The sequence below is a fragment of the Fundulus heteroclitus genome, chromosome 18, assembly GCF_011125445.2.
Source record: "Fundulus heteroclitus isolate FHET01 chromosome 18, MU-UCD_Fhet_4.1, whole genome shotgun sequence".
Classification (NCBI taxonomy): domain Eukaryota; kingdom Metazoa; phylum Chordata; class Actinopteri; order Cyprinodontiformes; family Fundulidae; genus Fundulus; species Fundulus heteroclitus.
Genome location: NC_046378.1, coordinates 37155293 through 37299471, shown reverse-complemented (window position 1 = coordinate 37299471; position 144179 = coordinate 37155293). Strand labels below are relative to the sequence as shown.

The window sequence follows — 144179 nt, the reverse complement described above, 5'->3', positions numbered from 1 at the left end:
ACTGCAATGACACTTGTTTGGAATGGGTTCTGTGAAATGTTGTAAGGTTTTTATTTTTGCATACTCTCTGCTTGATGATGTTGTTGGAATACCTTCTGTGTGTGCCATTAAAGCAGAAGCTGACGAGCTTTGTGATGTGTCACGGTTATTTAACATTGTCCATGTGAGAAATAAATTATGGAGATAAAACTTTGCATCCGCTGTTCGTTGGTTTGCCTCCAGCGAGCTGAAAAAGGCTCTATAATATTTATTTATTTATCAAATATACTTTATTAGCTTTAGGTTTATAAAGTTTATTTATTCACATTTTTTGAGGTACTTTGTTTATTTAATAGAAAACATCAATACCTTTATTTGTCAATTTTATTAATATTTTTTGCTTCTCTTATCTTTTTCATTATTTTGGTTTTGTAATTTTGTTTTGCTTTGCCTCTTTTCTTATTTAATTTGTTTTAATAAAAGTGCAGCTTCTCTTACTGGCTTCCACGTTAGCAGGCTGCTGGGGTCCATTCTTCGTACGTTGCTTAAAACATCCGAGATCAAATGACACATCCAAGATGGTTTCATCCGGTTAATCGTGATCCGGCTAATTGGGTTCTTTAAACAAACCTGTTGTTTATGATTAGTATGGCTGGATTGAGTTATCTGGGCGAGAACCAGCCTTCCACGCAGCCAATCACTAACACTTATTAGTGATTGACAAGGTAGACACACCCCAGCGCCTCTCAAAGAGATCAGAGAAGAGAATAAAACTTGAGATGCCTCACTCAAGGACACTGTTTTGATGCTAATGAGCGACATAAAGTTGTGCTTACATATTCTCATTTGCAAGAAATCTCAGAAAGAGATACTAAATGGAAACAAACATGTGAAAAACGTAAATTAGGACAGTGAAAGAGGGCAAATCAGATGCAAAGAGACATCCTAGAGAACAACAACAAAGAACAGGAAAGAATGCACATCTGCAAAAAAAACACAATGGAGACACAGTACAAGCACAAATGACATAGCAGTGTGGCTTGTGGTCGTTTTGAGCTTCTTCAAGTCAAGAGTTTCTGAGGAGTTTGAGGGCATCTTTCTTTGTTTCACAATCAGACCATAATGGGACCACAGATAGTTTTAGTTGCTAAAAAAAAGCAGAGCGCAGCTATTCCTGCCATTTGGGTCTATTTCTATTTGAACATTTTACATCTGCAGCTATATTCTTTTCTGCACATGTAGCATCTGTGTCCGAAGCGCTTCAGCTGTTCTACTGAATCGTTTCTAAACATGAGCTCAGTAGATGCAGTCGTGGATTAAGAATGCCAGTCCGAAAAGTTAAATCTGAACTTTATGTTTTTTTCCCTAATGAATGAATGAATGAATGAATGAATGAATGAATGAATCAATCAATCAATCAATCAATCAATCAATCAATCCATCAATCTTTATTGTCAACTACAATTTGTATTGTTATCAAAACTACAGTTCCAGTGCAACCATTCATCACATACATCACAAACATTTTGGGGGAACGATTGACTGAGGCCTTGTGTTGCCAAAGAACACAGCCATTTCAGTGCAGCCATTTTGGCGTAGCCATTTCGGCGCAGCCGTTAGGCGCATTCCTCCAACCTGCCCAGGACCCTGCCTACACGGTGCCCACGAGGCACTGCCCTTGACTCTGTGGAAAGATAGGAGCGACAATAGGAAGGGAGAGGAAAAAACACATATATCACACTTTATCCCATTAAAAGGATACAATTTGAGATATCAAAAACCTCGGCACAAAAAGCAAAAATATGACGAGACGCATATAAGCAAAGGTTAACACTGGAGACTAGTCGCGTGTAAGTTCATGAGATAAGTGAGCATCAGTAGTGTGTGTCGTTGTTTGGAGTTTTGTGTTTCCATGAACACCATCCAGCAGGCACTGTCCTTGATACGTTGGAAAGTTTTTATCACTCGCGCCTCTGCTTAACACATCCACAGGTGTCCGTGGGGGAGGAGGGAGCGGGGGGAGTAGTTCTGGGTCATCTCACCATACCACCCAGAGGAGTTTTTAGATTGATTAAATAGATTGATTAAAATACACAATTTGTTATGAGAAACAAGCTGGACCAACTTTTCCATCAGCTTTAAGAGTCTTTCTCGCTGGCTTCACGGATCCAATATTCCAAATTAGCTTGGCTTTTTCGTGTTTCAGGTCCAGAGTTTATCCCATCCCGCCTCTGAGTTCAACCACCGCAGCCAGCCTGCGTTCCAGTGCATCCAGCTTACAGCGTAGCTCGTTCCAATTGCTGTTCTGGGGTCCGTTCTTCGTACGTTGCTTAAAACATCCAAGATCAAATGAGACATCCAAGATTATTTCATCCGGCTAATCCTGATCCGGCTAACTGGGTTCTTCAAACACACATGTTGTTTACGATTAGTATCACTGGATTGAGTTATCTGAGACAACTGCGCGTTCATGCGTTTGTTTAAAAGGGGAAATGTATCGATAGTAGAAACCATGATCAGCAGCGCTGCTATTGGCTGTTCAGCATGGCCAAAGAACGCCCACAGTTTTTCTCCCAAGCAGAACACGAGCTTTTAATGGAAGGTTCTACTGAATTTGAGTCATTAATTAAAACACCTAAAAATCTGTTAAAGCCAGGAGAGAGGGCTGGCAAAAAGCAGCAGACAAATTAATGCGTAAATACTGTCCATGGTAGATGTTTCTATCACTTTCTACAGTATGAATTTTTGCATTTTAATAATTTCATATTTACTTTGTTCTTTTATATCAGAGCCTCCACAGGACCCACTAGAACATGGGACAAGTAAAAGTGAAATACAAGAATATTCTACAAAATGGTAGCCTTTAATTATTATACTTTATTTTAAAAAGGCACTTGTTATGTCAAGAGATCCAAATGTCAGTGTCATTCCTTAGAGACGGGAAGTAAAGGACACGTGCAAACTGGGAATTTTAACAAAAAAAAAATCTTTATCCATAAAAAATGAAAATTTTCCTTTTCCAAGTCATCCACAGTTTACACGGTAAAACTGTATTGCTCCATGTCTAGATAATCCATCCATAGTTTTTTCTAATACAATATACGGCTCGACAGGAAGCAAGCCTTTCAAAGTAAACTAAACTTCACAATAAAATGTCCCGAACAAATCTTTTTACTGAATATGATAAAAATAAAAAGCAAACTATCATACAAATAACTTATATATTTTAGATTTATGGCTCCAACACCACTTTTTCCTCTTTTAAAGCCAATGTTAAATGATATGTTTGTTTGTTTATAACAGCCACCAAGAAAATCTCTATCTAACACTGTCGCGCTGCGCTAAAGGATCCTGTCTATTGCGCAATACGCGATTAATTCAAAAAACTCTGCAAATTATTCTTGCATCTTCCGCAACAGGTTGCAGTCGTAAAAATGGACATGGCTACGGCAGACTTCTCCATCTCCTCCGCTTCTAAAGCAGTGATCTAATCTTGTTTACATGAAATAAGCCTGCTCTGGAGCAGGTTTAAGCTGGCGCACATGTTGCTATGACAACAAGTGCAGGATGTCTTTCGAAGAACCAAACGATCCAAGATCATGCCAAATCGTCAACAATGAAATCCTGCTAACTGAGTTAGCGACGTACGAAGAACGGACCCCTGCTCATTCACTGCCTTAGTGATCGCGTCGTGCCGGCAGCCTAATCATGGCCATATTTGCTACCGACAGTCTCTGAAGTTGCTAATAGTAATCTCATCTTCATTGTCATTGAAACATACATTACAACAAAACTTAACCTCTGCTTTTAACCCATCACTCTTGGGGAGCAGTGGGCTGCCATGTGCAGCACAATCTGGGGTTTAGGGTCTTGCACAGGGACCCAGAGTGCCAGTACTGGGGATCAAACCAGGTACTTGCATCCTTCTCTGAGAGCAAGCGCACTGCTCTAACCACTAGGCCAACACTCCCCCATCAAAGATTTTACCCACAAAGGCCCCAGCGAGGATCGAACTTGCAACCCCTGGTTTACAAGGCCAGTGCTCTAACCACTGAGCTATGGAGCCTCATGCATAGAGGACAGCTGATAAATCAGATATCCAAGTATCATGAATCCAAACATGTAAATGTCTTCCACATCCTCGACAGACAAAATTGAAAGACACACCATAGACCACTTCCCCCACAGGTCCAAGATGTATTCTGTGAAGTGAGTCCCATCGGGACACGAGGGATCCCCAGTCCTCTGCCTTCCAGTTGCAAAAATTTGATCAATAGCATTGAGAGACCAGCTGACGAGATCCATCACTTCTAGAGCTTTGGTTGCTATAAAGAGAGAGCACAAAAAGACAAAACGAAGCAGAAGCAGGAGAGGGGGATGGGAGCAGATGGAGAGGAGAAGAATGTGACTGTCTTCAAAGAGATTGAGAACAGAATGAGGATATTTTTCTTAATCTGAGTTTTAAAAAAAAGTTCTGTATGCAAATTCAGACAAACACTGTGCAGCAAAAGGTGGTTAAGCCAGAGAAAATTACATTTCAACAAAGCTAAGTTAGTTTTGTGTCTTTAGGGAAATGATTCCTCACTTTTATCAGTCTAACTGTTGCCGTCATGCAGGTTTTACAAATGCACACGGTTTTATCGAGTGAAAACATTTCAATCTGTTTGTCACTGCTTTTGGATGGGCCTGTATTGTAGCTTGTTTGACGAGCTTTAGCTCAAATGTGTCAACACTAAGAATCTTACATCTGGACTTAAAATGGAAAGCCTGTTGTTCATGCCAGGAATCACCGTAAACACTTGGGGCTGAGCACCCCTAAAGGTCAGATCCTAGAATCGCCCCTGCTGAGAATATACTTTTATAAGCAGTTATTTATTTCGCAATGTCATTGTCACTTTGAATATTTCTATCATATCTATTCAAGTAGACAGTCATTTCATAATGTTTTATTCATTTCATTTTGAGCTCTTTGGTGTTCCATAACTGAGGCTCACAGACATTTATTTCTGCACAGCCGTCCTGAAGTCCCCAGCACACCACTTCTAGCCGACGGAGATCTAGACTTTGACTGGGTCATTGCGACTGTTTGAATATGGAGCCACTTGCAACCCACAAAAACTCCTGCTTTTGTTTAGGTAGTCATGAAGATATAATTTAGCGAGTCTCTTATTTTGATTCTGTCCTACTCTAAACAGCCAGAAAACTACACAGTGCCATTTTCTGGTATGACTAAATTTTCCAGAATTTACATGTTAACTCATTCAAACTGTTAAGATGATCCAAATAACAGGTTCTGATAAATAATCTAACTTCTAATATTCAAATCAAGCCAGTTAGGCGTTTGGAAAACTTTTTGGCTCACATTTCTGGAGGCAAGGGTCCCAGCAATAGAGAAATTCAGCAGGTTTCCCATCTCAAGATGACAAAACATGAAAAGCCAGTTCCTCGCTGACTGGGTATGAAATTACGGCAGATTCAGAGCAACATCCTTCCATAAAACATCACTCACTAGATGTGAGCCAAAAACTGAGATAAAAGCATTTTCATCAATCATGATCCAGCCTTCACACTGCAGCTGACGGGTCAAACTACATGTCGTTGTGCTACTGAAGCTTTGCAGATTCTTGTTGTAAAAATGAAGAAGAAAAGCTAAATTTTATTGATATTGTATGCTTCTGTGGTTGTTTTTCCTGTTTGTCTCTGTGTTACCCTGCGATAAACCACCGACCTGTCCAGGGTGTACCCCGCCTCTCGCCCGTTCACAGCTGGAGAAATAGACGTGTTAGAAAATGGATGGATGGAGGAGAGTCACATTTGGAACATGATGGATAGTGGGCCCCGAGGATCCACTTGTCCAATGCAATTCTTTTTTCTAATATAAATTAATGAAAAAATAAAGGTCAATTTGCATCCATGTTATACGGAATGAAATTAAATTTCATATCTTGTTCTAAACCTTCAGGTTCTGAACTGATCAGAGCAGAACCCGTGGAGCTGCAGGGCTCCAGGTGAACATGATGAGGGTAATTAGAGCAGCTGAGGCGCTGATATAAAGTCAGCTGCAGCCGCAGAGCAGTTACAGCCCACAGCTTTTCTCTTTCAGTGCTCAGCCTGGTCCAGTTCTGCTGCCAGTCCAGACGTCAACATGGTTCTTCAGGGCGTTTTCAAGTAAGTTCTGCTGCATATTCCTTAGTGGTTCATGTGGTTGGTCTTGTTCTTACGAGCATCCTTATCTCAACAGGAGCTCCTGGATTTGCTTGCTGCTCTTCAGCATTGCAGCTTGTGCTCCTGCAAGAAAAGGCAAGTAAACTACATGTTGGTTCTGAGTAACTGGATTAATCAGGAAAGGTCTTCCCTCTGCCTGCTATGGTGGCAGAAGTAAGCTTTTCATCTAAAATCTGTTACAGGACCAGTGGCTGAATTCTCTTAACTGCTTGTTAACTGTATTACCTGTGCTTTTGTGCTCTCAGGCCATCCTAATGCTGGTTATTTCTCTGGAGGTTATGGCTACAGTAGAGGCGGACCTGGTTCTGATGGTGCTTCCTTTGGTTTTACGTCTGGCGTTTACTCTAATGTGGGATCTCCAGCTGCACAGGATGCAGGAATTTCCCAGATGATTGCTGGTCTGATGGGCCTGAGCCCCTACGGCAGCCGACCTCTCCTCCAGTTTCACTGGAGCTCTCCCCAGGTTCCTCTGGCCATGGTTGAGAAACGCCCTGTATTCCCTTCATCCCTCATCATCCACTCAAACAACGGCTACCAGAGAGCAAGAGACTTCCGCTCAGACTCCAAATACACCAAGGAGACGTTTGACTACGTTCCTCAACCTGGGCCGCCACAGAACCCTGACTCTGGGTCTAAAGGACAGCAGACCTTCTGAGGTAAGGACTGATTACTATGGATTGTGGGACCTGCTGTTGTGATGCTGATACTTTGTCATCTGCAGGTGAAGCTGGCTGAAATCTCTGACCTCGGAATCTTAAAAAAAAAAAAAAAAAAAAAAAACTGAACAATAAATTTTAACAACTCACTCGTCTCTCCTTAAATTATTATTTATTCTAATTTTTTTTTTTTTTTTTTTTTTTTTTTTTTTGTTGGAATCTTTGTTCCACAATCATTTAAACTAGACCCCCCTCCCAGACTGACAGGTATAAGGTGACACATGTCAGTCTGCAACATAATGGGTCTCTGAACCTGAGGAGGTTTTTTTTATTAGTAGTTGCCAAGAAAAGATGTATTCAGACTACATATTTCAGGCAGTGGCTCACTCTCAAGACAAATGAAATTGTTCCCAAAAGAACTTTTAAAGATGACTCTTAAAATAAGGCAGAATTGTTTTGGATCTACATTGCTTTCCAACAGAAGTTAAATTTATTTTTTCTGCTGGGGAGGGGGTTTCTAATGTGCTTCTGATTTAACGTGTGTGTGTGTATATATATATATATAATCTATCCAAACTGCTAAGTTTCTCTCTCATAAGCAAAGCAATATGACAAGATAACTAGACTGTAAATGGAACGCAAACTGAACCGATCTAGCAATACGCGACTAATTCGAAAAGCTCTGAAATTATTCTTGGACCTTCCGCAACAGGTTAATGTCGTAACAATTGAAAAGACATGGCTATGACAAACTTGCCTATCTCCTCCGCTTATAAAGCCGCAATCTAATCCTGTTTACATCAAATAAGCCTGCTCTCGAGCAGGTTTAAGTTTGCGCACATGTTGCTATGACAAGTCCATTATGACTTTCAAAGAACCAAACGATCCAAGATCATGCCAAATCGTCAATCAAATCCAGCTAACTGAGTTAGAGACATACAAAGAACGGGGCCCTGGACCGTACCTCTAGGTGAGAAATGTGACTAAGACATTGCTGATGGAGATGAATGATTATAAGGAATGTTACTAACATCCTGGGTGAGAAATGAGAATGATTTTACAGTAAATATCTTACTTGTAGCTCCTTTAAGTTTTCCCCTCTGAATTGACGGGAAAGCCTTCCAAACCCTTTAGAGAGCTGCACATTGTGAAATTTGTCAGCAATATAAACACACAGATTTACAGGTTATTGCTTTGATTCATTCAGAAATTCTGCATTGACGGGTTAGAATCTCTTACTGTTATTTTCCTTAAGCATAAACACCTTTTATAACAGCATAAATATTAAACGTTATCTTTTTCTTTGAATATGAAACTGCCTGCTTTTGCAAGCTGGTTAATGATAATGAATAATTAACTGTTCATGTTCTTAATTAGGCCTAAGGAGACACACCACAGATTTGAAATCCTAACCTACAACAATGCAGTGGCATAGACCTGAAATTAAGAAAAAATACTTATTAACCCCTCTGACATGTGAACATGATGTTCTATGCTACAAATGAGTTTTGACACCTCAGCACTGTAAATGTTGTCAATTTTTTTTTGAAAGAGGCCGGTGTGTTTACAGTTACTGGTCATGTGGTTCATTATATGAGCTACTTAAAATGTCTCGTGTTTTGTTTTCTCACACAAATCAGGGGCAGTTTGGATTTTACAGCGCATATAACCCGGGTCTGCTTTCAAGCTAGAAGTTGATGAATTGTGCAGCAGATGTGGAAATGCAGGTAAAGCCGCCACAAATCAAGGTCTGCATGATCTTAAAGAGCGGCAGTCACCTTCATCGCCCTTCACAAGGTCTAGACTCGCACGGCTAATGAGCAACATCAAGGGCTGAGCGTGCACACGTGCCTGTCTGCGTGCATCTGTGCAACTGCAAACAACCCGGTGAGGTTTCCATGTCGGCTCGAGCATTTATGGCCCGCGTTGTCTGGTCTCTTTCTTCATCTGTAACCCAGCACGCCCCAGGAATCAGTACATCTGCAACCTGTTCTTCTGGGTAAAGGACGCTTTCACAGTGTCAAAAAGGAAAAATAAAGATTCTGTTTTGAAGTACTGTATGTGTGTAAGGGGGGGAAAAAAAGAAAGCAAAGATAGCACAGCCACACGAGCCCTGGCGTTATGAGGAGGAGGAGGAGGCAAAAGCCGTAGTCTCAGAGGGAACATTGTTTCTCGTCCTCTATGCTTCACTGGTCACCTCTGCTATAAATAGACTCTCACCAGAGGCTACAATGCCATTACAAACCCGTCACCTGGTTATGAGAGGGATGTATCTACAGGTGAAAATGAATATAAATCATAGCTGGAAAATAAGGAAAGGCTGTTCATTTTTTTGACCGACTTGTGTGCAACTTAGAAACAGGAGTAAAACTAGGGCACACAGAGTTTTAGCTGCAGGCGTGAGGTTTTAGCAGATATGATTTTTTTTTTAAGACATTAGGCTTAACAGAGAGAAAAGTAGATAAATATTAATCTGATCGAAGCTCAATAGTTCTCTTTACCTCTAATCAAACTAACCCTAAAGATATCTGGATCCTATAAACCATCGTTGGTTACCAGTAACCGTAGCTCAGTTTAGTAAACAGGAAGACAGACACGTTGGATGGTTGTGTTAAAAATAAATTCTTGTAATATATTTTCACCTGTTGCTGGTAAAACAGTGGATAATATAGATCGTCTTCTCAAAGAAAACTGCATCAATGAACAGAGAACAATCTTTTTTTCTGTTTCACAAATAAAGCCTCTGAATAATTTAGATTACCAGGGGAGCTTGTCAGATAATCAAGACAGCAAACAACCATTACCAGAGACGTAAAGTAGATGATAAATGTATTAAATTAATCTGTTATTTGAGGTAAAAAAAAAAAGGTTATTCTTCAACTGGAAGACAAACCTCTGCCTTTTGGACCCTCTGACAGGTTTTCATCCAGAGCCTTTTATCCAGCTCTGCCGTCTTCCCATTAACTCCAACCTGCTTCCCTGTGTCTGCTCCTCCAGGGCTACCAGGAGCATCTTGACTGCTTTCTGATTAATGCTCTCCGTGAATGTTCAGACTTAGGCGGACGGCCATGTCTCGTTAGATTTAAAGTTTAAGACATACGTCCAGCAAGTCCGAAGTTTAGCTCAAAATATGACGTCATTGTGATTTTTGTCAGGAAGAAAAAAAGTCCCAAGAAGACAGCACAGATGCTGAGAAAGCGCACGTACAGTATGTCTTAACAGGCACCAACCTTTTTATTCATGTACCATAAAATAATCTCTCTCAGGTAAAGTGTTTGGCGTTAAAGCGAGCTGTTGCATACACCTACCACTGTGACCAATGTGACCCAGAATCCCATTTTAGGACACGTGCTATAATCTAATTAGTCACTCATTCAGCTGTATTTCCATTCTGGCTGCGAAAGCAGGTCACCAGTCACTGCACCACTCAGATAAATACACAATCCGGTTAGAAAAACACACCCACAATGCTTTGTTTTTGTATGCGCAACATGCCTCATGAGCTAAGAACAAAAGACTCTGATTCCTGACTGGCAGGCATTTATGCTGTTACCATGTGTTTGGGAAAGCATTCTTCATCCTTATAGTTGTTTTTTTTATTTGCTTATGTTTAACCAACAGGAATCATGATTGTTTTTTTTTTTCAGGCCTAGCAGAATATGTAATGGTCATTGTTGATTATTTTCATTTTTATTTTATTTTTGGTTGAAAGGATTTTAACAAATGGGCACAAATTTGGGAAAACTCACAGAATGCTCGTTTAGGCTGCGATTCAACCATTTACACAAAGGAACTGCAGAGCATTTCCAAGCTGTGCTAATATAAAGGGGTGGCGCCACTGTAATATCTCTAAATTTCAGGCAGGACTTGACTATGAATATTAATATACACGTATGCAGTCGATTTATCCCATTTTATTCAGAGGAAACTCTCAATTACCTCTTTCGTATTTATTCATATCCTTAATCTTCACATCCCGGCTCATTTGAAACACAAACTCGTACCGCCTGAGTCACACAGAGCCTTTAGCTCAGAGACGTGGACTCATTGGGAGCTGAATGAGGTAAAAGGGAGAATTGTGAATGATGATGCATAATTCATGTGCCCTGAAACGTAGCTGTGCTCCTCAGCTTTTATTAAGATTTTTTGCAGAAATGAGTGAGTTTGTGGGAGAGCAAGATATAATGTGCTTAAGTTGGTTTTAGGCTTTATTTCTGATTTAGAAGTTTGACTAATTACTTCTGCTTACAGGATCTTGCTAAATGTGACAAGACAGTCCGGTACGTTTCTGACTGCATAAAGTGTGCTGCTTGTTGAGGGGAGTATTATGTTATGGGTTTCAGCTTTCTGGACTGGAATGGATATTTTAATGCTCAGCTATTTGATATCAGTTTGGTGATAGCCTCTTGTAGAGCACAAAGCAATATCTATAAACACATGGATGTGTGAGTTTGGGGAGGATAAGCCTGACTTGCCTGCACAGAGCCTTGATCTCATCTTGACCTTTGGGATAAACGTGTAAAGGACGGGTCAACATTTTAAAGTCACACTGCTGCTTTGTTGATGGAGACCCAACAGGACAAAGCCTGACGGAGATCGAATATTTAATGTTGAAAAAGTTGGACCTTCAGAACAAGAGGGAAAACACAGGAATCGGGGAGACAGCAACGGCTGAATCCAGCTGGGAATGAAAAAGGCTAAGGTCTTGTACACACTTAGCTGGGTCTTTTAATAATAATGATAATATCTCGTCTGCGTTGTTTCGAAAAAAAATAATACACACACTGGATCGTTTTCAGAAAAGTTTTCTTCCACACAAATGCTCACAATTACATCTCTGAGCATTGTTTTAAACATGCTGAACGCATGGAGGGGCAGTGTACCGCAAAGCTACAACCTACAGTGTGTCAGCCAATCAGAATCCTTCAAATCAACCATGTGGTCCTTGGAAGGTGTTGTTAAGCAGCTCTTTCTCTTTACATCAACGTATTAGAGCAGTTGGGCTTAGAGAAAACAACAAGCAAAAAGCCCCTGAAGCAACATAAAAATCAGCCTTGATTTTTCCTCCTCTGCTCGGCCAAGTCATTAACAAAGGCCATACATTATTAGTTGCCGACTGTGATGCGTGGAACCGTAAAACTCCACTTTATCTACATTTTTGTAGAGATAATTGTTTTTGGTGATGATAAATGGAGTTTACTTGAGGACGAATGGCCAAAACGCATAATAAATTTAATAATGTTCCCAGATATCCGGCTACTTACGGCCTAGGCATGGGAGACAGGAGCTCCATCCAAATACCGTTAACTATAGCTCCTACCTCCTGTTCCTTGACCTTTCACGGGGTCCACAGTACAAACTCTATCACGGGAAGGAAAGGAGCTTTGGACTACTGTGCCAACTTCAGACAGCCTTTTGACTCCGACATTATTACATGACGGAAACATGGATGATGGAGTCAAATCTGGAGCTACAGCCTTCAGAAAATGAACTACAAAGTGTGCGCTAGCTTCTCTCCAGACATTTTCGTTATTTTCCGTGAGGTAGGCTGTGCTGATACGTCATGTTGCGCAAAGGATTATGGGATTTCTTATAGATCCTTAGCGCCGGTAAGGGACGTTGCGAGGTTCCTATGCTAAATTAGCCGTGAGAGGAAGCATACAGGCTCCTTTTCCTATGTCCTTCCCTACTGACCGCACCATTCAGACAGCACTTATTATGGCAAGCGTTGACGCACTTCTGCTTTGGCTAACCAGTCCTCACCCAAAAGAGGTATTTGGATGGAGCCTTAAATACTGTGGAGATATGATGAGTAACATAGAAACCAGGTGAGTACAACTAACAGAGCAGCTGGGGAAGAATTTAATAAGCGAATGGGGGAAGATATGAATAATGGCTGCTGGAGAAACTGGACGAAAACACAGAGGATCTAACTAACCAAAGCTGAGGCCTAATACCAACATAAGAGATTAAACCAAAAATGCACAGACCAGGACACCAGAAGTAACTCAATGCAAAGGAATGAACTGATATAGAGTCACCGACATGATTTAAATACAAACACAAGTGAGAAGCAAAGCCCAAACAGTGGTGGATCATGACAATTAAAGGTTTGGTTTAAGAATCAGCCATCATTAAAGTTCCAGCATCAAGTCTTTATCAGTGTAGTGCATAATAATTATAATCTTAGATATTCTTCTAACATGTTAAGCTGTAAAATAACTGAAATGATGGTTGCAAAAAAAAAAAAAAAACATGACAGCTCACAAACTGATGGAAAAGTGAGCAGGAAACAGCTGCCGTCCTCATCTGGTTCACTGACTTCACACCGACAAGGGCAAGACGTCCTCAGCAGATGTGAATCAGCTTCTGGCTGCTTTTTCCAGGATGATTAGAAAAACAAACATTAATTGTTCTTTTGCTCGACTGCCCTCTAACCAAGGAATTACACACAGAATTGTTGGGTTAATGAAGCAAACCAACGTTGTTGACGTCCTGCTCTTAGTCATCAAGCTTTCAAGCTGTGTAGGGTCGGCACGGGTTTGTTTTTATAAAACAACAATTGTTGCATCTAAAATAATCCGTTGGTGTAACAACATAAATAAGAAAGTATCAAAGATCAAAATACTTCAAAAATATTTCAGACAATAGATCCAAGAACAGGTCGTGAATCATGAGATGAGGCTAGGCTATATTTATAGGAGAAAATGCTATAAAAGTCTCAAGCTTTGACTTATTCATGCTGAGTGTGGCAAAAAAGACAGAGATGAGAACTGCTGTTGGGATTTACAGTTTCTCTCCACGCTGGGAGCAGCGAATCACAACTGAAAGATCAATGTCAGGCAGCCCAGGGTTCGCAGCAATGTTGGAGTTTCAGTTTTAGCAGCAAAGGTTAGAAACATAAGTGAGGCTGACCTCCGGTTTTAGCACTGGGAAGTTTAGCTTTGATCATTTTGCCATTTTGTAACATAGGGCGGCATGTTTTAGGAAGGACTAGATTATATTCTTCCCTCAGGAGAGTTTTTGATCTTACCAAGGACTTTGGGGCCGTAGGAATCCGAGTCTCCTAACAAGCAGTGGCTTCACAAATTTTCATTACCTGTCTGCTCTGGAAATTCAGATTTTGGTTCATTAAATAATTAAATTCACTGTGCTGCCTGCCTGTCTGCACTTTGATCCAGCTACAACCCTCCAGATCATGACAAGCACCTGTTAATATGTATCTAACAACAAGTTCATCATCTCAGATGAGACAATAAAATTAGTTTCCTTACAAAGTTCAGCCATAGTTGGATCCAAGTATTATTGTCATGTCTCCTGTCTGTCTTCTGTTGTTATTGGTCTGGCTGGCTGTTTCCCACTTTCTGTTCTGTTCCACCCAGCTAATTAGTGGCGCAGCATCACCTGCACTGATCCTGATTGCCTGCATGAGCTTCACCTGGGACTCCTAATTACACCTGCCTTTCACAGCCAGTCAGAGGCAGATTGTCTTTAAGCCCTACAGGTGGTTGCAATCCTGTGTTTGTGTCTGCGTCGCCGATTGCTGACCTTGTTTTTGTTCGTTGGATTCTCCAGTCTCGCCTTGCCCTCACTGGATACTACATCTGCTTTCTGATTCTGGTCATGACTTGGGCTGTTTTTGGTTTTGATTCCTGCCTCAACCCTTGGACTGTTCTGCCGGATCCTGCTGACCTATTGTGTGTGACTCCCGCCTGTCCACAACCTGTTCAGACCGTTATTCCACTGTGGGAAGACTGTTATCAGCTTTCCTTGTGACCTATTCATCCTGGACAATTTCTTGCCGTCGGCAGAGCAGTCCGAAGCCTTGAGCTTGGTTTGATATTGAAAAGCTTCATCGTTCCGTCTAACCAAATCACAAAGTTCCAGTTAAAGTAGCGTTAGGCACTGAATAAATGCCTAGAAGAAATCAATACGTGGATGTGCCATAATTTTTTTCAGTTGAATAAAAACAAAACAGAAGTAATAACATTTGGACCAGTAGAGGCGAGGTCAAATGTGGCGACTGTGGCTTGGTGGGTTGAGTAGTCGTCTGGCAATCTGAGGGTTGTGGGTTCGATTCCAGCTTCCCCCTGCCACATGTCGATGTGCCCCTGGGCAAGGCACTTAACCCCAAGTTGCCTACCGAGCTGCGTCTCGGTGTATAAGTGTGTGTGTGTGTGTGTGTGTTAGTGAGAGCGACTGGGTGAATGTGGCTATAGTGTACAGCGCTTTGGGTGGTCAACATGACTGGAAAAACGCTATATAAGTTCAGTCCATTTACAATTTACCATTTATCAAAAGTTAGCACACAGCTCCAGCTGCTTCAGCTAAAAACCACCAATCAGGCCCGAAATCTGGGAGTAGTGATGGACTCAGACCTGAACCTCCAAAAGCTCCTAAAGACAGTTACAATGTCGGCTTTCTATCACCTGAAGAACATTTCCAGGATTAAAGGACTGATGTCTCAGCAGGATCTGAAAAAACTAATCCATGCGTTTATTTTTAGTAGAACTGATCACTGCAACGGTGTTTTCACAGGTCTGCCTAAAAAGTGGATCAGACAGCTGCAGCTGATCCAGAATGCTGCTGCCCGCGTCCTCACTAAGACTAAGAAAGTAGAGCACATCACACCAGTTCTAAAGTCCTTACACTGGCTCCCTGTATCTCAGAGAATAGACTTTAAAATACTTCTGTTAGTCTATAAATCCCTGAACGGCTTAGCACCTAAATACATCACAGACTTGTTATCAGCGTATAAACCCTCCAGACCACTAAGGTCTTCTGGCTCCAGCCTACTCTGCAGAACCTAGAACCAGAACTAAACAAGAAGAAGCAGCATTTAGTTCCTATGCTCCACTTATCTGGAACAAACTTCCAGAAAATTGTAAAGGTGCGGAAAGCCTGAGTTCCTTTAAATCAAGATTAAAAACACATTTGTTTAGGATTGCCTTCAACTGTTCTAGTTAACTGAATCACCACTTCTTTGTTCTGATTTCTATCTACATTTTATTCCTACTTGCTTTTATTCTGTTTTAATTTGCTATATTTTAATCATGTAAAGCACTTTGCATTGTCCCTGTACTGAATTATGCTATATAATTAAATTTGCCTTGCCTTGCCTAGCGTTAAATGAACTCTTGTTTGTGACGGTAAGATAAGCCCCATTTACACTACCCTTGTTAAACCGAGCCGAGCCGAGCCGAGACCAGTCTGAGCTTGGATCAGTTAACCAAGCCGAGACGACCATTTACACACCACGCTATCCCGGTTCCTTGGTTGCTCCTCGCCTCCTAGTGGCGATTTGCGGTACTACCGCTCTCTGCGATTGAAGGCGGGACCGAGCAAATCAAAATGGCGGCACCCGTAACATTCAGGATGTTATGGTTAGACAGAGTCGGCTTTTGAGACGTGGATAAGACAAACGAACGTCTAATAAGGATTTACAGACGCAGGAAACAACGACAGACGCTGAGGTTCATCACACTGCTAAGCAGAATCATCACTGGAAATCGTGTGGCACGGTAAGGAAGCTAGTATTTTTATGAATGTTTGAAATTTGTCTGAATGGAGTGTGAATCGGGACGTGCAAGGGAATTGCTCAATTGTGCCGTGCCATATTCACATGCTAGTTTATAGGAAGTCATGGATTACTGATTGTACGTTTCTGGACACTTTGATTAACTTACATTTATTAAGGATGAAAACAGTACTATACTTTTCAGACTATAAATCACAGTTTTTGTCATAGTTTGGCTGATCATGCAACCTACAGTCAGGTGCGACTTAGATATCAATTTTAAAAGGTAAATGATACTGACCAACAAGAACCATATCGTAAACATTACTGTCTATAGCCACAGGAGGGCGCTCAAGGCTTGTGAAAACTATATGCTGCTCCTGTACCACTTGAAACGTAATTGAAACATTAACTTATAGACAACAAAGACTGAACACATGTTTGTATGTTGTTTCGCTGCTTCAGGATGCATTCATGCAGTGAAGCGTTGCATGGTGCAGCTTATAGGGCCCAGACTGCAACAGAACCCTATTATTGGACTGCCTGTGAAGCTAATAACAGCTAGCTTGCAAACTTGTTGTCTGGGTGGGTTACAACTTCGCTAAGCTAAAAGTATCACATCTGTCGTACTGTTAGCTTAGCACGTAACACTTACACTCGTGGTCTAATTTCAGTGTAATTTTGACAACTTTAAGAATAACCGGCCATTACGCTGAAATGTGCTGGCAAGAACTTTCCCCTTTGGAGTCTCTGGCTTGTTATGCTAATTTACCCGATACAACCCTCCAGGTATGTTCCATATTATTCATCAGGTTGTGGATGCAGTCGTGTAATAGAATAAGTTGCCCGACCAGATTAAATGTCAGTTTTTAGTCTTGGATTGTGTGAAATTACTGAATAAATGTGACATATATGTTTTTCTTCCTCTTTATGCCACATTTTTTGACTGATGCAAATCATATACCATCTTCTATGACTATAAGTATATTTTTCCACAGAATAATAGTTTGGTTAAAGGTTGGATGTCTGGAAATGTTTTACTGTGATATTCTGAAATTGTAATAATGCATGAAGTCATCATAGCGTATTTGAAAATATTTACCAGGGATGCCAAAAAGTAAGGTTTTTGTATCACTTTCTCAATTTGTGTTGAAATTAATGGACTGTCCATCAATATATTACAAGAGCAGTTTAAAATTAGACAGTTTTGCTAATTTAATGATGTCTACTCCTTATAAAGCAATGTTGAATCAACCCGAGTTGTTAACATAAATTAATAACTGTACTTGTGGCTTCATCATCTCACCAGGTTTTATTTTTTAGTTGTAAACATCCATCTTTTCATGTATTCACTCATTTTTTCCCTTTTAATCGGTCACATGTGGTTTCCTTTCTTTAATACATTCCGCATTTCCAGGTTACATTTGGCAGGGTTTACTTTATTCTTTGTCAGATCGCTCTGTTTTTTTTCTTTGTCCCAGAAAGTCCGTCTTCTGCCAAGTGCTTGTTCTGTGGGGTTTAGTTTATCCTGCCTCTGAGTGTCCTTTGTCTGGTTTCTGTGTTTATTTATTTATTCTCTGAGGACACCATCTGCCTTCCTCTTAGTCCTGCGTGGGTCCTTCACCTCAGAACATCTGCTGTTAGTTTAGGAAAGTTTTTCTGTTGTCACTATAAAAACACTACATTGTGACACACAAAGTTGAGATAAACAAGTAAATTAGTCTCATATGCTAATCCTGTGTATCTTGAATTGTACCCAGATATATCATAATTCAATATGTTTCCTAAATAGCAGTCTTTTTTTGTCACCATTAAGATTATGGTTAAAGCTGAGATTCTTTTAGAGTTTTAAAGAGTTGCTAGGCTCTGTCATTACCTTGTATGTTTGGTTCGAGTTTTAAGTGGCATTTTTTTTTCCCCTTAAAGGTCTTTATTTCTGAGAGGAAATTAAAAAAGTAGTAAAATCTATCATTCCTCCCCAAGCAGACTGTTTCTTTGTGACAAACCTGCTTCAAAACTCGTCCATTACCAGAGTGAAAACCTAAAATCACACAATGGAAAATAAATCTGCAGTGAAGTCTGTCTGTGTCTTTTTGCACAGGTGCTTTCCAGCTCATAGAAAAAGGTCCCAGCAGTAAGAAGATTTATCTGAGTTACTAACAACCAGTCAAATTGTATATCCAAAGAAAGAAGTCAATAGATTGTGTCATTACTGTCCCTACCACAGTGCATTACAATGATTCATCATTTATTATTCTAAACAAGTTAAAAAAAAAAGTGTAATTTTATCCCAAAGTAATACACAAATTTAAATCAATGCATCTTTAGTTTTGTTCTGTAAGTGTAGTTTTGATTGGGTGCTTTTTTATTTGGGTTCTTTTGGTCCATTGTGGTTTTGGTTGAGCGCCTGTAAAGGTTGAATTACAGCTGTTTCTTTTCACTATTACGTTGTCTTTTATTTTGTGGTCTATTCTGTTTTCAGTCTTGCTTTCCAGAACATTTCCTACCGTCACAAACATAAATGTGCAGACTTTGCATGCAGAGTTTTACAGACTAAAACTGGAACCGAGAGATTGGGTGAGATGAAGATTGAGCCCTTTAACTAAAATCCCTCTTGGTGGGTCTAGTATGAAACAAATAATGAATGAAAACAGGTTGTGATTTGGCCTCTCAGCAAGGATAGTGATCCAGAAATATAGAAATGGGTCTTTAAACACAAAAATACCCGTCCATGGCAATCTCTGTCCCAAGACCCAAATTCTATAGATCCTTGTTCCAAGTTCCATCTTTTAGGGTAAAATGCAAAGTATTAAGAGAAGCATGCTGAAATCATCATCATCCAGTAGCATATATAGTCCCAGATTTCTTTACCCGTTGCCAGATCCTTGTGTGTTGTTGCCACTCCTAACTTCCTTCCTTTTCTGAGTCTGGTTAAATAGTAAGTTTTAGTAGGAATAGTTTTAGTACCACTGAACTGACTTTCAGCTTATTGAATTGTTGGCTTCTTGCAATATAGGTCCAGTTGGAGCAGTAAAAATAGATGGATGGATAGAGGATGAAATTTTGCATTTAACCAAAAGAGTGAGGTCTTCGTCTTTAGTCCTAATTTTCAATTTTAGAAAATATTCCCTCAGACCCGAACCTCCAAAAGCATCTAAACAACTTTACAAGGTCAACCTTCTATCACCTGATAACATTTCCAAGTCTCAGCAGGATCTGTAAAAACTAATATATTCATCTAATTAATTCATCTTTAGTTGAATTGATTTAAAAAGTAAAAGTGGATCAGAACGCTGCAGCTGATCCAGAACGCTGCTGTCCGCGTCCTCACTAAGACTAAGAAAATAGAGAACATCGTCCCGGGTCTAAAGTCCTTTCACTGGCTCCCTGGATCTCAGACTTGTAGTCCAACTTGTCTTATATCTTTTATAAGATATAATAAAAGATAGTAGTCTGCTGCTACTATTCCACAGCAATGTGCTTTCCTCCTTATTGCTTTCTTTACTCTGTAATGCTGTTTTTGTTTATGTACAGCACTTAGAATTGTCGTTACTGACAAGTGCTTTATAAATGAACTTGTGACAACCTGCTGGTTGCACTTATGGAGATGCATTTTTTTTCCCCTCTCTCTCTTTTTCTGTCTCACCCCCCCCCCCCTTAAATTATAATGCACACTCTAGTCCCCCCGTGGACTCACCCAATTCATCAGCAGTTTAAGATGGTTCCTTCCCTGCTAATGGCGGAGCCAGGTTTTTTAATTTGGGTGGGTTGGGGGGGAGGCAACATGGTGAGCTGAGTTTGGGGGGGGGGGGGGTTGCTTGTTTCTCAAGCAATTCCCTTATTACTCCTCTATAAGGGTGTGGAGCAGAATAGAGGGATGCCTGGGTTTGATAACTGACCAAGGTTATTAGTTATCCTTTGGGGGACCAATCAGATTTCAGGTGGGTCCATTACACTCCCCCCCCCCCCCCCCCCCCCCCCCCCCGTTAGGCCCCTGTGCTTATACAAAAATGACAGTTCCTCAACAGTCCGGGACATAGTAACAGCAGCCGCCACTCCGCCAGCATTACAAAAATGTTAAAACAAATGTGAAGCAGTTAAAACCATCGCGCCGTCCTCAGAGTGCATCTGGCTCACTGCAAGTTTAGATTTTCCGTGGGTCCAACATATATAAAGAAAAGAAAGTAGGAAGCAAAACAAGTCCACATCTGTTCTCCAGCTGATCTGCCACGTCCGTGGAATACGACATTATCGAGCCCAGAAGCTCCGCAGGACAAAAGAAAATCAATTCCTGCTTCTGTTGGATAAGATTCTCACTACATAACCTCATTTGCTGTGGGGGGGGGGGGGGGGGGCTCTATGTGGGAGCCATTGTGTGTATATATTTGTGTTAATTTATCTATGGACTTTTTTCAATACAAAAACAAAAATGCATCATTGTGAGAATGGTTACTTGTTAAATTAGAGGGTCAACTCCCTGTAGTGCTTGGTCCTTGTGTCACCAGTTATATTAAAAAAAAAAACTAATAACACAAACTCAAAATATAGAAATATCTGTAAAACAGTCCCAGCCTTGCTTTGTGGAGTGTACGGTGTAAACACTGTGAGATAATATTGCTAAGGTTGGTATGGGATACGCAGCGTGTGATTTAGTGTAAAGTTAAAGAGCCATTTCAGCGTTTGTCACTGAGTCCGCATTGGATCATCTGGAGTTTGAAATCTTACACCCAAAGTTGTCAGACCCCGATTAAACAATTCTCCACAAAATGAAGATTTACTTAAACACAGCTTGAGATTTATGAAAACATTTAAAGGAGTATTTTTAGTGCATTTTGAAATTAGATTCAAACAAGTGTGAAATTGACTGACACAAACCATTTAACTAATCGGAGCAATATTTTCAGCTCTTCAAATTTCTAATAAGATGAATAACTTTGTTGAGTGGTTGTTTGAAAATAGAAGTCGTCATCTTGAGGGTGTACCTATAGTTGTGCTCAGGTCTCGCCATGTGACCACACTGCAAAAAGGGAAACCAAAATTAAGTAAAAAGTTCTTGAAATTTGTGTATTTTTCCTTGAGTTAAGCAGCCAAATAAGACTATTTGAAGCTTTTTTGCACTAAAAATAGGAACAATTAATCTCCATTATCTTATTTTAGGTGCAAGGTATCTAATTGTCTTATTTTAGGGGTAAATATACTCTCTCCATTGGCAAATATTATTTGCCAATTTGAGAGTTATTTAACTGCTCAAATCAAGGTAAAATACACTAATTTCAAGAAAATATTACTTACTTTTAGTTCTTTTTTGCAGTGCATCATTACTGATGAGAGCAACTGTAACTCCATCTATCTTTTAATTTTATTTTATTGTATAACTCGTCTTGTGTCAGAACCTCTGAGACTGCCTTAGAAACAGCTCCACATAGAGTCGGGTCTTTATGCTGGTCCTTCATCAAAGCCTCTCCCAGTACTCTGAGTACAGTAAACTCATCCGGCTGCTCTGTTCGGAGGCTTCGCTTCCTCTCATCGTTATTCAAGCGGGAGCGCCACACAGAGTCTGGTCTGCAATTTGTGTGAGCGTGCTGAGAAGTCGCGACGCAGAAGAAAACGGTCATGATAATGAACTTTAACAATGTGTCTACATGACATTTCAGACGCCCAGTGGCCCTCCACTACGCTATGGGATCAAACTCTTTGCCACAAGCCTCTCTCTTCATACATTTCAGCTTTACCATTAATGTTTCCGTTTATGTTTCAAGCTGTTATCTGACCCCTGAACTGCAGTATGTTTCTGTGGTTCTAATTATTCACACATCAATACGTGGGAAGAGAGGGTTAAAAGGAGCCTGATCTTTATGTGTGTGCGTGTGTGTCCCTCTGTAGCGTCGCCAGCTAAGTTTGTGTCTTTGATACGAGGGACCCGAGTTTCAACCCTGGTTGCATCAGGAAGGCCATCCGGTGCAAAAACGCTGCCAAGTCTGTGTGCAAGTTGTAATGATGTCCTGCTGTGGTGACCCTGAATAGGGGGGGGCAGCCAAATGGACATGTGTGGTGTTATTGTACATGCAGCTTGCTTATTTTACTAGTACAGTCAGGACTTTGATGAATTCTGGGCTAGGTATTAGGTTTAGCACTAAGCATGATTAGGTTTAGGTTAGGGTTAGTTCTAAACCCGTTAGGGGTAGGGTTAGGGTTAGGCCATGGAAAGGGTTGAAGATGAATGAAAGTCTATGGAAGACAAGGCACAGTCCTCACTATGTACTTTAAACAAGGGTGTGTGTGGTTTTATCAGAAATGGAAACGGGAAACAAGTCATTTTTGTACTGAAAGGACAAAGGAAAGGGTTTTAATTAGGGCTAATCAAACGATTAAAAATTTGAATGGGTTCATCTGCCATTCCATATTGTTTCTGAAAATAAATCGATGTTCTAAATGTAAATACATCTTTTTGAGAACATTTATGATTAGACATTCTCTGTTTTTTTATCTTTTTTTCTTTCTTTTGCTTTCTTTCTTGAATGAAAATCCCCTGACAACATTGCCCAATCTTCTTTTTTTTATTATTTTGTTTTATTTAGAATTAAATCTTATTTAAAATTATCATTGTAATTTGTCTGAAATGCCCGAGTGGACCTATTCTTGGAAATTCGATTGGGAAATATAAATTATTACAAACTTATTTTATCTGCAGAGGAGTAGGTTTATTCCTTGTATTTCATTTTGCTTCTCTGTTGTATTTTTGACCTGTGACATGCATCCTTAGTAAAACAGTAAGAAGCTTTGCTCTGTTTTGGGAAAAGGATGTTGACCTTGCAGTTTGAAGTTTTCTTCCCCATGTTTAATATTGTTTTCATGACATTTATGGCTGTATTTAAACATCACAATGTTGAATTGCAACCAAAAAAAAGCATCTCTTCATTCTCCCACAACTAGATTATTTATTTATTTTATCATATAATTTAGATGCGTGTTCAAACTTCAGGCTAGTCAGATACTCGCCTGAAATCCAGACATTTAAAAGGTGTCCACAAAAAGCACTCTGAAGTGTGCATGTCTGCAGATAACAGCTCCAGAAAACTAATCTCATTTCTGCAAGCTAGGTAGAGGTGAATGTGCATCAAATGGACGTAAAGTAAGGCTAACAGTGGTCTGCCAAGCCAGCTCCTGATGTAGCTTCAGAGCTGCAGCCTCTGTGCAGGAGCAGCAGGGTTAGCTCTGAGGTCCTCAGACTGGGACGGGACAGTGTAAACTGGTAGGCACAGAGGAGAACATCCAAAGTAAACAGCATGAGCTCCAGTAAACACACAGATCCAATCACATGTAAGTGAGACGGGCAGAAATCGGAGTATTTATCAACAGAATTTCCCAATTTTCTCCTAGTTTTACTTAAGGGCCTTCTAAATACGAGCCGACCAGTGTTTTTGTTTTGGTTCAGTTTCAGTTGAGAATCACTAAAGCAATAACCATCCTTATTTTCAGCGATTAGATATAAACATAATGCTTCAGAGCCTCATGCTTCTGAATGTAAAACCTCTTCTAGCTTTGGACAATCCTTGTGGTTAGAGCATTGTGCTTGTATCCCGGAGGTTCTGGGTTCAACTCCACTGCCACTTTGGATACTTAAGCAAGACCCTTAACCCCAGCTTGCTCCCCGGGCGCCGCACAGTGGCAGCCTTCTGCTCCTCAAGGGGATGGGTTAAATGCAGAGAACTAATTTCATTGGAATGTATGTTGCAATGACAATAAAGATGATTAATAATATTATTATCCACTTTATTTGGTTAATTGTTTTCTCCTCGTTTCAACCAGTCTGTATTTATCCGTCTTACCTCGATGCAAAATGTCGTTATCAGTTAAACTGCAACGGTCACAGTGTGCTAAAAGGAGAACCCCTCCATCCCTCCTCAGCCAGAAGAACGTTGGGATTACTGTCCATGATACTGGATTTGTTGTACGTTCCTGGGGTTGGTTCCTGCTCGGTTCTCTTTCACAGCTGAATGAGAACCACTGATTAGACTCACCTCTCTGGCATTAATCCAATTCCTGTACATAAGCTCCCTGGTTTTCATTGCTGGTTCTTTCTGTTACGCTGCCTGTGCTTCATGTCCTATTCTCCTACCTGTAAGTCTTTCACAATATTTATCATCAAACTTAACCTAATCAAGCTTAACTGCTCTTCTCTGGTTTTTGGGTCTGCTTTAACCACACGACACATGACACTTTGCTGTATGAACGCCCTGATGTCCTCCTCTGTCTCTGCAACTGTCCAGTATGGGCTGGCCCTCTTGTTTAGTGAAGGCTGGGAATAGGCATGAGTGAACTATGGGCCTGGACAGGATAAATCCCGTAAAAAGATGGTGAAGAGATGGGAAAGTTGCTTTCCAAGCAAGACGACGTTGCGCACGTCATACATTTCCTGAAATTATGCATCATGTGTTGGATATCAGCCTCTCAGAAGAAATGTACAACAAATACTATTGAATAATGAGGCACTATTAGCTGTTTAAAGTCAATAATATCTGTTTGGTGGAACACAAGAGGAGTGAATGCTGTGAGTCAAAGACTCGACGCCACCTGCTGGGTTTCATAGGAAACCTTTTAACTAATCTGTCTGTGTGAAGTGCATTGAGATGAGACAGGCTGTGATTTTGCACTAGCCTATATAGATAAACTGAATTTAATAAGACAATTTAAATATGTCAGGAAAAAGAACCAGAAAAAAAACGTATAAATGATGAAGTAAACCGTGTGGGTTTGCTCCAGGTGCCACTATCCGCTCATCGGTTTCACAGAGACGAGAAAAGGCAACCAGCTCCTGAGACTGGAGGGGGAGTTTAGGAGGTGAACAATAGCCCCATCCAGTGGATGAGGAGCAAATCAAACGAGCAATTATAGAAATCATTAAAAAGCAAAACATGCCAATTAGTAAACTGTAAAAATGGCCCTTTGTTTCTCAGGTTGGTAGGAAACTCCTCCTCCTGACCACAGGCCTGAAAATGAGACAAAACAAAGCGTCAGAGAAACAAAAATGCTTCACATTGCCTAATTTCATGAAACTTGTGGCACAAGTCAGAAATGTTGTGCTGAAAGTGTCCACTCTATGATCCAATACCTTTTAGAGCCACCCTTAGTAACTCCTTGTAGTTGTTCCATGTTTGCCTTTTTTAGTCTCTCAGTTGCAGTGGAGGAACGTTGGTCCAACCTTGTTTTAGTTCATTAAGGTTTGCAGATTCTGTCAAGGGCTTGGTTAACGAGGATCCAGGTACATAGCGTAGGAAAGGCAAAAGTTTAGAGGAACGAATTTTATTTTTGAAAAATCAAGATTTATTTATTTATTTTTTGCCAATGCTTTGTCTTGGCCTTTTAATGAAAGTTTGCATCCCATCAATCCTGAAAGGGGAAATTATTTTGGCAATAGCATGCAATGTTGAATACATTTTAAGGAAAACACATTGTTAATATAATCTAAAGAGGAAATGTTTTACCCTAAGAGGAGGAACTTTGATTTATTCATTAAAGTATTTTTTTAAGATAGTTTGAAGTTACACAAGTGAAGTGAAGCCTGTTTTTATATGTGCAAAAGCCCCAGCAGCAAAGATTTTGTGTTCTATTTTCATTGTTTACTGCGGCAGAGCCTGCCATCTTGTTTTTTAAGCATGTGTTAAGTTTGTATGAAGTTTGAATTCAGGTCAACTCCAAGACGAGATGATGAAAATGAAACGATTTTGGGTTTTTGTTTTGTTTTGGACTTTCTGGACTGACTATTTTACTCCATGCTCCACATCTCTCAGCCGCTAGTCACCATCCAATCAGCTCTGCCATCTTCCTGCCTCCTGATTAGCTCCACCTGCTGCAATTAATTAGTCAACTCTGCTCACCTGTTCCCCTGTTCACATATTCCTGTCTCAGCTAACTCATCCCTGCCAGATCGGCTCGTCTCATCTGCACTGCTGCTGAGGTTTCTACCGGTTCCTGTGTGCTCAGCCAGCTGGATGCTGCGTCTCTGCTCATCTTCAGACCCACTGATGTTTGGTTCCAGTATTTGCTTGCGTCTGTTTGGCTCCTTGTGAGATCCAGCTGCTTGCTCTGCCTGTCCTGGTGGTTCCTTGGCCTGCATCATTAACTCTGGTTAGTTCCTGCCTGGGTCCTCTGTTCTGGTTGGTCTATTCCTGTAACTCCCTGGTCAGCCTGATCCTTCTGGCTCCTCCTGTTCTGGTCCTGTTCTCACTGCTAACTGCATCTTCTGGTCCCCTGCCTGTTTCTGCCTGCCTGCCTTATCTTCCAGTATTCAAATTTCCTTCAATAAACCTTATTTTTAAAAATTTAACTTTGTGTCCGGTCGAAATACAGGGTTCTTTAAGCATTACCCCTGACAGTATGTTTTTAAAAAAAAATGATTTCAGTAAAAAAAAAAAAAAATGAAATAAAAGAGGAAAATCAATTTGATTTGGTTATGAAAACAAAAATCTGATTTCATTCTTGAGCCATATCACCCAGTCCTAGGTGAGAGAGACAAATGAACAGAGAGCTGAGGGGGAGTGATTGACGGGGGCAGGCAGCAAGGAAGCGCAGGAAGAAATCTAACAGAACACAAAAAATGAGCATCAAAATAAAAAAATCTGGGGGGAAATGGCGGCGATAGGAAAACAGACGAGAGACAGAAATAAAAATAAAAAAACTAACAGCTGACAATAATGAGCAGAAGGAAATTATCTGATGTGGTTAATTATGTTCTGTTTGGCCAAACCAACAGAACATAATTAACACCAAAATTTACTGAAAAACATGACCACAAAATAAAAAAACATGACCTGAAGATTGTGGCAATTTCTGCACAGATTTAAAAGCATTTTGATCAGTTTAAGACCTGGACTTTGACTAGACCATTGGAGCATCTCTGTTCAAATGTCAGACATGGTCTCTCATTTGACTCCAGCTGTGTTTGATACACTAATAAGTCAATGGTCCACACAAAGCCTGCAGCATGCAGAGGTCCTGCTGTAGCGTAAACGGCCACCAATCATTATCTCTCCACATTTACGCCAACAATGACATGTTTGTGCAATACGGCGAGCTGGTTTTCTCCAACTGTCGCCCTGTGCATTAGGGCCAAACAGCCATACTTTGCTCTCATCTGTCCTGAAATCATTCAGGCGTATCTTTGCAAACCAAAATCACGATGCTCTGTTCCATTTAAAAAGTTGATGAGTTCAGACTGTTTAGAAATGACCTGCTGCTTCCTAGCTTGATGGACAGCAGCAGTAGCTTCTCTCAAGTCGGCGCAGAAGTCTTACCTTTCTGGCATAGTGTTAATCACTTGTGAAGAACAAGCTGCCAGCACTCTCGCTTTTATAGAGTCGATCACATTGCTGATGATTAGTGTTTCAAATGGATTTGATTTAAAAGCAGCCGTGTAAGAAGTCTGTTTCTGGGCCAGCTAATTATCTACCTCTGTCTTCTTTCCCTCAACTCTGCCATAAACTCTAAACACCGTAATCATCGGCGGGCTGGCACTAACCCAGAGTGTCTAAAGTGACCGCAGCATCAAGCCTCAATTCACTGACGGTTTAAGCGAACGGTTTCAGGTCAGCGGATAAACTGTAAATCTCTGGAATGTGCAAATACACACAAGCAGACCTATAAAGCAAGCTTTTACACAAAGAGCGCCCAAAGATTTATGGGGAAGCTCATAAAGCTTCACCAGACGTGATGAGATGATGAGCGCTCACCCATCCAGACCCTCCGCCACACCCCCATCACCATCTGTGCAACATTAGCACAACGTACCCTAGAACTTCTACCGTTACAGCAGTTCCCCGTTTCTGTGTTCCCCAGAGCCGATTCCACAGATGGAAGCTCGGCTGTAAAGTAACTTATGACAAAACTGCAAAAATGTGGCAGAAAAATGCATCTTTAGGATAAAGAAGACATTTGGACCTCTTGGTTCTTTGGTGAAGTCATCTGTTAGGAACCTTGGCATAACTTTGGATTGTGGTTTTACTTTGGAGCCACGTGTCAGTTCTTTGGTTCCTTCCCAGTTTTTATCTTCTATGAAACGCCGTCAAACTGATCCATCTTCTTACTTGCTGAACTAGAAATAATTTCTTTCTTTTGTTAGCTCTTGGGATGATTTTTTTTTTTTTATGTTTATAGAGGTGCTAATTAAGTTTTAAAATAAGTTTTTTACTTTCTTGCTTGATTACTAAAGTAATGGCTGACAGACAAATCTGCTGGCTGGCACAGTTTAAGCCCAAATGTCCCCAGCAGTAAGTTTAATTTCATGTTATTTTGTTAGAATTTAAACAAAACTTGTGTGTGTGATTTTAAAACGGTGCGGGATAATGAATAATTCAGTCGTTCCCGATGCTGCTCCGCTTTGAAAATATCCGAGTCACAAATCACAAAAGCTAATTTTCTTGAGGGAGCTGGCACACTGCAGGGGTGCGTTCTAAAAATAAACCTGTGGCCTCTCCAAGAGGAATGAAGTCTTTATAAAAAAAAAAAAAAAAAGGTCTCAGCTAATCCATTTTTCTCCCTCGCAGTCGGGCTGTCTCAGTTTCACACACAAATCTTCAGTAAGGTGGCACGAGTGAGTCCAGCAGCCCTAAAAAAAAAAAAAAAAAAAAAAAAAAAAAAGGAAATGAGGAGCGCATCACATCAGTCTGCTTTCAATCCCACTGAGTGGCTGAGCCTCCTATTTACATTGATTTTTTTTTTCTTCCATCGATTTTTGCCATATAATTTAAGGAGGTCCTGGCTGAGGGACAATAATGGAGAAGTGGACAACATGAGGGGGGGGGGGGGGCAAAGGGACCTTGGGGGAGAAGTCCTCACAGGCCGCTGGTTTTTATTGTAGTCTGGTGCAACAGGAGGTTCCTTCAGCTCAGCGTGGAGGCAAACATGCTTGCAGACATGGGGAAAGCATTCAAACTGATTCTTCCTCAAAGCAGAGGGAAAAAAACGAGGCCGCATCGCTGACCTTGCTGCACTCGAATGATGACATTTACCATAGCTGGAAACATGTTTGGATCTTACCATTTATGACACTGGCAGCTAATAAATCACAGTTTATTAAATGTATCAATCTACAAAGGCATGTAAGATGCTTAAAGCAAGAAAAGACTCGTACAGAGTCACCACAGGCCAAAGAAACGTCGTTTCACTGGAATAAAAGACAAACCATAAAAAGGAGTTAGAATAAAATCTTTGTTAAAGTTGGACAGAATCTTCATTGTACCGCACAGCAGTTAAAAACATGACTAAAGCAATAAATAAGAGACCTTCTTGGTGGGAAGGTTTTAACAGGCACAGGGTTTGAGTTGTTGGTTGAATGTCTATGGATTGGTTCACTATGGGAGCGTGAGATCTGCAGGTTTAAGGGCTGTCATGGTAAACCAAGTCCTGAGTCTCACCGTGGAATCGAGCTTTCCCCTCCAGAGCGGGCTGCGCTCCACCAGGGTCGCCCCTTCACTTTGACCCTGTTTTTGGTGCTCATGGCCTTCTCTGCAGGCTTAGTCGTGGAGAAGAGAGAGTCAGGTTGGCGAACCTCAGGGTTTCATCTTTGCTTTTTGCAGAGATGAAATCTGTCATGTTGAGGAAGGAGGTGAACCAAAAAAGGGACCTGCTCAATGTGCAGGTGAAGCTAGGCTGCAGCAATCAGCCACAGCTAATCGATGTAGCTGTGTAGGGGGGGTGGTCTCGTTGAGAAACTCGTCAGGTTCTTCAGAACTGTCCAATAGGGATCCCTCAAGATGAGATGGAGGGTGTGTCTGCTGAGAGGGCTGTCTGGCTTTCTAAACCCTGTGACCAAACCTTGGATAGCTGGAACAGAATGGCTGGACCACCAGGTGAAGATGAATCATAAAAGGGAAAAAGGTGGTAGACCTGAGACATTGTTTACCTCATGAAGATTCACCTGCGTGGTTTTATTCCCAGCAGTAAGAACGTTAAGCGGATTTCTCTCATGTAACCAGTCGCTTTTTCAATCTGAAGAGGTTGAACAAAGTTAAGATCAACTCAAAAAATGCATATAAAATCCACTCTGAGCCGATCTCTGACTATAAATGTGTCTGTTCTTTTTTTATTGTAGTTTTGAAACTATGCTTGTTAGTTTTTTGTTATTTTATGATGTCTGCAGACAGAGTTCCTGTTTTATGTCCTGTAGGCATTTATTCGTCTCCATTAATTTTCTAAAGCCGGAAGGCCTTGTTCAGTGTTAGCCTTTATCTCCAAATTTCTGTCCAGTTTCTTTGTATGTTGCCTGAACTAATGGACCATCCTTTGAATTATGGTTATTCTGTTTAAGGGCACTTTTAGTTTTTTTTCCACGTGTGAGCTTTAAAGACGTGCAGCTCGTTCCTTTTGTTTCCCTTCTTTATTCGCACAATTCAAGGACAACAAACATAATTACATCCTCAAACTCTAATAATATGTTAACATAAATACCAGTGAGGGTAGAGATTAAATGCATGGCCCCTCCTATTCATTGCATCAGTAACTATGGCTGCAGTTTAATTTAAGTGACTCCTTTATAGTTTGGTGTTAAAGTAGAGACCTTCAATTTTCATGAGCGGCCTGAACAGCAGGAGAGAAATTTAGCCAGAAGCTGGCATGAGAGGAGCTGAGCAAGAAGATCCAGTTTCTGCTCCAGTCGCCACCGTTCCAGCAGACGACCACCAGATGGCGCCAGCAGACCTCCATTTTTTAGTCACAACAGCTGATTTTTGTTTACGCCATGAATATCCATTTAGGGTATCCACAACCACCAGAAACATTCATGTCGTCAAACTGTGCTGGGAGCACACGAGTGAACGTGTTTCTGCTGTTTAGGGGGATTTATTCTCAGAGAAAACTTGTCACACAAGTCAGTATTTCAATTTCAAGCTATCAGAGGGGAAACTGTGGCCACGACACGGCGGGTTTTGCCATAAAGTGATGGATATTCTGATTTTCTTTTTATCCCCGTGTACATTTTACACGTTAGCTGCACTCGCATTACTCCTGTGCTGCCTTGAGTTTGAACTCTTTCAAACATTTTTGTGACTTAACTGGGAATTCCTCCACTGGCTTCCAAAATGAAAGATCCATCATTTGGGGATTGTCCTCTCTCTGACTGTTTCCATGCGGAGGAAATTTATGTGAAGCCCTGGTGAACATTTGCCGCAGGCCAAACCGAAACTTTTTGCTTTCCTTTCGCGTGCAGATCATGACATAGTGGGAAAACTGACTTGCTACTGTAAACCGGCCTTTTACTGTTTTTTGCGTGCAGGCCTCGGCGCAACCCCCCCAAAGGCCCTAAACGCGTTTAAGGGGGCTCGGCGTCTCGCGCCAAAAAAGCAAATCTCTCGCTAACATCTGCTTGTAGCTGCAGCCTAATAAAAACTAAAGAATGCTGCAGCTCTGTGTGCTTTACAGCTCGCAAGCTGACTTCACTTTTTCCATGTGGACGAACCGGCCATGTGGGACCTTCAAAAACGCCCAGCTTCCAGCAGAATTTGTCCCGCCGCCAAATGTAGAAATGCACAAGTAGAGTTGAAAGTGTGCTGTACGCTCACAGGCCTGGACTCCTGCAGCCAGGTAGCCGTGGCCTTTTGTGCGTCTGGCCAGCGCCGGCCATGTTCCGCCTCAGACTGCAGCTTGGAATCCATCCGCCTTGGATTTGCCACGTGTTCCCAGGGTCAGTGAGAGACTCGGCCAGTGTTTCTCATGGCGATGCGAAATGGTGCGAGGATAGCCGCTCTCTGTGCCTGACTGAGAGTGTTTGTCCATGTGTGCATGTGTCTGTGTATGTGTGTGTGTGTGTGTCTATGTGTGTGTGCACAGCCAGGACAATGTCACCTTGACTGCCATGAACAGGAGGCATCACTGAGACTGAGAGGGCTCGAGCATCTGTGGAGCACCGGACGCAGGCGAGGGAAGAGCCGGGGACCTGGATGCATTTGTGAGAGAGTGTGTGTAGGAGAGAATACGTGAAATGTGTGAGAGAGAGAGGGAGAAACTCTGAGGCGGGTACCGCTCTGTGAGACAGAGCTCACAGTGCCGGAGGATCCCTCTGCAGAGCAGCGCAGAGATGTCAGGAGCGGCGCACACAGGTGGGTCATACAGCGGCCGGGGGGGGGTGATGCATGCTGGATGAGGGTAACGCTCGTTAAGTTCTCAGCAGAAAACCAAGCCAGACGTTTTCAGCTTCAAACCATTCATTTCCTGTTTTTTCTTTCTTTCTTTCTGTCTTTCTTCGTGTGCTTGCATGGCCATGCTTTTACGCACTCTGACATGAGGGTCAGCGTGGGTGGGCCTGTGCCAGAGGACACGTCACGTCTTTTTCCGTCGTTGTTCCTCAGGTGACAGCTACTGCTCTATAGTTTCAGCGGGTTAGACCAGTTTTAGGAAATGTAACAACGTGATTGTCACAGCTCCTGAGTTTACATGTGCATCCGAAGTTCTCCTCTGACGGACAGGTACTGCTGCAAGTCCTCCTCAGAACCTCGCTGCCTTATCGCATTTTGGCGCTACGGTTGCGAACTCGAAACCTCTCCGTCATGTGACCCCCCCCCTCCCCGACGAATATGTCTTTGCCCTGATATTCTCATCGGAGAAAAGCGGCCTCAGCCAATCGCGTCCAATCGGAGGCGTCGCCCTGTTCTCCCCTAGGGTTCGCTCATGACGCATTCACGTGTTGTCGAAAACAAGAAAGACACCACGCCGATATCAGGCGCGCAAAATGCAAAGGCATGCAGTCATGAAAGTGTGTGTGTATATATATATATATATATATATATATATATATATATATATATATATATATATATATATATATATATATTTCCTCCCACAGTCCAAAAACATGACTGTTAGGTTAATTGGCTTCTCCAAATTGTCCTTAGGTGTGAGTGTGAATGGTTGTTTGTCCTGTTTGTCTCTCTGTGTTGCCCTGCGACAGACTGGCGACCTGTCCAGGGTGTACCCCGCCTCTCGCCCAGTGAACGCTGGAGATAGGCACCAGCACCCCCCGCGACCCCATGAGGGAGAAGCGGTTTGGAAAATGGATGGATGGATGGATATATATATATATATATAGATAGATAGATAGATAGATAGATAGATAGATAGATAGATATGTATTTTTTCGTATGTTTGATGATTATGAGTTAAGAAAGCCCAGCTTTCTTTAATTAATAGTCGTCTTTAGCGCATCTGCTGTGTGAAAACTTTCCACTGGACTCAAGCAGCTTGGATTATGTGCCTCTCCACTTTTCCTCCAGAGTCTGGGACCTTGACTTCCTAATGATAATGTGAAATGTGGAGAGAAAAAAAAACAAAAAACTTTGGGCCAGTGACCAACAGCACATTCTCTTCGTCTCCCTGGCCAGGCTAGGTTGCTTCCTTAGTGGTCTTGACCTATAATGATTATGTGTGGTGGAAGCAGTGCTCTTGAAACATCAGCTGGACTTTGCTTCACAATCCTCTTAAAGCTGTGTTGATCCTTGTTTATTTTTTTTTTCCCTTAGCACACTTTCTCCTTCCACTCAACTTTCCTATTATAGTTGGAAACAACAGTGTGAACAGCAAACTTTGTTTTAGCAACATTTTGTGCTTTACTGTGCTTGTTACTAATTTGCCTTCCCTGTCATTGTGTGGCCCATAATAATGCAATAACAAAATATCTTTACATAAAAAATATTGTTCTTGTGTTGAATAATTTTTGGTACTCAATTTTTCAGATTTTTCTGGTTTTTTTTTTTGTTTTTTTTTTGTTTGTTTGTTTGTTTTTTAGATGTGAGACAAATTCATTAGCGTTCTTTAGTGAATCAATGTAATATGAGTTTCTGTGTTTGAGCTCAATTGAATTGCTGAATTAAATGCATTTGAACTTGTTCATCTCTATGAATTAATTATTTTTGTAAAGATTTACTTCTTTAGGGAACACATTTTTAGTATTTTGCTTATGTTTATTTTATTTATTTTTTTTTTAAAATAACTTCATGTGGATTTCTTTTAGCCATAACTTGATCGACATCATACAGTCGCAACCTATTTCTTAACATGTAAGACAAGTGAAAGTTTAGGAGGCTGAAGCTTCTGAATTTCCGAGCAGCCCTGAACGCATCGCCGGGCCCAGTGTCGTCAGCCGCTTCCCTGCGCCTCCTCCAGCAGCCAGTCAGAGGAGGGATGCTCTGAACGCAAGACTGCAGCATCTTCACCGAGCGAACGGAACGTCTCTTTCTCCGCGTCTTCCTCCAGCTCCGCGTCTCCGGACCCTCACCGCCCGCCGACACCCCGGGCAGTCTGAACCCTGCGCCTGGAGCCAGGACAGGACAAGAAGAGAGAGAGATCGCACCAAATAACAAATTGGATTTTTTTTATACGTATATTATCATCGCCTCGACAATTTTTTTTATTTTATTTTATTTTTGTTTTCCTTTTCCACTTGATTTTTATTCCCCTCTTTGTTTCCCTTTTTGTTGTTTTCCTCATTGTTCGCAGTGGAGCGCCACCATCCTGCTCTGTCAGACATGAGAGCTGCCTGCAGCGGAATGATACACATATCCTAGCACGCATATCTGAAGGTTGCTGGAAGATAGAATATATATATTTTTTTTCATTTTCCCGCAGGACAGCTTATCCGCAGAGCTTTGGAAATATTTTTTCCCCCTCTCTCCCTCTCTGCGCCGACCATCTTTCCGTCGCTGCGCAGCATCTCTCTCTCTGCAGCGCAGCTCAACCTGCTCCGTCCGTAAGAAAAAAGGCGTATTTCCCCATTCTTAAAAGCGTTCTCGCTTTCTCCCAGGACTCGTCCGCACGGCTGCGCTGCGTAAAGACCAACGGAGAAAGGGGGGGAAATAAACGCAGGGATTTAAGCGCAGACGCAGCTTAAGCATCCAAGAGCGAGCTCGAAAATGATGGCCGGCGGAGCTGTGCAGCAGAACGGCATTTTCTCAAACCCTCACCATCACACTCAGCAGCCGCACATGGAGTCCGACCCCCCGGATTCGCGCAAAAGACCCCTGGAGACCCCGACTGAGGCCAGCAGCACCAAGCGCACGAACACGGGAGGTAAGAGATGGGGATGCTGGAAAGCCGCGCAAACCTGGGTGAATGTGGGAACATGGCAGAGGGAAACGGCAAAGCAGGTTGATCTTAACCCTTGTAAATAAAAAAATAAAAAGTAGTGAGGGGGACGACAGCCGCAGATTAGCAGATTTGGGTTTTAGCTGTAAATTCAGAGGGGGGACGTTTTCATCCGCGCCCTCATGAGCGGCGATCATTTCCCACCAGCAGTAAAATAATCACGGGTCGCCGCTTCTGGTGGGAAGGAAACAATAAGGGGAAGCTCCCCCCCCCCCCCCCCCCCCCCCCCTGCACGTCCCGAATGATTCAGCCCTTTCTTTACACCTCTCTGTTTTGAATGTTGCCGTGTTATATGCGACTGCGTCTGAAGAGGCGAGGCGGCCATGCTGGAGCCAGAATAAAACAGGGATGTAAACAAGACGGAGCCGGGTCAGGCGCTCCGGCATCCGTGCGCGGTCCCAGGGTCTCATCCCGTCGACGGGATGACCTTGTAGTAATCTCTCCCACATCAGCCGCCGTCACCGCGCCGTGTGAGCGCGTACACAAGCGGAGCCGTAGGAGCAGAAGGCCCGTGGAGAAAAAAAAAAAAAAAAGCCAAGAGGAGCCCGGCTCAGACTGCGCCATGCAGGCAGCCAGTCGGTGTGCGTCGGTCTGGTCGCGGTGCCTCTTCAAGGAAAGTGTGTCTGTTTTTTTCCCCCCGCTGCCGTTTGGTATTCAGATGATGTTTCTTCATTATCCGCAAGCTGGATGGATTATGTCACCATGATTATCACCGCATTTGGTTTTTTGTTTACATGCTGTCATGCGCCGAGCATCCCCATCACCTGGCATTGCCACCCATAAACAGGCCATACAACCCCCGCCCCCTCCATCATGGACATTCTGGACACACAATGCACTTTTAATAGACTTCTGGACACAGCGCACAGGTGTAACGCAATACTGGCACAAAGAGATCAGGTTCCCCCCCAGTAATAGGGAGATGTTCCTTTAAATGCAGACCACCAAACGTGAGGGAGAGTTAAAGGGATAGTTCCAAGTTTTTTCATTTTTTTTTTTTTTTAAATGAGGCTCTGTCCAAACTGAGTGAAAATGCACCGATCTGGCTTTCTCTGAGGTTCGACCTGCCGATTCCGACTTTGAGCAGTTATGATTATTTTTCCCCTCTCCGAAGACTCTACCGCATAAAAAGAAAATATGTCCTTAGTTTTAAACGGAACAAAATGTAAAGGAATTACATGTTTATCCACCTTTTTTAATTATAAATATTTTAAAGAGTTTACCAGAGGACATGATGTTAGTTGATGCATAATTAACCAAAAATACTGGAAGTTCTTAGTATTGATTAAATAAATGAATAGCAAGAATACAACCGTAATTTTCAGTATTTCGCCCACTAATCCCCCACCAGAGCCAATCAACAGGATATTGTCAGCTTCCAAAATGTATTTATTTGATTTTATGCAACTGCAGCTATGAGCAAATAACATCTTACCTGCAGAAGAAGAAAAAAAATCTTCCAGGTGTCTTCATTTATTATAAATCCAAATTAGTAGACCCTGGGGGCTGAAGCTAATACGCCCAGATTGGTTAATTTCACAGGAAATGGAAATAGGGGGCAGCCAGTTAACTACATGTGTGAATGGAACATGCAGAGTGTTTCTGGTCAGAGTAACAAGAAAAAAAAAAAAAAAAGATCAACATACTTATTTACATGAACTCCATTTTATCACATTTTTTCCTCTTCCTTAATTATTATATTAGACAGTTATTATGACAGGAATTGTCTGTACTTGTTCCACTCAAAGTTCACTTGTTCCCCAGAGGAAGAGTACCAGCGGTGCACCTCCTCCAACCTACAGTTTACTGATTAATTATCAGTATCTTTGTAAACAGCTGCCCAACGCAGCCATTCTCAGGTAAAGAGTCATTAAATTTTGAGATTTGAATTGTTTCAGGAGGGTAAAAGTTGGCTTTGTTTTTCGGCCCTCTCAGATTAGCCGTTAGCTTAGCCTCAGCCACTAAGATCAACTCACCTGGATTTTTACTGAATAAAAACCCCAGGAGACGTATCTGTTGCAGGTAAAACATTAAGTGTTTATAACATTTTAGCAGAACCCCCTTTTAAAAATTGGGAGCTATCCCGTTGCTATTCTAGCATGAAGGCAAACAATTAAAGGTAAGCTCTAATGTAGGCTAATTCCAATTGTGTCAATTTTAAATGGATTTTACAGGAAAGCACTTCTAATCACAACTCCAAGGCGTAAAACTGAATGCCCACTCTGGGAGATTTACTAAATTTGTGCATCACAATATAATAATCATGGACGAGCCGTTCCTGCACAGCCTAAACGTGGCGCCTCTGTTAAAATAAACCTAGGCATGGGCTGGTGTGAGATTCACACAGAAGGGAAAACTTGAGTATCCAAGGTTTCATTATCATAACAGAACATTTTAAAACAAGGATTTATCATGTGATCTGTTAAAAACAGACAACAAACAAGCTATTCTTACTGCCACTAAAATTATTGTATTGTAAGTATTCATAGGCAAAAACACCCACAAAATTTTATAGTTATTTTTAAATGTAAAAAATGCCTAATTAGCCAATTATTATACCTCGTTGTTGTTATCTTCTTTATAATGTTACAGATATACAACAAGATGATATGAGTGGTAAATATTTCCAATAGGCCAAATTTGACTTTCTTTTGCCTTGCTTGAGCCAGCTGAGCGGCTGTGTGCAGCAGCAACATGTGGGGGAGGGGCAGCACTGCACAGCGAAAGAAAACTCTGGCAGCCTTTTTCTCTGGCACCACATTTAAAGGTCTTTAAAGCTGCAGGGTGGAACGGTGACTTTATCAAACCTTGGCGTAACAATGCCCACCACTGCCCCGACTGCCGTCTTTGCTGGCAACAGTCTGAGAGAGTCCAGCCGAGGGGGGGGGGGGGGGGGGGGTGTGAGCCTCAGGTTAGCCGGTGGTGTTTAACTGCAGATCGATGCAGCACTCAGAGCACTAAAGCCTCCTCCAGGCTGTATGTAAAAACCCACAGCCGGGCCCCTCTGGGACCCTCTCGCTGCCTGCGTAACACTCAGCCAGCTTGTGCATTTAGACAAATGAAAAGCTTGGGATGATGATGATGATGATGATGATGATGATGATAACGGTGATGACTTTTACTCGGGCATAGAGGACGCCTGTGCCACAATCAGTTTAGCACTTCATCTGACAACCACACGTTTAAGTCTGGAGACAAACAGCCGTAGGAGCCTGGTTTTGGGGTCTTCCGTTCATCTCTTTTATAAATGTATTATGCTCTAATTTGAATGATCATCAATTCAAATGCATTTTACAGCCATGGGTGGCATCACAGAGATCAGCCTAAATAAGTGCTTAACGGGACATAAGATAAGATGTTGCAACTGTTTTTAATTGTTGGCCCCTGATTCGAGGGAAACAAACTCACCAAGCGGTGATGTTTTTTTTTATTTTAAGCTATCGTCCTTAAGCTGGTTGCTTAGAGTTTAGAGCTCATGATCTTGGTTGTTTCTCTGAATGATTAGCTTACGCCACACACTCCCCACCCCTGTGCTTCCTCTCTCTGTAGTGGCCTTCCTGCAGCCCCTATTTGAATCTGAAGGCAATGTATTCCCTCAACAAGAAACTGAGACTCATGGTAAGACGGACTTTGATTTTGATCTTCTACCTCTTTTGTAGCCTTTGCTGTTAACACTGCAACAACACGTGTGTGTTTGTTGTTCTTTTTTTTTTTTTTTTGTTTTTTTCGTTGTTTGCTGAAGGCAAATCTCAGCAAGAATTGAAACAACTGTAGGATCTTTTAACAAAGTCTGACATTTCAGTAGGATTTAAGGTTACACTGAGCGCCTTCATTCGTTTCATTACTCAGATATAATGCATGGTGATATTGTTTATATTGTACATTTTCAGTTCAATAACATCCATTGCCATGCTTTTTTTTATGCAGATCCAGTGTTTGTTTTATTTCATGATGTTCAACATAACTGCACAGGTGACTGCTGATGACCTTTGACCTCATGCTGGCCATATCATCTGCTGATGTGTTGTCGAAACGTTCATCCTCTGTTCACTGCACGCTCCGCGCGGGATAAACGAGCAGCGTAGAGTGAAAGTCACATAAATATCCCCTTTAACCAGGTTTGATTCGCAGAAATTTTAGAGCTATGAAGGAAGGAGAAAGCATTTATTTTGAGATATTCGGAGATGCGCGGATCAGGCGTTCACGGGAGTTTTCTTTAAAGGAGCAATAAATAAATAATAATATTTTAGAAAAAAAATAGTTATGTGAAGGTATGATGCTGTTTTGCTGTGAATTTATTCTTTGCAAATATTTGCATACGAGGTGACGGGTGAGAAGTGGAGGGGAAAGTGGGGAAAGCTGGAGTGGAGGTAGAGAGGCGTGGCTTGTCACACAACTTGTTTTGGTCTACAGACAATGCTCAACGACCCCCCCTAGTGGTGAATTTCACTTATTGCTCCTTCAAGGTCTGCTAGTTCCGATTTTGAGCAACAGCTTATTCCAAGAATGCATGAAACAGAAAAAAAAATGTGCTGCGGGTTCTTTAAAAAAGGCAGTAGACAAGTGTCTCCATTTATGCACCAAAGCCACTGAGCTATATAATACACTGGAGTGCTGATTTTGCCGAAAAACTGAAGTCACTGGCCGCCATCTTGCTACTCCCTACTCTCACAGAATCCCATAGGATTTGGTTGCAACAACAAGCAGTTTTCTGGCTGTGTGAAAACGTTTCACAGGTAATTCTACAGTCAGTGGATGTACTAACACTATCTACTACTAGGAAATTAGGTGCTGAAATATTTTACATGTTATTCATATTAAATATATATATATGTATATATAAGTATGTGTATATGTATATATGTATATATATGTATACACATATGTAAATATATGTTTTTGTATATTGGCATTTATATATTTATAAATGTTAAACATATATATTTAAATGAATAAAATACAAAATATTTCAGCACATGACTTTCTCAGTACTTGATATTTTTAGAACATAACATAAAACTATATGGCATTTGACATTTTAAAAGTCTTAAGCCCCCCCTGAACATGAGAAAATCCTCGTTATTCGATGCTGTAGCGCACATATTCCCTAGTTACTGGGGGGAAATAGGGAGTACCAATATGGCGGCTGGTGGCTTCAAAGCGACTCGTTCAAACAGACGGTGATTAGCACTCCAGTGTATTATATAGCTCAGTGACCAAAGCACATCTCCCTACCCTTCATGTGTTAGTTTTTTTTTCTCACTAAAAATGAGCATTAAAACACCTGCTGTCACAAGCTGATGTTACAAAGTCGCAGTTATAATACATTTAATCAGTTGGTTCCGTACGTTTATTTTTTAATACTTGACTTGTTCGTCGCTGGTCAGAGACGATCATGAGAAAAATTGGTTAATTCTGATCTTTGGCCTATTGATTGGCACATCCCTCCTGAAATCGTCCCTCTTTTTACATGTAGAAGAACAAATACTGAATACTAACTTTTTTCAGAAAGATCAATCTGTATTTAAGCTAAAAAAAAAACCAAAGCAGAATTTGCTGCAGTTCAACTGTAGTGACAGAATATTTCTGTTTATTTCAGGCAAAGAAGATTTGTGAGGACAAAACCAATATATGTGTTTCTTTCTGCCGTCAGAGTGGTTTGCTTCAAAGCTTAAACGAATACGTGCATACTTGGGAAAAAATACATAAAAAAGCTGATCAGCTGTCAGAGAGCACAAACAACAGAATGCGGGGCTGCCGCAGCCCCCCCGCAGGTCATAAATCCCACTTGCTCACCCAAAAAAAAAAAAAAAAAAAAAAAAAGCTGATCTTATAGACGGAAAAGATCAATGCTGTGCCCGGCGATCGCTTTCACATCCCCCCACTCTCACCAAGCCCGGCTAATCCGCCGACTCTTAGCCATTCATATGTGTTCGCAGCCCCTCACCCATGCAGCAGGACACAGCAGGCGTCACCCCCCCCCACTATTAAAGGAATTCAGATTTCCCTCTTATCATGCAGCCTGCGCATGTGGTCCGAGACGTTTAATCAGCTCACCGTTAATATTTCATCCACTTTCCCTTGTTTGAACTCAATGACACACATAACTTAGTGGTGCACAATTTAGATGGGCTGCAGTTATTTATACTTTTATTTTGTTGGAACCGCTGGAGAAAATGCTAAATTCATGGCATCGTGACCGTTTTATTATTGCATATATTTAAATAAAAATTGTTTGCTTCCTACCTGTTAAAAATAAAAAATAAATGCTTTGGCCTTTGCCCCTCAATAGTAGGACACGGTCTCGCCTGTAAGACTTGTAGAGCTTGAAAAGGTACCATTTTAATCCTCAACAGCATCCAGGTTGCAGAAAAAAAACATTAGAATAGCCCTTTTAGTTGCAGCATTTCAGCTTGAAAACAAACGTAGGGTTCAGGGAGAGAAAAAAAAACAGCTTGTATAAGCCATTAATAAGTCTTACGTAAGCGCAAACAAATAAACTAAATTATTTTTTTTTATCTTTTGTTTATTTTCATTTCAGGAATTGAACATTTAAGTGGACTGAATACAAGTTTACTCTCTGAATGTTCAGGTCCTTAAACTGATGGGGGATCAGTTTCCGGACCTATGAACACATTTGCGGTACAGCTCTCACTTTTATTATTTTATATCGTCTTTTTTTTCTCTGTCTGTACGTCTCCTCTCCTTCCTCTGAGATGGAATACGTTCATTTAGTAAATGGATGGGCTGGCTGTTGTTGGGAAGAAAGAGGCGGGGGTGTGGGGTGTTTGGGTGGGAGTGGGGGGGGGGGGGGGGCTTGGAACGCCCTTGCCAAGTGACAGACTGGAAGATTTCTGCATGTGTGTGCGCTGTGTGTAGCTGTCGCTGTGTTTTATGTCTGACTACCTCCGAAAAGCAGAGCTGAAGTTTAATGAGCGAGATGAAGGGGGGGTGAGGAAATGATGGATTGCCTTATGAACACACACACACACACACACACACACACACACACACACACACACACACACACACACACACTCGTTTGTGTTCATGTTCTGAGTCCTGGTCGTATGACTCCTGGGCTTTGAAGATATTGATCTTAGTTTTTAGGTTTTTTTTCTGATGTTCCTGCGGATCAGCCGGACGTCTTGTATTTTGGGTTCTTCTCTTCGGAGGAGGGCAGCCATCTTCCCGTCGATCCGATAGTCTGGAGGAAGCAAACTGTAGCCGTGTTTGGCAGAGTGCGTTTTAATTCGAACTTTACATCACAGCTCAGTAATAACTGTTTAACTGTAAGGTCATCAACATGTAATGATAATCTAACATTAGGTAATAATCAACTTAGCATTGCATGTATTACTGAGGCAATACATGCCGACACATTTAATTATTATTCTGAAAAACATAGGAGTTGGTGTTATTTTGAAAAGAAAACATGCAATATGGAAGGTTAGTGTGCTAATGTGATTTATTTGATAACAATACAAATAAAGATTAAATAAAAGTCATGACTTACGTTATCATAATGGGTAACCGCTAGTCCACCTTAAAAACTACACAAAAAACTGTAGAAATGAAATTAATCTCTATGGGTTGTTGATGGTTTCTTTTATGACATTAAGTGTCATATACTGTTTATGGCCATAAACATAGAGATAGAACATAGAGATGTCTTTGGTGATAAACAGTTTATTTGCACTGATCTTGGTATGATCTCTCTATATCAATCAGCAGTTGTGGTACTGAGCAACAATGATGGCGATATAAACTTACATTTTCAACCAGGACATTTTAAACTATATTAGATGTTTTGGTCACCAACCACTCACAAAAATCTCACAAACCTCCAAACAGAGCACATATATTGAGTTTTGCAGCTGTACTGCTAAAACAGGACACAATAGTAACATTTAAGTAGAAGTACTTTTTCCTTCATCACAGCATTTATTAATCACTGATGGAGCCGAGAACAGAAAAGTTAATCAAGCAGCAAAATGATCAATCCCAACTCTGCTTTCAGTTTCTTAGGTTGGCAAACATCAGCTTGAGTTGATATTTGTTGCAGGATGGTCCAGTTCTGATCCTAATACCTTATTTTTCCTGGTAACGACAAACAATCCACCAATTGCTCTTATTTGCAATAATTAGCAAACTTGAGTGATTTTCCAAATTACATCTGCTAACCAGTAAATATTGGCCTGATGTCAGTCTCAGATCCAGGTTCTGTTGGGAGTTTTAAAAAAAAATAGCACCACTTTTCCTAAGCCAAGATCAATGTGCATAACTCATGTTTTTGGCTGTTATACGTTATTGCTCAGCTTACATGGAAATTAACTTCTTATTAATCTAGCTAAAAACTGTTAGAAAAATGTATTCTTTACTGTACTACTAAAGACAGCCTAAGAATCACCGCGGTTTGAGACCAGTTAATTGGTAAAAGCTAAAGAAATGAGCCAGAAAGGGTCTTTGTAGCAAACATGTTGCTTAGTGATGTAGAGTTTTACTGCTACAGAGGTTTACTATGGTACCTCCATGAAATAAATGGAAATGCCCTCTTTAGTAACACATGACAAAAATAATCCTCCATTGTTACAGAAACAAAACAATGTTTGAGCAGTAGGGATGTAATTTCAGCTGTATGTATTTTTTTTTGCATGTTTTTACCATAATGAAAGTAAACAAAGCGAAAACAAAACGCCAGACTTTATTAATGTAAAATTTTTGTAATTATTTTTACCTGCTTCCATAATAAAACAAGTATTCTTAGCACGTTTACATACCGTTAAATAGTTTTGAATTGTAATCGTTCTTCTTTTCAGCCATTGCCAAAAGTAACTATCAGGTGTTACTGGCTACATTATAGCTACAATCGTAGTAATTACATGGTAGTATACGGTAATTACACCTCTATTAATTATTTAGATTAAATTAAATGTATGGTTTGGAGTGTTTCTATGCTTTTTTCAGTGTCGATTTCCATTCACGATGAACACAGAGCCAAACGCTGTGTTTTTCCTCTGCGACACGCCTGTTTTGTGCACTTTTGGGCTTCCTCGACTGGCGCCTCTCCCCTCATCTTGTTTCATTCGTTCTGCTCACTATTCCTTTTCGCCAATGCTAATCATGCCCCCTCCTTCAGCCTCGTCCTTCCATCCTTTTGTCTACCACCGCCCGCTCCCATCAATCGCCGCCGCCACCGTCGCTCACCCGGCAACTGTTTCCTAGGCTGATCGATGCGAAGCCGACATCGGCAGCACAGCTAGCTGCATCATTTCCCTCCTCCTAAACCCTACCTTCTTTCTCTGTTTGTTTGTTTTTTTAAAGCCAATGCGACAAATTGCAAAAAAAAAAAGGAAAAAAATAGAAGAAAGAATGCATTGTAGAGGGTGGGGCGAAGGCGCAGAGAGGTTGGTGATGTTCCCACAACGAGAGGCTCGCTATTGGCTGAGCATCCAGTCGGTCACAGCTAATCGGCGGCTGATAGGTGAGGAGAGCAGGGCGGCAATGAATATGGATGAGGTGGCGCCGAAAGGGTCGACGGAGAGAGAGTGACTGGAAGGGCCCTCTCCTCTGAAATGGTCCATGAACAATACCGATTTTCACACACTCACACGGAGCGGCTGCAGAGAATTCGACCACTTTAGCTATCGTTTCTAGCCGCCGTGCCAGCCTGATTTTCTGCGCAGTCCCTCTCGCTGAATCCTGAGTGGATCTGATTGGCTGTCCCTCCGCCTTTGTTCTAACTGAAATCCTGCAGCAGGGTGCTGTAATTTTACGGTGGCGGCTTGTTTACAATGTTGGGTTGTGAAAATTGGGAGGGGGAGCTGTGTACAATTTGGGGTGGGAACATTTTTATAATAAAATGGAGAATTTACGTGTAATTTGGAGAAGTCACCTACACAAAATGTTTTAAAAATGCGTTCGTGGTGCATCTCAGTTTAATCCCACCTGCAAGATTAGAATTAAGGCTTCTTATTGTTTCATTAAATTGTCGACTGTGAGGAAGGCCAAATGAATGTCAGGGTTGCTGCTGGAGATCTTGAGTTTCTTGTTAAGTCAAATCTAAATGTGCAGCCGAATCACTGAATTAATGACGGAAGTGGGAGAGAACAGAGCTGCAACAAAAAAAAAAAAAAGAATGGGGCAGAAACAGTTCCTGCTTCTTGCTTTTCTCTGCTAGCTCTTGCTGTTTATGAGTGACGAAGGCCATCTTTTAGAATGCAGACAGCTGGTCAGAGCCTCGCTGTTGGAGAGCTTTACATGCGGCCGTGTGTCTGTGTGTGTTTGTGTGCGGGCTACCTTTCAACAAAAGACCAGAGGAGCAGGGGAGGGGGTGTTAGACAAAGCCTGTACACCCCCTTAACTCTCCCTGCTTAGGGGAGATGAATATTTTCCAACTCCTTAGAGCTTTGAGCCTCCATTCCAGAGCCCCCTTTTGTCAAACCAGGCTCTGCTCACATTTTTTAAAAAACATTATTTTTTTACCGTTTTTTTATGAAAGGCTTAAAAGAATAAATATATATATATATGTGTGTATATATGTATATGTGTGTGTATATATATATATATATATATATATATATATATATATATATATATATATATATGAATGTACATTTATTTGTTCCTTTTTTTTCATTCTGTAACCAAAATAAATCTATTATCTGTTTTTTATGACCATTAGGTTTCCTTAGTTAACGATGACCACATCTATTATTCCAAAAACAGTAAAAAACAAAACTACTGGACTTGTTTTTCGTAGTTGAAGACGTTTCGCCTCCTCTCCAGGAAGCTCTCCAGGAAGCTTCAACTACGAAAAACAAGTCCAGTTGTTTTGTTTTTTACTTTTTTTGGAATGACCATGACCTGGATGACTGAGAACCTTCACCAGCACATCTATTATTGTATTACAGAATAAGTAAGCTCAGCTTGAGCATTGTACAATCCAGAGTCAAATTCCTTATATGTGGTCACATACCTGGCAAATAAAGCTGATTCTGATTCCAGTCTAATGAGCATTAATTTTTATTCAAAGTTTTGATACATCACGATGCACAAATTAAACACCAACAGCTTCTTTAACAGCTGTTGAGGAATATGCTTATAAGTCATGCATCATTTTTAAATAAATGTATTTGATGAGTCTTCATGAAACAATTAAAGCGCCATCTGTCAACGTATTGGCCCATTATATTTGTTCAGTGAAGACAAACAGAATAAAATAAGATTAGTGTTCCACCAAGACCTGGTTACTTTCAGGATTTTATTCCTTTAAATTGAATTGCATCAGCCTGAACTCAAAGTGTTTTTGTTGTCTAACAAATATCTGATATCAAACATATAATATATATATATATATATATATATATATATATATATATATATATATATATATATATATATATATATATATATATATATGTGTGTATATATATATATATATATATATATGTGTGTGTGTGTGCGTGTGTGACTTAAGTAAAGGCATCCCCCATTAAATAATACGCAGAATTATATTTCAAAATTTAATTTAAATTAAATATGTCATTTTTTTAAATCTTACGGAAAAATATCTCATTAACCAAATGCTTGTTTGCATGAAGGGCAAAAAGTAAGAAATCTTCTGCGAGGGCAGCTGTGATCTCCAGTCGCCCTGCCTGGCCTCTGCAGGCCCGAGGACACCAGATCCCAGGATTTCAGCATTCAATCCCCTCCAACGTTGGAGAGCCTATTCTGGGCCTGGCGGGTCTGTGGGGGCCTTAGCAACAGATTGAACTGTTTACACATCCAGTTATGTTGTGGTGGGGAAGGATTTATGATTTATTGTAAACAAAAGCCACAGCTCCAGAACCTCTTTTTGTCGAACCGCCCACAAAGGCTAAAACAAGAACATGCATGCAGTTATTTTTTTATTTTTTTAATATTTTTTGTCAACTTTCACAGGCTCTGCATTTATGGTTTTGTCTAAACACACATAGCAGGGTGGAGCATAGTCTCGCTGGACACGCGTTGAGATCATGCTGTAAGCTCAATGGATCCACGTTACTTGTTCCATTCATATCGAGCTTGTGGCCCTTTTTTTTCTTAAAGAAAGTCTTTTTGTGAATTCCCCTCTGCTTGTTAAAGGAAGAGGGGGCACTTCCTGTATGCTGTGCAACTGCAGGGATACGTCTGTGCATGAGAGATGCTCGGAGGAGTGAAAACAAAGATCTTCATCACAGCAGCTGGCGGGGAACCCTGTAGTTACTCAACTACAGACACCGCATCTATACATCACATATACACACACACATACTCTGTTTGTAGTAGACCGCTGCTTTAATGGTTTAGGATCCAGGGCAAATGTGCAATAAGTTTATTTTTATAACTATGCCAGAGTGCTTGCGTTTGTGGTTTGATTTGGCCACAGGAAATCTGGCAGTTTAGAAAATCTTGTCCTAAGAGTATAAGCAAAAAGTGATGGGTATAAAACAACACAGTGACATTGCCATGTGTTTTCAGGCATGCGTTCTGTTTGGCCGTGTTGTGCACAGCGTACTGCGTTTTAAGGTGTTTTAAATTAAAGTCTTCGATGACCTAATGGTGGCTTTGACAAAGTCAGTATCTTCAACTCTGCTGCGTCTGTGGCTGTGAGCACGCTGTGGGTCTTAAAGTTCGTTTGACTCTGAATGCATCTCCGCTCAATAAAAGCAAAACTAAAAGCAGCTGCAATAACTGGTAGAAACTGGGAAATATAATATGACAGAGTGCATTTACACAAAGAGTCGGAAAGTTTAAAAGTGCAAGCTAAAAATGTGTCATTTTTAATTATAATGCGTTTGTTTCAGCTTCTAGAGCCTCCCTTAATTTTAAATTTACTCTAAACTTGTTCATTAAAAGCACCACATTTTTTTCTCATTTTCTTTATCAATTACTTTCTCAGTTTCCTTGTTAATTATTACAAATCATTTTTAAACAGCCAAAACAGGTTGTAAGGATTTGGACAAATGCTAACAACAAGATGAATACATAACTGAAATCAGTATCTGACCAAATAGCTTTTAATGCATAAAGACAAACACATCAAGTAGTTTAATAAAAATCTAAATGTAGTTTATTTTACTTGAGGGTAGCTGCACTGGCACAAAAAGGAAACCATTAGCTTATTGTTTCGTTTTGCCAAGTGCTGTTCGTCACCGTCAATAGTTTTGCTGCTAATCATGCCTGGCTTGGCTAACTGTGTTAGCTTAGCTTTTCCATTTGAATCATCGCCTTGGCTTGGCCATCACACATTCATTTTTTAAACATTTAATCATTACAAGAAAAAGCCAATATATACTGAGAATTTTCTTCACTCACAAAACTACTTTACAGAAGTCCAACTTCTTAAAAGTGGCGTTAGGCTTTGCTAATCAACACTCACCTTACTGATGCTAATATGTTCACTCTTCTACCCATATTGTTCTCTTGACCCAGGTATGGCACGAAGCAATATTGGTAAAAAGAAATAGAATGATTTGTTTTAACGTTAGTCATTTACATGTGTTGTGCACTCATGTTTCACTTCACATTCACAAACTACTTTAATGAAAATTAACGCCTCAAAAGTGATGTATAGCACTGCTAATCACTGCTAATTACGGCTCCGCTCACTGATGCTAATTATTGTTGATTTCAAACCTATCAATTGTAAGATCATTTTGACAGACATAGAGCAATTATTAGTATTATAAGTATTTTTTTCAACACTGCCTTGTAATCCTGGCCAAGAACACTGCATTTCACTGTTCAGGCCACGCAAGCTAGTTTTGTTGCTTTTAGCCCTAGTCATTGGTTTGCTAGTTAGTTTAGCACAGCCATACGACTACATCACTTTTGATGATACAAGGAGGAATTATTTCAGAATTATTTATTTCACGTGTATTACAATCCTGTGCTACTTACAAAGATAATTTACTGAAAACCTCTCAAAAGACTCAGACAACACTGTTAAAAAAAGCACCTAAGCACAATAATGCTAATTTTAAATGATCTATAATAATACGTCATTTTTACCCATATGTGAACCTGTAATGTTAGAAGTAATGTTTTTTCAGTGAAGTCTACTACTGCTCCTCTTAAGAAAGTACTTCATAGAGAGCTAGCAACTTGACAGCGACTGAAATCCCTGCTAATTGTTTTCTAGCTCATTTATGCTAATCTTCAAGCCTCAGGCCTCATTAGTCAGCATAGTCTATCATCTAACAAGGCAACCTTTTATTGTTTCTGTCTACATATTAAAATATTCAAGAGTGTAAATCCCACTAAACAGGGTTTAGAAAACAGGAGCACACATGCTTTAAAGCGCTCATGATGAAATCTTTCTGTTGTATTTTAGCGCATTTTAGCACAACAGTGCCTTAACATTTGTGTTTCCCTTTCTTATTTATCACTCCTAACTCCTGCATCAGATTCTGTTTTGTCATTCTTATAACTCAGCCAAAACCATAGCCTACAGGTAGGATATATCCAACTGATCTATAACACTTCACCGTTGTCTGAAAAATGAAAAAGAGGAAGCAGAAACGTTTCACACAGTTTGCAAAATCAGACCTCTGCACATCTGTTCGGTTGCTGTTTGATGTGGCTAAGTCTTGACCGCTTACTGATTTTCCTTTTAACATTATAGTTTTCACTGCTTGTGCAAAACCTCTCATCTTTCCATTGACAGCACAAAAGTAGATCTCAAGAGTGGGAAAGCCCTAAAATTGCCCTTCTGCCATGTCGCTCTGAACCGCTGGGAGCTAAATTGTAACAATATAAATGCAGTGTTTTGCTTTTTACAGCTGAAAGTATACCAGCATTTTATTTTGTCACCATAAAGGATTTCCGACACAGGCACTCATACCTATTTTTCTTTTCAGTTTAATTATTTTGTCTGAAAGAGCTATTTGTAAACCATTAATGCATCTTGATCACAGTTTGATTTTAATGTTAACTTTTCCCTCGAATGAGAGAATCCAGCTGGTTAAGTTCAGATTTTTAGGAAACATCCCGTAAAGCGTTGGGTTTTGGGAGTATATTTGTCACACAATTAGAATTTGCAACTAAAAGGGGAAAAAATATTTAATAAATCCCCTTTCCAAATTAGTTTTCCTAAGCATAACTTTGTATGGCTACATGTAAAAGCGTTAGCATGCAACTGAATCATCGAACATGACTCATGCATTACATCTGATATACATGAGTCACAATGCCGAGGTGTAGCAGGGCTGCTTATGAGATGTCGGAAACGATCTGTTTGCGGAGGAAGTGTGTTAGAGAGTGTTTCTTTATTTGCTCGCTGATGCACACGTGCTTTTTGAATTTGTCTGTGTAGAGATATGAGGGCGTTGTGCACGTGTGTGTGTGTGTGTGTGTTTCGTATTTACCAATTCCCCTGCCTTATTAATGCGCGCCTGTTATAATTAGGCAGCTCTCTATCTAAAGCAGGTCAGTCCGAGGCTTCTTGCCCAAAGTGGGTCACTGCAGAGAAGAGAGGAGAAGTGTAGAGGGAACTGAAACCAAGCTCCGCAGGAAGGAAAAAGGAAAGTGAGGAAAAACAAGAGCGGGAAGAAGAGGAAAAAAAATAAACAAACATAACAAAGCGGCTTTTTTTTTTTTTAAGCTTCAAAGCAAAGTGCTGCTTTGAGCATCCATGAAATGCTTTTGGCACAAAACCATTACATCATCGTTGCATCAGTAAGCTCAGAAGGTGGTGAGACGGGCCTTCTGTTGCAAAAATTAAAACTTTGCCCCACTCAGTTTAATATTGTGGCATACGCATTCAAAATGGGCAAATACTCCAAAGAAACCATTGAAAAGGTCTAAATGAATCTCTTCAAATTATGTTTTTGGTAAATTGGAAGTTAAATAGAGCCTGGTTGGTCTGTACGGTGGAGAAGAGAAGAGTGAGTAGGACAAGCAAAGAGCAGGTGGACAGCGTTATGAGGGAGAGGATGCTGAGTTTTCAGGAGTCTATCAGTATGTCTGGCTTTCTGTGTTCATTCTGCTGCTCCAGTTTGTGAGAAATCTCAGAATCAAACTCACTACAAGCAGCTTGTCTGAAAGCTTGAATCGTCTTTTTTCTGAAAATGGGGGTGGTGGCATCTCCACAGGGTAAACTGAGGTTAGGATAGTTGTTCTTTCCTCTTCATCTCCCTGCAGTTTGTATTTCATCACTCGCGGAGCTGAGGGAGGGCAGGGCAGTGTCAGGTTTCCTGTGGGTGTCTGCTCTGACTTGGCTGAGCACTCAGGGACGAGAACAGAGCCCACCCAGCGACTCCACGGTGATCCCTCACTAATGTGCATAGTTATGCCATGTGAAACGGGACGTCGTATTTCTGGGCTTTTTTCTATTCAACAGCAACACATTTGAGTGCCTGGGTCAGAAATTGGTACATTTAGCTCTTTTTATAATGCAAGTAAAGGATCAACGGGGCAAATAAAAGCTCAAAGTTAGCGATGATAGACTTTTCTAATCAAATATGAGCGATTAATGAAGCAGCGACTTTAATAGGGAGTTGCACTAATCAACTTCTTTTAAATGATGTAAACATTAACTTTGTAATTCTTTGACTTCAACTCAAAAGATTGAAGCATAAATCTTTCCTGACCCACGCAACTATGACAGATGTCGTCTAATTAGTTTAAATAAGTGTGAAATATGTGTGAAAATCCCAGTGTAGACCTTACATTACATCACCAAAGGTCTCTTTGGATTTTGGAAAAAGCCATATGGCCATCAGGACAGAAAATAGCATTTAATTTCTCTCCTAATCATTTTTCATGTCCAGATTTTTGACACTGTGACCTGATCTGCAGGCATGACAAAAACAAAGCACTTTGCTAATTAAAGTTATACAAATAGTGATGATAACCTGTTTAGTATGTGTCACAGTCATTAGAGAATTATATTTATCAAGGCTCTGTCCTCCATTTTGCTCCTTGCTTTAGCACCTAAAGTCAAAGCAGGATTCTCCGTTAAAGATGAGCTCCTGAGTCCTCGGTTGTGCACCTGGATAACAGACAGAAGAACAGCAGCGAGAAAGTGTGCCTCTTACAGTAATCCTATTTTTAATCTATCCCCAGAGGTTACTTGACCTGGATTATTGGATATATTAAATGCCGCAAGGCTAAGAGACACAGAACCAGTGTCAGATTTTTAAAAAGCCACATTTGAAATGATCAGCGTGCCTCTTCAAGACATGCTAACAAGAAACGTGATCTAAATAAGGTCTGAGGCAATTCTCTTAGAGTGATGCTTAATCCAAATTATTTTTTAGAATTTTTTTTAATTTTACTTTATTGTTTATTGCTGATAATGCAGCGTTTTGATGTGTGTATTCCTCGTCGCTGTTTATCTGTGACGCCGTCCTCGAAGGGGGCGGGGGGGGGGGGGGGGGGCGGCATCGGCTGAGCTGCTGCTACCAACACCTTCATGTTCTCCTGCTGTAGACGATACCGTTGGACCCGTCCGTCAGCGTTTCTCTCCCAGACGTAGCTATTGGCTGAGCTTTTACTGCAACTATCTATGTGCTCGCTTTCATCCTCTTGACTTGAAATTCTGGCGGAGAGCTTCTCTCCCAGATGAAGCCACTAAAGGAGCTACTGCTGCCATTACCCTGCTACTTCTCCCTCGCATAGAAAGTACTCCTGGGTCAATGTGAGCTTCTGTGCTTTCTGTGTCTCTGCTCTGTCTTCTCTAAGCCCCAGTGGGTGGAGGCAGATGAGCGTTCACACTGAGCCTGGTTCTGGTTCTGCTGGAGGTTCTCCTCCCTGTTAAAGGGGAGTTTTCCTCTCCACTGTCGCTTCATGCATGCTCAGTATGAGGGATTGCTGCAAAGCCATCAACAATGCAGACGACTGTCCACTGTGGCTCTACGCTCTTTCAGGAGGAGTGAATGCTGCTTGGAGAGACTTGATGCAACCTGCTGGGTTTCCTTAGAGAGGAAACTTTCTCACCAACCTGGAGGATCTGATGGAGTCTGACTTTAGAAAGAGCCTTGAGATGACGTGTTGTAAATATCACTATATAAATAAACTGAATTGAATTGAATTAAATTTAGTTTTGCACCTCCAAGTAAAAGACAAGAGTTAGCCTTAAACATGGCTGCAGTGTCATTGTATAAAATGCTGCAAAGCACAATCTGGGTGTGAAAACATCGATTTATGGGGAAACCTGTATTTACCTTGAAGAGCTTCTGTTAGCTTTTACCTGTACAGAGCGCTGACTTTATAACAAAAGGCTGATCTTAATTTGTAGAGGAAAAGGTCTTTTATACTCTTACTCGTTTGTTGTAATGTAGGATGATGGATGAAGCAAGATCCATCAAGACTTGTGTTCATAATCTGTATTGTTTTGTTTTGTTCAGATATATATATATATATATATATATATATATATATATATATATATATATAGAGAGAGAGAGAGAGATAGATAGATAGATAGATAGATAGATAGATAGATAGATAGATAGATAGATAGATAGATAGATAGATAGATAGATAGATAGATAGATAGATAGATAGATAGATATGAAGTCTAACTTTTTTCAGGTGTCTCCAGTTCCAAACATGTTGCATTTCATCTGTTCCTTCTGTCAGTTTCAGTTTTCTGCTACCAATCAAGACACAGACAAAAATATAGCCTTTTTGGCTTAGTTGTGTATTTTTGACAAATAATAGTGATAAATACCAACACGAATACTCAACTCACATGCATGATTTCATTAAATTTCTATTACATTTTTGGAAGATTTAAAATCCCATTCTGTTTCCAATAAATATTTTCTGATCCCCGTTGAGGCCGGTTGGGAATGAAACAATCAAAACTGCTAAATTATGAAATAGTGAATGGAAGAAATATGTGAACCTTAGATCCCCAAAAGATAGCCTTATAGGGTCTCCAATATATATATATATATATATATATTTGAGTTGAAGAACTACAGCAGTTTGACGTGGAACATTTCAGAAACAACCAACAGAAAGATTGTTTTCTCTGGTGTGGATGGCCATTAATCTGCACATTATGGTCGTATCCACGTTAAATGGAAGCGTAGCTGGAGGGTAGTGAAGAAATACGAACTATTTGAAAGTTTATCGAGCAAGTGGGAGTTATCTGAATTTGTTGGATAGGATTTAAAACCGACTCATTTTAATCAGATTTGTTTTAAAAGCACAGCCTGTTTGAAGTAAATGCAAATAAATATAAGCTTCAGCGTTCATCTTTAGGGCAGCTGATAAAAGTGTGAAAAATGATTATGCAAAATGTTACCAAATAACCCAAAGAAATTTGGAGCTCTTTGGTGCCTGAACCTCTTTTATGCATTTCCACCTTCTTATCGTTGTCCTGCTTGACAAAACATCTTGGTTTTCCCTGACCAATCAGATTGATCTTGCTGAAAACAGACGTGAAAACCATCTGAGGTGAACGTACCTCTCAGTGTAAGGTTACTGAAGTATCTTTCCAGTGATATATTTCAGTCTAAGTTTTTCTTTTACCACTTTATGAATGACTTAACGTGCATACCATGACGGCTACGTGTTGTGTCGTTTCCTACAGTCAAAGCCAGCGCGAGCGTCGCATGAATCTGATTAGCTCCAATAGCAAAGCCGTCACGCGGCGCGCTCCTCGCCTCGTGCCGAGATGATGACGAGGACCAGATTCCTGAAATCTCCCACTGAAATTAGATCAGGCCAATCTGGGGGGGAGAGCGTTTAGAGGTTTGCTCCAACAGATGTGTGGAGAAAGAGGGAAGATAACGCTGGCGGAGAATCATCTGATTATGGAAATAATTAGTTGTCATGGATAACAGTCATCATTTGATGCGACTGGGTGGATTTATGGAGCTTTGGGAAACGGCGGACGGTCGGCCGAGGAGGAGCACTGAACGAGCTCAAAGAAATTGTGCAAAACAGCTGAAAATTGTCGGGATAAATTTCCGAGGCTGTGTAACAGAAGGCACGCATGAGGACAAAGGTTTTCTAAAACATTTATTCATGTTTTCAGCTTCACTTGTAACAAAGACCACTTTGAGTTCACAAGTTCTTACTCTCTGACTTCCTGTTTCCTGTTTTCCTGCCGCAGAGGAAGGCGAGTACTTCCTGAAGGTTCTGATTCCCAGCTATGCCGCTGGCTCAATCATCGGGAAGGGAGGCCAGACCATCGTTCAGCTGCAGAAAGAGACCGGAGCCACCATCAAACTGTCAAAATCCAAAGACTTCTACCCTGGTAAGGTTCACAAACCCTGCAGGAGATGGACGGATGGATGGATGGATGGATGGATGGACGGATGGATGGATGGACGGATGGATGGATGGATGGATGGATGGATGGATGGATGGATGGATGGATGGGTGCAAACTGCTGTGGACCTTTAAGATATTTAGTTTCTTTAATCTGCATCCGTCGCTGTTGCTACAAACTACCCACGTTGAAACACACACGTTGACAACTGCACATGCAGATAGTCCGGAGAATCGGCAGGACTGCGTCTCGCACGCTCTGTGACAAATTTGAAACAATTTGTGGAGTTTCTGCAGTGGGCATGATTCAAATGATTCGTAGTTTGGGGGAGTTGTTAAATCCTCTGGCCCGTCAAAACATGCACGTACACACCAGCAGAGATCAGGATTACAGGATCAGGCGATCTGTTTGTCTGAACTCCTAATGCTGCCCTGACGTGACACCAGGCTGTGGAGGCAGGAGAGGCGCTCAGCTGCGTGCCGCTAAATGTTCTCGCCGTTTCTCTTAAAATGTTCTGCTGAGCTGAATGCCTCTTGCATGAATGTTGCACAACTAAATCCACGTGCTGCAAAATCCATCAACCTGTGCACTTATGGGAAGGGGTCCTTGTCATCCTTACGCATCACACAGAGAGGAATAGAGTGTTAGATCATCTAGGTAAGGCGTTTTCTGGTTTCGTTTAAACCTACGAGATCGTAATTCTTCCTTAAAAGCCCAGAGATGGTCCAAGGCAGCTGCAACAGATCGTAGCATGATCAGCCGCCAAAAGCTTGGAAAACAAATTTAAAAAAAAAAAAAGCTTTTACCGATGCAGAGTTTGGGAGTTTTTATTACTTATGTGACCTTTTTGATAATGAAAATCCATTGAGATATAAAAAATTATTTATGTTTTGGTGTGAAAGATAAGTCAGGGAGCAGAACAATCAGTTCAGAAAATGTTCATTCCACCAAAATCTACTACTGTGGTACATAGTTACTGTTATAACATTAATAAACCCTTTTTGGCTTGTGTTTGGGGGTCAAACCGTGTTAAAGGCACCTTAGATTTAACTCAAAGTGGCCTTAGAGCGCTGTTTCCATGCCTGTGGAGGCTCTGAAACATTTCATAGCCACAGCTAATAATTATTCCAACCTTTGTGTGTTTTTGGATTAAGTAGCAATACTTTAACCTTTAGGATCTTTAAAGATTGTGATTTAGTTTTGGTTTCTGGCCTTTTACCCTGAATCCACAAAGACGCGTTACGGGATTTCAGTTTGATGCATTGTGGAAAAAACATGGAAGGAAGTGAATAATTTTTTTTGTGCGTAAAGCATCATAGCACATCATCTTCTGCTCGGTCCAGCTGCGCCGATGCTTCCACTTTGTTCCTCTGTCTCCTAGAAGTCATCGTGCTTTAAAGGCAGCTCTTCTTTTTTTGTCTGTGTGTGTTTAAGAGCGTTTGAATTTGTGCGTCGGTTCAGCGTGGAGGTCTGCAAACAAGCCGCTGTTGTTTGACATCGGCGCATGAGACTCCTGGAAGCCCTGCCAGCCAGAGCAGATGCAGGGTTCAAGAGCCTGGGATGCACGCAGACACACACACACACACACACGCATGGATGCACTGACACTCAATCCGGCTCATGCACAGTAGAGGGAGGGAAGAGGAAACTTCCTTGGGCGTATAAATCACACGCTTAAACAGAGGATGTAAATCTACAAAAATATTTGTATGCATGCAGACGGCGCTTGTGATCTGTTTGGGCGAAGCCCAGAAGAAGCGTCGGGAAGAGGAGGACGGGAGGAAGGGAGACGCGCGCGAGAAAGAAATAGAAAGAGAGTGCTGTCTGGGCTCGGGTCTGCCGGGAGAGACAGAAGGAGCAGTGTGTGTGCGTTCAGAAACCCTTCCTCTGCTCTGAAGGGGGCATCTGTATGCAAATGAGACACGGTTCTTCCTGGGTGACAAATCAAAAGGCCCACCTGCTGCAAGGATCCGTCTGCGTGTGTGTGTGTGTGTGTGTGTGTGTGTGTGTGTGTGTGTGTGTGTGTGTGTGTGTGTGTGTGTGCGTCCTGGCCTAGAGCGCTCCATTCACTGCAGACGACATCCATTATTCCTCCTCATCCTCGTGGTTTTCCTCACACCTTCATCCCCTCGTAATCACCTTCATTTCCCCAGAACACATACAGCATTGATTCAAAGACACTCATTTTTATAAACAAAGACCCAAAGAAGGATGAAGTGCGAGTTTCCACTGCAGAATTTTCCAAAAGCGAAACTTCTAAAAACTCTTTTAAAGAAAAAAAACAAGCTCATAATGTACTTTGTGCGTATTTGGGTCAAAAGCATCACGTCGGGCACCTGAACTGAGGCGCCGGCGTTTTGGTTTAAAATGCTGCTGAAGATCTTGGATGATGAAATGTGGCGGTCCGGTCTGCCCTGCTCCTCTCCGCCGACCACTTTCAGGTGTTTTACTGACATAATTTTCCTTAAAGCCATCCACTTCTCTTACAAAAGGTTTGCTGTGGCCGTGCAGAAACAATAAAAAACCTTTTAAGGAGGACTTTGATCAAAATCTGCGAAATTAAAGGAAAAACAAAACAAAAAAGACCCAGAGTTGTATGTACTCATAAGGTTTCCAGGAGCGTAGAGTTTATCTCAGATGACGTGCAGCACACTGCAAACTAAACGAATGCAAATAATGAACGAGACGTGTTGTTCTACAGGATACTACATCTAAGGTGAATATGACTGATTTTAAAGAAAATTCATGCTTGGAGCTGTTTTTTTTTTCTCTTCAAAATAAAAGCCTCTCATCCATAACGGTTACCACTAATTGCCGGACAGTTACTGATTGCCACTGCTTTCAGTCTAGAAACGCATTAATCAGCAGGGTGTTGTTTTCACTCGCATATGGAAGTGACATATGCTTTGATGCATAAATCGGGAAAGTTTTAGTACATTTTATGCTTGATTTGAAAGCATTACACAAATCAAACAACCTGCAGCCCTTTTTTTTCTCTTATAACCTAAAACCTCTTAAAGGCTTTTAGGCGGAAAAAAAAATTAAATCAAAAGGTCAGTCTTCCAAGAAAACTGGAAAAGCCTGATCGGTGCACCGCAGAGTTACATTGGTGTTTTATTCCATAAAACACAAACTATTCATTGATTTTTAGCACAGAAACCAATCAACAGGAGCTCCTCTGCAAACCTGAGACAATCAGTTAAACAAATAGTTTTATATCAGCACAGAGAGATGTCAAAACAGATTTAAGAAGAAAGTAAATCTAAATAAAATGTTTTTTTTTACAGCAAATGCATGTGTTAGTTTACATGAACCCAAACATTTGTTGCTGTTTATTTTAAACTCAGGCTGCAGCAAGAGTTTTAGCTCAGAAATCACTAAACTACATCTTCTCTGTGAAGTGAGGTCATCATTTCAGATGAAATATTGAGATGAAATATAAAAATAACCCCTACAAAATGTGTTATGTACAGCAAATTAATGATACGTGCCAGGAAAGAAACATTAAATAAGCTGCAGCGTATAATACATGTTTATTATTTTTTTAGATTTAAATTTGTATAATAAAAGAAATTTAAAAAAATGAGTGTGTAAATATTGGGGGTATTTAGAAAAACACGTGACCTCCTCCGTTCATGCCTTCTGCTGCTCACATTCCTCCACTCGTTTATTCCACCCTTCGTCCTTCCTCCGCCTTTTTATGGTGCATCCTTTCGACGCAGCTCCTTCATCCTCTGCCATCAATCATCCCTGTCTCTCCTCGCACTTCCTCTCTCCTCGTCCCCTCCTCTTCCTCCGTCTCTCCCTCCATCCCATCTGGAGAATAGTGCAGCAGCAGCACTTAAGGAGACGACCAATTAGCTGAGAGCCGCAGCATCGGGGAGGCGGTGGGGGGGGGGGGGGGGGGGGGGGGGGGGGGTGAGACAGGCCACCATTCATCCTTAAAGCGCGCACACACACACACACACACACACAGATCACTATTATGGCACAACAGATTTATTACACACCCTTACAGTACAAGGCAGTGCCGCCTCTAAATATAGCTTCTATCTGTCTGACTCTCAGTCTCTCCCGAGAAAAGCGAGAAACAGAAGGACACCGCAGTCAGTTCCACCTGAGCTGCATCCAAACTCTGATCAATACCATGTTTCTCTGTCTCTTTCCTTCTGAATGTCCACTGATTGCTTTAAAAATGCCTCACCTGTAGCCGGTTCTGGTGACGTGGATCCTCGGCTAATTAACAAAGACAGTGTTAACAGTAAAAAAAAAAAAAAAACGTCTTCTAAATGAGTGGTTTTTGGTTTTTGCCATTCTCTTTAACAACGCTGGCCGACCCACTGGAAGAGAAACAGCCCCACAGCATCACAGATCCTCCACCATACATGAGAGAGGAGCTGAGGTGCTTTTAAGGTATTAACGCTTTGAAAACGTCGCTCTTTTGCTTCTTTTTTTTTTTCTTCTTTTTTTTTACTTTTTTTGCTCTTTCGCTTCTTAACGAAGCGCGTGGTTCTGGTTGAAGTCCAGGTAGAGCTTCGTAAACTCATGACCTGAATGGTAGCCGGTTATTGTGACACCAGCTTTTCAATCAAAGCAAATATAAAGATGAAAGCAAAAATGTCTTTGAATTAGATTTTTAGAGTCAAGAATCAAAAGACTTTATTGTCATCATGAGACGACAAACAGGCTTAAAGTAGGGCTGGACGATATAGAAAAAAAGCATATCGATAAAATAGAAATCCTATTGATCGATAACGATAATTATCAAAAAAATTCAAAATATACATTTTAAGTGCAGCCCTGGCCATTTTATGCTGTTGCTTAATTACCTATTTTTAAATAAATGGATTCAAACACAACCCTTTATCAACCAACTTTTTACGAAAACTGTGTTTTTCGTGTTAAAAAAGAAAAAAAAAGAACACGTGCTCTCTGAACTCTTTGAAGGCTGATGGAGCTTTCCTGGGTTTGTGATTGGTTGGGAGGTGCAATGACTGTAGTATTAACTAGGGCTGGGTATCATCTAGGATGAGCCGATTCGATACGATTCTCGATACATGGCTCAGCTTGCTTTGATTCCAATATCGATATTTATTACTTTGAATTAATGCTCAGTGATTCAATCACCAAAATCCGCCAAATATTATGTTTATGTTCTATTTATTGATCACAGACATATTAACAGGAAAATAAAGTGCATTTGCTTCAATGCATTTAACGTGTCACAGAAACCAAAAATGTGCCCAAACATCTGATTTTAGGGACAAAGAGCTTCTAAAATCCTGTCGGCCGTTCCACAAATTCGTCTCACTTGCTCTCCTTCGCTGTGAACTGTAATGGTTGCGCTGTAATAACGCCCCCTAGAGGTTGGGAGGTATATCGATATTGAAAGCCAGAATATCGATATTAAATCGTTTTTAAAAATATCGATATTAATCTTTATATCGATTTTTATGCACAGCCCTAGTATTAACCTACATGATAGGCTAGAATGCACTGTTCTTTTATTGAACTTTTTATTGACCCCTGTTTTTTATATTGAATCATACGTCTATCGATCGATATCTATCGTTATTGAATTATCGTCCAGCCCTAGTAAAAAGTCCTTGAGCCAAACACGCTTTGCTGCCTGCAGCAACGAAGAATCTTTCTGGGGCTTTCCTTTGACCAGAGAACAAGCAGAGCTGTCGTCACTTCCCATCAAATATTCATTGGCGACACTTGTTTGATAATTAGGATCGACCTGCATCCCTGGTCCTCTCCTCCTTTCTGCTGAGGTGCTGACCTCCGATCACGCATGCTGTCAGAGCCATGAGCACAACCTTAAGCTTTATATCCATGCCGACAAAATATTCAGCCCATCATCGTGTCGTAGCTTTATAGCGAGCCTCCAATAAAGCTGCAGAAACCCCACAAACACCAGCGCAATCAGACGGCAATGTTGGCCATTTTACAAAGAGACGGAGCTAAAACAGCTTAGCAGGTAGTCGTGGCTTCTTTCCCACTTCTGAACTGCACGCTGCGTCGGAATCCCCGAAATAGCTGCTTTGTGTTTTCTCTTTCAATATGAAATTTTCTTTTTTTTTAAGAAATTGTTTTAGGCATGATAGCAAGCTTTAGTTATGCAGCTGAGCCAGGGGTGCAGGTTACAGTTTTACTGTAACGAGGATTTAAAAGTTAAGGAGATTCACGTTTAGCTTCAGCCGTATTGAGCTGGCATCAGTTTTCATCTGTTAGATCAGGAGCCTGAAACCTGCAGGTCCAGAGCCACAAGTGGCTCACTTAATATTATTAACAATTAAATATTGCCCTGTTTTATTGTCTTTTGTTCTGTGCCCCTAATAAAAAACACTGGCCCCACCTTGGCCCCCCTGGTAAATTTGGTCTAGAACCACCACTGAGCCGAGCCTTTTATTTTCCCTACCCTAATCTAGCTTTAAAATGACCAAACCAGTTGGCATCGACTCTTCTTTGCAAAAGCAAAAGTGCACTGTGTGACATTCTAGCCAGAACATCTAATAAAAGTGTGTCTGCTGGCAGATAACAGAGCACTCTGCAACATTAAGCATGAAGAACCCAAAGACTTCTCCAGAGAATGAGCCGAAGCGTCGCGGTATCAGCATCCGCCCGGAGCAGAGCGCATTCCTGCTGCGGTGGCCGCATCGCCACGGAGAGAAGCTACCTTAATGAGTCTGATCTGCACCAAAAACCAGGTTTAATGAGACACCCTTAAAGGACGGAGACCACATGGTCTGGGTCGACTCGCTGATTGCATCCCCGTTAAAGCCGAGATAAACCTGGGACCGTCACGTCTCCACCGGCAACGGTCGCTTCTGAGCGGCCGCACTGGGTCCAGCCGCTGTTAAAGCTGTCTTCATCCAGGGTCTCTTTGCACCTTCTGAAGAGTTTTTGTTTGGTCTTCAGAATTCCTGCAGAACAGCTGATCAAGAACCGATGAAAAGAACCAACAGACATTGTGATAAATATCTGTATAAATACCTGCTGCAGTATCAGGTTACCGTTACAACAAATGGAGGAGCTCAGAATCCAACCTCTGCATCTCCTCTATCTGTCCTCTGCCACCATTTCAGAGCTCAGCCTTTTAATCCCACGCCATGATTGCAGTTTTCAGTATTTAATATCCCCCCTGCACACACACACACACACACACACACATACACACACACACACACACACACACACACACAGAACCTGCACACATCTGTCTCTAAAGGCCACACAAGCTAAGCGAACACCTGACACACACACACATCCTCCGTCCAGCCTCCATCAGCGTCACTCGTTCCGGCTCTGAAAGCCTCTTACGCGGCTCTAAGCTTTCAGAGTCTGAGATGGAAAACTGCAATATTACATGTCGCATCTGCCTCAGTAATGAATTTCCTGTTTGCTAGGGAACCGCCGTTTCCCCCTCTTCATTAAACCGCTTATTCATTACAGTTTGTCGTTGCCGTTTATCAGTTGCGGGGGGGGGGGGGGGGATGATTTCCACCAAATTAAATTCCTGCTTTGAATCGGTCCTGAATCTGTCAAATTAATGTGGAGAAACTGCGGCCGGTGGAAACGTCCGCCGCCTGCGCTGCAGCGCTGCAGCGGATCAGAGCTCTGACCCCTCGGTGGGGCCGGAGACGGAACGTCAGCGGCTGCCTTTCTGGGGTTTCCTGAATCACCTTTTCGTTTTAAAATTCCCGGAAGCGGCTGTGCTTCTTTAAGAGATTTTACAAACGTCTGAAGTTGTTTGTTTGCATCTGACGTCAGCGGGCGAGCAGAGCGGCTGAGTAATGCGTCTGTACCAGCCAGAGCCATGCGGGCTGACTGACAGACCATCAGATCTCACTGGCAGAGGCGCAGCTGCAGCACAGCCTTCGAGGGCCACAAATGACAGACACAAATCTTTTGGGGATTTTTTTGGAAATGCATCCATGGATCCACATCCACGTTATAACAGATTGTTGTTATTGTGCAGTGTATTTCATCGCTGCTTGTATGTGGGTTTAAGAAGCGAAGCAGCAGTCAGGTGCTGCTGTTCAGACGCTCTGGATTAATTGATCCTTAACGAGACGGTTGCTACAAAAGCAGGAAGTTTGGTGGTTTGCTGCTGGAGTGTGAATGCAGTGCCTACACAAAAAGACAAAAAGTATGTAAGCCGTTAGCAAAAAATATTTTTTTATGTGGCAAACATTTAACAGAGCGCCAACTCTTCCCATGAGTGGACGTTCCAACGAATTTATCACAAAGCACGCGTTACTCAGAGAAGTTGGAGGTTATGACTGGACATTTGGAAAAAAGACAGAAAACATTTGGAGTTTTTTTTTTTTTTTTTTTTTTTTGGGAAAGTCTGGAAGAGACACCTCTTCTCTCCTAGAAGCATGAATCAGGTTTGGAAAAAAATTGCAACAAATGATCCGAAAGACTTCTGGAACAGCTTAGACAGATGAGACCAAAGTAGAGATGTCTGGAAATGAAATAATAACGAAAGCTAGAAATAATTAAATAAACTTGTGGTTTTGTTTCATAATAATGTCACTTTAAAATGTAAAAAAAAACTGTTTCAGACATTTATCGCTTAAAACATTGGATTTTCCCCAGAATGAAACGGACTTAAAGATAAAGTCTGCTGTTACAGGTCTGGATGTGGATGCATGGTTCGGCTCTTCCTGCTGCTGCTTGGCTGCATCCGGTCCGTACCAAGGAGCCTCCAAACCTGATTCTGGGATGATTTGACTGAATTCGACTTTGCAAAGTGCCTCGAGATAACATGCGTTGGGAATTGGTGCTATATAAATAAAACTGAATTAATCACAGTTCGCTCGTCCAATGGGATGGACCTATGTGTGAGGATCTGTCTCCTTTCTTCACTCCCCAGAGATACTATCTGCTAGAACTTCAGTCTTTGCGTTTCCTTTCCAGCAGACGGAAAGCGGCGTTGCTGCAAAGGTTAAATTAAAAGTGACAGAAGCTTATTGCTTCCCTCTTAAGTGCCTTCCTGAGTGTGTTTCTGTGTTCTGAGGCTCCGCGGGGAGCTGAACCCTGAACTCTGGCAGATTGAACATGAACTCATGCAGAAAGAGACCCGTCAGCCGGAGCGGGCCCCGCCACCACCGCAGACGCACAGACGCACAGCGACAACCACCTCAGAGTCGACACACGTCCTCGCTTTGTGGCAGCCGGCTTGCAGCTCATGTGTGGCCGCTAACGGAGCCGGGTGAGATTCTAGCAGGTCCCCTTTTTGTCAGGAATATTTGAGCTGAAAGCAGAAGCTCCACCATGAATCTGAAACACCATATTAGCTGTGCAACTCTTTGCAAATACAAACCACAGGTGCAGCGGAGCAGCCGGTCCAAGAGCAACGAGGAACGCTTCAGAGGAACGTTCTTAGAAGAAATTCTCTTTGGTTTAGGAAAGAAGAACTATACTGAAACTTTTCTGAAGTTTGGGACAAAGGAAAAATTTTGTTCTAGACTTCCAGTACAAGTCCAGCAGCTTTTGACTAAGTGGTGTTTTCTGTAACCTTTCATTCACACTGCAAAAAGGGAACTAAAAGTAGGTCAAATCCTCTTGAAATTAGTGTATTTTTCATTTATTTGAGCTGGTAAATCAGACTATTAGCCAATGGAGCAAGATTTCTGCGCTTCGAAATAAGAACTTCTATCCATCCATTGTCCGTCACGCTTTTCCCTGATGGCAAATCGTTTTATTTATCTGCTCAAATCAAGGAAAAATACACAAATGTTGCTTACTTTAGTTCCCTTTTTGCAGTGCAGTAACCTTAAATTTCCATCCTTTATTCTCCATGCGTGTCTTTTTCTGGTTGCTGCTTGTTGGCTGCAGGACTGATCATCATAAATATCAAGGGTCGATGCAGAGATTTCTCCGCCTTCCCCCTTTCGCTGCCTTCCGTGTTGAGACGTTTAATAAGGCAGGGCGTAGCATCCCAGCGAGGCCAGACCGTAAACACAACTGCGGGAATATGGCCGACTTGCCCTCAGATCAATACTGAGCTGAGTGCGCATTTGTGTTTTTATTTATTCAATGGGGCGCGGGCGAGAAGCTCCGCTCTTACTCTCACTAGGGTCTAGCTGTGTGTGTGTGTGGATGTAACAGACGATGCGTGCCCTTGGGAAGTGGTGCTTTAATGCTGCCTGTCAGTGAAATATGACGGCCATAAACCCTCTCAAACACTTTCGCTAACTCTCATTACTGCAAAGTCCACACACACACACACACACTTGTCCTTGAGATGATCAACACAGATAAACGCTGCAGATCTTTCAGCTTTTAAAGTCTCACCATTGACACAAAAAGGGAGCCGCCGCCGCGCTGTTCTGCTTTCCTCATTTGCTTTGGATGCGACCTTATCCTTCATGTTTTTCACGTTAGACCTGCTGGTGAACGAGAACGTTTTCAGCGTCCTTCACCCTTACTGGGCCCGTTGGTGAAGATGTGTAAAAACCGTAAAAAAAATAATCTCACACCAACAAAACAATTGTGGGTTTTACAAGAATCACCAGCGCCACACCTGTCTGCGGGTTCAGATTGCAATGTTTTTTTTTTATTAAAAATATCCCTCATATGTGGTTAAAAGGTGTAGCTGACAAGGTTTCAAGAAGCTTTGAAAGAGAACCAGAGCCTCCACCATCCTTAGCAGCAACAATTCTTTCCCATATAGCAGACCTATCTGCCGTGTTTCTTACCAAAAAGCTCTAAGCTACGGCTCCAGTCCGTTGGTACCTGCTCCGCTCATGATTTGGGTTGTTTTACCATCAACATAGGAAGTAACGTGATAAACCATCCAGCTCCCTCTGTATTTTGAAACCTCCTGAACTCTTCTAATGTTGCATTTTCAACCTGACTCGGACCTCTCTGAACCCCTGCCATGTAGTTATCAGAGAAGGAGCTGGTACCAAGTACCAGTACCTAATGGAAAACACAGAAAACCCAACCGGGCCGAGTCAGGCCGAGTGGGTACTTGTGGAAAAGGGGTTCTAGACTCACCTGACTGAAGCACGTGGCTGAAGTTAAGGTTTAGTGAACTCCACAGCTTCGTCTTTGTGACGATGAGAAAGAGGTTTGCCTGGGGAATGCTGCCGTTGTTACAGAGACTTCAAGATGTTAGTGGTTGTGGACAATAACCAAAGTTTCCACCAGACACAGAGGACGCTTTGGAGACTTTATTATTACAAGAAAGCTGGTGGGAGTTTGAAAAACCTCTGCAGGACCGAGCAGGAACCTCTGTAAAGGGAGAAGAGTCTGGATCCACAGAAAGACTGAAAGCCGATATACCGACCTAAGATCTGAACTGGGGAACTGATCCTCAATCCTCCAGAGAAGCCAGCGAGAACCGTCAGCGTCACAGCTGCTAGCAACGTAGCTCGGAGGTCTGCAAGGACGGGAGATCCAGAACGCAGAGTCAAATTTTCTGGGTAATGATGAGGCGGGCGCAGGGGAAATCAGAGAGCAGGAAGGAACCCGTCAGCTGCCGCTCTAACTGCGAGTTTTACACATTTGTACCTCCGCACTGTTTGGGGAGCCGAGATAAACCCGGGGCTCATCATCCTGCTTTGTTCATTTACAGAAGAAACATTGGGTAACTTAACTAAAAAAAAAACATGTTTATACTTAGCTGTAACTATAACAGCTTCTTTAGGTAATGTTTTCTCTCTTTTTTGGGGAAAATGTTTTTACATTTTTTTTATTATTGCTCTGGTTGTAGTTTTGGACAAGTTTATGCTAGTAGTTTTTATTCTTGTAGCCTCACACTTGGTTCAAAATGAGCAACACACTTGATTTGCATCATTTATTGTCCTTCCTATTTTTCAGAGTGGCTACGATAAATGAGCCTCAGTGAAACATATTTACAGCTAAGGCAAAATCATAGATGTAGATATTTGATGGGGGCTGTTAGAGGTGTCAATAGGTCTGGTGGTGGATTTTATTAAAAACTATTTCGATGCTCTGTGAGATTTTGACCTTTGTTCAAACTGAAGGTTGGATTTTTCAGCGTCAGATTGTCTTCCTGCTTCCAATCAGATTCACTCGTCAACTTTTCACTGACCCACAGTGATGCTGATCACAGCAGCTTAGCTACATTTTCAATGATGATTTAAGCTTCTCATGTCATTTCAAACCTGCAGTGAGAATGCTTATCAGTCCTAAAGCTGTGGACCCTGCAGCATCCCCAGACTCTGTTTGGTTGGTAGAACATTTCCCTCTGTCAGACGAGCGGCTATGACCCCCAGTCCACTGCAAAACCGGAACTAAAAATATGTAAAGTTTTATTGAAATGAGTGTGTTTCTCCTTGATTTGAGCCGGTAAATAAGATGATCTGCTAATAGAATGAGTACTTTTACCCCTAAAATAAGATAATTAGATGTAATGCACTTGAAATAAGATGATGGAGATGAGTTGTTCCTGTTTTAAGTACAAAAAGCTTATTCCATTGGCAGATTATTTAATTTACCTGCTGAAATCGAGTACAAATACACTTATTTCAAGAAAATCTTTCTTATTTTTATTTCTGTTTTTGCAGTGTATCAGCCTTTTCAGTTTCAGTCCTGTTATTCAAGGTTGTCGGGCGGATTTCATTTTGGCGCCGCTGCCTGTTCAATAAATCACGTGCCCTCCCAGCTCTGCACAGAAATCTCATCCCACTCCCAGAAAAGATAACAAACTGTGACCTACAGGCACTCCTAAGAGCAGTTTCATCCAGTATAAAACACTTTACTAATATGCTAATCTTCAACCCGCTATATCAGACAATCAGTTATTACAAGATAAAAGGCTTGCACTGAAGCGTATTTGTAGATAAAAACATAAAGCAGCTAGCATGAGCCGTCTGATTTACTGTATCTTCCTCTTGCCTCCTGCATCAGACACACACCTCCAGCCTGGAGCTGCTGTGATGAATGGGATCCGCATCAGTGAGCCTCATTCTTTCATATTAGATACAAGCAGAGTGCAGCTCCGGATCAAACTCATTCCTTTTTTTTAACCAAACACATTCTAGAATTATGACCTGGTAAACAAAGGAGCCACTTTATTTTGGCAGCAACAGAAACGAGAATATTTGTTGTCTCGGTGCCTGAAAGCGCCGCTGGTCAACCGAGGACGCCTCGTGTTTAGACGTGCAACATGAACCGGTGCTGCGCCGTGCAGCCTCCACAGTTTCCCTGCTTCTGGAAGGAAAAGAGATGCGAACCGTTGCGATGAAGAGCCAGAGAGCTTTCACCTGCCTGCCGCTCTCGGCAGCATGGCGCCCGGCCGCCGCTCAGACTGCTGCGTCACTGGGAAGGCGGCGCCTGTCGCTGCTGAGCCCGGCCGAGGTGCTTCTCTGTGGGGGGACGGCGTCACCGCTGCTCCCAGGCTCGGCTCCGGCCTGCAGTCTGACAGGTTTGGAAACTCTGCCGGACCCCCCCGCTTTAGGCTGCTAAACACATTCTGCAGCGATGCGCTTGATTCCCATCCAGACCGGTTTCAAATATGGAAAAGTCATTTCCGAGATGGGAACGTGACAGCCAATGTGGACGGTTCATCGCTGTGTTTGTTTCCATCACGCGTCCACGTGATCTTTTAGTGGCTTTCAAGGCCACCAGGCTGTCAGAATATAATTTGTAGATAATCAGATTATGGATTATACGATTTTAGGGTAAATCTTTGGGTTTTTTGGGTAATACGAATCAGCAAGCTGTGCAGGTTTCCACGCTGGGAAATCGGGGAAAACCGTACCGCATATGGGTAAACAAGGCGCTGCTAGCTATCCCCTGTTTGTGCTGATCCAGCTGTGTGTGTGTGTGTGTGTGTGTGAGACAGATATAAATCCAGTCAGCACATAAAGAAGGCTGAAGGGGGAAGGAGCGACCCAAAGGGAGAGTAAAATAAAGAGGAGAAAGGAGGAGGAGCCTCTGTTCCCTGTGCAGAGGTTTGCATGAGCTCTAAAGGCTCCCAACCGTCGCAGACAATGGGCAAAGCTGGGCGCTGCGTATGACAATAGGCTCTTTGACCCCGGTCAAGCTAGCAGGAGGGAGAACGGGGCGGGAGGAGGGGCGCTGAGGGTGTCCCCATCTGTCGTGAATACATCTGGACTCTGATCTGTGGGAGCATATATCCTCGTGTAGCGGTGTCGGCCTCATTGACAGGCTGGTGCACAAAGTTCCTGCATTTCAGCGTTTCGGCACTCGCCTCATGGAGACGGCTGCTTCCAGCTAACAACGTAGCCGCATCTCATCTCAGCCTTTGACTAAACTCTGAATATTTTCGCACCTGTGTTTTTTTTTTTTTTGCAGGTTACATCCATACGTTTTTTTTTTTTTTTTGTCTTAACTGATAGTAAATCATTCTGCGTGTTGTGAAATGCTGTGCAGTTCTGTGCAGTTCTGGCTCCTGGACTGATTTGGTCCAGACTGCTGTCCAGGATACAAAATCTTATTACAATGAAAAATGTCTGAGGCAACACAAAGCATCTGTGTTTTAGTAACGGCACTTTTTGCATTTTATTGAATTTAGTATAGTAGGCACTACAACATCTGTCCTCAAATTCAGACTTTGCTGAATACAAATGTACTTTTAATCATTCTATTAAACTTACTAAATACAGCAAGCGTTTTCAGAGAAATCGTGATGGAAATCCTGTTTTTATTGCTAAGAAAAGATTAAAAAAAAATTCAATTGAACCCAAAAGAATTTATAAACTGGATACCTTTCCTTTTAATAAGGCAAACATGCAAAAGGCTGTTTAAATTTTGGATCTACAATGATTTACACATCCGTTTTCTACAAAAAAAAACATACAAATTTTATTTGTTTATTTGTATCTTTGGTCATTTTAGTTTAAAAAATAAAGGTTCTCTTCATTTATAAGTGTAGATAATGTATGAGATGAAGGAAAATAATTTGGAGGTAGACCACAGTTATTCCATCCACTTAGTGTGCATTCGATTTAATGCATTCAATAAGAAATTACTTGTCTCTGGAACGTTTTTACCTCAGTTTGGTGCAAAACAAACTGTCTCTGCAACATAAAACACACGATGCAGCAAAAGTCAACTTAGCAGATTGAAACCGGGGTTTTTGATGGATGTTGTATCTTAAATGCTAAACGAAAGCAAAAGCTGTTAGATTTAGTTTTATTCACTATGCAGGACATCCTGGAAGCAACCGACTGCTGGGTCTGCGCCCCTGTCCTCAGAAAACAACGCTGGAGGCCGAAACTAGTCAGCAGACATTAACCGATGGGTGTCTCTTTTAGTTTACCTTCCAGCTTCTCCTGGCTGTCAGTTCTTATGACAACGCTTCTCGCAGTGAGACAGTGAGGAGCTTGGCCCTTCATAAAACATTGTTATCATGCGGAGGGACAACACACACACACACACACACACACATATCCAGACAGTGCGATTTCAGCGTGTTTGGCTGCGGAATACTGCCTGCTCTCTGTTTTCTCATAAATAGCAGACATAGCTGGATTTGTCTCCGCGTCTCCATGGGGATCTTTCTTTCAGGGGCGGCCGTGACGATAGCGCCGGGCCTCGCTGTTTGTTCGTTTAATGCAGGTTTGCAGAGGTAGAGCAAAGCAAGCAGCACACAAAACGCCCCCGACCCAACCCCCCGTCAGACAAAGCAGAGGATTGTGGGACTGTACACCCGTTGCCTTGGTGACGAGAATCAAAGTGACAGCTCTCCTTTCGGAGGAGCGCCCCCGCCTCCTTCCCCTGCCCCCCCTCTTGCCCTCCTCTCCTCCCCTAGCAGGTGTAAGAGTGTGAGAGACGGAGAGAGACGTCTTTCTTCCCGTTTTGGTCAGCGTCCAGATCCTCTCGCCTTCTGTCCTTGAGAGTCGCTGAAACAAGCAAGCGCCGGTAGGAAGCGGAGGCCGTAATTTGGGTGTCAGCTTTTTAGAACGTCGTAAATCGTGAACGCGCCGGGGGAACCGAGGAAAGTTTTTTCTCGGAGAGGTGCTGGTGAGACATCGTTCAAGACATCTGCGACATTGTGTCGGAAAAGGAACGCATTTGGCAAAGATGATGCGGCGATGACGAGCCTTTTTATTTTCCTATCAAAGGAAAACGGTTCAGAAGCAGTTTGTCAAAAAACAAAACAAACAAAAAAAACAAGTTTATGCACGTGGGAGCAAATGTGCTCTGATCTGATTGGACCGTTGCAACAATGACGCTTTGCATCGGTGGGGTCAACGGGGTCAGATGTCTCTGAGCACCTCGCACGCTGACACAGACGCATGCTTCTCTATGGTCCCCCCCCCCCCCCCCCTCGCTTTAAGGTGAGCGCTGCAAACAAAGAACCTCATAAATGCCGGTGAGAACCAGTTGTGAAATTGCTTTTTTTTTTGTACTGAACCCCCCCCCCCTCTCTCTGGCAGAGGGACAAAGGTAGCCTTTTGGGACCCCTCAACCCCTCTGTTACACACAGGCACACCCCTCCCCTACAAAGGAGCTGGTTCCACAGCTGCCTCCAGTCGCCCCCATCCCTCCCCAGTTCCATTATTTTTAATCCCTCCAGTGAAAGCTCCCTCAGTTTCTCCCCCCTTCTTTCAACTCTCAAGTCCCCCCATACAATCCTCCCACTCCCCCACTCATACACTCCACAGCACAATCGTCACCCCCTTCACCCCCCCCCCAACACCCAGCCCCTCACCCCACAGTCTGTGGTTCCACAAAGCCGTCAGCCGTCATATCTCCTCTCTGACACACGGGCCGGACTTTAATTATGAAGATCTGCGCCTGGCGAGTGAACGCGCCGCTCCGCCCAGAGACCAGAGGGTGTAATTACACGTACAGTGCAGATGTGATTTAATTGTCGTGTTTCTGGCCAGGGGATGGACAGGCACACAGGATTTAGGGTTGTTCACATGGCAGGTGAGGTCTTACTTAATAACGTATATAGTGCTTTCAGGCAGTTCAGACATAGCACATTGGTACCGTCGCACCCGTCGGCTTTTGCCAGTGTTTGGTTTTCGTAAAGCTTCGACCTGCGGATACTGATTTTAACTAATTCCCATTCAAGAAAGCAACTAAAAGTATCACTTTTCTATCCTTCGTGCCGTTAGCGGTCATTAATTGTTTTTACTAGGAGTAGATGAGCTGACGTCATTGTGTGCGAGAGCAGCAGACATTGTTAATAATTTCCATTTTGATTCCAAATTTAGCCTTTTGAACTGTCTTAAATTAGCGATTAGCATGGTTGAATCTAGGAGCTTTACCAAAAAAAAGGCAATGCATGTGTTTATTTTAGAGAAAGTAAATGATGTATCTTCAGGCTCCCTGTATGTTCAGGTCCATGCTCAGACTAAACCGAGGTTGAAAGCTCAAAAGAATCAAACTGAGTACCTTGGCCTGACCTCTAAGCCTTGCTCTCTCTCGCCGACTCGCAGCCTTAGTTAGATGGGTCTGGGCATGTCAGGAAATAAAGTTTCTTCTGTTTAAACACCTTACCCTCCCTAAAAACAGAAAACTTTGTCCCTCAGGAACAGCGTCTATTCCAAACAGCGTTCCTAGGCTAACTTGGAGAACTTAGTTGAACTTTGTGGTCACTGACTGGAAAAAGATGGGATTTTTGACTTTCCAAATGGCCTGTCAGTGGTCTGGGCCTATCGAGCAGAAATTTGCCAATTCCTCTCGGCGCTTCTTTTGTGGTGGACGTTTGGACTCATCTAAAAGCACAAGCCTTGACACAAAGACCATTGATTTTGGGAAAGAATCATTTATTACTTCTGGTACCCAGAATAATCGTTTGCACAGTGAATCCCCTTTTTGTATATATTTTTTTTTCACCGTTTCCCCCGTACATAACTCCACTCGGCTACGCTTTGTTTTCCTCCCAGCAGATATCAGTTATTGCATGAGATTTATCTCATCGACGAATTCGAGCCTCATTCTGTCCAACTCTGCTTTCATCTGCCTCCAGCCTGCAGCCGTCTGTTGCCGTAAATCACACAACCGCCTTGCATGTGGTTGTCATTAATACAGATGAGGTCACACTTCCAGTCAGATCCCACCCTCTGCGCTCACATGCATGTCCACGGTGACACAAAGAGCACGTATGAACACAGACACTCGGAAGGTGAATACGCAGCATGTGCTGATATATGCTCCGGCTCTGACGCGTCGCAAAGAGGGAGGCATATATATAGAGGAAGATGGGGAGTTAATTGGTGTTTTAGCTGATTGCTAATTGCCCCTTTCTTCCACCTACTTACAAGGAACTGGGGAAAGGAGAAACATGAAGATAAACTAGCAGTTTGCTCCGCCTCCTAGACCTCTTGGAAACTTGTTTCATTTCCTCCTAATTATACATGTCCATCTTTTTTTGTTTTTACCACATCTGCACACTCACAAACACGCTCCAGAGACGGGATTCTCATCTGCAGCCAGCAGAAAATTGGATCATTAGAGGTATTCTCCCAGATTTGGGATCTTATCTGGGTTATGAAACAGAAAATTTGCTTTTTCCTGGATAAATAGCTGTGACTCTTTACAGTGGTTTCCTTATCTCCTTTACAGTCTGCAGGTTTTTGGACCTGTCACCAGTCAGGTTATAATTAGGAAGCCAGCACCTCACAAGAAAGCTTTAGAAACTATAGTTAGGGGAAACATTTGTTTGTATTATGAACGTAAAAAAATGTCTTTAAATTTATAATCAAAGGCATCTGTTTATTATAGATTGTACCATAATTTCCAGTCATAGGTAAATGCATTAATTGCAAAAAATATCAACTTTTATGCATAACAAATCCAACCTTTCTGTTCAAATCTGCACATGTGTTTTTAGATTTGCATATTTATGCAATCTTTGTGTTTTCTTCTACATTTCAGGCTTGCGTGTGTTATGCATGTGGTTTGGTTGGTTTGTTAAAACCCACAGCAGAGTGTCTTGGAGCGCTGTCAGAGGGCGCGGGCAGTTCCCAGGCGCTGCGAGGTCTTATTTGGCTTCAGTCTAAATTATCTCACAGGGAGGAAGCAATCTGAAATCTGATGTTAAGGGGCCTCTGAAACTTGATTCAAATGTTGGATTCTGTCAAATTACCAGTGAAGAGAAAATCTCACAACAGTCAGAATAGATTCTGTAGGTCTTATGGAGTAAAAAAGATGATTTAGTTTTAATAATGTAATTTGTTTTGATAGATTTGTCATTAGACATGTCATTGTTTTGGCAAATGCATAAAATTAAGACGTGATATTTTGCATTATAATTTGTTAGTAGTGAATAATGCACAAAGCATTCTTTAATTCTTGATAGAAAACAGTTAATCTAAGGATCTAAGAAGGCCTTTTCTTGCACGACACTCGCATCGGCTACAGAACAACGTCTGTTTGATTGGAGATCCCATCCCTAACTGTGTCAAAGTTTTGTTCAAATTTGAGCCATAGGCGGTGTTCTGGAGTCAGAGTTTTATCTCTTTCCGGTGTTGATTTATGTCACGTTGGAGGAGAGTCTCGGGCGGTTTTTACTGTCAGTGCATGCAGGAATGAGCTGCAGCCGGGAGTTTGGGAATAGCTGCGGATGTTATGGCGCATTTTACGCTGCGCAGACTTCAGTTTCTCATGCTGCATGTGTTCGAGCTCGCATAAGTCTGGACAAAAATGATCTCAGAGGTGCAAAAAGGGCAAGAAACATGCCCACACACACACACACACACACACACACACACACACACACACACACACACACACACACACACACACAGTGCTGTCCCAGCTGTAACAAATGGGGAGCAGATTTTGTATGATGATGATGATGTAAAAGACCAGGCATGCTGGTCTCCATGGATGAAAAGTTTTGTTGAGTAAATGTTCAGGGTGTGTGTGATGATGTGCGTGCATGCAAATGTATGTGTGTGTGTTTGTGTGTGTGGGGGGGGGGGGCGTTTTCTGACTGGTATATGAGCCACCACTTAATAAACAGCTCTTATTGGTTCTCTGCAGGGCTGATTTTTTATTGTGCCGGTGCTAAAAATGCAGTCTGTAATTTGGTACTTGTGAGGAAATTTGGTTGACCTTTGGGACCAATTTTAGCCGAGAACCGTCGGGAATCTCTGAGTTATTTTGCAAAAAGGTTGCAACACATTTTTCTTAAAATTTTCTCACTCGTCTGAAAGAACAGTCAGAGTTTGGGATCAGGCTGAAAGCACGCCGGTACTTTCTGGACCCCCGAAGGTTTATTCTTTGTAGTCAAACAGGAAACGTAAAACAAACATCAGCATCCCATAGTTTATAAGGCTTGGGGATTAGAAGCAGGTGTGCGTGTTGCTCCGTGTGACAGCAGGTATGTTTTTTTGTTTCTTCTTCATTAATTTGCAGCTGAATGAACGTCAAACGGAGCGGGGCTGACGCTGCAGGCTGCATGTCAGGATGTCATGAGGCGAGCACCTGGTGCTTTGCAAAGTTGTGAAAACGCCCATAAAGTGAGACGGGCGTTCTCATCGTGCGGCTCGGCTAGACTCCACAGACGCTCTGACAGACGTCTACTTTAGCTCCGTTTGTGTGTGAGTCAGGAGAAAAGGCAGAGCGCGGAGGGAAATGAGAGAAAGTAAAAGGAATGTGAACCGATAACGTTGACAGATGACAGAAAACCCGAAACATGCATCATTCTTTCAGGATATCATTATAACCTGACATTAACATCATAATTAAACTGAGATATTGTCATTAATTCTAGTCTATGATTAAAGAGCTTTCTATATTTGGTGTTTTTCGCTGTCAGAAATCAGGAAGAAGTTTAGATATCTTGTTTATGACTTTATCCTTTTTGTTGTTTTAGCTATGCATTCTTAAACTTAACTTAGAGTTAATTGATCGTTGTCAGTGTGACTGCCTGTGAAAATGACGGCCCTTTGTCAGTTTTCTGCTCTGGATGTTTGCTTTAACACGATGCCAGGGCAGAAAGACGTCAGCAGTGACAACAGGGAAGCAGCTGGGAGGGGTTTGTGACAATTTCCAGTTTAAAATCCATCTTTCTATAGCAAATAAAGATCATTATCAAATGTTCACAACATATCTTACCAGCAAGTGTCAGAAGTGAGAAAAAAGTCGTTCCTTTCCAAGTCCCAAGTCAAGTCCAAGTCTAAGGGTTTACGTTTCAATTAATTCAAAAGTCCTAATGAGCTGTTCCTAAAATGTTAGTGACGTGAGGAAACAACATTTGGGATCAATTATTTTATGTGGTACAATTATTACTTTAATGAAAGTCCAAGTCAAGTCAGAATGCTATTAGTATTCACTACTGCTACTACTGCTTTATTTATAAACCACTTTAAAACAACAGCAGCTGCAACTAATTCTGTACAGACAATAACCAATAAACATTTAAAATGAAAAAAAAAACAAAGATTACAATAGGAATATAAAAAGAAATGAGAGCAAAAGTCTCAACATGTGTTAAGAGCCTAGGAATAAAAATGTGTCTTAAGGCAAAGCGTTCCATAACTTAGGAGCAGCAGCACTAAAAGCTCTGTCTCCTCTGAGCTTAAGTTTAACTCTCAGTACCTCCAGGAGCCGCTGGTCAGCTGACCTGAGGCAACGAGTGAAGAAGCTCAGAGAGGTAAGATGGAGCAAGACCATGTAAACTTATAAAAAACAAATAAAAGAATCTTAAAACGAACTCTAAAATGCACGGATCAAATCAAATTCAAGTCGCAGGCCTTGTCTAATTTAACCAGGTCATTTCTCAAGTCATCAAATCAAAGTTCACACCTCTGGCTGTGAGATGGAGCTACAACCCAGGAGCTCCATCGTATCCGGCTCCATCGTCGGGTTAAATGACAAAGCAGTGGAGAAGTGACTGGATAACTTTTGCAACAATAAAGATTCTTTTTACTAGACAGAATACTGGAGCATGCCTTGGGTTCTCAAAGTGGACTTTTTTGACAGATAATTGCCAAACTATACTTGACCCAAATGCAAAGCCCCACACAAAAACACCAACATCTCAACCCGACTCAGCAGGGTGGTGGAGGAGTGATGGCGTGGGCTGGTTTTGTGCTCCTCACAGCCGTTAAATGGACCCTGAACCCTGCTAAACACCAAAGTCTTCACATACGAGAGCTCCTGTCAGACAGCTGAAGCTTCAAACTGGGTCATGGCGAGGGTAATGATCCCATCCGGGTTGGTCCACAGCAGCAAACGGTATAAGTGGCGTATGAAAGCCCTAATCTCAGCCGTGACTGTTACCTCACCGATGGGCCGTGAGACGATAACAGCCACGAGACGAGTGCCTGTTTGAACTAATAGGTCCTTATCGGCCCTGCACAGAACCGTACTTCATAAAGCCTCAATCACGTGTTCAACAAGTGTTCTTACAATCGAATAGCCCTCAAGTGGGAAAGACAAAACGGTCTCGGAGGGACAGAAACACGGCGAAGGAAGCCAAACGTTTCAGTTCGTTTCTGTTTGCCTTTTCCGCACAAACGGCTCCTCTGTTTGATCCAGTCGTCCTCATCGCGACTGAAAATGAGGTTCAAGTTTAGTTTAAGTAGTTCACGTTGAATGGAGGCCAACGCCATGTCCCAGAAAGGCTTTGGTGTGCGTGTGAGGGAAAAAACAGTCGGATAGAGAGATGCTGACAGCAGAAATGGGGCAGCTGACGGGGTAACAGGACGGTTGGAGTCACCCGGGGGAGCAGAGCTGGATTTGGGGGGCTGTGGGGGGGGGGTTGAGGCTGTAGCGAGGGGACAAGGAGGCTTAGACCAGCTGACTCTGTTCTCATTACACACCCACACACGCTCGCAAACAAAAGCCAAAGATGGCGAAACGCAACAACCCTCAGAAACATGAAAATAGAACGGCAAGGCGACAGGTGTGAGCGTCCATGCTCGGGTTTTAGCGTTACCACAAAACAACGATAAAAAGACGATAAGTGAGCCAAGAGCGACAGGCTTTCTTTCACACGCACGGCGGGACAAGCTCAGCGGGACTGTTTTGATAACTTTGAGGCACCAAAGCGCAAAGCATCGTGGGTAGAGGACAGGTGTGGCTCCATCAAAGCAGCTGTGCGACACTAGAAACCAGCGGCTTAGATGAGGAGGGCGGCCTTTGGGGGGGGAAAATGACCGAGCGTGTTCGTCTGCTAAAGGCAGATAGGAACACAAGGTCAGCGTGTTATCGCCCACCGTCACCTTCACGTCGCTCGCTTCTCCGCCATCTGAGGCTCCACCGAACAGCTAAAGCTGTTTGCTCAACACGTTTGGTCTGATTGTGTTACATTTTCTAGCAGCAAATGTTGTCCACTGCAAAAACACAACTAAAAATACGTAAAAGTTTCCTGAAATTAGTGTATTTTTCCTTGATTTGAGCAGATAAATTAGATTATCTGCCAATGGAAATAGTGATTTTACCCCTAAAATAACACAATTAGATACTTGATGTACTTGAAATAAGTTGATGGAGGTGAGTTCTTCCTTTTTTAAGTGCAAAAAGTTTATTCTATTGGCAGATTATCTTATTTACCTGCTCAACTAAAGTACAAATACACTAATTTCAAGAAAAGTTTAACTTATTTTTTAATTAAGTTTAGTTTGTTTTTGCAGTGTCTCCAGAGGGGGGTTTAAAAAAAATAAATAAAAAAGAGATGAGTCGATGCATGAAGGCAGGAAAGATACCAGAATAAGAAATGCAACAGAATGAGATGAAAGTCTAAAAAAGACTTTGATGCAATCAACTGGTTTCCTTATATAGGACATTTTTGACCAATCTGTATAATATGATTGAACTTGACTTTGTAAAGTGCCTCGAGATGACATGTTTCATGAATTGGCGCTATATAAATAAGATTGAATTGAATTGAATTGAAGTCGGGGGTCAACGGCAGGAATGTTTCTTCTCCGCGCCACTTCATTATGTCGCTGCTGTCGCTCGGTGTGCCTTCGCGGCGTCTGCATCCGAGCATGTGCGAGGGTGTTAGTAAAATCAGGACAGCGCTGAACTCGTTGGGCTTGAGGAGGAATTCACACGAGGTCCGGTTACTTTCGCCAGTTCTCAGAGGACTGGAACCGGCCGTGTGTGTGTGTGTGTGTGTGTGTGTAGGACAGACGAGCATGAGAGTGATTAGGTGTGTATATTTATATAGTTGTCTGTGGTTACACGGTGAGGTGCGCAACTTTCTAGAGAACCGGATTGCCAAGCTGACCGAGTGTGTGACTGTATCTGCGTTCTTTCCATAAGTGCGTAAAAGGGTTCCTGCAGCGTCGCCGTTCAGTGGCATGAGACGAGAATATGTGGGTTTAATCCGCAGGGAAGACCCGAACGCACCACGCTGCTCCAGCTGTTGCCCATTCCAGCCGCTTCCAGTGTAAACCGGCCCTTTTTGAACCATTTCACTGACACCTGCTGAACCGTGGATGTCAGCACCGTGTTTCCATCGTGTAGTGAATATAATTCAGATTGTTTTGTCACCCTGGGAAACAGAGGAGGATGCTTACGTGTTTATGCACATCTTTTTCAGTCAAACAGTGCAGAGAGGGTGGTGTCGGGGCTGCATACACTGCAAAAACGGAGCTAAAAATAGGTAACATTTTCTTGAAGTTGGTGTATTTGTCCTTGATTTGAGCATGTAAATAAGATTATTTGCCTATGGAATGAGTATTTTGACGCCTAAAATAAGATAATTAGACATCCTGCACTTGAAATAAGATGATGGAGATGAGTTGTTCCTTTTTTAAGTGCAAAAATCTTATTCCCTTGGCACATCATGTTATTTACCTGCTCAAATCATAGACAAACACACTCATTTTAAGAACATTTTACTTATTTTAAGTTCTGTTTTTGCAGTGTTAGAAAATAATCTTATTTACCTGCTCAAATCAAGGAAAAATACACAAATTTAAAGATTTTTATTTTTTATTTTTAGGTGTATTTTTGCAATGTACTCCTGCTAAAATGCTAGGTTTTTGAGAAGTATCAAATAAGACCATGATAAAGGATTTCAAAAGTTTTTTCTTTTTGCATATGATGTGAATTTTATCTTGGACAAGACTGTGAACAATTACATTTATTGGAGTGAAAAGATTTGATCTTTTAAGATTTGATCTTGAGTTCACCGCTGTTATCATTTATAATAAATCCTATGAGGATTTTGATCTTTTGCGCACTGCAAAGAGGGAATTAAAAGTAAGTACAATTTTCTTGAAATGAGCATGTTTGTCCTGGATTTGTGCAGATAAATAAGAGGATCTGCTGATCTTAAAATAGTAACAACTCATCTTATATCAAGTGAATATATCTAATTATCTTATTTTAGGGGTAAAAATGCACATTTCATTGGCAGATAATCTTATTTACCTGCTCAAATCGAGGACAAAAACTTTTACATATCAGTACCTTTACACTGCAAAAAGGGAACTTAAAGTAAGTAACATTTTCTTGAAATGAGTGTATTTTTCCTTGATTTGAGCAGCTAAATAAAACATTTGCCAATGGAATAAGATTGTTGCACTTAAAATAAGAACAGTTAATCTCCATCGTCTTATTTCAAGTGCAGGATATCTAATTATCTTATTTTAGGGGTAAAAATACTGATTCCACTGGCAAATTGTCTTATTTAGCTGCTCAAATCTAGGACAAATACACTAATTTCAAGAAATGTTTACGTACCTCTAGTTCCCTTTTTGCAGTGCGTCCTTCAACTACAGCATGTTTGGAGAAACCCAAACGGAGCACATCAGCAGAAATAGTGAGAAAACAAGGAGAGACCAGGATTACTAAAGAGACGAGAGGCAGAGGAGGCCGAAAGAGGGGGAAAGAAATGTGGGGAAAATCAGAGGAGAGGCCATGGCATCTTTTCAGCTGTTTGCTCGGCATGGCCCGGGTCACTTGGGCAACAAGAACTGTGCTGCCAAGGAAGTGAAGACAAGAAAGAAGGGAAGGAGGGAGGGAAAGAGAGGCAACCAGGGTGCATGTTGGAGAGAAATTGTGAGGAAAAACTGGTTTAAAGCTTTAAACTTTAAACTAAATCACTCGAGATATTCACATACAATAATAATATACAGAGATTTGAACCAAAATCAAAGGTCACCTATCGAATAGAGAACAAAAATCTCACAAAGTTTGAGTTTTTTCAACAGCCAAAGTGTTGCTGTGTGTAAACTGACAGCAAAGTTTTGCCCCTGTGTCTTATTTTCCAGGTAAGCGTGTCTCCTTGTTGCATACAGACATAAACACAACAGCTGGATGTTTTGCACACAAGCAGCAGAGTGATCAGCAGAGAACATGGAGGGGAAGTGAGAGGAGTTACATCAGTTCCCAGGAATTCCTGCCTTTTCTTCCAGCTCCTTTTGTTGTCCTTTAGAGCCGGTCGCCTTATTCTTCCCGCGTCTCGGGCACTTCGTCACTGCCGGACCGCTGGACAGATAAAGGAGGAGGGGGAGGAGAGGAAGGAGGTGGAGCAGAATAAGGCAGAGAGCAGAAAGGGGCTGACAGGAAACTGGGATTTTACTGTTTTATGGTGTCATCCATAAGAACACCAATGCGATAAGTATTTAATGAAAGAAATTGTCACCAGTTCCACCACTGTTTGGTGTTTTGGTATTTTATGTGAGCGCAGTTGAAACTAGCTATTTACATACGCTACATAAAAAGATAAAAAGTTTAAATCTATGACAGAAATAAAAGGAGACTAAACTTTTCTAGGTCAGTTACTGTTTTTGAAGTTATTTACTTTTGATGCATGCCAGAATAAGGAGAGAGATCAGTTTCTTTAGGATGTTTTATCTTCAGAAGCCTTAAAGCACCAATTTCAGTCCATCCCAGCTGATGAAGTTCTGGCTTTGTGACCTTCTGATTGCCGTACATTCACAACACCGGAGTTAAACGAAGGAACAGATGTGTATTAATACCTTAAACACTCTGCTTCCTTTAGTGACAAGGTATTAGAAGGAGGATCATGGACCTCCACGAGGCTGGTTCTCCGTAGACTACAGCTTCCCAATGCCTGACGGTGCCGCGTTTTTCTGTTTAAAGGATTTTACACGACTACGACCTTTCAGCAAGGATGCAGGTCCTCTCCTCGTCCTCTCATCCGCCTCATCTCCGTCCCAGAGATGAATGCAAAATGTGCACATCAGTTCCAGAAGAACAAGAAAAAGGTCTTGTGAAAGAGTCATTATCTATAGTGAAGTGTGTCCAGTACCAACAGTCAGCGAGGAAAACGGCAGAAGCAACCCTAAAATAATAGATTAACGTTTGTAAATGCATCCAGGGACAAGGACTTTACATTTCTTTAGACGTGCCCTTTGGTCTTATGAAACTAAAAGAACACCATCCCAGTGGTGAGGCACGGCGGTGGCTGCATCATGCTATGTGGCTGTTCTGCATTTTGAATCATGAGAAAAGAGCATTACGAGGAGATGTTCATTATCATTTCAAGACATCGGCCAGGAAGCTGAAGCTTGAGTCTTCCAGATGGAAAATGACCTCAAGCATACATCGAAATGAGTAACAAAGGTGTTTAAGGAGAGCCAAGAAAATGTTTATATGTGGCCGTTATGAAGAAAACTTGTTAGGAAAGCTGGAAAAAAAAAGTTTTGGAACAAGGTGGCAACATTTCCAGCAACCTATTGTGAGAAGTTTATGGAGGAAACATCGACCCAAGTGGTGCAGTTTGTTTGTGTGCAAACCCCTTTCTGTTCTGTTATGCCTCTTGACCTGGTTGCTGATCACGGTGCTAGCAGCCCCGAAGTTGTTGCCGGCTTTATTTCAACCACAAATCTTCTTTCAGCTGCAATAAACGCTTCACAATGAACAGAAGGGGGAAAGAATCTTTCACATGGGGGTAAGATCTTTGTTTTTCTTGTCATTTTTTAGGACAGTAAGAACCCTCAGGCCCGCTGACAGCGATACGTTTTTTTTTCTCTAATTGACCATAAGTTTGTCTGGTGTAAACAGTGAAGCAGTCAGTGTGTTATAGTCCTTTAAGTTCTCATGGGACAAATAAACTCTTGGCACTCTCACATCTACATCTACAATAGCTCTTTCTTGTCTGTATTTCCTTTTGTATTCATCCTTTCTCTCTAAAGATTCTCATTGACTTCCAATTCTTCGCTCCTTTTCTGCTCCTCTAAGTGTCCCTTCTTTAAACTGCCCTTTCCGACCTTTTCTCCTGCTATTCCTCTCTTCTTCCTTCTCTAATTTCCACTTTCTTTCTCTCTCTCTCTCTCTCTCTCTCTCTCCTCTTCTCTCTGTCCTGTTCTCTCTTTAATGATGACTTGGTCGACTGCAGCAGAGAACAGGTCCAAGTTTCCTTACTGGGCCTGATTACATCAGCACATGCAGTCCTGCACACACGCACACACACTTCATTCGCTTCACGCTATTCACTTTTTTGGAAGAACTTCTCATGACATCACCAACATCTGCCCAGCTGCCTGAAAGAGTGTGCGCTCGGTGGACATTCACCAGCATGTTTGTGTGATCTGTCAACATACTGAATACTCCCGTTGAACCTAAACCAAACTAAATGCTGATTAAAATAAATGCAACATTAAATGCAATGAGAATGATTGCAAAGATATGGATCAGAATCTGAATTTTTTTGACTCAGCTGGTTTGAATTAGGATGATTTGGGATAGTTTTGTTTCACAGATAATAGCCACACTGTTTATATTGTAAGAAAAAGCATAAGGTGTACCCTGCCTCTCTCCCAATGGCTGCGAGAGATGCATCAGCATCCCCCTTGCCCTTAAAAAAAGGTAATATACATACTCTAAGAAGCCTCCAGGTGGTCAAAAAATGATTAGGTGACTTAATCACAAAATAATTTGGATAGCTGTCACTTGGAGCCGATTCGCTCACCTCAGGATGCTGAAAACTCCAAGCATTCGTCATTGTGAGGTGGGTGAATCTTCATCAGTGCAGACAGAGAGTCTGCGTGGTGTAGTAAAATACTGATTTATGTTATTATTGGTAGGGGTGTAACAATACATCGATCCACATCAATATATCGTTTCAATGATTAACAATCTAATTAGATCGATGTAAAATGAAAATGTCAATCCATACCGTAATTTCTAAGATACGCCTTTTGTTTTGAAGTTAAGTCATGAGACCACATTGAGCAGGTGATCTGTTATCATCATTATTATTATTTTAAAATTAGAAGAATTCTGTTTTTGATTTAAAAACAGCATTTCGTGAGTTGATATCAATGTGAATAATAGTAGATGGGCAGATGATATCGCGTCATATCGATCGCATCGATCTAAAATCGTAACAGACTATCAGCAAATCAGCAAATATCACATCGGCATCGATATAACATCGTATCGTTAGAAAGCTGGTGATTTACACCCCTGATTATTGGTAGACTTGGATAAGGTCCTTGGCACTACCAGATGCATTGCTGTGACACTCATGCTGCCACATTTTCCACATGTCTGAAACAGTTGAGCCAGTCTGGCTTATTTACTGGGTCAAGTATCCAGAGAGTAGGAAGATGATGTTGAAGCATCGTAACTTTTTATTACACTAAAACACAAGACAAATCAAGAGTTTATATTCTCATTGTGACATTGTTACAATATTGAAGATTTTGATGAGACAGATTAGATGCAGACACAACAACACATAATCTTTCCACACCTTTTTTTTCTATTAAATCAGGTTATTGCACTTACCAACAACTCTTCCTGAAAAGCTTTTAAAGCATGCAGATAGTCTTCGGGATCTAATAAGACTCATATCCAAGTCAAATCAATATTGGTGTTGGGGGATATTGAATTGGACTAATTTTATAGGAATAAATTAGATAAAACTGGAGTGTAACTGTAATAAATTCAAGTGTGTTTATTAAAACTGAACTGAATGGAGCTGGGATATAACCGGGCTGAATTAGAGTGTGTTTACTTGGCTGGAGTCCGAGCGTAAATGGACAAGACTGGCGCTGAGCTCGTTTAGGTACAGTTTAATTCTGCTAAAGCCGATTCAAATTTAACCCTAACCTGCCCTTGAAAAGGAGAAAAGTGTTGATAATAGGCGGTTCAAAGTGGGAGGAATTAGACATTTTTAAATTTTAAGATAAAGCACAGAATAGTTATGTGAAATAAATTAGAATTGGAGAATATTTGTATTGGTTGGGAATGTGTTTATTTGCAATAAATCAGATGGAGTTGGATAATTATAGCATAACTGGGTTATAGTTTGGTTTAATAAATTGTATATACAGTGTTTTAATTGTTATAAGATTATAGATGGACTTTATTGTCTGTTATTTTGTGTATAATAGTGTTTTTGGAATGATTTAGCCCACTGGTCAGTAAAAAATCTAAATCAACAGGACTAAACCAGCTTAAATTTATTTAATTTCCACTTTATTGGAAACTATATTTTTAATAGGAGTAATAAATTGGTTTTAGTTGCTTCAAACCAGACTTTATTTGTTTTATGAAACGGATGGAAGTGCCTTTTTAAGTGTTAAATTAAAGTGTGCAGCATTTACTGTATTTGGAATGAAATGAATGGAAACTGCAGTAATAAATGAGTTAGATTGGATTCTTCTCCCTTGTTTGCAAAGTGACTAAAGAGGACTATTAATGCACGCCAGTGCTGCACAAATAAATTAAGATTCAACCCAGAAAACTCTCCCCTTATGGCGTGCGCGCTTTGCCGAATTCAGCATGACTTCATCTAGCCCTGAGTAGGTGCGTTGGTTGCTCACCTCCGTTTTTCTTCCAGCAAACCCTCGCCCTAATAAAAGCTTACTGAGGTCTGCGCGGTCATTTCCTTCGGGTTATTAATATGTCAGTCGATGAATTCATCCCTCTCCCGGTCTGTTTGCCTCATTGTCAGCGCTCCTTTTATCATGCCGATTGGAAACATTTAGCTCGGAGCCAAAGGGAATTTAAATGGAGTTAATACGTCCTGAGATTTAAGAGGAGTCCCTCAGGAAATTCTCCTCCGTGGAGAAAAAAAAAACAGCAAATAAACCGTTTTTCTGCTACTTTGTTGTTTAGGGCAAATTATTCTTTGTTTGATTTTTTTTTTTTTTAAATGGTGCATACACGTTTGTTTTCTTTGTTGCTAATTTTCTGGGCAGCATATGTTGTTGTTTTGCTGAGGAAGGTTTTATTATCTTTGGATGAAACGTAGGTAAAAGTCTGGATCCAGGGAGGGTCGGATAGCGGTCATAAATCAGATCTGCCTGGACTTCTACGTGCAGAAAGAGGTCATTTGTTTCCACTGAAATTTGCTTCAAATTGTGGAAGCGAGATGAGAAAATCTAAAAGCATATTTGCTTTGTTGCTTTCATCGTCACCTCCCTCTCTGAGTGTCCCCTCTCTGTCTTTATTTGCCTTTTTTTCTGCTTTCTGCAACAACAAGAAGGAGCGGTACTCCACTAATCCAGATCAATTCCAGATCTGATCAAAGGTGGCCAGTTAACCTGAGCTTATCCACAGCCTAAGGAGCTCCGTTTAATGAGCTTACATTAAACTAGTTGTCACATCTCACTACGCCTTCTGTTACCACCGAAAGCCCAGTTGGACATTCTTCACTGTGAGTTATAGTGTTTGCATATTAAATTGCACATGGATTTAGTTTTGACAGCACATTTCTCTAATTCGTTTTTCACTACTCTTTCCAGACCTCCTCTACGTGGTTCTGCGGTATAAATACACAGAGCAGAAAATCGCCAAAAACAGCATCTTAAATTAGCAACATAAAGATAAGGAATGATGTAAAACCCTGTTTGGCTCATGCATAACGTGAGCTGAAGCCTCCTATCCGCGTTGCAGCCCGGTGTTGTTGGGTTTGGACACAAATCCTGCAGAATCTCCTCTTTTTCCCAGCCGCCCCGTTTTTTTCTGACATTACTCTGTTGTGACAGGTTTCACAGAGGTTTCTCTCCCAGCGTCCCGGTCTGTCCGTCTCCCTCCACGTCTCTGTTTGCCTCCCTCTGTCGCTGCTGTCACTCCATTTTGACATCGCCACGGTGGCTCTGTTCCCGATCTCCCTCTCTGACTTTCTGTAGGTTTCTCCTGCTTTTCATCCCTTCCTTTCTCTCCCCTCGTTGCGCCTGAAGCTGTGCGAGCCACCGTATCTGTACCTATCGCCTGTCGTCCCTGATGTTTATTTTTTTTCCCCCATCAGAGGCATGCTGGAAGGGAAAAGGCTGTACATCTCAGCACAGCAGGGGATGAACATCATGTACCTGTGAACACGGGGCTTCTGGTGTTTCTGTCACATCTCGTCTCCTCTCCTCCAGCCCTGTGTAGTTCTCTGCAGCTCTTTATCAAATATTAATGGTTAGGAATTTCTTTTTGGAGGAACTCTCCCAACTAGGAAGTTGTTTTCCACAAGTGGATAACTTTTATCAGAATACATTGTCTTGAAATGAGTGTACAACTCATCTCCATCATCTTATTTTAAGTGTTGCATGTCAGATAATCTTATTATTCTGCTCAAATCAAGGACAAAAACACTCATTTTAGGAAGATTTTACCTACTTTTAGTTCTCTTTTTGCAGTGTAGAGATGCTGCATGAACCAGACAGTTTATATATCTAAATTTAATAACAAGAAAATATCCTCCAGGGAACAGTTTAATTTTTTTTTTTTTTGCAAATAAAAAACATGAATCATACAAAAAAGATAGAAATGGTTTCAGTTTGTATTGCTTCCATGCCAGGTAGAAAATAAAAAGTACATATTTTTCTCTGTTCCTGGACAATTTGCATGGAGGGCCATGCAGGGCGTTCCCTGGGAATGGGCTTTGTATGTGCATTTGTTTCCCTTTAGCAGCGCTGATGTCTGTTTGCAGGAATGTGTTTGTAACTCAGATGTAGTTGAGGATTTTCTCCTGCATTAAATCAGCACATCCATAAAAAGGTCTTAAGCTACTTAATGGAAACTAAATAACTTCTTAGAAGCATAATTTCGACAAGGATTAAATGTTTTCAGAATAAATATTGGTAAGGATCTATAACACAGTCCTACAGGTCACTTTACCTGAACCTAAAAGTTACTTTCCAGGACTACCTGCAAACCATCCTGTAAGTCTCAGGGCAGCAACATCTATGTTTTAAAAAAGTCAGGAATAATTCATAGAAAGTAAGTAGTAACCTTTGGAAAAGTAATCTGCACATTTCAGGAAAAGCACCTTCTAAGTTCAAGAGAGTAAAGCAAAGTACCAGGAAAGCTCTGGGAAAGTAACCTCTAAGTTCTGGAAAGTAATCAGCTTTTTCCCCAAAAACACACAAAGATATCCTGTAAGTTTTCAGGAAGTTATCTAAAGGTCCCAGAAAAGCAATCTGCAAATTCCAGAAAGCATCCTGTAATCTCAAGAAAGTAACCTGTAAGTTCCAGGAAAGTAATTGTTAAAAAAAAGTACCAAAATGTCCTTGAAGTAACTTGCAGGTTTGGGAAAAAGTAAGCTTTAAGTTTAAGAAGAAATTGCTGCTGCATTTTCACACCAGCGAGTAATCTATCTGATTCCAGTCTGATTGTAAAAATCTTATATTTCCTCTCAGTGACTCTGTAGGATCACACATGTTTCCTTCATCTACGCTCCCAAATGTTCTTATTCAGATAAGCTCAGCAGGACCAGAAAATGTAAAGTGAAATCTGCGAGGACTCCCTGGAAAAACGGGGGTTTTAACCTCGGTGGGATCTCCTGGTAAAATAAAGCTTTAGATTTAGAAAACAATTCTGGACCAAACCTGACTTTTAAAGCAACAAGTGCAATTGAATTCGCCCTTGTTGTCACCTACAGAAGCCCAGAGAGGCCAAGTCTTCCCACCTCTGACTGGATGAGGCTGGAAAGTATGAATCACGGCGGTTAATTGTGGGTTGACTAATGCAATTAACAGGCAGTGAGACGGGGAGTCATCTTTACGAGCCACTGTAACTACATCATTATTGGAGCTCACAAAGCAATCAAAGAATAGGAATGGACGCAGAAAGGTACATCTGCTACAGTCTGTCCTCTCTACTCCTGCCACACCGGCGATGTAATGTTTGATCAGAACCGACGCTCCAGATCAAACGTGTTTGTGTGCTTTCTCGTCCGACCAATGTGATTTTATGATCTTTCACAGAAATCACATTTGTGTTCCTTCGAATACAACCCCTGACTGTCAGCTCGTAAAACGGGAATCTGACCGTTCGGTGTCAAAGCTGGAGAGGCCTGTCGGATCCGGAGGGAAACGGCTTGCAGAAAGAGGGAAAGAAACTCCCACGGTTACCTTTAATTCGAGCCGTTGTGATGAAGGGTTTGAGACAACTGTGCCTGCTTACTGCTCTGTCGGACGTGTTCGAACCGTGGAGGGAAGCGGCAGCGTGTGGAGGGAGATGGAGAGCTCCCGAAAGAGACTCAAGCCAAGAGCCGTCTTCCTCTGAGGTGGTTAATCAAAGCAAATGTCTGGCTCTGAAAAGGATAGCCTTGCCTTTAGATTGTCACGTGTAGAAGTATGAGGTTTTGAAGAATCAGCCAGTGATTTAAATAAGACATTTGAACAGTTATTTGAAGAAACTGGTCTGTGACCCACAGGATACACTGCAAATAGGGAACTAAAGGTAAGTAAAAATTTCTTGAAATGAGTGTGTTTTTCCTTGATTTGAGGAGCTAAATAAGACTATTTGCCAATTGAATGAGTATTTCTACCCCTAAAATAAGATAATTAGATATCCTGCACTTGATATAAGATGATGGAGATGAATTGTTCCTATTTTAAGTGCAAAAATCTTATTCCATTGGCAAATAGTCTTATTTAGCTCCTCAAATCAAGAAAAAATACACTTATTTCAAGAAATTTTACCTACTTTTAGTTCCCTTCTTGCAGTGTACCCTGGAAAAACCCTAATTTCTCTCACTCCGGTCAGAACAGACTCGTTCTTTTTTTTCTCTGCCCGCTGCTTTTGATAAGTTGCTTCAGAATGACTCTCCTCTCCTCTTCTCCTCTGCCGCTTTCTGGCTCGCATCTAGAAAAGCCAAACGTTTGATCTCCAACACGTGGCTCGCTTTGTTCAATTTTAGCCACAGAGGGGCGTTCCAGCGGGAGCTCATCCTGAAGTCCTAACATGCATCGCCGTGCCGGGCCCGCATATGTTGCTGTGAGTCACAAATCAGAGAAACAGCTCTCTGTGCTTTATGTCTGTTACCACTGCCTCTCTGATCATCAGAGAGAGGAGGAGGAGGAGGAGGAGGAGGAGGAGGAGGAGGAGTGCAGAGGAGGAAGGAGTGAGTCATGTTGGTTAGACCTTAATAAAAACAAGCGCCACGGTCTGCAACCTGGCTCGCGACGATGATGAGTGTGCTGGTGTTGAGCGAAAAGGTGCCGGGTCACTTTGTCGCCGTGGAAACGGCGGGCAAAAAGTTCACGTCTGGCTCAGGCTCCTCGCCCTCAATCCCCACCATCCTCAGAGACTGAGCCCTGTGTGTGTGTGTGTGTGTGTGTGTGTGTGTGTGTGTGTGTGTGTGTGTGTGCGTTTGTGCTTTGTAGAAATTTGCACGTTTGCAATTATTTACAGAGCAGCTGGAACGCAGTAAGTCTGGGTGCTTTAGGTAAAGTGCATTCTTCGCTCGGTACTAGCCGTGCTTTTCTAAACCTCTGCTTGCAGGTGTTTCATCTCTGAAACTTGACAACCCCCTGACCGGAACCATTGAGCTCAGCCGGATGGTTTAGTTTTACCATATGTGACTTGTTTTTTTTTTGTTTTTTTCTTCTTCGGGACTTTAACTGGTAGTAGATCATGCCCGGTCCACTGGATCGTTATGGATAATGAATCATGTCTAACAAGCTTTCACACTGCAAAAGGGAACTAAAAGTAAGTAAAGTCTTCTAGAAATGAGTTGGCCTTGCTTTGAGCAGGTAAATAAGATAATCTGCCAATGGAATGAGAATTTTGGCATTAGAAAAACTGCACTTGAAATAAGATGATGGAGATGAGCTGTTCCTATTTTAAATGCCAAAATCTTATTCCATTGGCAGATCATTTTATTTACCTGCTCAAATAAAAAAAATAGCCTCATTTTAAGAAGATTTTACTTACTTTTAGTCCCCTTTTGCAGTGCACCTCTGCATCAAGTTCCACTATAGCAACACGCCATAAGTTGACTTTGTCCCTACACAACCAGACGCTCATTTGATGTTTTAACTTGCTATGAGCTTCCCTTTGCAGAATTTGTTTTATAAATGCGCTGAAAGGAGTCAAATTAGGTTGTTTTCTTCTGAAACCCCTCAAAAAAAGTCCCCAGCCGTTAAAAATGTCCAAAGTTGAATTTCTTTTTTCATATATACATAGGAGCAAATGCTAAAATGCACTTGCAGACTCACACTAGGCCCTCGCTGAACAAGCTGCCAACTGAGCTCACTTTAAATCACTGAGGGATGTATAAATCCAGCTGCGTTGGCGCTGCTTTGGCATTTATACGTCTACGACTGTGAGTTTGTGTGCGGGGGCCTATTTCAGGAAAGGGTTATGCTCAGACATAATCGTATCAATGGTTATTAAAGCTCATTGAAATATCTTAACTTTTGACTTAATTGGAGATTTGAGGCAGCCGCACAGCCAAGTACAAGATCTCCATGTCAGGCTGGCGACTCTGACTCTGAATATCTGGGTTCATGTGTCATTTTTTTGTTATTTAAAAGCCAGCAAAGGAATCTAATCGCAGTCCCTGGGAGGCGCTCGTTAGGGTATTTGAGTTTGCAGAAAACGTTTACGGCTATAATAGAAATTAAATTGTAGATGCTGGACCCAAGCGCTCTGCTCTAATGGATAGGCCACCACTCCCCACGATAAGCAATGCAACATAAAAATAAATGAAGGCTTTAACTTAGTTCAGCTTCCAGTAAATTTAAAGTAGTTTCCACCACTGCCGCCCCCTTAGTGTTGAGGCTTCTCTCATCTCAGCGCACGAGTTCAGGTGAAAACCTGGACCAGTACTTGCCATTTTTCAGCGTTCAAATAAACTAACTCGACTAAAGTACATTAGTTCTAGACTGAATTTTGTAAGGGTATTAATATCTTTATAATGTTGTTACTAAGTTAGCTTTACTTGTGGCTGTGTCGTGGTCCAGGTGCAATGCCTTAACAGACCCTGATAGTGCCAGGTACACGGGTTTAAATCACATTTCTGTAAACTAATGATGCATAAAAGTCTTTTTCCTTTTTTTCTAAAAGTGACAGTGTGTTCTGCATCATATGGCAGCTCATGGATGGTTGTGCAGATATGAAGCTGGTCTTTGTTGCCAAAGCACAGTTGTACAGCAGCCCTAATATGATCCTCGGCGACAGAGTGGCCTTTCCTGCACACACACACACACACACACACACACACACACACACACACACACACACACAACAAACATACACTCACTCTCTCATGCCAAGACAATGGCCTGTTAATCCTCGTCTCTGATTGGACGGCTGCAGATTACCCAGAGGGCACCAGCTGTCAGCGAGAGGCGAGGCCCAGTTTCCTCAGAATCAACGCACAGAAACACACACACACACACACACACACAGTTCAATGGTCAAGTGAGGGTGTTCCCAAAAAAAGACGGATAAAATAGGGAAAGCGGCGCGCAGCAACAAATGGCTTCGTCTGACAACTGATTTTCATGTCCAGCTAACACGATTTTTCAGCTTGTCATCAGACTCACTCGACCAAACGCAGGCATTCAGCTCCTGTCAACAGATCGCGTTTATCACCGCTGTCACCAGCCTGTAAAAATAGGAATGTGCAGTAACGGCATTATAACGCTAACCTGCCTTATGAAAAGATCCGGCGCGGACGGGTCACTAAAATCAGCAAATGACAAACGCGCTGCTTTATTTTTAGACGTTACTGTCACAAACTCCACTCATTAAACTACTTCTGCCTTCCTGCTAAACGTCTCCATCCTGGCTGCTGTGTGTCTCCATCAGCATCGTGTCCGTACGCTGCAAAAACACAACTAAAAATAGGTAATGTTTTCTTAAAATTAGTGTATCTGTCCTTGATCTGAGTGGGTAAATAAGATGATCTGCCAATGGAATAAGATTTTTGCACTTAAAATAGGAATAACTCATCTCCATCGTCTTATTTCAAGTGCTGGATGTCTAATTATCTTATTTTAGGGGTCAAAATACTCATTCCATTGGCAGATAATATTATTTACCGCTCAAAATCAAGGACAAACTCACTCATTTCAATAAAGCTTTACAAATTTTTAGTTCCGGTTTTGCAGTGTATTCCTCCCCCTGTATTATACGCCCCCCCCCAATCCTCCTGGTCCAGCCGGAGCCACACGAGGCTGAGCGGGGCCAAACCAAGCCGGCCCCACGGTGGGGAGGAGGAGACGGGAAGTGCTAAACGACTCGCTGCTGGGTTGTGATAAGGCCAGAGCCTTCTGAACATCCAGTCAGGGGAAAAAGGATGGAGGGAGATGGAGAGGGACCAAAATGCAGGAGATGACGGGGACTGGAAAACCCATGGAGGCAAAAACTGGATTAAAAATAAATAACAGGCAAGAAATAAAGTAGAGACAGTGAATGGTGAACGAGAGAGAGGTCCAGCAATGTTCAGATGCTTCGAGAGGCTTTGTCCCAGATTCTCTTGTCTGCGCATGTTTTTACCGCATGCGACGTTTATCGGTTTATTCACATACATTTCCACTTACAGCTGCTGTCACGGTAGAGATTTGAGTTGTTTTTTTTGAATCGCATAACTTTAGAAAAAAATCCAGCTTTTAATTCTGGTATTTTTTATCAAGTTCAAGAAAAACGCACGTCAGAAAATATTTGTATTTGACAAAAAATACTAGTGGCAACATTTTTTTTTTGTGCAACTTTCAATTAGTAATCGGTGACTTGATGTTGCCCTGAGAAAGTAAAATGACTTCAGATGTCTGTTTGTAAAAGCTATACTGCTCAAAATGGGAAAGATGAGAAAACATACTATTCAAGTAAAGATCTAAGACATGTGATTATTTTATCAGAATAAAATGACAAAATGTCCAATATTGCCGTAGATTTAGAGTCAAAGCAGGTGTTAAAATGTTTAAGAGAACTGGGACTGAAACAAAGGCGGCTGAAAACAGAGCCACGTTTATCTGGCCATGCAGGGCAGTGAGGGGACCATGTCCGGTTCCGTTATCCATATAATTTCAGAAATGACACGCCTCTGCAAACATTTCTTAGGTTAAAATATTAAGGGTTAAGTTTGTTGTTAATTAGTAAAATTAAAAAATAAAACAAAGTAATTAAAAAAATTATCATCTCTGCTCTATCACGACCATGAGGTGATATCTAGAGAAATCCCAGATATAAAGACGATGATAGACGTTCATCACAACCCTGACCCATTCACAGCCAGGCTAAAGACCTGTTTGTTCAGTTTGGCCTTTTACACATGAGACTCCTTTTAACATTTGGACTGAATTACAGTCATATGTACAGCTGGTTTCTTTATGTCTCATTGCTATTTCTGTTTGTGCTTTTAATTCTGTGCAGCACTTTGTTCACTTTGTTTGGTTGTTGTAAAGCGCTTTAGAAATAAAATTTGATTGATTGATTGATTGATTGATTGATTGATTTTACTCCATTCCTCTGGGATTGTTACCAAGACTGTGTTCTCTGGTCAAGTGAGGGTAAAATTGATCTTTTCAGCTATAAACACTCCTGTTGACTGTAGTGTGAAACACAATATGAATGTTTATGAGGAAAAAAACGAATATCCACGGTTAATTACAGTGAAGGATCTGCGATGCTGTGGGCTTTTTTTCACTTTAAAAAATCCTGGGGACCTCGTTAGAGTGCAAGATACCAGGACATTTTGGCTAAAGATCTTGTTGCCTCTGAAAGAAAAGGCATCACATTCTTTTTTAGCGGTAAAATGATGCAAAACGTCGCATTTTTTCTTGCTTTCTCCCTAAACCTTGTAGTTTCTTTTTCCTGACCCGGCTGTACACGCCTCTGTGTTTGCAGGCACGACAGAGCGCGTGTGTCTGATCCAGGGCACGGTGGAGGCGCTGAACGGCGTCCATGACTTCATCGCTGAGAAGGTGAGGGAAATGCCTCAGAGCACCCAGAAGACAGAGCCGGTCAGCATCCTGCAGCCTCAGACCACCGTCAACCCGGACCGCGTCAAACAGGTCCGTCTGTTCTCTTTGTCTGTGTTTGGGTCAGCAGAGGGAGGATTTTGGAGGACCGGGGGGACGCTTTATGTGTTTATAGTGAAAAGCTGCGAGGTGCACTGCAAAAACGGAACTAGAAATAAGTAAAATGTTCTTAAAATTTGTGTATTTGTCCTTGATTTGAGCAGGTAAATAAGATGATTTGCCAATGGAATAAGAATTTTGCACTTAGAATAGGAACAATTCATCTCAATGATCTTATTTCAAATGCAGGATGTCTAATTATCTTATTTTAAGGGGTCAAAATACTCATTCCATTGGCAGATAATCTTATTTACCTGCTCAAATCACGGATAAATACACTAACTTTAAGAACATTTTACTTATTTTTAGATCGGTTTTTGCAGTGTGATGGCTCATTCTCAAAATAAATCAGTTTTTGTATGCAAATAAAAAAATAAATGTCAAGAAAACCCGTTTTTTGGGGGTTTTTTTGGCCCGTGCTTTAAGTAGGTTTTAAGCATCCGTGCTGAGATTAACGCCTTTTAATTCAAGAATGATATTCTCACAGTTTTACGAGGAGCTTTTAGGAGCTCTCCTAAATGTTTTACCATAAACCCAGAGAGGCAACACAGCAACAGTGACGTAGGTGTGTTTGCTCCATGTGTCTGCGGTTATAAAAAAAAAAAAAAACAGAAAACGTTCTGTTATAGGAGCTCTTAATGAGGGACAAATTAGGAAGAAAATCCATGATTGCAAGCAGATTTGTAAATAGAATGTAAATGAGGGGAAGATGCTGATAAATAAAGAGACGCGGACGAAGGAGGAGAGGAGAGGAGAAAATAGGAGGTAGACTGACGGGAATGGGAGGAAGACGAGATTCAGTCGGACAGGATGTTGTGTCGGAGGTGTGAAGGCGAAAACCGTAGGTGTCGCATGAACTGCAGGCTGACTCTCACAGACCCACAGGACAGGCCAGAAACCTGAACATCCTGCAGGAAGCAGGAAGTGGGAGCGAGTGTCTGGGGGACTCTCCGTAACCAAAAGCAGCTCGGCTGGAGCATGAGTGAATGGTTATTAGCTCTGGAGGCAGGACTGAGGGCACTTCACATGTATACAGGCCGTTAAAGTTTAAAATCTGGAACTGACATAAGCCTCTAGGTGGTAATATTTATCAAGGTCATAGATAGTAAGGTTTTTTTTTGCCATTTCCTTCCTTCTTTGCATTGTGTCCAAGATAAACAACCACATATATATGTATAGTTCTCACACAAAACTACCAAAGCGTCATTAAGAGTTGGAGCATTTACCGTCGAGATCGTGTGAGAATGTAAAGATCTGTTTTTTCTGTTTTATTTTGACTTTTATTTAACCAGAAACAGAGACTCTAGTGGTTTATAATCATCTTTACAACGTGGCATTTCTAAACTGTGGATGAACTGAGCCCTTCTCACATTTACAGTCATGTTTGGATTACATCATGTTTATTATAATTAACTTTCCATTTGGTTGCCTTTATTACCAGCGCGCTGGAAGTTTGCTGTGAGACGATTTATTACGGGCTGGACGGCGGCGCAGATGTGAGCACTCTTGCAGAAAGAACGACGAGTTGGTTCTCTCTAGCTCTGGCCCCCTCGGTGTCCTAAAACATGGATGTTGGCACCCTGTGGGTGTGCGTGTGTTGTTGTTGGTCCACTGTGCCTCTGTGGTACCCTGTGATGGACCGGTAACCAGTCCTGGGTGTAACCTTTACCCGCCGGACCGCTGCCAAGCCCCAGCCCCAACGAGGGGTGAGCAGGGTATGGATAGATGGCTCCTCATGTTTTATTGCCATTTATTCCCTTATATTTAATTTAAAGTTTAACTAAACTCCAAGTATTACACATAATCGGCTAGGACTGTGCATAAAAATCGCTACAAAGATTAATATCGATGTTTTTAAAAACAATTTAATATCGTGATATTCTGGCTTTCAAGATATATATACCTCCCAACCCCTAGGGGGCGTTATCACACCACGCCATCACTGTTCACAGCGAGGAAGTGCAAGTGAGACGAATTTGCGGAACGACCAACAGGATTTTAGAAGCACCTTCGTCCCTAAAATCAGACGTTTGGGCTCATTTTTGGTTTCTGTGACACGTTAAATGCATTGAACCAAATGCACTTTATTTTCCTGTTAATGTATGATAAATAGAACATAAATATAATATTTGGATGGTTTTGTTGATTGAATGACTTTGAGCATTAATTTGAAAGTAATAAATATCTACATTGGAGTCAAGTCATTGTATCGTGAGCTATGTATCGAGAATCGTATCCAATCGGCTCATCCTAGACGATACCCAGCCCTATAATCAGCAGAGTGATGTAAACGGAGGAGAGAAAATCACACCCACCCTTTATATAGCCACAGAAACGCGAATGAAAAGACACGTATGCACATTAGCTGCTGGGAGAAAGAAGGTTTTTATAGAATAAATCATCCGAAACTGCAGCAATGAGGACATTTTGATGCAGATTTCATTTATAAGGGACACAAACACACGCCGACAATCTGTGAAGGTCGTCCTGGCTTTAGGGAAGCAGCAGGAATCTGTGAAAAAAATTTTTTTACATTTGTTTGCTCCTTCTAAAATGCTTTTTTTTTTTTTTTTTTTTGCTCATGCTCTGGGTTGGGGTCTCTGACTGGTGAGAGTTTAACGAGCTGCCAAACCTTCTGAAGTCGATGCTGTGGAGCCTAAAGAACACGGTAGCTTCTTACTGGGTCTGCTGAATTTAGTTTTCACGCCAGGAGATGATTTAACATGGAAGAAACTCGCAATTAAATGGAAATAGTTAGAGATAAAGGAAGCGAGAGCGCTGCTGATCTTCGTAGCCCATGAAGTTACTCAAAGAAACCCTCATTTACGTCTGAAAGGGCATTATAAAGCGCGAGACGTTAGGTCCGTGCACAGCCGAGCGTAATCACAAAGACATTTGGTGAGCTTGTCTCTGACGTCAAGGGTGAGGGCCCGGCTCGTGGTTGGAGGTCAGGATCCAGGTCAGGCCTCTCCGCGGGTCGTTTGTGCTTTTCCAAACCCGCCTCTGCTTCCTGTTTCCAAGCAACGGCTGATGATTACAGGAGACCTCCCTTCTGAGCATAAAAATATCGCAGGACACGATTCGCAGGGTGTTTGCACAGGTTACACAAACGAGACACGATGTGTTAATTAGCGTGCTTCAGAGCTGGTGGGTGGGTTTAATTTCTGACCCGTGGTTCGCTGCGCCCTGTGTTCAAGTTGAATTATGATGAAGGTTTTTTTTTTTTTTTGATTTACAGAAGGTGTAAACGTTATTTTCATATCGCGTACAGAGCCAGCGCGTTGGAGCCCGAGGCCGACCGGCAGCTGAGTAATCCGGTTCTGGATGATTTGAGAAGCCGCAGGGAGACAGGCAGGCTAATAGCTGCTGATATTTAGACTCTTATAATAGAGGGCGAATCCCCCTGTTGCTCTTTAGGCTATTTATACCATGTCAGAGAGGCAACTAAATGGGTTTGTGCAGCATCTGATGACACAGATGCTGCACCGAGAAAGAAACACCCACACCAAAATAACCTCTTAAACACTGCCGGACACCGAGGTGCTCCAAGATCATCGGACCAGAAGTACCCCGAGCATTAAAATAACTGGCATGGGGGGGGGGGGGGGGGGGGGTCTGCAGGAGCAGAAACGGCTTTTTAAAATGTTTCCCTGTGTTGTGGCGAACTAAAAAGCAGTCCATGGATGAGTAGCTTCCCCACGTGGCTCACATCCAAGCACAGACTTCTCACACTTGGCCAGACTTCGCTTTGATCCGATGAACGGATCTCATCCGCGCCGATATCCACGCCCTGCTTCGGCATGTGCGCCTCTGAAAGGCCGACCGCTGATCGCCTGCTGTTCCAGTCGTGGGCAACGATGACGACGTCGTCTTCACGTCGTGCCGTGAGGCGCAGGACTCTCCGGTCAGCTCCCAGGGCCGAAGCGGAGCAGGGAGACAAATTAAAACAGGAGTGTGACTGTTTGTGTGTGCGTGAAGAACAATAGGTCGGGAATAAAAACAGAAGGTGTCGGAGCCGACGACACAGAGATAGATGAGTGGAGGACAGAGTCGGAGAGCGAGTGGGTGGCTGGAAGCTTAACGGCGAGCTGAAGTCTCGTTAGCCGACAGCTGCAGAGCGACGGCCGGCCTCGCTGGAACGAAGCAGCTGCCCTGTAGAAAGAAAAGCAGAGCAGCAACGACACCAACAGACGACACGCCACGCTTCAAGGCCACGTAACGGGCCGCAGGATGATTTATGAGCCGAGCGCATTCCTCCGGTGGCTGTGAGGAGGTCAGAGATGGAACGACGGGAGGAATTTATGGACGCATGGCGTTAGCTTTATTCTGTAAAGTTTTTCACTGAGCTACGTTCATTAGAAAAAGAAAAAAAAGCCCTTCACACCCTTGTTCTCTCTGTAGGCGGCTTTAAATATTTAATTTCAATATTTTGAACACTCGTACAAGTCGGAGCACAGATCGTAAATAAACCGTGTAAATCTTCAGCATCCCTTGTAGATTCTTTCTGCACATTAGTGCGTTTGTTTCAAAGCTTCTGTCGCGCAAGTCCAACAAAATGTACATTTTGTGTTGTGTCTTCAGTAGCCGACGAAGGACGATCCTCTTCAGCATCACACAGTGTTGTAGCAGACCCACAGCTCTGTTAAAACTCTGCAAGGAGGCAGAGGAAAGAAGAAATGCTGAAACACTGAAGGGGAAAGAAAGAAAGAAATCAGGGGTGTGAAATCAGAAGACGGAGGAAATAAGCGGGTCGATCCGTGTCGTCTGTTCCAACAACCGGAAACAAAACTATTCACATCTAGGATTGACATAGGAACAATTTACTTCTATTTTCATCCATTAGGAAATAAATAATATCCAGACTTCCTATGGGGCCTTAAGGTCTTATCACATGACCTCTGATCAGACCAGAATTAGCATGGACTTCATTAAACTCACATTGTTACATTTATATGCAGTAGACCAGGCGTACATCATTTTAAATCATCTCTTGTCAAAGTGGGTGTGAACTGATCCAGAGGAGGATATGAATTTCCAAATACACCAAAAAAAAAAAAACTTTAAGGGGACACATTGTGCAAAATCCACTCTTAAAGCCTTTAAATACATTTTGTTGTGTGCTTGGAGTCTGTGGGAGAGCAGAAAAGTTGAATGTAGTCTCTCCAGGAGCTGCGGAGGTATCTTTATATTCCAACGTGAGTCATTTTGTCCAAGCCGTTCACATTTCTATGTTCTCTGTGACTTTTTTTTTTAACCATTACGCCACAATGTTTGTTTGCGAAGCTGCTAAACAACTGATTTCGCTAATCCACCATTTTTTATTTATTTTTGCCATGATTTTGTAGTCCAAGCTACAAAATCATGGCAAACTACAAGTGGATAAGTGAAAATGTTTGGTTGTTGGGCATATTAACCATAGTTAGATTACAAGACCAGCATTCGTATAAATATAGAAATACGTAATTAAAATCACCAAAGTTACTTAAAGCATGGGTCTTTAAACATATAATGAAATAAAATGTACAATGAATAAAAAGAAGCTAAGTCATATAAGAACAGGTGAGAAAATAATCCAAAATAATACATATTTAAGACAAAACAGTTTGTGTAACATTCAGTGTTCGTACCCATTCAATCTCTTTTTATTCTTGGGTTGTTGCTTTTGCCAGTTTCAAAGTCTCTGAGTGTTTTTCTTCAGGACTTTTGTTCCAGGGGTTTTCACTCAAATATTGCAAAAAGAGTTAGTCGCTGTTGGCGGGTCTTTTTGCTCTTTTTGACAAGAGCTGCAGTCTAAAGCACTTTTTTTCAAGCAACTCTGTGTGTACAAGGCAACCATCTCTTAAAACATTACAAAATAAATATATAAAGAAAGCAAAAGACGATTATCCTGAAGTGGCAAACTTTTTAATCACTTTGTGCTCATACAGCGAGGGAAACCCTCTCGTTGCTCGTTCCAGACTTTGGGTTTGAAATAAAGGCAAAAGCAAATTTATTTATACAGCACATTTCAGTACAGAGACAATGCAAAGTGCTTTACATGATTAAAATATAGGAAAATAAAACAGAATAAAAGTAAGCAGGAATAAAATGCATAACCGTGGATCAGCTGTAAATGGTCTGGGCGTTTTATTATTCTGGGGGTTTCTTTAGCCTCTGTTGTCTTTTGTTCAGACTGAAAACTGCAGCAGCACTCTTACTTTGTTTCACTTTAATGGCTGACCATTTATGTCCGTCCACTTCCTGTGGCCACTTCCTGTAACCTTTCTCCGCCTCTAGAACACCTGTTTCCTGCTTCCTGTTATTGCTGCCCTACGCAGGAAGTTTGACATTCATTTTGGGAAAATGGAGTAAGAACTCATGTTGAGCGAGACGTTTAGAAAGCGAACAGCAGCAGAGTTGTTGTTGTTTTTTTCTCTTTAGAGAGTTATAATTTTATTTTTTTGATGATCCGTGTTAGACTGTGGCTCAAGACATTTTTAAATGCTTAACAAATAGATAAATGTGAGTATTGTTCATGCAGAAATGTCTTAAACCTGCATTCTTTCTAATGGCCAACAGGGGGCAAACAATATTATTGTTTTGGTCAAATTAATCAAATTCTCCCATTTTATGAATAAGAAAATATTTTCCCAATGTAATAGAACCCATAGTTTAAAGTTCAATTCTTTTTTTAGTTAATGTGTTTTGCTTTTATAAACTCAGTTATTCTTGCTTGCTTTACACACATACTACTCCTGCTTTTAAGGACGTGATGCCGGAGGCCAAAACACTAAGTTTAGGAGCTGATGAGTGATATTTGGATGGCCTTATAGACCCATCCATCTTATACTACACATTGTAGTAAATAAAACGTTTATATTTAAAGAGACGCTAAAAGAAGACATGCATGGAGACGTGGTTGCATATGTTTTCTGTTGTCTTCTGCTGACTCATAAAGATTGGACTGGATGCTAAGTCAGCAAATCTGCACACGCTCTCTATCTCTGTGTGCCGCTGCTCTTCAGCAACAGAGACGACTGAGTTTCTGCATTTCATTATAGCCGCTGTAACTCAGATTCCTTTGCACCGCGAACACACGTGAACCTCAGACTCAGACGGAAATCGCAGCACAGTTTTCGTGTCATTTGTCATATTTTACTTCCTTTCAGCCATCGCCTTGAGCAAAGGTGGAAGAAAGACTTTGCAGGCTCAGTCGGGTAAAAACTAAGTTTACTCTTGCTGCTTCCGTAGGATTTAAGGGGCAAAGCAGGAGCCAGAGGCATTTCATTTGGTCCGGTTCATGAGTTCATCTTCTCTCAGACTATCTCTATAATTCAGGGGTTTTAGAGGTTTGTTGGTTCGAAACATACGGGACATTAGCGTAGACCTCAGAGAAACACACAAACCTTCCAATCTGGGAGAGCTTATGAAGGCCACTTCCAAATCATTTGAAGTCCATCATTCTAAAAGAAAATCATTTATAAGTGGAGAACATTTAAGACTGCTGCCAATCTGGCAGTAGACGTCCCACAAAAATTCATCCATTTGTCAAAATGTGAAGGACTCAGAGAAGCAAAAAATAAAAAAAGGCTGGATCACAATGCAAAGCATCAAGTTGGACCAAGCCAAGCACAGCAGCGCTGCACAGTTACGTCAAACCAGCTGCCAAGCACGATGGTGGAGGGGTGATGATTTTGGCCAGTTTGGCAGCCGCAGGGCGTCGACTGCTAACTCCTCTTTATACCGAAGTAGTTTAGAGTCAAATGTAGGACATCTGTTCGACAGCTGAAACCTGGCCCAAACAATCCCAAAGACAGCAGCAGCTCATCTACAACAGACTGGCTGCAAAAGAAACAAACAAGAAGGTTCAATGGCCTAGTCAAAGTCCAGATGTTAAAATGACACCTTAAAAGGCACTCTGCTGAACAGTCCCCGGAAACATTAAATCCGGCAGGAGGACCTCCAGTTGTCTAGGCCAGGGAAGACTGCAGGGAGGATGTGTCAAAAGAAAGACATGAAGGTTTTGACGTTTCTATTAAAAAAAGCACCTTTTGCAATCCAGTGTTCAGCCGTTTGCTTTTATTCAGGTACAGACGTAGCCCTGATGACACCAGCATAGGGTAAAATGCTGTTTATTGAAGGAATACCTTCCCAGGGAATTTTAAGATAACAATCATGTATGTCCTCATTTATCCCTCATGCCTTGCAGTCTCCTACAGACTCTGCTGGTTCTCATGTCCAGTGACCTTTTGAGAATCACTACTGAAGGCCTTTTATACCACATATGCGTGTTTCCACGAAGATGTAGAGAAATGGGAATGACGGGGCTGTACGGTGCACTGGTCAGCCAACAGAGGTATCATCAAGTACACAGGAGGGACTTACAGCACACTCATTTAATGCCACCCCTGGTGAGGATTTTAATTGAATTATTACTATTTTAGAGTTTAAGGACAGCTCACAGTTTTCTAATACTCATGCATTCCTCTTCCTATGATCTAGCTCGTCTAGAGCTGGATCCTCTCTGATGAACTCTCCCCTTCAGCTCAACCCACAGCTTTTCAGTTAGATTTATGTCCGGGAGCCGAGATCGCCTCAGAAGAACCGGTGCCGTTTTGATTTGACCATCATTCTGGTGGACAAACCAGTGACGGCCCTGTTTTCAGCTTTCTGAAAGAGGTCTGGTGTTGATTTTTAGATTCATGGTCTTTCAAAAAGTTCACAATCCCAAGTTTCCATGATCTTTGGGAGGAGAACCCGGCCCACAGCATCCCAGATCCTCCACCGTACTCAACACAAGGTGCTAGTTCTAAACGTGCTTTCACTGTCTTAGCTCAATCTTAGTTTCTTCTGATCCGAACAAACCTTTCTGATAACATAATTTAAGAAACTCTACGTTTACTCTTCCTGACCGGCGGACAGAAAGGGACAAATCTTAGTAAATTCAGGGTTATATTGTACTATATTGTTTTTAAGACAATTACATTATTATCAAACAAAAGTTTTTACTAGCGGTACTGTGCAAAAGCCTTGATTTATTCCTCAAGTCTTCCTGATCTCCTTTCAAACAACCCGAGTTTGTCGTTCAGCTTTCTTGGTGTCGTCTAAAGTTTTTCGTCTGATGTTTGGCAATTGCTTTAAATTTATTTTTGGTCACTTCGATTTAAATCGCCTGGATTTAATTTGATTCCGTAAACTGCTACATGGTGTAATACTAATGTCCACCACTGGGGACAGAAATGAATTACGGGGAATCAGGAGGACAAAACGCTGAGCGCACACATGGGGACATATTTGTCTGTGGGTTTATGCGTATCTATTCACACGTGTCAAAGTTAATGCTATGTTCTGTCGCAGTCAGTCATTGTAGCCTGTCATCCTTTTATTTTTAGCTTTGTTTTGGTGGGCTGGGGGGGTTTCTGTTCTCCTGGATGATGGAAAATGAAGGACAACGCAGAGAAGAGGGGAGAGACAGAGACTGAGCAAGGTAGAGCAGAAGTGTGGAGAGAGAGAGGCGACTAAGCCTGTGGATCAGTGGAGGGCAGATTAAGCTAAAGTCCCCTGCTTAAGACTTCAAAGTTCAACCTCCCAGAGCCTCGACAGTTGTTCCGCCGTCCTCCGGTCGCTCTCCATGTTCACGTTGCTGTGTGCAGAGATAACAGACAACACGCAGGGATTGTTTGCTCAGTTGTCCCTGCGCAGGGCGCAGGTTTTCAGAAAGGTGCGGATAAAGCCGCAGACGCGTGTTCATTTGTACGTTTCTGCCTCGGCACCGGCCGTGTGCCTGTGTTCGCATCCGGAGACGACGGAGCTGCGTGACCTGGACGGCACGCGGCACATAGCTGGGATGAGAATATGGATCATCATTATCAACATTACAGGTCTAAAAATGACTAATCCAGAACCCGTTGTGGAGGAGGTTACCAATACCAGGTTCAGAGGAGAGCCGTAATGATCTATTTGGGACAGCGGTTTGAATGGTTTTGGAAGCAGATCATCTTTTTTGGTCGTGAGGTGGAAACTCAAATGAGACTATTATTGATGCACGATTATTAGCTCCCAGACTGTAAAAATCCTTATTTGTTATTATTTATTATAGTTACATCATCTCACACTGAACATATAAGAAAAAGCTAACCTTCGGTTCGATGGCATTTCTTCAGTGGGAAACAATATCTGACATTAATGATTGATTTTCTACAAACTCAGCAGGCAGCATTTACTGGTACCCCGCTGTTGTACAAGCTTCCTTTTCTAATGGGACAGCAGCTCTCCTGACAGCCTGATGCGGTAACATTTCACCAGCTTGGCGCGTTCGGAGAGGGGATCTCTGCATCATCCATCTCAATCGCTGTTCTGCTCAGTCCACGGCTTTTCTAGAGGATTTAGCTCTGTCATATGTTTCCGATCATCATCCCTCCTGGAAGAACCCCATGACAACCCAAGTCCGTTTTCTGGCAGAGGTCACCAGATTCTAATTTTAAAACGTCCCGGTAGAACTGGGCCACAAAACCATAGCAGCATAAGTCTTGAAATCGTTTTTCCTCGTCTAACTTGTGAGAAAGGGACGATATAGATCCTTCCACATACAGACAAGATGAATGGCCAACGATAAAAAGAGTTGCTCTGCGCTGAAGCAGAGCCACATGATTGGCTCTATTCCAGCTTCAAAGTTAAGTTGACGCAGACAGCGCAGTAGACACCAGACATGCTGCTGTTCTGTTTTGCATGTTTCAGGTTAAAAGTAGGATATCACTGAAAAAAAGGGGGGAAAAACCAAGAGGAAAAGACGGAAGACACTCAAGGTCACATGACCCATTCAAGGTTACGGCAGTCTGAGCTCAGACTGCCGTGACAACAAAACAAAACAGATATGACACGTACCTGATCCGACATCTTTTTGGTTCTCTGATGTCTTTAGCAGTAACTCCATGACTTCTCAATCTGCTATCAGATTCCAAAACACAGACAGGGACTGTTTAATTTTCCAACAGTGCAGTGTTGCCAGCGGCCTTCAGGGGCGCTAAACCTGGACGTTACAAGCCTTGCACCCTTAGTGGCTAAAAGTTACACGGTGCTGCTTTAAAGTGGAACAAAATGCAAAATACCCAAGCGCATGTTACGACCAAGTGGGGGAATACCACCGATCTGTTTTACCACCTGAACCAGTGCCACCCACTAGAGCAGGCAGACGAGGGCAAGTGCTAAGCCACCCGGAAACAACGCCTGTACAGCAGCCCCAACATGGTCGACATTCTTTAGCATCCGGCCGTATTAAAAATTGTGATTTGTTTCATGCTTATCAATATCGACTGATATGAAAAGCATTTTTTTTTTCCATATCGCCCAGCCCAAAGCCTTAGTACTTTAAAAAAGTCCATCATGCCATGCACTCTAACTAGGCTTCCAGTGAAAGAGGCCCGCGCCACCATACATCCTCTACCGTACTCAACAGTGGATATAAAAAAGGGCGCTTATCCAGATATTTATCCCACAGTTTGAAAACCATATGTAGCTTTAGTCTTAGTCTTATTTAACCAAAGCACTCGGTTATAATTAAAGTTTTGGTAGCATTTACCAAGCCTTATTTCTTTATATTGATGCTACAACTGAAAAAGCTTTAATGGCAAATCTCTAAAAAAAACAAGGTTTTATATTTTAGAGACTTAGTAAGTCCAAGATCCACTTCTGTGACTTTTGGAGATATATCACACTGCAAAAAGGGAACTAAAAATAAGTACAATTTTCTTAAAATGTGTATATTTTTCCTTGATTTGAGCAGCTAAATAAGACTATTTGCCAATGGAATAAGAATTCCTACAGCTAAAATAAGATAATTAGACATCCTGCACCTGAAATAAGATGATGGAGATGAATTGTTCTCATTTTAAGTGTAAAACTCTTATTCCATTGGCAAATAGTCTGATTTACCAGCTCAAATCAATGAAAAATACACTAATTTCAAGAGGATTTTACCTACTTTTAGTTCCCTTTTTGCATTGCAGCACCTTCACCATTCTGCACTCTTTGCATGGTGTCATAATAAACACAGATGTTCATTCAGTAGCAGTGGCTAAAACATGTGGTATTAAGTCTCACATCACATTTATGCCGGAGAAGCAGAAAGTCATTGATCACTACTTAGAAAGTTCCTAAACAGAAAGAAGATGAAAATCAAAACATATTGGCACAACATTGATCTAATTTCTAGGACCTCTAAATAATTAAAATGATATCCATCTTTAGTTTTGAAATAATCTGGACCTGGGTTTAATCCGTTTAACAGTTTTTCGACCTTCATAAACGTCCGAGAGCCTAAACCTGAACCCGTTCCAAGTTTCAAACTCATATCATCCCCGGTTTGCCGCCAGCATTGATTTGGACTCATCTGCTAAGCCCACATCCCTGCTGAAGTCAACACTTCCCTTCCCAATGTGTGCCTGAGTAGATTAATGCGCAGGAGATTGACTTTGACCTATGACCGGAGTAAAGCAGCTGCAGCAACAGGACATTCTGGTCAGCAGCTGGATGGAGGCCAAAAACCCACCGTCTGCCCTCTGCAGAAAGGTTTCTCCCAGAAAATGTGAACAAGGGAGGGAAAACTTCAGAGTTGTGGACTTTGACTTGACGACTCGACTCACAGATTTGATGACTTCAGACTTGACTTGGTTGTAGCAGAAAAAAAACTTTTGACTTGACTTGGACTTGGGCGTCTTTACTTGAAATGACTTGATGCTCTCATTAAAATCAGAGATTGGATTAGGGAGCCAGCTGCCAATAAGCAACAGGTTGGGTCCATAGCAGAGCTGGAAGCCTTCAGGATGTAAGTCCAAGATGCTTAGACGTGCCGTTTAAATAAACCACTTTTCTAGGTTCTAGTTTCAGGGGTAGATCATTATCCCTTAAAACTTAAACCATATGACTTAGACTTGAGATTTAAGAACTAATGACTTGGCTCGCCGTTCAGCAAATTTAGACACAAACGGAGTGAATATGTAGAGAAAAGGAACAAAAAAGCAGGAAAGAGTCGTCCCGGTTTGAAAGAAGATGAGTGCATGCCGCCGACAGTCATTTCATCTGTGCTGCACCACAGCAATACCTGTTCAGAGCAACTTAAAGATGACTAAAATCCTCTGCATGCTGGGGGGGGGTCTCGTGTACGATAGTCTGAGGGTCTAAAGCCAGGGTAGGAATCGACTATTGTAAATGCCGTAAAATTCATGAGTCGCTACATGTGGAAGACACGATTTTTTGGGCTGGAATGCAAATGCATCATAAAATTGTGAAAAACCAGACAGAAGGCAAAACAGGGATATGAAAAGGCAGAAAAAGAAGAGGAGACGGGAGCTGGAGTGGAGGTGAAAGGAGAGCTTCATTAGCCGAGAATCAGCTGGATGTGGAGACGGTAGATGTGATCATTAGCACCGAGAGGGATTCAGACACGCCACTGTTTATCCTCCCACCTCCACGCCAACACGGTGCGTGCTTCACAGCCGAGCGCAGAGGATGAAAGGGTCCGTGGGTAAAAAAATCTCCGCGGCGCTCCCGTGGCTTCTCATTTATTTCATCCCTCGTCTTCAATCAATCCAGACCCGGCTCGTCTCCGCACAGAAGGATTGCTGTCCCGCCACTCGCCACAGAACATGCTCCGAGCTTTTACTGCACAATCCCTCCCAGACATGACATTTCTGGTCCAGGAGGATAGTTGTAACATAGAAATGTTTCAGCAACGTGGCATTTTACTGTAAAAAAAACACCCAGCTGACCACCCAGAGGTCATCTTTACACCGCTCCTCACTCCAGTCACTCCAGAACCTTCTGTTGTGTTTTAAAGTGACTCTAACCTGTAGGACGGAGAGGTTTCAAACCACCGCCGTGCCAAGCTTGAAGAAGTTAGGATGTAAATCTGGGATCGTGGTCCTGTTGGATCATCAAACTGTGTCCAGTTAAGCTTTGAGCTGTACGATTTGTTTTTTGGTTCAATCCTCTCCGTCCACGTTGATGTAAACCTGCCTGGATTTGCTGGATCGTTGCTGAACATCCTCACAAGTTCTAGTCACTAACTTTTCCTTTTTGTCCCACAACGACAGAACGGGTTTGTGACGGTGGAACGTAGTGAACCCGATATTCAAACCGAACACAGGGTAGCGTGCCCCCAGTGCGGGCAGAGTGAGACACAATTCAATTAGATTTTATTTATATAGCACCAATTCATGAAACATGTCATCTCGAGGCACTTTACAAAGTCAAATTCAATCAGATTATACAGATTGGTCAAAAATGTCCTATGTAAGGAAACCAGTTGATTGCTTCAAAGTCCCGACAAGCAGCATTCACTCCTGGAGAAGCGTAGAGCCACAGGGAGAGTCGTCTACATTGTACATGGCTTTGCAGCAATCCCTCATACTGAGCAAGCATGAAGTGACAGTGGAAAGAAAAACTCCCCATTAACGGGTGGTTCTCCAGCAGAACCAGAACCGGGCTCAGTATGAACGGTCATCTGCCTTGACCGACTGGCGTTACAGAAGACAAAAAAGCACAGAAGCACACATTGATCTAGTAATCTGTTCTACATTAGATGATAATAGCAGATGATCTGTCTTCTCTGGATGATGTCTCAGCTAACAGAACGTCAGACCAGGTGTACCTACTATGAAGAAAAAAGAGAGAGAGCAAAAAGTTAAAAGCTGAAATGCAAAACTAGATAACAGTAGAAATCAGTAGAGTGAGGACACAGTGTCCTCAGGAACAACCTGAACCAGGCAGCGCACACCAGCACTAGTAACACCACTAGTGAGGAACAGGTCAAAGGAAAAGCAGGCAGAGCAAAAGAGAAAAGACCGGTGAGAAAACACATGACAAGACCGGATGTGCTTCTTCTTCTTAGGTTTATTGGCGAATGACAAACTTCTTTTTGGGTTTGATCTACCACCACCAACTGGTGAGAAGTGTGGGTCAGATTGGAAATATTTATTTCTAAATATGCTTGTATATATATATATATATATATATATATATATATATATATATATATATATATATATATATATATATATATATATATATATATATACACACACACATGTAAGATATCTATTTATAAATACTAAATCCTCCCAATTAGCCCGGTTATTATTAGATGTTTCAATAAATATTGGAAAGACTTGTTTTTTTTTCAGAATGTCCACCAGGTCAAATTTAACTTCCTCCATAGTGAGGTTCCTTCTGTCTTCTTCATACTTCTTGCAACACATCACTACATGTTCTACTGATTCTTCTTGTCCACCATTTTCACGTCTACCTGAAATATGTTTTCCTATTTTGGCTAGTGTGTCATTTAGTCATGCGTGTCCAACTCTAAGTCTTGAAATAACGGTTTCCTCTCTTCTGTTCCCGTTTCCTCGTTTCTCCGACTTTCCGTTGAATCCAATAAAACCATCTTCCTTTCCTCTCTTCTTCCCCTGGCTTTTGCCACCTTTCTTCATTTAATGATACTTTTAATTTCTGTCTTACTTAAGTTAATCATCATATCAATGGTTCTACTTCTTGATGCCTCTTAGCAGTCTTACCTGCAGTTTGATTTCCATTAATTTGGCAGGGAGTGGTTGAATGAGGCAGGTATATATATAAATAGGGAGAGGGACAGGTGAGGCTGATTAGTAGCAACTGCAGGTGGATCTAATTATTAAAAGTTTAAGTTGAATACATGGAGTTGTTCATTTTGACCCTTTGTGGATTCAAGGGGAAGGCTTAATAAAAGCAAAGTTTTGTGCATTAATGTTGGATTTGCTCTGAGCGTGAAGGCTCAGCAGAAAAGTGGAGCTAACACTTTGTTAGCACGTTGCTCTTCTTCTGAATCTGTGCAGCAGATCGCCTCAGAGTCTCTGGTGGCAGCAGGACGCCAGCAGACGTGTCGAGCGACCCTCGCTGTGTTTGAGAGTTAAAGTGACGACTAACCGATCAACGCAAACCAGCCGCGACTTCCGCCTCTGCCTTCAGGGAAAAGCTAAAGCAACAACCTGAGCCGTTGATCCCACAGAGCAGCTCGGACGCCTCCCAAACAAACGTCACGCTGAAGCAGCATGCGGGTTTGAATCCGCTCCCTCCTGCGCCGCCCTGGCTAATTTTCTATTTCTATGTAAATTCAGCCTCAGCCTGAGAGAGAAGGCTGCAGTGCAGATAATGAGACGTGCGAAGCAAAGTGGCGGCAAACAGCGTCGAGGCTGTCGCCACATGTGCGCTCTGCGGCTTTCGGCTGCGGCGGACAGGCGAGGCGTGGAGAGGAATAAAAGAGCCGGCCGTCACAGGAAACTAATGAGAATGGCCTTTTGGAGTTTCTCTTGCAAGGTTAACCGATTTTTCCTTTTTTTTTGGGGATAGTTTTGCATTACATAGTCAGTGTTGTTGATTGTTTAATCTTTATTACATCATCCATCCTCCCCCTTCCTGTTCTTTTTCACAATATTCATCAATTTCAGGATTAGGACTGAAAACTGTCATCAATGCTCACCAGACACCTTTGCTTAGCTGCAGCAGAAGTCCACAAAAGTTTCTAATATTCAATGATGCAGGAGCAGTTTTTTGTTGTTTCTTTTGTGCTTTTCCAAGCAACCTGAAGGGGAGAGGGCTTGTTTTGTTGTGGCAGACTTTTCCTCTGGTGCGAGGTCAGAGCCGCAGCAGAGCGGTGCGTCATTCTCTGCGTACGTCAGCAGAGACGTTCTCCTCCTTCCTGACGTCAGATCTGGGATTGGTTCTGTTCCACGCCGAAATTACGGCTCTTCTGCATTGATCCACGCCCAACGTAGTGCTCTATGTCTCTCAGGCAAAATAAGTAAAGGTAAATTATCATTTAAAATCCGCCAGAATCCCAAAACCCCTTAATTCTGCTCAACGTTGTGGAGTTATTAATAAATATAGCTGCATTTTTAAGTGTATATTAAGTAAAGGGATCGTTTACATATAGTTACGAATATTCCAAATATGTTATTTTTTTTTTCTTTAGGATTTAAAATTGTATTTAGTAATCAACAAGGTTTTTTACTTAGTTTTTGTCATTGCAAATGACCAAAACTCACCAGAATAATGCAGAAGAATGCAATGAATCTCAAATGTGTGTACTCCCGTTAGAGGCCAAGTTTTATGTGGTAAACTTTTTTTATCATAATAAATTCTTTCATCCTGTATAATTCAACAGAGAACAACTAAATCTACTAGACTGAAAGATTAACGGTGCAGCAACCGGTGTCCACACCCTTGAATAAATAATTAAAGCTAAAAACACCTTTTGATTTAGTTTTAGCATCCGGTCCTTTTTGGACCCCTCGTCTTGGTTTAGCAATATATGCCAACTCTGCCCGAACAAGTTCCCAAAAAGTTTTAAATTATGTTAAATGTAGTGCTGGAGTCTGGATCGGCTTTTCCGAGGTGGAATGTGAATGTATGTCTGGATATTATTGCTGAGAAATAAAATCCCTCTTCATCTCCAGCCTGAAGGTTTCTGATAATCTCATTCACTTTGGCAAAAAAAAAAAAAACTCAGTTTAATCAAATGAGAATGAATCCCAGAGCATGACGCTGCCACCACTTTGTTTCACTATTTTTACTTTCATTTTGGAGATGTTGAGCACAGATTCGATTTTAGGTCCATCAGAAATTCACTCCCACATCAACCAACCTCAAGGTTTTGGACGATTTTTGTGTTTTGTTTCCTTTGCTTAAAAGAAAGGTCGATCACAACCAGAACTTCCTGCCGCTGCTTCAGGGCTGCTGTCAGCTTCCAGGCTTTTATTTTTTTTGGGGGGAGACATGTCCAGCTTCTGGAACGTCACCATTTTCTTTTTTCCCACATGTTCTCTGTGTATAAATAAATTTCCTCAGTGAGCTGCGTGAACAACGCTGTGGAAATGTTTGCAACCTTCTCCGGAGTGAGTGCGCTAACTTTTCTCTGCAATGATCTCATTCCCCAGCAGATCACGATCAGTTTAACCCTGACCATCAAAGATACAAAACTTCTGCATGTAAAATAAAAAAGAGACGTGCAGCAGTGCATTCGGCAGAGAAAATGGTGTTTTTTGCATCTTTGTGCGCGTACCATGGCCCCGCTGCCTTTCTCTCCCCTTTGAATGCCGAAGCTGTGTTTCCATGGCAGCGCTGACCCCTGGGAGTGGATGTTATTTTTTTTCCACAGAAGTAGCCTCTTTAGCATTCCTCTTTCTACTCCCTCTGTCTCATCCATCCTTCCCTCCCACTCTGTTTACCTCTTTCTACCTCTCCTCTCGCTCTCTCTCTCGCTCTGTTATTCACCAAGGCAATGAAAAAAAAGCATTTTGCACACTTTGTAATTGTCCGAGTCAGTCTCATTTCCCTTATACACGGTGGTGTCAACCCGCTAAAAAACGTCCCTTTCTTTTTTTTGTCACCGTTTAGACATGATTCACCTCACCTCATCTCTTCTGGTTCTCTTTTTTGTCACCTTTCTTTTTCAAGGACACTGCTAAATGCCGGTTTCTGCCATAATCATCCTCAGTCTTGAGCCATAAGAAGAATTCATCAATGGAAATGTCCTGTTTTAATCACCGCTTTGTGCATTTTGACTTTAAATGATGCATGTTTCATCATAGGTGTGGCAGTGTGTTGTTGTTTTTTTTGCCTCCAATAATGGTAGCATGGAGTAAATCTGAACGCAAATCTGAGATGCCGTTTGAAAATGGTGTAATACCAAAGCAATGCCACAAGGTGGAGACATTCACATGTTTCTTTAAACATCCTTATCATGGCTAAAGCAGTGCTAGGCTAAAGACTCTTCTGAAACCATTGTACATTGTCTTTTCTCTAGCATGGCTTACCTTTTTGCTCTTAACCAATAGCTTCTTATAATTTCAGTTTTATCCAAGCTTTTGGGACATACGGAAAGATCTTAATTTTTTCTGGTTTCCGGTACAGAAAGCAAAACTGGCTTTATCGCTATGTCTAATAATAATCTTTGGTGATCTAGTTCATATTGATGGGCATCCTTATTTAAGCCCTCCTCTTTATAAAATTGTCGTAAAAAAATGTTGTTTTTCTCACCAAAAGCTTAGTTTACATGTATATGGGAGGGCAAATGCTCCAGAAAACCTGTTTTGCCAAAACATCTGCGTTAGCTTCGATTTGGTTGTTCTCTAGCATCCTTTGCTGACTGTTGCGGACATGTGGCAAATAGTATTTTCACTTTATTAACTCTTTTCCCCTTGTTTTTGCCTTCCTAAACCCCATCCCTCCCAACAGGCTAAGCTGATTGTCCCCAACAGTACAGCCGGGCTCATCATCGGTAAAGGCGGAGCCACGGTCAAGGCGGTGATGGAGCAGTCTGGGGCATGGGTGCAGCTGTCCCAGAAACCTGAGGGGATCAACCTGCAGGAGCGTGTGGTCACCATCAGCGGCGAGCCAGAGCAGAACCGCAAAGCCGTGGAGATCATCATCCAGAAGATTCAGGAAGACCCACAGAGCTCCTCCTGCCTCAACATCTCCTACTCCAACATCACAGGGCCAGTGGCCAACTCTAACCCCACCGGCTCTCCCTACGCCAACTCCACTGAGGTGATGCCGGCTGCGGCGGCCGCTGCAGCAGCCACGGCGTCCTCTCTGCTTGGCCAGGCGGGTTTGGCGGGGGTCGGAGCCTTCCCAACCACCATGTCCAGCTTCTCAGGCAACGACTTGCTCGCCATCACGTCCGCTCTCAACACCCTGGCCAGCTATGGTTACAACACCAACTCTCTGGGCCTGGGGCTGAATCCCGCCGCCGCTTCGGGGGTGTTAGCTGCGGTAGCAGCTAATGCTAACCCGGCAGCAGCCGCCGCAGCTAATTTGTTAGCGTCGTATGCCAGCGACGCATCTACCAGTGCAGCTCACTCTGCCGCCAGTCTTGGAGGCCTCTCTCTGGGGTCCCTGGCGGCTGCTACGGGGGCCACCAACGGCTACTTGAGTGCAGCATCTCCACTGATGGCGTCGTCTCTTTTGGCAACGGAGAAGCTAGCGGAGGGAGCAAAGGAAGTGGTTGAGATCGCCGTCCCAGAAAACCTTGTCGGCGCCATCTTGGGGAAAGGAGGGAAGACGCTAGTGGAGTACCAGGAGCTGACGGGTGCCCGGATCCAGATTTCCAAGAAAGGCGAGTTCATCCCGGGAACCCGGAACAGGAAGGTGACCATCACAGGATCCCAGGCCGCCACGCAGGCCGCACAGTACCTGATCAGCCAGCGGATCACCTACGAGCAGGGGGTACGCGCCACCAACCCACAAAAGGTGGGCTAAATCTGACAGCCGATGAGAAATGAGGAGGAAAAGAGGAAAAAAAAAAGGAATGGGGGCCTGGGGGAGGAGAGTAAAAAAAAAGCGAAAGGGAAAATGGAAAAGGAGAGGAGAGAAAGAATATTGGAAGGAATCGTTTGCGCCGTTTTCTTCTGCGTGTTTTCAGTATTCTATATTAAAAAAAAGGTTTTTTGACTCAAAGCAAAAATGTGCTGAGAAGATGAGGAGGGAGGGGAGTGAGTTATTACGCTGAAAAACCAAGAAAAAAAATGTGTAAAATGTAAATAAGGTTTTATTACTTAACGTCTTGACCTTTTTGGGAAATTTTTTGTTTTGTTTTGTTCTATTGTTTTTGTTCTGTTCAGTAAATTAAGCTGTCTGTTTGTGTATTGTGTGGACAGAGCTGAATGCCATTTAGACAGGCAGACTGCCTGAGGGGCTACAGGGTGCAGGGGGGGTGGGGGGAGAGATCAGGGTACGGTGAGGAGGAGGGTTGGTGTTTACAGGGTACAACCCTCCCACATCCTGTACGGATCCACACCGCACCCATCCCTTCCCCTCCAGCCCACACGCCGTATCCTCCGACAGGTTTTCGCCTTTTGTTCCAGGAAATTTTTTCCCCCCCTACTCCAGCAGATATCCCCACCCCCACCCCCACCTTGCTTCTTCCCTCCCCCTTTTTTAACAGTGTGAAAAAGAGCAAGATTGCAAAAGTTTAGCCAAGTGTGTGAGGAAAGAAACGTCCTCGACCCGCCTCCTTCCAGCTCCGCGTATGATTTCTCCTCCCTCCTGGGCGAAAACAGCCGAGGGATGAGGTGGATGTCGTGAGGTGCAGGGGGGCGGGGGGTCGTGAGGTGCAGGCAGAGGAGGGCGTTTCTTCCTTTGCACACGCTACCCACGCACACGCTACCCTACAACCTGCGCAGCCCTGCAGGAGTGTGGCGGCACGCTCCGCCCTCCACATGTGGCGCCAGTGTTCTGGCACACGCTGATGACGCGTATGTGGTGCGACGCCTAAAGATGCCATGTCCGGCACACGCGCAGGCTCGCCCGCACCTCTGTAGTCTCCTATAATAATAATAATAATAATAATACTAATGACGATATTGTCTTATTACTGCAGGAATCATCAGCATTGTCGCTATTTATTAATGATATCGACCCCATAAAGCGCAGTCTTCTTTTTTTTTTCTTTTTTCTTTTTTTTTTTAATCTGTGAATTCAGGTTGACATGAATGTAAATGAGACTATTTGTTTTGGTTTAAATCTTTTGTTTTCTTGTAAGTGGACTGAAGAGGAATAGTAATGTCAAATAGTGTAATATATGTCTTATTTATGTCCAGTAAGAGAAGCAGCCCCAGGCAGTAAGATCCTTAGAGTGATATATCCAGTCAACGAGCAGAACAGGGAATACACACACACACACACACACACACACACATGAACACGCGGAAAGGAAACATTTCAATGCCGGATTTGGTGCTACAAAAGGGAATTCATCATATCTTTTGCGCAGCCTAAAGGAGGATTTCTAGTTTAGCAGGAAACTATCTAAACCACTCACACCACAGACTGCAGTGCAGCTATGTTAACCTTAAATACCTGTTTCTGTTGCTCAGCTACTCCTTCTCATGCTGCAAAATATCACCGCTGTCTGTAGCTGCGGAGAAATGCCCTGTTGTCGTTTGCCTTCAGCGCAAACCTGCAGCTAAGATGAATAATTTAGGCGAGCCGTCGAGCTGAGACTCGGTCTCGGCCGAACCGCTGCTTCTCGGCCTGCGGTCTTCCAAGCCCCTTTAGTTTAACCACCAAACCACAGACCAGATCAAGCAAGAGCACTTAAGACTAACAGCATACTACTGAGGAAACACGGCCGTTGAGTAGGACGAAAAACACTGAAACGGGACGAGGGAATGTCATTTGTCTGGGGTCCACGGCGAAGTCTGCAAAGCCTTGAGCGCAGATTTGCTCTTTGACGGCAGCATGCATATCAGTAAAGGAGATAAATAACCTCGCCGAAGCTCGCCCTTATCAAGCAACCGTCCAACTGCCAGAAGGTAAAGGCCAGATGACAGATTTTCAACTCGCACCCAGGGAGCAGAGCTCCCGTCCGTTTACTGCCCACTGTAGACCCACAAGGCTGCTGAAGATGCTGTTGTTTATTGTCTTGAATATATTTTGTTTGTGTTGTGTTTTTTTTTTTGTTTTTTTTTAAAGAATCGGAGTACACTGAATTATTATTATTATTATAATTATTATTTTGTCTTAATGCACTGTGAAGCTAGAGAAGCAGTTTTCTCGGCCTACGAGGTCAGGGGATGTGTGCTGCAGACGGCATCATGACTGGCAGGGAAAAACAAAACACAAATCCACATATATGAAATATATGTAGAATGCATATGAAGAACTTCATGACAAAGCATGTCAAATCTGAACTCATAAAGGAGCGGAAAGAGACTAGGTCGATGAAGAGGATCAATCAGTCGAGGTTTAGGTCAGGTCGGCCTCCCTGCTCTCTCCGTGCGACGGCAGGGCAGGACGACGGGGAAGTGTTGGGCGTCCAGCAGCAGGTTAAGGAGGCTGGTTCAAATTCTACGAAAATATACTTTCAGCTCAGTATTTTATATTGAATTTTTATACGATCCAATAGGCGAATCCCTGGAAGGATATTAGGTCCGAACAAGAGTTCAGACAGAATGTAAAAAAGGCTAAAACTGAGGAGGGTGTGCTTTTGATTTTCTTCTCCCTAAACAGCCAGACGAGGGAAGGGAAACTTTTGATTGTTTAGTAAAAGAAAAAAAAGAAAGAAAAGAAAAACAACAAAAAGACCAACAATCTGACGCCAAACGAAATATTGCGCCGTTCTCTGTTGGAGCGCCAGTGAGGGTTTAAATCTCCACAACTTGGTAAGGAGGCTTCTTTACTCCCATCTAACACCATCCACACTCTCCTCACCCCTCCCACCCGTCCTCAGTTTTCCAGTGCACTCCCATTCTGACACCCACTTCTCCTCCTAACACATCGCTCCATGGGTGACTATGTCTGGTGTTCCGATCGATGCATGTCTGCTGCTTGCCCCAGCAAAGGCCTCAGACCGAGCCGGTCCTCCCGAGGACCGCGGCGATGGAAGAAGCGAGAGCTGGCAGGACGCAGTGCCAAGAAAACACTAGCAGTGTGCAGTTTAGATCAGTGTATTTTACTTTGTGACTGGAGCTAAGCATTGCTAATGAAGCTGGAATCCCTTATTGCACAAACACATATCATGAGGTAGTATTTTGACTTTGTCCGGGGTTTGACTGGATCTCACGGTAAACGTTAAAAAAAAAAAGAAGCAACAGGAAGGTTTTGCGCTCCCACGCTGCAGTGAACACGTACTGTGCTGCATCTGTTTTGTAAGCAAAAAAATAATGTCTTCTCTTATTTCTCGAAGGAACAACAATTTGTTTGAGTCGAGTCGTACCTTTTCACAGATTCATGATTTGAAATTTGTCAATTTAAGAATATCTGTGTAAGCTGAACGTGCAATATGCACAAAGCACGCATGCAGCACAGCACTGTTTCCTCTCAGAGGGAGAAGAGCTTAAACATTTACTGTGTAGACTAACGATGGAAGGATTTCTATTTCATCTCATCGATCAAACCTTAAAATATTCTTTTAGTTATCTCAACGCTAGGAGGCTGAAATAAAAATGTGACAAGTACTGGAAGCAATACTCGTGTCGGCATATCGTGTTGTCCCGTCTCTTATCCTCTGTCTGCCGCATAGGAGCTTTTGGATTTAACCGTAGATGTTGGATAGGTTTACAAAAGTACATCTTTTTTTTTTTCCTCCTTTTTGTTTTTTAAATTTGTGGAAATGCTGCTATTTAATTATAACTGATGTACTGAGACGACAAGTTTAAAACATATCGGAAACCTGTCCTTTTTAGCTGGAGCAGCTAGTTTTTAAGGGACAGCGTAAAAATATCGCTCTGTTAGATGCTGACAATAAGTTAATTTTGTGCCAAAATATTTCTTGAAGGAGCTAAAAACGCTAAACGTGTTAATTCAGAACAACATTAGGTAAGAAGAGACCTCCTTTTATATGAAGAAAATGTGAAAAGTGCCAAATGAACCATATTTCTAGTAAGGGTGAAGTTCCCGTATTTGTTTTTAAGAACTAGCTAGAATACAAGACGAAGCACCTCAGTATAACTTTGTGTTAAAGTCCTCTTTTGTCCTTCCTGCTGTAGAAGGGACTGCCATGTTAGTGTTAGCCGAACCTCTGGGAGATCCACCTCCCAGAATGCAACAGCACTACAACTCTGGGGCTAGAACGATCAACATAGCGCTAGGCTAGCATTGTCATGCTAAAGAAAATGTGACTAAGATAGCATTCTTAAATACAAACTTTTTATAGTTACGACAAAAAAAATAAAATAAAATGTATTTTGTGGAAATAGATGTTATCTTTTTTGCACGTCTATATTGCATGATATCAAAGTGAAGCGTGGACAAAAAAAAAAGGAAAAAAAATCTAAGAAACAAAAACAAGCAAATAAAAAAATAGGCAGTGTGTGTCGTTGATTTTCTGAAACAAATCTCTGCATGTCGACAAGGGTAGAGCATTTTGATATTGTTTTCCATGCGTTCAGACTGTTGTTGTTATGCCATGCAGTTGTGTTAAAGCTGCCAAACATGCGCGCTACATGTTTGATTTTATTGTTACAAAACAAGTTTTTTCAGAGTTTAAACTGACTAAACCTTCCTAAGAGGGACACGAACAAAGCTCTTGAACAAATCTAAGACTTTCTTTAGTTATATCTTGAGCGAGCTTGGAATAAAAAAAAAATAAAAATGTAAGTGCAAAATCTATATATCCATTAGGATTTAGTTTCAAATCTAGACAGAGATTGTCCACGAATGTTCTCATCACTTCATAAGTTTCACTTTTCTGACAACTGTTGTTGCTGCAGGAGCTTCCATGTGTTTCTGTGTGGCTTTGTATTCTAACATTACTAACCTGTGGACACTCTCTGTCGCGTGTCCTCTTATACCCCCCACACTCGATCTCCGGCTTGTCCTGGCATTGATGCAACTGCTAAAACAGTTCAGGAGGGATCCAGGAACAGTGCGTGAGGAGGAGGAGGTAAAACTCCCCTGCGCCACGTTTGCTGGTCCTCCCTGGGAGCCTGGGCGCAGAACTGGGGACGGTTCGTGTTTTTCACTGGGGATGCACCGATCTGCTGATTGGAACCGGACGATTTTCACACTATCAGTCTGTTTTCTCCCCCCACTGAATCCTATCCGAGGTTAGGAGATAGGCACTGAATGACCCTCATACAGTATAATACCATGAGTTATTATACTACAGTAACAGTAGTTGTTTACTGTTATTTTCACACCTAGACATAGGCAATAATATATTGCTAATTGCACAGAACATTATATTGTATTACACTTCTCCTGTTTATAGAGTAATACGAGAGTAACAAGCTGATCACAGCTGGTTCATCGGTGGAAATATTTTTATTATTGTACTTTCAGCCATCTGAGCGGCAGTCCGCAGCAACAGGCGGATGAGGGGAAGCGCTAGATTACTCTATGCTGCACCAAGCAGTAGGAAACTCCAGCCACTGTGGCGTCTAACTAGAAGAGCCTTAAACTTTGGTAACGTTATGGTGGGAAAGCGTTGCCGTTTTGAACCTTTTGTAAATCTTAGTAAACGGATTTATCTTTGATCAGTCGATGCCTTCCAAGGACTTGTTCTTTGATGGCTCAGTAGGGATCTTCTTGTAATCCCTTCAACCTCGGTCAAGAAACCTGGAGCACATTTACTCCAGCTGTTGCAGATGTTTGCCACATTTAATCCCAGAAGCAAAGCTAAGCTAACACGAATGAGTTTGTAGCTGTTTAGTCCTTAGAGGAAAACCAGAAATCGGTATCGGCCAGAGAAAGCCCGATCGGTGCATCTCTAGTCTAGGCTCCCTTAAGATCCAGTCCAAGGCTCAGGTTCCACAGAGAGAAACAAGCCTGGACGGTTCCAGTGGGGATTTTTTTTAAATCCCAACACATCCTCTATTTGCTTTATTGGCTTCAGCATGAACGTTGTAAGGATTTAATTTTGTAACCACAGACTCTGTCATTTATCTTTTTCTCATGTTAGACAGCGCTTTCATTGGTGTCAGGTATTGGATCCTGACCCAAACATTCCCATTCTTGCTCCGAGTTCTATGTTTGCACTAAACTCTCTGCTGACACTGTGCATGGCAGGCCAAGCTGAGGCGGGGGGGGGTTTGCTGTGTAAGACTACTGTAGATGTTTTTAGCATCGATGTGTGTTTAGATGTGCATGCTCCTTCTGTCCTTCTCTCTGGGTCTGTCCGCTATAGGTCAGCTCTGTGCTCATGGTGTCTCTGTTGATAGCTGATAAGTCATACAGTTGTTGTTTTTTTTCCATGGTTTTAATTTAACTGTGATGTGTAGAGAAAATGCTACTTTAACCCCCCCTTACCTGCTCGAGAGGTGAGCTCATAGCTTCTTCTGATTTGTTTTTTCGGCCCCTCCGCTCCACCTACCTCTAGAAACCCGCTCACAGCCACGCCGCCCCCCTTCAAACAACATCCACAGTGTATAGAAAGGACTTCACCCCCCCCCACCCCCCCACCCCCCCACCCCAACCCCCTTCCTCTTCACCCAAAACTTGGTCCCCATTGAAACACCAGCAACTGTAGACTGCATTTGTCACATCACTGTTCTTCTGTTTCTTCTTCTCGCTCTTTTTTTTTTTTAATTTACTTACCTCCCTGGTTTTGATTTGTATTGTATGCTCTAACCCGAACCTGTTTTAACGAAATGCCATTTATGTGTGTAGCCTGTTTACCCTTTTTTCACAAACACACAAACACACACACACTCCATGCCCTCTTTATGTGCACTTTCACTGCCCACTCTTCCTCCTCCTCCTCCTCCTCCTCGCCCAAACATACACTCGCAGCACACACTTTCCTCCTCCGCCTCCCACGAGTCTCTTCTCTCGAGTGCCAAAATAGAACAGAGAGGAAAACAAAAATGACAGCAGCGACTACTACTACTACTACTACTACCATTCCAAGCGTTTCTTTGAGTTGTTCTTGTGTCTTGGACATCCATCCTGGAAGCACCCATGAAGCCAGCATGCTCCGCCCTCATAACATGATGTCGCTCATGACGTCTCGACTGAACAGCACCTTTTGCCCCCCCCCCTCTACCACCACCACCACCTTCTCCTCCTCCTTCCCACTCCTCCTCCTCCCCCCACCCCCCACACCCACAAGGATTAACCCCTCCGCAGGTTGGCTACCTACCTACTGTCCTGCCTCTCAACCTAAAAAAAAAAAACCAACAGCCCTACCGCTCATGCCAGCTGCTTTCCTAACTCTGTCATTTCTTCAGCCTGTTGGACTCCATTGATTGTGTGCCATGGTGTCGGGGGCACCTTCCACTCGCCTCACCTCCCTCCTCTCTCTGTATCTGCCCCCCCCCTCCCCCACACCTCTTTTCTATTACTTTCTCTGTAATCCCTCTCCTCTCGCTCTCGCTCCATTTGATTTTTCTCAGTGGGAAAGATTCAAAAACTCCATTTTCTAATGATGATTTTTTTTTTTATCTATTTTTTTGTTTCTGTTTGTCGTTTAACATCCAAAACCACGCACGCCGACACATGCACCGCCCTCCGTGCAGTGGTGTGTGTGGGGAGTGTTTACGCACCGTCAGCTGAGCAGCCATCCTCTGTCCTCTCGAACTTTTTGAACTTTTCACCCCCTCATGAACTTTATTGACCTTCCTCCTCCTCCTCCTCCTCCTCCTCCTACCCCACTTCTGTGTTCATCCAACTGTTTGGACGATAACTCTCCATTCCATCCCCAAAACCTCTCTGAGACTGTGCAATTGCTAGCTGATATGATTGGATTTGTTTTTTTTCTTTCTTTTTTGTTTGTTTGTTTGTTGCTCATCATTGGGGGACATTTCTCTGAGATACAAGTCAAAAAGGAACAAAAAAAAAAAAAGAACAAAAAAATATCACGAAAGTAAGAAAAAGATCCCAAAAAAAAAAAAAGGAAACGCAGACAAACAAGAAAAAAGATTAAAACACTAAGAAACTGTTTCTCCACGATTTCATTTTTTTTTCTCTCTCTCTCTCTCTCATTGTAAATATTTTTTTGTCAGAGTTTTGCCAAGCTGTAAAGAGAGAAGTGTTAATAAGCAGAAAGGGGCCGGCAGCATAAAGAGAGAAACTCGTGGAGGCCGCCATGCCACTCCTGAACCCCGTAGCTAGGTGTGCCTGTATAATCGCCTCTGGTAGTTCTACTGTGTTGCCCTGTGCTGTTGTCGTTAGTGTTGATTTTCCTCCTGTGTGCGCTCTTAGCTTTCCTGTCGGCTCGTCAGAAAGCAGTTACTAACCCACGAGTACTAGTCCAAGCCGCTCTCGACGTAGGCTTTCTTCACGTGCATTTGTTGATGTTCTCTCTAACAGTGAGTTGTAGTGGCGTTAGTATGTTTTATTATCAAGCCGTAGTTATATAGTGTTAGAGACATATCATCGTTCAAATACGCACTCGGCTCCTCTCTGTGTTGGGAAAAAGAATCCTCTGGAACTGAATGTCATTTTTTATTTTTTTTATTTTTTAAAAGAAGCATATCAGTTCCCCTCTTGCAATACAGCCGTAGTTTACGTCCAAGAGATCGTCTGCGGGCGCCGCTCAACCACCTGGTCGCCTGCAGAACCAAACTCGGATCACACCTCCATGTTTCGCCTCTGCATCGAGACATTTTGGGAAAAAAAAAAAATAACCGAGTGAGTTTCAACTCCACCATTTCATCGCATTGCTCTCAGCTCCACTCTTGATTTATGCTGCCTGCCCCATCGCCCTGAGAACACCACATGAGCTATTTATTTCTCAGACTATTATTGATATACTATTAATAAATAACGCCGCAACAAGAAAAGGGAATGACTGGAAAAAAAAAAGGTGAATTAATACTATTGTTTTGTTTTTATTTTTTAGTATCTTAGTGGTTGCTTTTAACAACATTCATTAACTGACTTAAAGATTATTGAATATTTAATGTAATTGTAGCATTGTGTTTGTAAAGCGAAAAAAAAAAAAACTAGTGAGTTGTGTTTCTTGACTTGTGGATTACCAGTGAAGTGGGCAATCTAGTGCTAATATATATATGAGGTCTTTTTTTTAAGGATTCTTATTTTGCGACAGCAACAGCAGTCATTATAAATGTTCATTTTAGCATCACCTGTCTTCCGTTGTCTTATTCTTCACCTTCCACCACACTCTGCATCATCACAGTAACACATCGCAAGTCCGGGGTGGGAGCGAATGCAAGTTCGTGTGAGGGATGCGTGTTGCTGAGCGGTGTGGGAAATGCGTGCATGTGTTGCTCTGCTAACTTGCCTTTGGACGCATGTCTGCGGTGGTGTGTCTGCACGCGTGCGTGGGCGTGTGTGTGCGTGTGTGTGTGCGTGTGTGTGTTAGCTCTGTGAGGGTGGGGTTTGGGGTGGGTGTTTCTGTCCAGTGTCCACCAAAAGCTAAAACCTGTCAGGCTTCCATGCTCCCTGATGGAACCTCCTGACGTTATAGCTGCAAACCCTCATCATGTGATCTGACTCAACTCGACTGTCCATAACCCCTTCAGTCACCTGACCAACCAAATCAACCAATCACTGTCCACCACTACCGCCTACCCCTGCGCCATCCTTTGCTGCACACCACCGTCAGCCCCATGTGATGTTCTCCATCGATAACATACTACTGTCACAATCTACTGTTACATACTGACAGGTCTGGGGATAAAAGCTTGTGGAGAGTGTTTTCAACCTGTAGATTCCCAAAGGGTTTCAACCCAAAACAAAGGCCGCCATAATTCCAGACAAGTGCGCCTCAGGCAGTTTGATTCTCAAGAGGTTCAACTAAACGAAGTGTTTGGCAGTTTTAACATATCTGTCTCTTGGATTTCTGCCTCCAAAGCCGTGGAGGTGAATGAGAGTCAGTCTGTGGCGATGCTCCCAGCCTTAAGACCTAAAATCCTCCATAGGAACCTTCCAGTAAAGGAGAACGTGTCCTTGTTGCTCTGGGGAAACCACATGCATCTCTGGGAACAGTTTTACTGGGACTATATATATTTTTTCTGACGAAAGCAGACGTAGTTGTTGTGCAACAAAAATAAATTTGTATCGTCCAGCGGCTGGGGACAGAAATTTGCGTGGCAGATGTGTAAAAAAAATCTCAATGTGTCAGAATAGCATTTAGGTAAGCTTGAACCTCTAATCTCCATGAGGTGCACTTCTTTTCCTTTTACACCATTTCACTCATTTAAAATCATCAACGTTTTAATTTTTCAACTCAAGATTATTCTTTTTGGCCAGAGCTGCATACTGCATCCTATTGTTCATACCGTACGTGCTGCATACTACCTTTACCAGGTCAGAATCCACCTTAACCTGTTTCCATGCCAACAACAGAGGAGCCAGTTGCCATGCAACTGGCTTCCACCACAACAAACCGACCCACCGACCAGTCATATTGCCCAACTGACGAAGCCACGCCCACCTGCATATGATTTGCTCTTAGAGGGGGAAAAAAAAAAGAGAGGATAGGAAGGTAGGGAGGAGAGATGAAGGAAACGTAGTTGTGATTCTCAGGGTGTCTTACGCAGATTGACTGTTTAGTCTGTTCTCCAGTCTCTCACTGGTGTCTTGTTGCCCCCAAACTGAGCCCAAAGACGATCGTGACCTCCTATGAGAAAATCATTTGTATTCCCCGATTGACCACTGACCAATTCTTCTCGATCAGCTGATTGATAGCATCGATTGACCAATTCTCTCTGAGATGGTACGCGGCCCGCTGAACGAAGCTCGGCACTGTAACTTATGTTTACAACCCAAATGAGACCAACAACGCTGTTGACAGAATGTGTAGGACTTTAAAAAAAAAAAAAAGAAGAAGAAGAGAGAGAGACAAATCTCTGAAGAGTACTTATTTCTAAATAATGGAACTTTTCGCTTACTTTCTATGTGACATGAGGTAATGTAATTTTTTTCAATCATTGCATGTGACTATTTTATTTGCAATGAAACTGTTAGAATGGATGGTACATTTGTGACGTCAGCGCAACATTAAGATGCCTGACGCTAGAAATCAGTCGGTGTCTAAATTTCCATGTCGCCCGTGGGGAGTGCTTTTGGACCAATGAATGCTAAATGTGTGACCATACAAAGCTGTAAAGGTTTTGTTTATTTGTACATGGTTATGGGTAAAATAAATCATTGAAGCAAAGTAACACCTTTTAGTCTAAAGCAGTAAATGCTCGCATTTGTTTGAAGAGTCAGCAACAGGAGGGGTCTTTTGCTTTGGATAATGCTCTAGATGCACTATTCAGAGGTAAGTTCTGAGAGTTAAAGCTCGCCCAGCATGGCTCCTGGCTGTGACGTTTCCACTGAGGGTTCTAGAGGGCTTGGCTTTACACGTTAGAGCAGCACTAGAACTGAAGACAATCAGGGTTTTCAAAACTTTTGGCGCCTCCCCTCCAATCAAGAACGGGCAGGGTTCAACTCTATGGCATTTCCATTTACCCACAATCCTCCTGTGCACCAGAGTCATCCGACCAACACCTGCACCTTTTGCATCCACCATGATTCCACCGTCAGCTCCTGTGACCTCTGGCCAATTCGACTCTCTCCATGCCATCGGCTGAGCGGCTAGCGGCTTTTGGAGCTGTTGTTGCAAAGCCCCCTCCCACCCTCCCAATCCCCCCCAACAAGGAAATGGAGTCACAGTTCACAGCATGGTACGAACAGCCACTTGTCACTCTCCTCCCACATACCTTTCTCCATAAGCCACTTAAAGAAGTTCCTCCAGCTTGCAGAGAGAAGATCGCTCTGTAACCTTATGGTTTTAGGTTTAAACCAAAGTGCTTTCAGGCAACTAAACAAAAAGGTTAGGTTTTCCAATATTTTACTGAGGCTTAGAATTTATTTACTCAAACTAAATATTTCACAATTCCTTTTTAATTTTCCTACTTTGGAGGTAGAACTGCTGGGAGCAAAATGCACGTCCAAAGATTCAACCTTTTCAGTAACGGTGAAGTTCATCCAAGAAACGACAGATATTAGAATGGGAAGAAGTGTTGTCAAAGCAGCAAATTCTAAATGCAGAATTTTAAAATTAAAGTAGTTTTAAAATAAAGCTGAAAAAATATGTTCCAGCTGCAGTCAAAACACACTTCACAAAGAGGTGGGAAAAGCATCTCTGGATAACACAGAGCTCATCAAGTAAAATTAAGAACTGTAATAACATTTTAAAACCTCCATAATCTGCAAAGTAACTCAATTAAAACTAAACACACTAAAACAGACATGAAACAGTTCAAAGGCTTTAAACACAATGATGGCAATGCAGAAAATCGAGTGAACAAGGAAGCAGTGCTGCTGTAACGGTAGACGTTTCTGCAATTAAGTAAAGTTTCTTCATGTGTTCATTTTTCACAGATATAAATCACAAAGTGCTGCACATTTAGACAAGGAATAATACAAAATAGATAAAGACTCGAATTAATAAGATTAATAAAACAGGGCAAAAAAACAGGTGGATCAGTGGTTGAACAATTGTAGCTGTGTGGGGACCGTTCTCTGCAGGACCTCCTCTTTGCTCTTTCCCTTCTTCCTCTCAGCTGCTAATGAATAAAGGTCACAAGAGCTAAAAAAAACAACAACAAAAAAAACAATGGAAATGGATAAAATCAACACAGAGTAAAAATGATAAAATATACAAAAAATGAAAATGAAGCTCCAATAAATAGATTTTAATAATAAAAGTACCTTCAGTCATATTTAGCAAATTATAAATACTATTGAGAAGTTTCTTTATTTCAGTAAATCAATTCACAAAGTAAACAACCATACATTGATTAATTACATACATTACAAGCCGTTATTTTAATTCTGGTGATTGTCCTGCTTTCAATTAATGAAAACGCAACGTTTAAAGGAGCTATAAGTAATACTGACCCCTTGTGGCTCAAATCGGTACAACAGCTTGTCAATCACAACAATCTAATATGCCGTTTTTAAACGTTTTGCTGCTTTTGTGAATTTTTATTTACACACGACAGGTCTATGATGTATTTTGTTCTAGTTCTGGTCCGCTTCTCTTACCGGCTTCCATGTCTGCAGGCTGCTGCTCTTTTGCCAACATAAAATACCAAACGCTGCGCTCCGTGTGGGGAAACCTGGGAACTCTCACATGATTGGCTCAGGAACCAGGAAGTAGTTCTGGACCATACCTCTAGATTTGAAAAGAGAAAACCGTGACTAAGACATCGTTGATGGAGAGGAATTATTGTTTATTGGGAATGTTAATTCCATCCCAGGTAACAAATGAGAATAATATAGGTTGATTTTACAGTAAATATCTTACTTATAGCTCTTTTAAGTTTCAAATATTACAAAAACATTATTAAAATAGAAATGTGGGCTTAATGAAAAGCATGTTTAATACCCGCTTAAAGGTTGTTATTCTCTAAAGTTACTTTCAATCTGACAAATGAGCTTCACTGAATAGTATTTTTAAATGGATTGAATATGACTGTAAATATTGTTAAAATCAACAAACTTAGAGTGACGCTATATAAATACAGATAAATAAATTTACAAGTTACAATAGAAAAATTTTACATAAGAATTACACATTTTAACCGTACGGTAGGTAGAAAAAGTTTAATAGTTTAATCATTTTAATAATAGTCTTGTTTGTAAAAAAAAAATCTTATTTGAAAATTGATAAAATAACTTTAAAAAATAAATTTTTACTAAAATAATTTATTTATTTATTTATTTATTTTTCTGCCAACAGGAGTGTAACAATGTAGAGTAACGGTTATCATTTTGTACAGTATCTAAATCATATTTATATGAAAATTGTGAGCTATGTGGCTTTTTTGTGGCTCCAGGCTTACAGTTTTCTTTGTGTGCTTTTAATATTTACAAAGATTCACAATTGTTTTAGGTAAAAAATAATTATAGATATATATTTTATATATATTGTGTACATCTGTCCTTTAGATTAATGTCAAGTTTTATACTTTTACAAGTCTAGTACGTGAAATATATCTTTTTACTGTAGTTCTAATGTATGTGTATGTCCCTTAACCTCGGGAATGCATGCAGATCTGGACGAAGCTGTGGTTGTAAAAACCTTTTGGTTGCATCCTTATTTGGTCGCTCTTGCTAGATGCAATATAACCATTTTGCCAGGTGAGAGGGGAGATATACTGTTCTACCCTATTTACTTGTCAAATAGTTATTTCTTTAGAAGAAACTCAAAAACCATCTCTACCAGCATTTGTCTTCCACTTTGTATTCATGTTTATCTCTAAGACAACGCCAACAGGTAGGCGGAGGGACTAGTTCAGTAAAATCTTAATCTTAAAAAAAAAAAAAAAAAAAAAAAAATCTTAATCAGCAAATCAATCAGGTTATTAAAAGAATAAATAACCCAAGGGCTGGCTTATCTGTGTTGTAGAAGATGCTATGGTCCAAAAATGATAGATAGCATCTTCACGGCCCACAAGGTGAAACTAACAGCAGTATTAAGATCTAATTAAGATAGTAATAATAGAGGGAGAGAATCAAATGCAAGACCTGCAAATCAGACTGCAGCTATTTGTATAGTTGTTATTTATTTGTAAACTTCTCAACAATAATGATAATAATAAATTATAAATGATTTATATTCGTTAGGATTATAACAAAGAAGCCCTTCTTCTAAATGCTGAACAATATTTTTTACACTTTTCACTGTTGTTCTTTAGCAATGAGCTCCATGAGGTCGGGAGGTCTCCTTCCCATCACCCTAATCTTTAGCTACCTCAATAGATTCTCAATCAGATTCCATTCAGGTCTCTGGATGGCCCACTTGGAAATGTAACCATTACGTTCATTCAGAGGAATGGTGGTGGTACAATTAAAAGATTACTTTATAACTGAGTGGTAAATTGGGTAGTTGTCAAATTTGGTAATACACAATCTACTACTACTACTACTACTACTACTACTACTACTACTACTGCTGCTGCTGCTGCTGCTGCTACTGCTTCTACCAAGTCTATAAAATGTGTTCATATGACACCTTTCACAGGCCTTAAATTCGCAAAGTCCTTCACAAAGACAGAAAAACAGAAACATAAAATATACTCAGCAGTTAAGTCAAAAGCCTGTTTTAATAATAATAATAACAATAATAGTAGTAATAATAATAATAATAATAATAATAATAATAATATGGTTCATATCTCTTGCTGGCTTCACTTTTAAGTATCTTTAAATAAATGACACTTTTGCATACTTTCAATGCATTTTAACAAAAGCACGATAATATAGATGACGATTGGTCTAATCAGCACCAGCTGTCTCAGCCAAATTATTTAATATGTCAAATTAGTTGTTTGGATTACGTATGAATTTTATTATCATACGTAATCCAAATGTCCACAAACTGCTGGACATCAAAAGCAATAAAAGGAGACAAATGGATAAAATGGAAAACCAAGCATCACAATAATAAATTAAGAAACGCATTATCTCTAAATGTATTTATTAGATTTGCTACAATGCACAATAAAACAATACAAATTCAGATAAAAAAAACAACATACCAATACAAATGAAGCAAAATCAAATCTCAGTTGGTTTGAAGGCCAGTGAGTAAAAGTAAGTTTTAAAAATGGACAAAGTGAAGGGGCCTGTCGAATGAATGAGGGTAGAGTGTTCCATAACTTCGGGGTCACATTAGTATAATATTGCTTATATCCAGATTAATTATATCTTAGATAATTACGTATAATATTAATTTGAAACAAACATGCACCATTTATACATGTTTGTATGTCAACCTGAGGATACAAGCCAATATTCTGATGAAATGCTGCCTGTGTTGCGACTCATATTGAGTCAAACAGAACGTCACATGTTTCCAAACTCCGCAGCAGTTCTTCCTCCAACCAATAACAGTTTAGAAAACAGGATCTCTGTTCACTTTTAGCACGTGGACGAACGAACCGTCAGCGCTGTTTTCCCCTGATGTGAATGGTGGTTAGAAAGCTGCACCCTGTGTTGTGACGGACGGTGCCGCGCCTTAGAGCAGCTGCCCAGAGGTGTTGTAGGTGGTGTCAAAACCACAGAGGTAAGTTACTCACTGCACTTAGAAAGCTTAAACTCACAATGATCTACTGCTACATGCCAAATAACTCTTGACATTTCCTGTTTGTTTTGTTTTTTTGTTTCTTTGCTTTGTTGGTTGTTTCTTTTTTTTGGGGCGGGCGGGGGACTTCGGCACAAATCTTCGTCCTAGCTGCCCTACTTCTTCTGCCGAGGACTGGAGTTTGTAGAGATAAAGCGGCTGTGCGGGCCCCAGAGGAGCCAGTCAGACAGCTTCTTTGATTAACTACCCGGGCTTCTGTAGGCCTGCGACCAGCATGTAGAGCACAGCCTGGAAGCTGGAAACTAGGGCACTGGGATGTCATTTGTGCCGGCGCTGCTGTTGCCTCGCAGCAGCAGCAGCAGCAGCACACACTCCACCGTTTTAGAGTAAGAAAAACCAGGGCCTAATTACCACTGCAGATACTAAAAGTCACCCAATTAATCACAAAGTTAAACATCTTGCCAAAGAAATGCCTTTGCTTCTTAACTGTACCTCTTTATCTCCCCCTAGCTATTGCTTGCAGATTATCTGTCTTTGTCAGCGTTAACAAAGCAGCTGCTAGCGCTAACAGCTCACCTCTACTCCAAGACGCAGCATATTGATTTCACTTCCCACTTCTTTTGCCCTCCCTACTTTTTTTTTTTGTTTTTTTTTACATGTTCCCTCGTTCATTTAAACTCTAAAAATAAATGCCAGCACATCCCAGAGGAGCCGTACGCTGAGATTCCCGGGTTGGTTCCTCTGAAGCCTGGAGATAATTAGGACCATCTTTCCTGCAGAGACACTGGTTCCAGTGGTTTTTATTCAGTATATCTGTTGTTTTACGGGATTAATATGCAGGTTCACGACAAACTGCAGTTAATAAACCAAAGTTTGACACGAGTAAAACATTCCTGATGTAAGCTACCTTTCCTCTTTCCGTCAAGAGGTGTGGGGTTAGAAAACGAAGACAGCAGGCAAAAAGGAAAGAGGGACAGGTCAACAACTAGAGGACAAAATGCTAATCATTTACAGTTAGGCTTTGAATTATTCATCGGCCATCGCTCACAACATAAGAGAACAACGTAAAGGGAGCATCAACTCTGAAATAAATAATGTGGGTTTTATGTGCATTTCGTTAAAGAATACCATGTCTATATTTATTTAAACCGTTCCCATTAAACACGGGGAATGTTCTCATTGGCATTATCGCTGTGAGCTCCATCTTTTAACTACTGAGCAGCTATTTTCATGCTTCCACTGGTATTTTTGAGGATTTATCTCATCACACTACTCTTTAGCTTCCATCACCGATTCTCTATCAGATTCTTGGCTTGGCCACTCAGCAACGTTTATATCACCTCCAGTCAGAGAATATGCGGTTATAATTAAACGATAATTTGGGGCTTTACTATGGATGGAGGTAGCATGCACTTGACGTCTTTCTGCCCCGCTCCAGTGAACGGCCTCGCTTGTGGAGGACAGCAGGCGACGTTTCAGAGGGCGCTGCATGACGTTACAAACAAAAGCTGAAATTAGGAGCGCAATAAATGGCGGATTGGACTCAGATTCTATCACAAAGTGCAGGAAACTGCAGGCGTACCAATAGAACCAATGACAGTGCAGCATTTAAACAAGCATTTATCATTTATCGTTACAAAAACTACCAGCTGACTCCACTCTGTGTCACCGTTCTTTTGTCTTTATAGATGTATGTCACAGTCTGCCACCCCCCCCCCCCCCCCCCCCCCCCTCCCACCAAAAGCCTTACATGCCCCTTATTAAGGCGGCGGAGCTTTTACCAACATATACAGCAGATGTTTTGAACCTAAACGATGCGAAATCCGTTAATCCCATTTAGACACTGGGGAACACTGTGAGCTTGAGTCTGAGTTAACAACACAGATTCTACTGAGAAGCTTTATTATGTTTATATATACTTTATTATGTATATAGATATTTTTGGACTAAATCTAATAATTAGTGCTTTTCTATTGGGTGCATGCTGCAAAAGGTCGTGAAATGCTGCATTTCTACTCTGCAGGTTGTTTAAAACGAGAACAAAGAGATTTGGTTAACAGGAACCCATTTTAGATGAATAAAAAAAAGTTTTGTCAAAATTTTAATGTATAATAAATGCTACTGGTGATGAAAAAAATTTATTTGGAAGATGTTTGGACAACCATATATACATATATATATATATATATATATATGAAAATATATGAAAATATTCAGCAATTAAATCAATTTCTTTTCATTCACAGAAATTAACTGTAATCTAGAACCGTGATTAAATATTAGCTATATGTTTTTAACACAAATGCACACAAATCCTTTAACCAAAGTGATCTTAATGATGAAAGCTAACCCACATCCCTGTATGCCTTTCGTTTTTAATTAACAAGTCATACAGAAACTATTCTGTGTAATAAGTTAGAGGAATACAGCGGTCAAATATTACCTTATTTAATAAATGAATAACTCATTTATAATTTAAAGAGCACCAATATGCAGAACTAATCAATTATTAATGATGTTTAAAGCATTTCCAACCTAAAATGACTGTTTGTTTTTTTTGCCAGAGCTTTGCTTCTAACAGCGATATTTCAGATCAGCGAATGTGTTTTTTTATTTATGACACGTGCCATAACTGCAGTGCAAAACGCTACGATTCTTAAAAAGCACTGTGGTGTGTACAATAAGTTGTTTATCAATTTTATGGTATATAATGTGTTCTGCAATCTTGCAGCAGCTGTTGTTCCTTTTTTGTGGGGCCTGAATGCTTTAATAAATATGTTTTCTATGATAAAAAAAAAGGGAAGCCTACACAGTGCTTGGTGTGATGTGTCTAACAGGACACAACTAAGTCCTGCTTGCTCTTCCCTTGTGTGTTTTCTTTTCCATACCTAGCATAAAGGAGTCAGTTTTCTGCCATCCCCCCTTCCTTCTGTCCATATAAAACACTGTTTCCCAACTCGGCAGCACTTCTTTTTTAATTTATTCATCTCTTCTTGCGATGATCGTTAATGAGAAAATGGAAGGTGCTGGATTGCAGGTAAGGTTCATCTTGATGGCAGGTGAAAATTAAGGCGACACACATTATTTTGTGGAAGAAAATGACCTGTGCAGCTACAGGGGTTGCAGAGATTCATCATCTGATCCGGCAGACCCCTAAAGAACATTTTGTTACCGAAGGAAAAGCTCAACGTTACCGAAGGTGTGGAGTTATTCACCAAACCTGAGCTTCTGAGCTTCCAATCACTGACTTCCTTTGGCTCTGCATACAGACAGACAAGACACGCTCACAACCCCCAGTTTTCAGCAGGCTTTTTTCCATCTTCTTTATTTTGTATAAATAAAAAAAAATAAAAAATAAAAAAATCTTCCACAGCGGCTGTGCAGGAGGAAGTCTGATCCGAGTGGGAATAAGAAGTGATGCTGCGCTGCGGCAGAAGCCTCCGGTGCCGCTGCGTGGGCTGAAGAGGACAGATTAGCTGGGTAACGGTGCTGGCAGCATCCATAGGTAATCTTCTCAACGTCCTGCTTTGAGCGAGCAGTAGAGGGTGAGTGTGAAGGAGATGAGACTGGATATGCATTCTGAAACACAGGAAACTCATCTGAGTCCCTTACTCTGTGTAACAGACTCACCCTCAGTCTAGAATAATCTTTGTTTGTAATTTGGCTCTGCAGAGTTTGCCATTGGTTAGTGGGGCTCGTTGTTTCCTTCACAGCACTGAGAAAAAACATCCCGGTTAAATTTAAAGGCAACATTTAATCTTCTTACGCACCTTTTTCTTAAACCCTGTGACGAAATGCATGTAGGATGTGGGTGCAGCTGCCAGTAAGCGAACTGGAACCTCCTTTTTAATAGCAAACAAAATTTCTGTTGCAAACAAAGGAACTAGGTACAAAGCATCACCTGCATGTAGCAAATCATGGCTTTAGTCAGAGAAATCCTACCTATCCGGTTAACCTCGTACGACCGCTGGTGGGCTGGTGCCTGACATTTGCTCCCTTAAACCACCTCTGTTAGAATTTCTTTTGTCAGTGAATCAAACTTTAAAGTCATTTGTATAATTAAAACTCTCAAGATTGTGCTCACTTTTATATTTTCCATTTTATTAATGAATTCATTTACTCACTTTTCCTTAGTCCACAAAGTATTTAAAACAGATGATACGGGTCACTGCGCACGAGGAGGGGTTCAATCTGTACAGGCAGCGAGCAACACAAGACCAACAATGATGCACACACACACACACACACACACACACACACACACCTAAAGGCAATTAAGAGAGACCAATTAACCAAGCGGCAATGTTTTGAGGGCGTGGGAGGAAGCTGGAGTACCCGGAATGCCTCAGAGGCAACTTCTCTCTGCTTCCTGTATCGATTCCAGCTTTAATTCAGGGATGTACCACAGATCCATGTCAAATACTACATTATCCAGTTAAATCATAATCATTCACCTTTATTATAATAAATGAGAAACTAAAACAATCCCCCGATAATTAGAGTTAAAGTTAATAAGGTCAGCGTTTAGGAGCATGCTGTTAACACCACTGTAGGTCCGGGGTGATTTGACTAGGCAGTTTGTTTATTGGCATACATCATTAAAAATAATTAATTAAAACAATATTAAAGTCCCTGAACCTAAAGATACCCACAAGAAAATTATTTTCCTGCTGAATACCTACAAAACACTCTTGTCTTTCATGATAACCAAAATTACTACAAATGACAATAGCAATCTGATTCCGCTGCTCGGTCAGCTCAGTCTTCCCAGTTTAGTGGCTCATGCACCCCTGCTTTGTACAGAAAAAATCATTTGTATAAGTAAAACTCTCAACATTGTGCTCGCTTTGATATTTTCCATGTTATTAATTGATTTACTCAGTTTTCCTTTTAATTGTTTTTAATCACCCACCAAACTGAACCACGAGCTGTTAAGGCACAAAGTATTTAAAACAGATTATGCTTTACTGACCAAAACAGGATGCTTTTTTTCAGGTTCCTGGTGGATTTCTTTTAATTTAATTCAATTCAACTCAACCAAGTGTATCTATAAAGCCACAACTCCCAAGATAGGATAAGAAATTCCTTTATTGTCTCTCAATGGTGTGACAGTGGCAGAGACACAGACAGAGTAACAATTAATAGCAATTTAAAAAAAAACAAGCTAATCTAATCTAATGTTAGTTCGAAAGCAACAGAGGAGGAGCTTTAGAATGCGAAAATGCCAAAAATAAAAGTGTAAAATATATGCCAGAGAAAAGATTGCATAATTATTGATAATATGGCATACTCAGTTAAAGAAAAAGATGAAATATTCAGGTTAAACAGTGGGAAAACACCAGCCTAACAGCCAACACAGGTCATCTCAAAGCTCTCTACTTAGTCAGTTCAATCAAATCCTCCAGACATGCTGGAAAAAGATCTTTCTATTCCAGGAAACCCAGCAGATGGCATTCACTCCTCCTGGATGAACACGGAGCCACAGCGGACAGTCGTCTGCATCATTGTTGACTTTGCAGTCCAGAAGCACTGATCCAGGATTCTATGAGGGACAAAGGTGAAAAAGTAACAGCAGTGTTAGTTCCTAGTACTAGTTAATGGGGAACTGTGGCCCAGTGGTTAGAGAAGGCTGCAAATACGTAGTTCAAACCCTGCAGACGCCACTATGGGTCCCTGAGCAAAACCCTTAGCCCCAGATGGCTCCCTGGGCGAAGCAAGCTGCCCACTGCTCGCTAGGGGATGGTTTAAAAGCAGAAGACAAATTTTATTGGAATGTACAACTGCAATGACAAATAAAGATTTCTGTCTTTCTCTAGTGGCTTCGTGTAGGAAAGAAACACGGCTGGACAGAATTAGGGTTTCCCACCTGGACCTCAGCGACCCGATCTGGGATATATGGAATAATAAAGTAATAATTATTACTTTATTATGCCCCCTTCAATTATTGAACAGGATGTAAATCATTTTTCAGCAGCCATTTGTTAAGAAAATGTAAAACATTTTTTAGACTAACACTCTTTTCACAATGTTTTATTATTTTTTGAGAGATATCGATTTCTATCAGAAGCCAACTTCTTGGTTAAACAACAACGTGTCTTACAGGGATTTAAATAACTTGAAGCTGAGCTGTGGATGTTACACCGACCAATGGAAAAGGTGTACTCTGTGATTTTTGGTTCATAACATTGTCATGAAATCAGTGAATACATCTTTGTTTGCCAAATTTAAGACCAGGCTGCTCTCGTTCAGATACGTGTTTGTCGGTTTCTATTGTCAGACTGAGTAGTCTCGCATTTGAAAATCTGATTAAAAACACTTCCTTTTGTGTGTTTTTTTTCCCCCACTTTGTTTTTATTTTATATTATTGAGGCTTGCTGAAAACCTTTATTAAACATTTTCATCAACACAAAAGAAATGACTTAAAACAGACCAAGAAACCTGGAAATTGGTGTTGGTATCCACTGATGGAGCAAATGGAAATGGTCTCTTCTGCCCCATTAGCTTCCAATATTTACTCTTCATACTGGGATCTAAATAGAATAAATATAGCATATTTGGTCAAAAAGACAAAATGCAACCGATTAATTTTGCTTTACATTTGGCAGTGAGCATAGATGCAGTTTAAAAACATGCATGGAAATAGTTTATTATTTTTTCAGCTGTGGTTCTGTTTTTACAGTAAGGTCCTTTCTTCACCTCCTGGTTCTGCAAATCGCACAAATCCACAACGACACATTTGTCTTTCCACAGTTTCTGAAAAGCCAGCAGCCTTGTGCTTCCAAATGGACATAAAACATTTCTCCAAAAATGTAAAATGGCATTGAAAAAAAAAAGAACAGGAACAATTTACTGTGAGTGGCTGTAAATACAGAGTCTAAATGTTGGGATGTGTCAGAAAAGCAAGGTAATTTAGTGGGAACATAGCAACCAAAGAGGGTGCCTCTCCGTCTATTAATGTAGAATCTGAAATTCTTTCTTCTAATCAGTGAAATCACTACATATTTGAACAAAATCTGTTTCCCCCCAAACATTTTTCTTTCAACGAAAAAAAAAAAAGTCAAGCAATACATACAGTCTGATGTTTTTACAATGGATCTTTAATTTTTAGAGTGTTCATTTTTGCAAAACAGTTAGCTTTCAGGCAAAATATACCAAGTGATTAAATCCAATAATTCAAATAAGCACTCAGCTAAATATTTTTTTTATTTAATTAGATTTTTTTTATTTAATTAGATTTTTTTCATTTAAGTGTTATACTCCATGAGATGGTGGCCAGCCTGTTCCGCACGCTTACGAGACTCTGTACAAGAAAAACACAAAGAAGAACACCAAGATGGCCACCAAAGAAGATTCACAAAACAGGACAAAAAAAGTCTCTCCATTAAACCAACCAAAAATGTATGCTTCAGTCAACCAAAGCAAATCGGGTGGTTTCTGTTATATCTCCTTTAAAAAAAAAAAGGTGAAATATTAAATATATTTGATCCTTATCCAAATTAAGTTCAATTAACACAAGTTGTCTTCAGGAAACCATTTTCAATTGCAATTCTTAAGTGAGTTTACTTCATTTTCCTGTCATATTTAACTTACCAAATCTGGTATCTAATCTGGTTTGAAACGTCATTAATTTAAATATAGGTCATAACTTTGGATTTCCTACAAATTTACTGTAATCACGGATTTTTTATAATTCCTATTCATTATTACTTTAACTGTATTTAGATCACAAAATACATTATTCCTGTAAATAAGATTTAAATCACAAAGAAAACACTTTAGACTAAGGGCAACTGTTCACTCGGTCCCAATTAAGAGTCTTCCCTCTCAGTCTTTCCTCTGATGTGTGAACAAGGTGATTCCACAACTTCACTGTTTCACATCTTTGTTTCATAAGACAAGACTCTCAACCCATTTCTTCTTCCACAGCTCAATTTATAGCAAACTTGAGCACCCCAAGAAAACACCTCAACGCTCTGCAGAGAACAGCGTTGTTACTGAGAGCATCCTCAAAACTCAATGCTCCTGCAGCATTATCATAAAACTGGACATACCATAGAGTCAACTAATTTAGAAGGAGTTAAAAAACGGTTAGGAAATAATTTAGCTTTTGCAGAGCATGCCTCCTAAAGCTCTACCTGCTGAGTCTGACTGAGATTTTATTCTCTCAGCAAAGTGCATATTTTCATTAAAACAAAACCAAGACGTTTATGAGAGCTAGTGAAACTTAAAGGCATTGATCCAAACTTAAATGTATACGTAATCACATTGCTTCTCTAAAATAATATAATAACCTGAATTTAATCAATATTGACGGATAGTCTCCATTCATGCTCCACTAACGTTAAACTATCTAAAATCTTCAGTATCTTAATCTCAGTTTCTGTTAACAACACAATATCATCTGCATATAACAAAATGCTCAAAGTCAAACCAAGTATTTGCTTAATTTTTTCAAGTAGGTCATTGATATAAAGAGCAAATAACTTCAGAGAAAGTACGAAAGTCTCCGTTTCGCTCTGAACGGAACAGGAAACCAACCAGTCAAATAGGGATTTAACTGTAAACATGGATGTTGATCATTATAAAGAGCTTTGATTTCCACCAATGTCAATATATAATCATTTATTTGTAGAAGGTATCTATTACTTGAATAAACATCATTCTTAACATCAACAAAACAAGAAAAAACATGTTTCTTTTCATATAACTGTACTGCTCTCACTACTGTGGCCAAAACATAAATGTGATCGGTACAAGCTCCATTCTTTCTAAAAGCATTCTGCTCATCCACCATGATATGCCTGTAAATAATTAACTAATCTGTGATTAAGTATTCCCAAATACATTTTATACAATAACCTAAAATCTTTCTTCTGCACTGCTTTAGGGGGAGATTAATCAGAAAAAGGTTAAAAGCATTCAAATTGGTCTCAAATAAATCAGAGATCTTTTTACAACAACAACCGGGTAATTACTGTTAACTGTTGTAAGATTAATTTATATCACTGCAAAAATACAACAGGGACTGAGGCTGTCACCTAACTTAAAGACAGTGTGAGAACATTGTGATGTAATGTTTGAGAACAGACTTCCCATGGTGAGAAATTCCCCCCAGCTGCTAGCAGACAGTCATTTTTAATCACAGTGCTCCTGAGCCTCTCGACAAACATGCCTCCATCCTGAGGGTTCAACCAATCACCTGTCTTGAGACCCCCCCCCCCCCCACACACACACACACACACACACACACACACTCCACCCCCACCCCAACAAAAACACCATCAATGCGAACCCTGTCGGGAAACATTAGGCTTTCTGTGATGTATGGAAGAAAGAAACCGCATCAGGCTGACGGCTTTAAGTGCCTCAGGCTGCTACATATCATAGGAACAGCAGGACTGCAGAAACACACAACATTAAGGCTTTTTTTAAAGATATATGGTGGTCCACCTAATATCCTCCACTGCAAAAAGGGAACTAAAAGTAAGTTATACCTTCAAATGAATGTATTTTTCCTTGATTTGAGCAGGTAAATAATACTATTTCATCTCCATCATCTTATTTCAAGTGCAGGATATCTAATTATTTTATTTTAGGGGTATAAATACTCATTCCATTGGCAAATAGGCTTATTTAGCTGCTCAAGTCAGAGAAAAACATATTAATTTCAAGACAATTTCACTTACTTTTAGTTCCCTTTTTGCAGTGTTTTAACAACAAGCTGCAAGGATTCCAAAATAAAAATTTCTGTTTATAATATTTAACGAAAATATGTGTTGACAAAGTTAAATATTTTACATATTTTCTCACACAAAGTAAGGTAGAGTCAACATTCACATTTAAAAAATCATCATTCCTGTAATTAAGAGCAACATCATGCAAGTCCCCATTTATCTTGATCCAAAGTGGAACATTACACCAACAGGCAGGATTTTGATATCCATCAACAGGTTCTCTGGTAGACATTTAAAGCCAGGGGGAAAAGAAAGTAAACCCTCCATCTAGCTGTGTGTTTTATGATGGAAGACCATAATGAAAATTATGAAAATCTAGCCTCAAGTGTACAAATCACAACAAGGATTCCAGGCTGTCGTTATCTATCAAACCAAAAGAAGCCGTGCGTGCTTCCCTTGGATTGACGAGGAAAAGCAGCAGCTCGGTGCTGCAAATGTTTGTATTGACACAATGCCAGGATGGCAAGACATCAGCAAGTTAACACCCTGAGAAGAATTATAAAAACACTTCCAAAGTCCGTCATTCTACAGAGAAAATGTGGAAAACGTTTAAGACTGCTGCCAATCCCCCCAGCAGTGAATGGCACAGTAAATCCACCCTAAGATCAGGCTGTGCAATCAGAAGCTACATGTAAGACTAAACAGGCCTGAGTTAGCATGTTAAATATTAAAAAGTTAACTGTCATACCTCTTCTGTATGCTGCCATCCTGACCAGGACTCCGTGTCAAACTCAAGGCCCGCGGGCCGAATCCGGCCCGTCAAGGCAGTTTATCCGGCCCTCAAGAGCCAAAAAAGGCCTTATTATGTTATAAAGTAGAGGCATATATCATTTAAACTGTATAAAGTGGCTAAAGCTGTGCCTCCTGTAGTGCATGTTGATTTTTTTAACTGTGTAGTCACAGCATCCTGCCACTAGATGTCTGTTTTTCAACAACACATTTAAACAACCCATATCCACGCTAACGCTAGTTTCATCGACTGAAGCCGCCATGTTCCTTAGACTGAACTGACGCGCTTCTCGTTGCGTCACACCTCAACCCGCCTCAAAGCCAACGCTGATTGGACGTTCGTTTGGTGAACTGCTCCAAATTTTCTTTAACGGAGAGTAGCCAGACTGATCTGCGAGTGAAACCTTAAAAGCTCGCGAGATCAGGATGGTCTCACGAGGCTAGGTTTTTATAGCATCTAAACATGTATGTTTAACCCTTTTTCCATTGCAGAAACTTTCAGCCATTATTAGGGATTTTGAAAGGCTTCCGCACATTTCAACACAATCTTACCCGACTAATTTCAATTTCCCAGGTCCACACTTTTCTGGATAAAAGGTACGGGGCCGTGGATTACCCCAGGATTGTTGAGAGGCAGGGTTATATGCTGAGCAACGATGATTGGTAGACCTTTTCTTGCTGTGCTCTCACTCCCATTCACCCATGTTGTTGTTTTCTACTTTATACCAGATTCATGTTTACGGTACTTTTTGTGATTGAGAAGGGACCAAAGGAAGGGGAAATACACCTGTTGTGTGTCCTCCATCTAGTTTTGTTAACAAATAGCAGGATACAAGCTTCTCAGTTGGGCTTTGCTTATTTGGCTTTTTTTTAATCCTCTGATTACCGCCACCTTCTGGACTGGAGGTGTAGTGCAGCTTTCATTCACATACATCGTGAGGCTGATTTAAATACATTTTCCCCTGCCCTACAGAGCATTGGAAATAGAAAGCATACAAATTATCTGGGTAAAACAAATTCTAGGACTTTTGGTTGAAAAGTGACTATAAAAAGAAAGAAAGGGTGATTTGCATAGTTGGAGATCAAGTAAGGTCCCCCAATAAGAAGAAACCAAATCAAATTGCATATTTCTTCCCTGGCAACTCAGAGCTATGGTTGATGGATGAGCTTTAAACGCTGCACAGCTAAAGGTGCTTAATAAAATTAAGTAAACTATAGAAATGGGAAAATCCAGTATATAGGGAAGTACATTCTTTATTAATTTCCCCTTCTGACATTTGCTTCTACTTTTTCTATTTTAGCCTTTCCGCCCTTTC

The 144179-nt window shown here is 41.6% G+C and overlaps 1 protein-coding gene and 1 non-coding gene across 3 annotated transcripts; one reads left to right on the top strand and one right to left on the bottom strand.

Moving 5' to 3' along the window:
* Positions 1-3972: 3972 nt before the first annotated feature.
* On the bottom strand, positions 3973-4045 carry trnat-ugu. Its single transcript has one exon. It is a non-coding gene; the product is annotated as a tRNA-Thr (tRNA).
* A 30727-nt stretch (positions 4046-34772) lies between these two features.
* On the top strand, positions 34773-127484 carry nova2 (NOVA alternative splicing regulator 2). Of its 2 annotated transcripts, XM_012872479.3 has the most exons (5): positions 34773-35430; positions 39055-39123; positions 55598-55741; positions 95675-95841; positions 115153-127484. In XM_012872479.3, the coding sequence occupies exons 1-5, from the start codon at positions 35274-35276 to the stop codon at positions 116173-116175; spliced, it is 1560 nt and encodes a 519-aa protein (XP_012727933.1). In that variant the 5' UTR covers positions 34773-35273; the 3' UTR covers positions 116176-127484. The 2 variants fall into 2 exon arrangements, with proteins under 2 accessions (XP_012727933.1, XP_012727934.1); XM_012872480.3 differs by lacking the exon at positions 39055-39123.
* Positions 127485-144179: the final 16695 nt, after the last annotated feature.

Excerpts from the sequence above, each read along its gene's own strand:
- nova2 (XM_012872479.3), top strand. The coding sequence starts at position 35,274 with ATGATGGCCGGCGGAGCTGTGCAGCAGAACGGCATTTTCTCAAACCCT. Across the intron at positions 39,124-55,597 it reads ACAAGAAACTGAGACTCATG|AGGAAGGCGAGTACTTCCTG; the intron begins GTAAGACGGACT and ends TTCCTGCCGCAG. Across the intron at positions 55,742-95,674 it reads ATCCAAAGACTTCTACCCTG|GCACGACAGAGCGCGTGTGT; the intron begins GTAAGGTTCACA and ends CTGTGTTTGCAG.